The sequence below is a fragment of the Bubalus kerabau genome, chromosome 1 (assembly GCF_029407905.1).
Source record: "Bubalus kerabau isolate K-KA32 ecotype Philippines breed swamp buffalo chromosome 1, PCC_UOA_SB_1v2, whole genome shotgun sequence".
Lineage (NCBI taxonomy): Eukaryota > Metazoa > Chordata > Mammalia > Artiodactyla > Bovidae > Bubalus > Bubalus kerabau.
Genome location: NC_073624.1, coordinates 125,441,403 through 125,546,215, shown reverse-complemented (window position 1 = coordinate 125,546,215; position 104,813 = coordinate 125,441,403). Strand labels below are relative to the sequence as shown.

Sequence of the window (104,813 nt, the reverse complement as noted above, 5' to 3'; positions counted from 1 at the left end):
TAACTCCAGAAAGAATGAAGAGACAGAGCAAAAGCAAAAACAACACTCAGTTGTGGATGTGACTGGTGATGGAAGCAAGGTTCGATGCTGTAAAGAGCAATATGGCATAGGAACCTGGAATGTTAGGTCCGTGAATCAAGACAAATTGGAAGTGGTCAAACAGGAGATGGCAAGAGTGAATGTTGACATTTTAGGAATCAGCAAACTAAAACGGACTGGAGTGGGTGAATTTAACTCAGATGACCATTATATCTACTACTGTGGGCAAGAATCCCTTAGGAGAAATGGAGTAGCCATCATAGTCAACAAAAGGGTCCGAAATGCAGTACTTGGATCCAATCTCAAAAATCACAGAATGATCTCTGTTCATTTCCAAGTCAAATCATTCAATATCACAGTAATCCAAATCTACAAAAAAGTATCACTTCAATAATCCAGACAGAATCTGACCCCCGAATTCCAATTTACACTTTGAGTTGCATCAGTGCCAGCTATAGGTTTGTGAATTTAGCAACACTGAGAAGGTCCACCCTCTTGCAAGGATCATTGTTCCCTCTTTCTCAGCATATCTGAGTTTCTACTACTAAGTGGTCTATTATCTTGTGTTAAACACCAACCTCTCACTACAGTTTCTCCTCTAAAAGCAAATGAATTTTAGGCACAGTCTTCATATCAGATCTCTTTCTTTGGTAGAACAGGTGTGTGTGTTTGGGGGGGTGGGGTGGGGTGTTGGATGTGCTAAGAGGGAAAATGTCACCAAGGGAGAAGGGAAAGGACACTAGACAATAGCACAAAACTGTGGAATGGGCTTCGGACTCAACCCTGACTTCATAAGTGACACTATTTTCTAAGAACATGAAAAGTTAATGAGAGAGTCAATTCCTAGGCAGATTGAAAAGAAGTCCAGGGTCCCCAAGGAGGAAAAAGAGGTCTGGGGCTCTTGAAGTGGAGATAGGGGTCTCGAATTCTCAAGAAGGAGAAAAGAACAATTTTTTTTTTCTCTACATTCGTTGCTGCTAAGTCACTTCAGTTGTGTCCAACTCTGTGTTACCCCATAGACGGCAGCCCACCAGGCTCCCCCGTCCCTGGGATTCTCCAGGCAAGAACACTGGAGTGGGTTGCCATTTCCTTCTCCAATGCATGAAAGTGAAAAGTGAAAGTGAAGTCGCTCAGTCGTGTCTGACTCTTCGCGACCCCATGGACTGCAGCCTACCCCGCTCCTCCGTCCATGGGATTTGCCAGGCAAGAGTACTGGAGTGGGGTGCCATCGCATTCCTTAATCTTAGTCAATTACACAACTCAGTTTAAACTCTGTACTAGGGATTATACAACAACAATGTATCCTGCTTGAGGACAGTTTCCTCTTCCTGAAAACCTTCTGGCTAATCCTATTATCTTAAAATGTAAATTATGGGAGTGGGTCTAGTAAGATCTTCACAACCTCCAGACATTCTTTTGATTCATTGTAATAACTAATTAAAAGGTATATAACTCCAATGCTAACACTAGCAGGGGGGTACTCTTTCTGTTCTCTTCTGATGTCTATGTCAGAAGCTTTCTCGAGATATCCTTTTATACTTTAATAAAACTCGATTACACAAAAGCTCTGAGAGATCAAGCCCTGTCTCTGGCCCCAGATTGAATTCTTCTCCTCCGGAGGCCAAGAATCCTAATGAAAGGTTCAGCAACAACCTTTCATTAACTTCCAGTTTTTGTGTGTGTGTGTTTTTTTTTCCCTTTATTCTAAATGTCTCATGTGTTCATTTGATGAAAAAATTTATTTCAAATAAAAGGGAGGTTGAAATACTAATCAGAGTTGTTTGTGATCCTTTGCAGGGGTTTAGCTACCTTGAATTATTTTGTGGAAATATTAATTATCTAAACCACTTAGAAGAGGAAAAATTTTTTATAATTAAGAAGCCATTTAATTCCTTTTTAATGTCCTTTAATCTTTCTCCAAATTCTCACTCGATAGATTCCAGGTCTATCATTAAAATCATTCCCTTGTGCTGTCACCCTTCACTGCACACACCTTGCAAAATCCCACCTGGGTAAAACCCAATAGTTGTTTGACCCCCTGTCTCTCCTTGGCAGCTGAACACAGTTGGAGAAAAATACAACCATGCTAGGAGGTTTCATGTTAAATTCTCTACCACAAATCCAAGTGTATTTCTCTAGTTGACTGAGTCCCCACTCTTCTAGAGAACTGTTTCACACATCTTTCCTCAAACCCCTCACCCAGGGATCCTTACCTCTGGCCACACCTTTGAATCACCTGGACGCCTATAAAATGCCCCAGTACCCATACCCCACCTCCAGAGATTCTAATTGTGTAGAACAGGGGACCTGGATATGAACGTGCTTTTAAAAATCTCCAGGTGACTCTCATGTACAGTCACAATTGAGGATCAACTGCTTCCTCAGACACAGCTAATCACCCTTCTGATGACTGCACTGAGAAAATCGAATCAGTAAAGAAAAAACAGCCACAGATTCCCACCAAATCTACCTGCATGGGGCCTTTACTCCACTTCATTCTGAACTAAGGCCAACACCTCTGCTTCTTCATTCCAGCCCGTCACCATTCAAGCCAACTAGGGCCTTGTTTGTCATCACTCCCTCTCTCACCAGCATCTCTCTTGTATTCTTTCTGCTGAATCATGCCCACCACTATTCAAACATCTCTTGATTTTTAGAAATCTCTTCTCCAGTCCCCAAAAGCCACCTCTGTCACTTCCCTTTTCTCTGCAGTAAAATTCCTCCTCAAAATTGGTCTTTACTCAGTACACAAATTTCTTTTCCCATTTTCTAAAATCTACTCCAATCACAGTTTCACCCTCCCCCTCCCCACCTCCCCATTGTCAAACCCAGTGGTTAATTCTCAGCCTTCATCTTACTAGATCTCTCAGCAGCATTTGGTCATTATTTCTTCTTTGGAATACATGTTTAGCCTCTAAAACTTTGCTGTGTCTCCATTTTTCTGAATTCTCAGTCTCCTTTGATGGTTTCTTCTCATTTCCCTCATGTCTAAATACGAGTGTGCTCTCAGACTTTCTAATCCTTGGGTGATCTCGTCCATCTACCATCTACCTGCTGCTGATGCCAACATTTACCTCCAATCCAGATCCTTGAACTCGATTCTTCTCTTAAACTGCCTACATTCCAGATCCACTTAGATATGTTAAATCCAACAAGTTCACAACCAAGTTCTTTTTTTTTTTCTTATTTTTTTCTTATTTTTTTTTTCTCTAATCCTGGTGCTCTTGCAGTAGCTCAAGCAAAAAACTATGGAATCATTCTTCACCCATCTTTTTCTTTTTTTAAATATAAATTTATTTATTTTAATTGGAGGTTAATTACTTTACAATATTGTATTGGTTTTGCCATACATCAACATGAATCCACCACAGGTATATACATGTGTTCCCCATCCCAAACCCCCCTCCCTCCTCCCTCCCCGTACCATCCCTCTGGGTCATCCCAGTGCACCAGCCCCAAGCAACCAGTATCATGCATCGAAGTTGGACTGGCGATTCATTTCATATATGATATTATACATGTTTCAATGCCATTCTCCCAAACCATCCCACCCTCTCCCTCTCCCACAGAGTCCAAAAGACTGTTCTATATGTCTGTATCTCTTTTGCTGTCTTGCATACAGGGTTATCTTTTTCACTGTCCACTTTTGACTCTTCTGTAAAAGCTGTGGGTTCTACCTCTAAAATATATTCTCAACTTGATCAGTTCTCATCACCTCCATCGCTACCATTCTGGTCCAAACACCCCTTTCTACTGGTCTTTAGGATTCCATCTTTGCTCTGCTCCTGTTTATTTCCCACTCAGCAGCTAGAGCGATCTATCTAGAACACAAGTCAGATCTTGTTATTTCTTTGCTTTCAGCTCTCCAGTGGCTCCCCACTTCACTCAAAATAAAATCCAGTCTTACAAGATTTAACAGCCAATTTCCTCTCCAATTTCATCTCCTACACTCTGCCTCAGCTGCACCAGCCTCCTTAGTGTTAATTGAGTATAGCTAGTGTGCACCCACCTTGGGGGTGTGCACTTGTATCATCTTCCTGAATGCACTGGGCTTGCTCTTAAGGATCTGTCCAATGTCTTCTTATCAGAGCAATGTCCTCTGACCATACACACACGCACCCCACCACACACACACACACACACACTCATCAATTCCACCACAATCATCACAATCACCATAATGACTGTCCATCTACTACTCTTTATCTTTATCAACAAGTGATATATTACATGTTTATTTGTTTCTCTTCTCCCCTTCTATTTGAATGTACAAACTTTTTGGCCAACCCAATGTGTGTGTGTGGGGGGGGGTGGTGGTTAGTCTCTCAGTCATGTCTGAGTCTTGAGACGCCACAGACTGTAGCCCACTAGGCTTCTCTGTTCACGGAATTTTCCAGGCAAGAATACTGGAATATGTGTGTTAGTTGGTCAGTTGTGTCTGACTCTGTAACCACATGGACTGTAGCCCACCAGGCTCCTCTGTCCGTGGAATTCTCCAGGCCAGAATACTGGATTGAGTAGCCTTTCCCTTCTCCAGGGGATCTTCCCAACCCAGGGATTGAACCAAGGTCTCCCGCATTGCAGGCAGATTCTTTACCAGCTGAGCTACAAGGGAAGTCCCTAGCAAGATGAAGTTTTAGGAAAATGCTAATCCATTATTTTACCATATTTTTATGTGTTCATTAGAGTGATACATGATAAAAAATCTTTATCTGTGTTTAGATTTGATAATCTAAACAGTTGTCAACTATTTTTTTCCAATATGTTTAAATTTAAATTATTAGAGAAAAGGAAACATTGTATCATAGTTTAAATGGTAGTATTTTTTTCTTTTGTAGAGATACATACAACAAAATTGTACTATGCCATGAAAGGAGAAATACAGCTATTAGCCCCAGGTACCTAAAAGTATAAACCCCTGGTTTAACAAATCAAATCCTAAGGAATCTATTACACAAATGAATTGCTTTTGCAATTTGGAGCTCACTGAGAAGACTATAAACCAAAAGCTCAATATTAACCTAAAATTACTTAATTATATTATGAAGCTATATTACTTGGAAGATGTTTTCAAATGACTTCAAATTAAAAGATCTTAGTATAATGTTGGTTTTGTAATTATCCTCACAAATACATTAATTATAAAAGTTAATGACGTGGAATCATCATGGTAGCATCAAGTAGGAAGTTGCCAGGTAGATGGGGAAGCTTTTTTGCCTTTTATTTTCCAGTTGTTTCCCTCCATTTCCTCTCTTCCTTCCACAATGAGAAGCAGCCACCTGTCTTAAAAAGTTGGAATATTTTTATTTTTCTTGGTCTTTACTTAACTGGGTTAAACAATGTAACATGCTTAACAGTGATTCTAAACTGGAGTAGTCCTCTAATTTTTATTTGACAAGCTTTGGGGCAACAGTTTGATTTCTCAGTCTTTTGTGACCATATAATCCTCTTCCATTGTCATGTGCTGTGTGAGCTACAAGCACTTTGAGCCTAGGAAGCACAAAGGCTCCTTGGGATTAGCACCATACAAATGCAGATTAAGGACAGTAAAAGACTGTGTCCATGCTTGTAACTGTCATTGCTCAGTTTTGTGCTTCCTATGGGCAGCAAAGCAATTAATTGTTTTAAAAACACACAAGTTACCTTAGCTGCTGACTTTTTCATTGGCTACCTGAAGAAGAGAAGAAACTCTTTCCTATAGAGTATGCCTGTCTGGATCCCATTCAATTATTTTTAACTGTGCTGTGCTTAGTCGCTCAGTTGTGTCTGACTTTTTGTGACCCCATGGACTGTAGCCCACCAGGTTCCGCTGTCCATAGGGATTCTCCAGGCAAGAGCACTGGAGTGGGTTGTCATGCCCTCCTCAAGGGGATCTTCCCAACCCAGGGATTGAACCCAGGTCTCCCACATTGCAGGCAGATTCTTAACCGTCTGAGCCACCAGAGAAGCCCTGAAGAATAGAAGACACTCTTCCCTATAGAATCCAACTCTCTGGATCTCATTCTATTATTTTTAACAGATAACATGAAATCTTACAGGAGTCTTAGAAAATTTCTAATTTCAGAATTTGCACTTGAGGTATGGAGTCTTATTTTGCTCCCTGCACCTTCAATCTATGTTTCACATGACCCTTTGTGGTAAGCATGAGAACCTGTACATACCCTCTTCAAACGTTTTGGCTGGTTGGCACAGTACGTAGATATGCTGGAAATTATTTCTTTTCTGTGGCATAATTCTTCTAAGGACGTTGAAAGAATCAGTCAATCATGTAGCAAACAATGTGATGTGAATCCCTTCCTTTTTAATATATTGTCTTTTGGTGATTATCATGAATTTCTGCCTATACAGTGGCTCTGGTTTGGGAAGAGGAGTCTTGGGGACTGGGATGAGAGGTCAAGAATGGAATTGACTGCCTGTTGGTGGCAGAATGGTCCCCACATTTTCATTCTTTATGCATGCTTATAAATAGCAACATGCCTTTCCATTTTGTATAATTATTTAGTTAATACCCAGTTGGATTTGTAAGCCCTCACATTGCCATGGGTTTATTTTATTTCAGAGCAATAGTGACTTTATGGCCCAATTACCATCAATGTGACTTATTGCACTATTTGTGGGAGGGAGAGGGGAGCAAGAAGACAAGACAGAATGATCATATGTACAACCATCAACAGGATGACAGCCCAAGGAAAAGGGGCAGTTGGAATCTTTCTGTTCTACTTATCAAAGCACTTAAGTTCAGGTGATTGTGCTATATTTTAACAGATGATTGTGTTTCAAATGTGTGAGTGAAGCAGACACTTAAATAGTGTTGTTAGAATAATCAATATGTTGGTTATTTTTATTTAAAAGATGTCAAATGTGAAGAACGATGACGAATGACTGTCTACCTAACTCCAGATGCTGCCACTCTCAAATTACAGGGGTGTTAAAGGGAGACTGAGTGAGCATCTGACCTCAGAAATGGACCGGTGAGGCTGGCTCCTAATTGGAACAAGGTTCCCTGAAGCCAGACAGCCCTGTATTTATAGGAGCAAGCGGCGCAGCCCACCGTGACCTATGGGTAGCAGCCAGGGAACTGTGACTCTTCGCCTACCTGGAGCGTTTCCGTAGCGCCTGATTCAGAACCAATGGGACGGACAGCTCCCTGGCGCCCGCCTCAAGGCGCGGACTGCGGAAGGGAACAAGAGCGCGGAGGGTCCGCGCACAGTCAGCAGGATTGAGCGGCGGAAGAGCACACTGCGTCTCTCTTTCACCTTTTGGTTCCTCCCTTCCCCTCAGAGGACAGCGAGAGGCCTGTGGTGGCTGTCCCGGGAGGCGAGTCCCTACAAGCGAGGGGACCGGCCGTAGCCGCAGCCGTCCTCTCCCAGCTCACCGCCTCTGCCCGCTAGCAGTGCCAGATCGCAACGCCGCGCCCAGCCCCGGCAGGGAGGACGGGTGGGCGTCCCTGGCGCAAGACCCGCCCAGCCCCTCCCGCCCCGCCCGGGCCTGGCTCTCGATTGGCAGGCAGGCTAGAAGTGCGAGGAGGCGGGGCCCGCCTCTGCCGGCTCGCGCCCGGGAAGGTCGGCAGGGGAGCGCGGGGTGCCGCTGGGAGGGCGCGCGGGTACGCGGCGGGCGCCTAAGAGACGCAGCGGCGGTTGGACCGGCGGCGCTAGGTCCGGGCCGCAACCCCTGCCTCCCGCCGCGGCCCGCAGTCCGCGGCGCCCGAGCTCCGAGGCGTTTTCCCGGGCGCTGGGCCCGTGGCGGCCAAGACGGCGGGCCGGCCGGGCGCGGGGCGGCGGGCACTGTGCTGCGGGCTGCGGTGGTGGGGGACGGCGGGCCGCGGCGCGGGCCCCGGGCCCGGCGCGTGCGGCTGGGAGGCGCTGTGGGGGGCTGGCGCGCGGGCGGCGGCCGGGGCCATGGCCGAGAGCGGCGGGGCCGCGCGGAGGAGGGCGCCGGCGTTGCTCGAGGCGGCCCGCGCGCGCTACGAGAGCCTGCACATCTCGGACGACGTGTTTGGCGAATCGGGCCCTGACAGCGGCGGGAATCCCTTCTACAGCACGTCGGCCGCCTCGCGCTCCTCCTCGGCTGCCTCCTCGGACGACGAACCCGAGCGCCCCGGCCCCGCGCGGGGCCCTGGCTCCCCGGCGCCTGGCGCCCCTGCCGCGCAGGAGTCGGAGGAGGACGAGGCTGGCGCGGGCTGGAGCTCCACACTGCGGGACCGCCCGCCCCCGCGCTTCGAAGACACTGGCGGTAAGGCGCGGCCCGGGGGAGGCCAGGCTGCCCCGGCGCGAGAATTCCAGATGCTCCGCCCGCCGGCTTGCGGGTGGCAGCTGTGCGTTTTAGGAAACACACGAGGCTGCAGGAGCGGGGCTCTAAAGTGCGAGCGAGGCTGCGTGCGGGGGCTCCGCCGACTCTTCGTGGGTGGACAGGAAGAGGCGAGGCCGCGGCAGCACTTTGCGGCTGGCGAGGACGTGGGTTGGGGGTGCTTCCCTCACTTGCTAGAAGGTGTCCCCGCGTCCTGCAACGGAAGCCAATCACACCTGTAGGGTCTCTCCTTAGGGGTGAGTTAGACTTTACTAGTTGAAGGAATACTGGAAACCTGACGTGTCTTGGGACTGGGGGAGTCATTTTGTATTGCTGGCTCCAGAGCAAGCTTACCCAGATGCTAGGTGTGGGGCAGGTAGCCGATGGAGCGAAGCTGAAAGGTTACCAGTGGCGTCTTCACTGGACTTTAGTTTTCTCCAGTTAATCAGAGAAACTTTCCGTGTCTTGCCATTCAGGATCTCTTGTGAAAAACAGGGAAGAGTGAAATGATCAGTTTAGCAGCGTTAAGGCACTTGCTTCAACAGAAGGAGCTTTCACGTGTTTCCTGCTTATTGCTATGGTTATAGACCAGCTGGAGAAGGTCGGAGAAAGGCTGGCAGCTCTGCTGCCTGAGATCCTCTTTGCTGCCTCCTTTTGGGGAGTTGGTTTTAAAATATCTCCACTTTCCCTTCAGAAGCTCATCAGCCTCTGTCCTCTCTCCCACTTGTCCTCTGATGCTTTTGTTCTTGCTCTGCGGCCTTCTTGGTCTTCTGTGGCAGTCCCTTGTTTCTGCACACTATTTTTATGGATGGACTTGGGTGCAGCTTGTAATGTTGATGACCAGGGAGTGGCCGCAGTGGGCTTGATGCTGGGCGTTATGCAACTTTTCCTGCCGCTTTCCCTGATGATTGTTCAACCAGTGGGGAACACAGCACATAGGAGGACAGGCTTGAGGGACTCCTGGCTGGTCCTGGACTGGGATCAGGACATCACGCTGCAGCCTGCTGGTAGGGCTGGCTGGCTTCTCAGCAGGGAGTGGTCTGCAAACCTTAAGCAGGCTGGCTGCAGTGTGAATTTACTAAGCTACAGCTGGGCTTCCAGAGTCCAAGTTAGCTATACAGTGTTTGGGGTGGGTCAGTTTAAAAGCATCTTCTTATCTGGGCTTTGATTAAGAGTTTGGGAGTTTTCAGTCACATTACTCTGTATAATCCTTTTCCACCCCTATGTTTTCCAAAGTGTCATACCTTCTTCCAGCCCCAGACAGCTGATTTCCTGTTGGCTCTTAAGAATTGTACCTGCCCAGAGCCCTGATTTGACAGGCCATATGCTGTAATGTCTGTGATCCGGTTTTTGATCTCAGAACACCTGAGATGTATGTCTGCTTGGGTGGATTACAGCGTTCTGTATTGGGGAAAATAGGGAAGTTGTGTTAAGTTAAGCCTGGTTATGAATAAGATTTGTGAGGGCTGGTTTGAGAAGGTTAACATTTTTAAAGCAATATTATGTTTTTCAGTGATAGTGATAGTGAAGTAGTTCAGTTGTGTCTGACTCTTTGCGACCCCATGGACAGTAGCCAACCAAGCTCCTCCGTCCATGGGATTTTCCAGGCAAGAATACTGGAGTGGGTTCTTAGTAACCTATAAATGGGACAAATTCTGCAGCAGAGCAATTTACCACTGCAGCAGTTAAACGGTCATGAAGAGCAGTTGGCATTAGGTTTAAATTCTGCTTCCTTCAGATGTCTACTGAGTTCACACCTAAATCTGAGAATCGCAGTCAAGCACTTTAACCAGACATTAGTGGTTATTTGCGGAGAAGGTGATGGCACCCCACTCCAGTATTCTTGCCTGGAAAATCCCATGGACGGAGGAGCCTGGTAGGCTGCAGTCCATGGGGTCGCTAGGAGTCAGACACGACTGAGTGACTTCACTTTCACTTTTCACTTTCATGCATCGGAGAAGGAAATGGCAACCCACTCCAGTGTTCTTGCCTGGAGAATCCCGGGGACCGGGGAGCCTGGTCTATGGGGTCACACAGAGTCAGACACGACTGAAGTGACTTAGCAGCAGCAGTGGTTATTTGATGCTATTTATACCTAGTTTTGTTTTCCTATTTTGTGTAGGAGTGCAGCTCTAATTCAGAATTTTCTTTCTTTTTGCAGCACTTCTCCCTGAGGGAAATTTGGGTGATGGTAGAGAGATGAGGTTGATAGTTTATTATGCAAGAATTCAGGTTTCCTAAAACAATGGAAATGATTTATGGGGGCTGAAAATAGATGCAGAAATATGCTGCTGGTCAGAAAAAATCCCTGTGTCTTAGTGGTATGGAGACAGATGTGTGTTAAGAGGCTTGAGAGCTGCACCCAGGTCACCCTGAGAGCAAAGAGGGTCAACCGGTGAAGTTTACCAAGTCCAGTAAATAAGACCCTCCAGCCAGAGTGTGTTCCCCAAGTCCAGGAAGGCAAGCTGCATTTCCCTGCATCTTTGGTTCCCAGTTTATTGATGGGTCTCACTGGGCTGATCTGGTGGGAAGAGGACCAAGCAAGAAGGTGACATTTTGATTTGTAATCAGCGCTCATCAGAGAAAACCCCTAATAGAAATTGCTGTTGTTGCTAGACTCAGATGAGGAAAGCAGAGGATTCTAGACTCATGGAACAGGTTTCCTGCTTGCCTCCTGCTATAAAAACAAACAAACAAAACAATACATGTATGGAAATAGCATATATGCATGTGATTGTCTTAATTGTAAATGTATATCGCTTGTGCTGAGTGTGGTTTCTTCTATCAGAAGGAAATTACGACCCATGTCTGGGGACCCTCTTGATAACCTAGAACCCCTTTAAGAGAGTCCCTGTGTAGGAGAGAGACAATGGGCACCATTGTGCTTTTCATCTGCATTCAGAGCTGCCTTTGACCCCATGGAAGGAGAGCACACAGTAGGGAGACTGAGGTTGCAGAGTGAGGAGGTGGTGGGAGCATTGTGTTGTTAAGGTTGAGACTCCTAACTGCCCTTCAAGCTGTTCTGGTTTCCTCAGCCTCCTCCTTCTGCTTTTTAGCCAGTGTATTTAGCTTCCTGGATCAGGCTCCCTAGAAGTGCAGCTGACACTTATGGGGGGGAGGTCCTCTCCCTCACACCCCCTACTCTTCTTTCCCCTCTTCCTGGATCCCCCTGGGATGATTCAAATACAAGGACTCCCTCCATTTGCTGCACTGGCTGGCTGACAGGCTTTTAACCCCTGTGTGGATGGAAGGTCAGCCTGGGAGCAGAAAGTGGTTACTGGGGGCTCAGGGCCCAGAACTCTATCCTTGCAGGGCACGGCCCACCCACCCCCCCACCCCCCATCCCCGCCCGCCACCCGCTGCCGCAAGACAGTCCCTGTCAAGCTCTCAGCCTCATCTACCTACTGTGGAAACAACCAACATAGCATGCAGACTCACTCTTTGGAAGCAGCGTGAAATTCAGCTGCTTTGGGGCTCCTGCCCTTTCTGAGCAGTCTGGTGATTCATTCTCTCTGATGAGGCAGAGGAACGGGCAGATCCAAAGACACTCAGGACCCTTCTGTTCAGCTTTGTGGGTCCTTTGTTGTGGCAGGCTGGGGTCTGAGCTTGCTTTTTCCATAAGAGGTTGGACTTCACAGGAGTTTTCTTCCCATGTACCATGTCAGCCACCATCAGTCAACATTCAGTGGGGAGGTATGACCTTGAGAAGCTAGGGAGGAACATATTGCCTTGAAAATCAACACTGAAATGTCTTAGCTCTTGAGTGTGTTGTTGGTTTATTTGGTTCAGAATCTTTTTGAGTAACAAGGAAGAGAAGCATCTTTTTCTTAAAACCAGAATTAAACCAATACCTTCTACTGTAATGGAATTTGTGAGCTAAGATCCTGGACCCCTCTCTCCGGTGTCAGGTAAGCAGCTGCTCCCACCTTTAGCTCTGTAGCTCCAGGAGGAGCTCAGATCATGGTAAGCTGTGGGATAAATCACATGCAGTCCTACCTGAAAGTGAAGTGTGTTCCCAGTCACAGAATTCAGAGAAGGGAGCTTTGTGGGAGAGATGTTTTGCTCTTTTTCCAGGAGTCTTTTCCTGTGATGGGGAAACTTGAGCTCACAATGAGAATAACACGCAGTGTGCATCCGTAACTCGCTTTATCATGCATTATTGCACTGAATCTTCACAGGAACTCTGTGTGGGAGAAGTTCTCTTCTGTACTTTACAGAGAAAGAGGTTGGTCTTTTCTGCCAGAGTCTTGGGGGTAATGAGATTACCTTGGCTAAGTGATCAGCACCATTTAAGTACTCAGACTTGATAATTCAGGAAAGGTAGTGAGTTGTTTTGTTTTTAATCTAGTCTTTTTTCCAGTAAAAAATATTTATATTTATTTTCATGTTTATGCATGAATGTACTATTTACTTTTTTGGAAGCATATATAGTTCTAGGAGGCTTAATGCAGGTATGGATTTGTGTAACCAGTCCCACCATTGAGGAATGAAACAGAAGAGCTAGGATTTTATCTCACTTCTAATTTAACCCCTGCGCCCCTGAGCCATTGTCAAGGGAGGTCAGAGCTCCTCTGCAGGGAGCAGGGCTTTGGACACACCAGCCCCTGGGAGTGCAGTGTGGTCTACTAAGTCTTAAAGTCTAAAACTCACCCTTATTTTTAAATACCTGTGATTGTGTATTTTTTTTCTTATTATATGTAATATATGTTCATTTTAGGAAGAAACGAAAAAAAATGATAAAACTTAAAAATCCCATAATCTCCTATTACTCAGAGATAATCACAGTTATCACTTTGAATGTATCCTTCATGTATCTTAAGTTACATGTGATTGGGTGACCTGCTTTTTAATTCTAAGTAATATATTGTAAACATTTTCCATTTAAATTATAAAATGTCTTTTTTAAAGAATCTGTTCCCTTTGGGTGGGTATTGCGCTCATCGCCCCCTCTCCCTTGTGTTTACAAATATTTATTTGTGTTTTTTATGCTGTGATAAATATTCTTGAAGTTTAAGTTTGTGTGCACATTTTTAATATATTCCTTGGCATAAAATGATCAAAACCAAATTGAATGAGGATTTTTGTACATTTTAACTTTTTTTTAATATTTGTGAAATAGACTTCTGGAAATGCACCTATTTAGACTCTGGTCAGCAGTGTACCAGGAAGTCTGTTAGAAAGTCTGGCTTCTAAGGCAGCAAATCAGTGTGTAATTCCTGCTGGCAGTGTGGTCCTGAGTGAGTGTTCCCTATGATAAAGCTCACTGAGGTGTGATACACACAGCACGAGTCATGCACAGCAGGACCGTACAGCCCCCCAGGCCCAGGGAAAGAGAATCCCTCCGTGCCTTTCCAGGCAGTACCTCTCTGCCCCAGGGGTAGCCATGTTCTGATTTCTGTCACCATCAATTAGTTTTGCCTGTTATTTTGGTCTGGGTTCTTAGTTCATCATTATATCTGAGATGTATATAACAATCTATTTTTATTTTGCTGTGTAGCATTCCATTGTATAAATACTACAGTTTGTTATCCATTATCAGTGGACTTTTGGACTGTTTTCAGTTTGGGACTTTTATAAAGACAGCTGCCACCAGGCTTTGTGCTTGTTTGTGATGGACACATACACGGTTTCCCTGGGGTGTACATACCTAGGAGCAGGATTGCTGAGTCATAGAGTGGACGCATGTTTCGGCCTCAGCACTGTGGACACTGGGCTGGGGGTCCCTTTGTCGCAGAGGCTGTCTTGTGCATTGAGGTATGCTCAGCAGTACTCCTGGCCGCTGCGCACCTTCCTTGAGTCACGACAGATAAACATATCGCCATGCACTGTCATGTGTCCATGTGGAACGCAGTCGTCTGCAGTTGAGAACCACTGCGGTAGTAGATACTGCCAGATGGTTTTCTAGTTTACACACCCACCGGCAGTGTATGAAATGTGCCATGTATTAATCCAGTAGGCATATTGAACCCTGCTGGGATAAAACAGCAAGTAAGGCATGTCTCCTGGGGTCCAGTAAGAGAGACAAAGTGAAGAAAATGAGATAAGAGTCTGTGATCAAGGTAAACACGGATTTAGATGGGATTCTAGAGGTGCCTCACCTAATCCAGCTGGGCTGGGGAAGAGGAGGTGCCTCTGGCAGAGGTGACCCCTGAGCTGCATCCTAAAGAATAAAAATGAATCAGGTAAAAAGGAAGGAAAAAGGCATCTTGAACAAGGGAACAACTTGGGCACAGGCTGGGTGGGGTGGGTAGAAGGTGAGCCATCTTTGCCTGAGGGCAGCCCCATTCTCCCTTCAGCTGAGCAGCCTTGGTGACAATGTCTTGAAACTTGATGTTTGTAATTGTTACCGCTGCAAGTAGCTGTAGCTAGAATCTGAATACTAAGATTCAGTATTAGTATGATTAGTATGATTAGTATTAGTAAGATTCAGTATGATGCTGGGTCCTGTAGGGAGTGGAATTTAGCAGGTTTGGCAAGAAATAAGTGCTCAGAGAGGGCGGAATCCGTGGAGAAGCACTGGGGTCTTTTTAAGAAAGGAAGAGGGAATATGACAACCAAAGTTAAGGTGGTAAAACCTTTATTGGTAAGGGAAGTATAGTATTAGCTTCCAGTGAGGGGGAAGATGCCATGCTACAAGAACAGTAGAAAACCTAAAATTTCACGTCATGTAAAGGGACATGCTGCCTAGATTGGCACATGGTATACAGAACTTTCTTCTGCTTGTTTGTGAATTCCAAGAAGAATTATTACAGAACTATGAGTATCTGGCCATACTTTTTTCAATTTATTAAATGCCTAGAAGGCAATGGCACCCCACTCTAGTACTAATGCCCGGAAAATCCCATGGATGGAGGAGCCTGGTAGGCTGCAGTCCATGGGGTTGCTAAGAATCGGACACGACTGAGCGACTTCACTTTCACTTTCCACTTTCATGCATTGGACAAGGAAATGGCAACCCACTCCAGTGTTCTTGCCTGGAGAATCCCATGGACGGAGAAGCCTGGTAGGCTGCAGTACATGGTGTTGCACAGAGTCGGACACGAGTGAAGCGACTTAGTAGTAGTAGTAGTAGTAAATATTAGTGTATATTTAATTAATTTATTAAAACAATTAGAAAAAAAAATCCTTTTACTTCTCAAATCTTTGCCATTGCTTCCAGCTTAGAACTGAGACATCCCTCATCGGTCTGGACGTTGGATCCTCTGTCAGCTGGGGTTCCCAGATTCCAGTCTTGTTGATGCCCTGCCCCCTGCCTCTCTCTATCTCTCTTTCCATTGTCTTTGGAAGAAGAGTGATCTTTACAAACCTGAGCTTATCCACTCTCTTCTCTGCTTAAAACTTTTCAGTGGCTTCAACTTCAAGTCAAAGTTAATTCCCGAGTCCTGCGTAGGGCCTCCTAGCCACCTTCCTTTTCCACATGCCTTTGGACCTTTGTCCTGCAACACTCTCCAGCCACTCAATCTGCTCATCTTAGAGCCTTTGTGCCTGCCTGACTCTCACCTAGAATGTTCTTCCCCTCAATACTTGAATAGCAACCCTTGCTTGCTGGTCTGGTCTTGGTTCAAATGTCACTGCCTCCAAAAATCTAAAATTACCTTCTTCCCTAAGGTGCCTTTTAGTATCCATTTAAGCTAATTTTTCTCCCAGGTCTGAGATGTTGGATGTTTTGGTCACGGTAGTTCCTCAAGTTTTGTTGGATGAACAAAAGAATAGATGGATGCAGAAGTAGATTTTTTTAAATGGCATGGAAATTGGTATCAGTGAATAAATGTTTACAAGGACCTGTGTGTTTTTTAACATCCAAATTGTGGAAGTGTGAATAGGTTGACTCACAGGGAGTGGGTTTCTTCCCAGAAAGGCACCAAAGCAAGTCTGGAGTGTGTTTTACAGGGATTTCCATCCAGGATGGAAGACTGGGGAACTCTCCAACCCTTGGGCTTCTACACCCTGTCCACTTCCTAATTAACCTTTAAGCCAGGACTCTGTTAGGAATTTGTGGGGGAGCCAGCTGCTCGTGCTCCATTAATTTTTTAACAAACGCTTGTGTATCACTTCCTATGTGTCAGATAGTATCCTGAGCGCTTTCTAGCCTATGTAATCCTCAAAACAACAATGTGAGGTTAATACTATTATTTTTCCTATCTTTAACTTATGGAAACTGAGTCACAGAGAGGTTAAGTGACATAGGGTGGACTGGTCCTTTTGATTAGGGTATAAGCAAGCATCATGTGCACCATGATTTATGCCAATCAGATCAACTAATTAAAAATAAGTCTCTTGTAGGAGGCTCTGAGTTGAAGGTCATTGTCATTCTCCAAATCTGTTTCGCCTGTTGACTTTTATCCCAGGCATTGGCTGCACTTAATTTCCCAGCCCCCCTGCAGTGAGAGGGGCGGCTGCCTGGGTTCTGGGCAATGGTAGATGAGGCAAAGTGTGGACCCCACTCTCAGGCCTGGTCAGGAGGGTGGCTCCTCTGGGCCTCCCTCTACCATCACCATCATCATCATCATCTTCATTATCATCATCATTATCATCTTCTTTATCACCACCATCATCACTATACCCACAGAAAACTGTGATGATTTCTTTTGCCCTGCAGGATAGAACAAAGAGCGACTGTTCCCCAGCTTTGTGCAGGGAGCTAGAAATTGAAGACCAGGACTCTGGACTGGGGACTGGGTTGGAAAGGGAAGCTGGAGGGTGACCTGTGATGTGTCAGAGGTACTGGGGCCACCAGGTGAAAGAACCCTGTGTCTGAATCACCATTTGGAGCAAAGCCACCCATGAATCAGTCATATCTGCCATGGACTACATTTATGAAGAAATGACCTTCTCTCTTGTTTGCTCCATCATGCATTTGGCAGGGGCTGGGGGAGTGGGTGGTTACAGCAGCCAGCAGAATCCTATTTGCACAGATGCTAAAGGAAAGAGATAGATGGGGAAAAGCGAATTCAAATCAGTAGGGCTCTTGTTGATTGTACAAGGATTCATAAGGAGAAATTATGAGAAAAAAAACCTAGAGGAAAAAAAATGAGTTCTTTGCATTCTCTCAGTGAAGTTCCCACTGTAACTTTGGAACAGGTGAAATAATGCAGGTAATCTGTCTGCACTGGACATTCTAGACTCATTAATTGCACATTGATGTTTTGAAGCAGTAGGGGGTTGGAAAGAGGCTTGGTGGTCAGCTTCTGGTGGAGAGTGAGCATGCCCAGGGTAAAAGGCCCAGTCTCTGTTGAGTGCTCACCCTGCGATCTTGGGCAGGGGGCCCAGTGAGGCCCAGCACTGAGAATCAGTAAAGACACATGGTTGAGCACGAAGCTGGTGCTTCATTCCAGGTAGCCGATTTTCATTCCTTCAAACTACTCTTTTTCCTATGTGGCTAAAATGGACATGATGGATATTATACTGCTTAGATTTTCAAAACTTTTTAGCAACCAGGAACATCAGGACAAATCCAGGGGGGCTTCCTTTGAAGCTGGAGTGAGAGGCCTCAGAAGTCCAGCTGGTCTCCCCGCCCTCCCTGGAAGCCCTGTGTGTGCAGCACCCTGTGAGTGCCCCAGGACCCCTCTTCCATCAAGGGCCTTCAGCTGGGACCCAGGGTGAATGGAGGGAGACTCCCATAGGCAGGTGACAGACATCAGTGGAGAAGCAGTTACTGCTTTTGTATGTACTGGGCTCCATCCTCTCCGAGATGGTGGCTAGTAAGCCAGTAGGTGGATGCAATATTGATGTTTCAGAAACTCCAAAAGGCTTCTGTGGCAAAGGCAATTAAAAATTTAATGACTTTAGAAGAACTAGAAGAGGAGGAGACCTGTTTTCTCAACTTTAGAAAATGGACTTATGAAGAGAATATAAGGGATCAGGATAAAGGATGATTTCCTGGAAGAAAAAAAATATAAATAAGTGGAATCATTTCAAGAATGGTTAGTGAAGGGCTTGCTTATTTGGGCTCCTTCTACATTTGGGGAACTGGAGAATCCGCATCTTAAATCAGCATCCCTGGGACCCCTGCTGAGTTAGTGAGGTGTGCTGAGTAATGGTTCTTAGGTTCTGTGGTGAGCACACCTTCACTTCAGAATTCACATTAAAAAAAATCTACACCTTCTTCATCTGCCTATAATGATGCCTACTTCCCTGGCCCCCAGCATTTGAGGTAAATAAAAATGGTTCTTGGGTTTGTTCTTAATGCTCGTGTATTTCAACAAAATCGCCAATCTGATTTCCTTGGCTAGCTGGGGAACTGGTCCATAGTTATGGCATCTGAGGGGACATGCATTCTGAATTCCAGGGGACTCTGGAAAAGTATGAAAGTGAAAGTGTTAGCTGCTCAGTCGTGTCTGACTCGGCGACGCCATGTACTGTAGCCAGCCAGGCTCTTCCGTCCATGAAATTCTCCAGGCAAGAATACTGGAGTGGGTTGCCATTTCCCTCTCCAGGGGTTCTTCCCGACCCGGGATCGAACCTGAGTCTCCTGCATTGCAGGCAGGTTCTTTACTCTCTGAGCCACCAGGGAAGCCCTGGAAAAGTATACTTAATTGGAAATTGGAGATAACTACAGTGAGAGGTCTTTTATGATTGAAATAGGTGAATTTTAGGTAAATATCACCAAGTGTAAATCCACACTGTATATCTTACATTTACAGACACTTTCATCTTCAGGAACTTTGGCAGAGAAGAAATAGATTTTGAAAAGATGTAAGTACATTCAGGGAGATGGCAGATTACATGAGGAAAGTTGGAGTGGCTGCCAGGGTACACCCCAGACTCCTGAGGGTGGTGTGTGGGATGCTTTGTTTTGTTGGGAGGGAGTGGGGACCTGTCCCAACTTGGCATTCAAAGCACCACCCCCCACAAGGCAGCTCCAGGCACCCAATTATGAGATCCTATCTGGTCTTTGCAGTCAGCGAAGTACTCTCCCTGTTGTCCTGTTGGGCTCCTGAGAGCAGTTCCCATTGTCCCTGCTGCCAAAGGACCAACCAAAGCGATGTGCCCCTGAGGTGTGCTAACATTCTTTCACTCCAGCAGGTTATTGGCAGCAGGGCTGGAAAATGATTAAGTAAAATTGGCTGGGAATCTAAAGCAGAACAGCCTCCCAAAGAAAAGTTCTTGAGTTCAGATTTCATATCTTCTTTTGAATATACTTAATTCACCTGGCCTGTGATGGGCCAGGCACTGTGTTAGCAGCTGAGGCTTGAGAAGTGGATATAGGAAGCTTGGCGCCCAATGCTGAAGATGGGACGTGCTCAAATACTTAGGGCCTGAGTGGTAGGTGCTGTGTTAAGAAGGGTGTCTAGTGAAGGGTGTCTGGTGCTGAGGGAGCAGCCGGGATCAGCACTTCTGCAGAGCTGTAGTAAACGTGACCAGGGAATGGCACCAAGGGAAGCCAGGGGTGGTTTGTTCAGATCCCTGCTCCACAGTGTCTCCCCCAGAGATAGGATCAGGAGTTGAGCAAGAAAGAGTCACTCTGGATAGAAGAGTCATGGCTGTGCCTAAGTTATGACCTGCAGCCAATACGTATTTCCATTAGAGAGTCCAGTTAAAGGTGATATTGACAAGACAGTATCTAAACTTGTTACTGGGAATAAAAAAGGCCAGTGATACTTGTGGAGTTAAAAACAAAAGGAACACTTCTTTTCTTGATAGTTTTAGTACTGTACAGTCTTTTAAAAATTATACACATGAACTGTCTAATTTTAACTGTAATCCTGTTTTACCCCCTTTTTAAAGAATTTTTTAGAATTCTAAATTTTTTTTAGAATCACTGCCTGCCTCCATGCAGTCCATGTTGACAACTTGTTGCTCGTGTGTGTGTGGGTGCTCAGTCGCTTCAGTCGTGACTCTTTGTGACCCTATGGACTGTAGTCTGCCAGGCTACCCTGTCCACAGGATTTTCCAGGCAAGAATTCTGGAGTGGGTTGCCGTGCAACCCAAGGGGTGGGACCCACATCTCCTGCATTGCAGGGGGATTCTTTACTCACTGAGCCATCTGGGAAGTCCTGTTGCTCATACACAAACACATTTGTGAATGTACATCATGTGTAGGAGCTTTAGGGGTCATTGCTTAACAAATACAAGGTCATTTTATATAGCTTTCTATTAATGCTCTTCTCATTTAAGAATACTTCATCAATAACTTCCTTCTTTTTTGCGCTTACTTAATTTTAAAAGGAATAGCTGCTAAACTTTTATCCAATGCCTTTATTTTTTATCAAAATGCATTTATTGGTATGGTTCTGTTTTTTTTTTTTCACATTTAATTTATTGACGAGGTAGATTTCATTGATTTCCTGGTACTGAGAGTCCCTTACTTCCCTGGAATACATCCAGGTTGGTCTCTCTGATAGATGGCTGAATTCTGTTGTTTGCTGGTATTAGTTCAGAGTTTCTGTAACTAACCCATCATAAGCCAAATTTGTTCATTGTTTACCCCTCTTATCTCTCTCAGGTCTGGGTATTAAAACCATCTGCAGCTTCATAAAATGAATTGGTTTATTGTTTAATTGCTTGCTGCCATTCAGCGGTGTAAATATGTGTCAGATACAACTCAGCTGTAAACCTGTCTGGTTCTCCTACTTCTGAATTTACCACATCTTGAATCATTTTGATGATTTATGTTTTCCCTAGGAAATCATCTATTTTTCCTAGTCTTAAATGCAAAATTCCATGCAATTTTGAAAAATGGTTCTTTTGATTTGCTTTTATAATCTGTACTTGCTTTTATGTGTCTGTTCTCAGTCTGGTCTTCTAGATCTGCACATCCTCTCTCCCCTAGCTCCTCCTCTCCTTCTGCCATTTCCTTCAATTTCTCCACCTTTTCTCTCCCCTGTCACCCATCTTCTCTGTGTTACCCTTAATTGGGCATGTGAGGTGTCTTTCTATATTGTTGGTCTTTTCAAAGAATTAGCTTTGAGGGAATTCCCTGGTGGTCCAGTGGTTAGAGGGCCCAAGTTCTATCCTTGGTTGGGGAACTAAGATCCCAAATGCCGCACAGTGCGGAAAAAAAAAAAAAAATTAGCTTTTGAGTTGTCCCTGTAATTTTTTTAATTTAAAAATTTACCTTTCTTATAACTTCTTTCTTTTCATTTATTGAACTGTCTTTTTATAATTGGTTTAGGTGGTTTCTTCTCATTTAAACCTCATGGTTTCTTCTCATTTAAAAAAATCTCTAGTGTTGAAGGCATTTGACACTGAAATCTCCTTAGAGTGTACCTTCTGGTGTATTCTGTAAGTTTTAATATGAAGTATTGTCTTTCTGTTGCTTTCAAGGTTTTTTTCAAGTTCTCCTTTTAATTTCTCTTTGATCTAAGTGCATATTTCTTAATTTATTAGTAGTCAAGATTTTTTGTTACTTGATCATTTAATTCCTTATTGGATTGTGGTCAAAGAACTGTCCTTTAAATCTTTAATTTGAAAGATTTGTAAAGGTTTTCTTTCTTGCCAAATATCAAATTAATCTTTACAAATATGGCATACAGAGGTAATAAAAAATGTATGTTTTTAATTCGAGGGAAATAAGGGTGTCTGTTTCCCTATCATCTGTGTGTGTGTGTTGTTTTTTTTTTTTCCTGTCAAGTAGATATTCCCATGTGAAGAGCTGAATTTTTACCAGGTGCTTGCATTTTTAAGTCTTTATCTGCCATGGTATTTGGTGCATGTTTACTTAACACCTTTTATATCTCCCCACTAAGCTGTGCCTTTTATAACACCCCTCTTCCTCTTGCCTTAATTTTAAGTCCAGATGGTTTGCTATTAGTTTTGTCTTTCCTGCTTTATCCTCCTTGGCATATTGCCTGCTGTCGTCCTTGCCTGGTGTGTTCTTCCCAACCCCATCTGCCTGTGTTTCATGAACAGCTTATAGGTGGACATATATTTTGACACAACATGATAGACTCTTTAGTTGGAGAAATCAATCTGTACACACTTAAATCATGACAAACAAGCATCACTTTCATTCCTTCAGTATTATTCAGTCCACTTTTTTCTTTCTCTTTTCCTCATGTTTGGTGTTTTGATCAAGTTGTTTATTTTTTTACGCATAGAAATTCATTCCATTTTGGGGTAAGAGCTTTACTGAGGTAAATTCACAGGTCATACAATTTACCTGTTTTTATGTGTACAGTTTGGTGGAGCTTCATATTTTCCCAATTTGTATAAACGGTCAGTTTTAGAACATTTGAATCATCCCCAAAGGAAACCTGGCCTTCGGCAACTATGAATTTACTTTCTGTCTCTGGGATTTGCCTATTCTGGAAATTGCATGTAAATGAAATCCTACAGTATGTGTGACTTGTGACTAGTTTCTTTCAATTAGTGTAATGTTTCCAATGTTTACTCACCGGTTGATGATCATATGGGCTGTTTTCACTCTTTTGCTATTATGTTGTTGTGCTGTTACGTTCAGTTGCTCAGTGTCTGACTCTGCGACTCCGTGGACTGCAACACACCAGGCTTCCCTGCCCTTCGCTGTCTCCTGGAGTATGCTCAAACTCGTGTCCATTGAGTCAGTGATGTCATCCAACCAGCTCACCCTCTGTTGCCGCCTTCTCCTCTTGCCCTCCATCTTTCCAAGCATCAGGATTTTTTCCAGTGAGTTTGCTTTTTACATCAGGTGGCCAAAGTACTGGAGTTTCAGCTTCAGCATCAGTCCTTTCAGTGAATATTCAGGGTTGCTTTCTTTTAGGATTGACTGATTTGATTTCCCTGCTGTCCAAATGAAAGTGAAAGTCGCTCAGTCATGTCTGACTCTTTGCAATCCCATGGACTGTAGTCTGCCATGCTTCTCTGTCCATGGAATTCTTCAGGCAAAAGTACTGAAGGTGGGTAGCCATTCCCTTCTCCAGGATATCGTCTCAACCCAGGGCTCGAACCCAAGTCTCCCACATTGCAGGTGGATTCTTTACCGTCTGAGCCACCAGGGAAGCCCTGCTGTCCAAGGAATTCTCAAGAGTCTTCTCAAGCACCACAATTTGAAAGCATCAGTTCTTCCGTGCTCAGCCTTCTTTATAGTCCAACTCTCACATACATACATAACTACTGGAAAACCCGTAGCTTTGCCTTTATGGACCTTTGTCGGCAAAGTGATGTCTGCTTTTTAATACGCTGTCTAGGTTTGTCATAGCTTTCCTTCCAAGGAGCAAGCGTCTTTTAATTTCATGGCTGCAGTCACTATCCACAGTGATTTTGGAGCCCAAGAAAATAAAGTCTGTCCCTGTTTCCATTGCTTCCCCATCTATTTGCCATGAAGTGATGGGACCAGATGCCATGATCTTTGCTTTTGAATGTTGAATTTTAAGCCAACTTTTTCACTCTCTTTCGCATTTATCAAGAGGCTCTTTAGTTCCTCTTAGCTTTCTGCAGTTAGGGTGGTGTCATCTGCATATCACGGCAATCTTAATTTCAGCTTGTGCTTCATCTAGCCCGGCATTTCACATAATGTATTCTGATATAAGTTAAATAAGCAGAGTGACAATATATAGGCTTGACGCACTCCTTTCCCAATTTTGAACCAGTTCATTGTTCCATGTCCAGTTCTGTTGCTTCTTGACTTGTATACAGGTTTCTCAGAAGACAGATAAGCTGGTCCAGTATTCCCATCTCTTGAAGAATTTTCCACGGATTGTTTGATCCACACAGTCAAAGGCTTTAGTGTAGTCAGTGAAGCAGATGTTTTTTTGGAACTCTCTTGCTTTTTCTGTGATCCAACGGATGTTGGCAATTTTATCTCTGGTTCCTCTGCCTTTTCTAAATCCAGCTTGTACATCTGGAAGTTCTCAGTTCATGTACTGTTGAAGCCTCGCTTGAAGGATTTTGAGCACTACCTTGCTAGCATGTGAAGCAAGATCAATTGTGGTAGTTTGCTATTATGAATAAAGCCAAAACCTTCATGTACAAGTTTTAGTGTGGACATAGTTTTCATTTTTCTTGGGTATGTCTCTATGAGTGGAATTGCTGGGTCACATGATAACTCTCTGTTTAGCTTTCTGAGGAACTGACAAAATGTTTTACAAGGTGGGTACCTGTTAACAATGTATATGAGTTTCAATTTCTCCACATTCTCATCAGCATTTGTTTTTTTGGTTTTTGGTAGTGGCCATGCTAATGAATGGGAGGTGGTATTTCATTGTGGTTTTGATTTGCTTTTCCCTGATGATTGGTGATGTTGAGCATCTTTTCAGGTGCTTACTGCTGTTTATGCATTTGTGTGTTGGAGAAACGTTTGTTCACATTTTTTGCCCATTTTGTCCAAATGGCTAAACAGTTGCCTAAGGCAGGGTTGAAGCCAATTGTAGAATGAACTTCTAGGATAAAGATTCAGTCTGAAGTTTTGTTTTTTAAAACAATGCATTTGTTAAATTTGTAAATTTAACAAATTAAATTTGTTAAAAATTTTAGGTGTCAGGATACTGGGGGTTGACAGTGTAGTACAGGAATAGTAATTTTATATTCTGGGCAACTCTCCTGTACCTGAAGCTGTGCCCCTAATCACTTGTGAAATGAAGAGATATTTGCTTCCTGTTGAGCTGGGGAAGTGCCAGAGTGGCTGTGTCTCCAGCGCAGGGACTTAGGTCATGACCGTGCACCTTCCTTCCTTGTATAAGTAGTAGCTCTTGAAGGTAAAGACATGCTACCTTCTGTTCCATCTCCTGGACTTAAGAACTTGGTCAGTCCGTGAGATGATGCGATGTCATTGACAAAACCTCGTGAACTAAACCCTTGGTTTGCTGCTTACAGGTATTCTCTTGAGTATTTTTTAGGAGTAAACGTCAGCTTTTGCCTCACTTGTAATTTTTACTTCTATTATTTCTGACTGTAGTTGCTACTACTTCCAGCACCTGAGGAAAAACTAGGAATGTGGCAGTGGACCAGTGTGGTTTTTTTTCATGATAAGAAAATCATTTCTTAATTTCTGCTGCACTTCAGATTTTGGTATGTGAGGCTGTGAGCATGGATTTTGGCATCTTCCTGAAGAAATGATTTGTATCATGAAAGGAACGCTTGCCACACATAAATACAAGGGAAAAATCTCGAGTCTCATATTCTTCAGGAGGAACTTCACAACTAGGATTCATAGTTTGGGATTCAACAGTTCTTTATCTTCTGTTAATAACTACTCAAAATGATAATTCCCCTATGGTAATCATTTCACAGCCACTTTGAGCGTAGCATTAGTTTCCATAGACTTAAAACTGCAAGAAATCGCACTCTTAAATGGCATTGTTGTAAGGTAATTTTAAAACTTGGCTGATAGAAACAAAATTTTTCTGTACCACCTTCTTTTCTTAGTACTGTATTAATTTTAATAGATTGAAAGTGATTTATTGTGGATGTTGTCATGAAAGATTGTGGAATTTTTAATTAAGGATTGTTCCTGAATTTTTAAGCTGGCAGAGTTCACTTTGTGATTTTAATACATCTTCCTTAGGTAAGAAATTCCCAAATAAGAGTTTTTCTTGGAATATTCATAGCCTGAATGAAATTGAATGATTATAAATTTACGTTAAATTCTTAAGGGCTGTTTGCTTTAGTTTTATGAAAGCTAATGCATGAAATAATTCTACAAAGGTTATGATATAATCCAAACTTTTTCTGCCTTCCATCATTACTTCAACTTTATGAGTATTAGTTCTAAAGGATAAAAATTTTTTTCTAAGTTATCAAGACTGCTGCTAAGTCACTTCAGTTGTGTCCGACTCTGTGCGACCCCATAGACGGCAGCCCACCAGGCTCCCCGTCCCTGGGATTCTCCAGGCAAGAACACTGGAGTGGGTTGCCATTGCTTTCTCCAATGCATGAGAGTGAAAAGTGAAAGTGAAGTCACTCAGTCATGTCCGACTTTTAGCGACCCCATGGACTGCTGCCCACCAGGCTCCTCTGTCCATGGGATTTTCCAGGCAAGAGTACTGGAGTGGGGTGCCATTGCCTTCTCCGAAGTTATCAAGACTATATACTTGTGATATTTGTGTTAACTGTCATTCTGTTCCTTGATTTAAGTATTTGAAAGCTCTTAACCTTACTACATTTTGATTATAAAATTGTCAGCCATTCCGATCTTTAATTATTACAGCACTTTACTCTTGTACTAATAATTTACATTTACACTTTAACTTATAGAATTTCACTATAGAAAGCACATAAGTTTATATTTTCAATCTGAGTTACATCTAGAATGCTTAATTGTAGTAAAAGTGACTCAGACATTAATAACCAATCTGAATTGCATGTCCTGTGCATGTGACTGAGATGATTGCATGGCTTAGGCATGGTGAGAACCTACACAACTAAATGACGTTGACCACTCATTACTTCAGAGGTGTCAGAAATGGCATTGAAGCAGGCATCAGCCTTCAGCCTTGCCAAGGCCAAGACCATTTAGCTCCGTAGTCATCCGTTTTCTCTCTTTTTCACTTCATGGAATCTTGGTTCTGGTCCAGTTGTTGTTAGAACTTTTCCTTCCTTGTGTTTCTCTGCTGTGGTATGTGGCACCTGGTAGTATATACTCTGAATTCTTATTTTCAAAGACCTTTTATTTTATCTCAGTAGCTGAGGAGCCTCTATCGTGATGCCTGGGGGACTGTTTTCAAGTCCTTTGGGGCCCAGACGTTATCCCACCATCCAGGCAGCTCTGACGTCCACGGCCAGTCTGTGTCCATCTCCATATTCTGTTTCCTTTTTAGGTATGAGTTTGTTCTGCCCAGAGAATAGTCTTTTTTCTTTTTCTTTATCCTTAGATTCAGAAACTTTGGTAGCATATGGCTCTTGTCTTATGACTTATGTCCAGAGCTGGGTGCCCTATACTGCCTGTCCTTCATCTGTCCTTTTCTCTCTCTCTCTCGGTCTTAGCATGTATTTTGGAAGTCTTACAGCTTGTCCCCTATGCTCTTCATTTCTTTCTACTTATGGTCTCTGCTTTATTTCTTGGACCTGATCTTCTGAATCAGTGACTTGAGAATGATTCAAGAATTATCTGTGATCACCTTCTTCTCTTTGATGAGTTATTTAGTTGGGAAATCTTGTTTTATAGGAAATCTTTTTTCTCCTCTGTGTGTGTTGCTGTTGTATCTCATTGAGGGCTATTATTACCATTTTAATTAAAATTCAAGTTGGCATCTGCATCTTCCAGCAGCTCTGTCTCTCCAGGTGAGTGTTCTGTTTATTCTAAACCACTGTACTCCCTGTGCTGAGACCCTTGGAAGGGGGTTGTCTCTCTCTGTGGGCTTATGGGCCTCGGTGTGTGGATTCCCTGAGGAGCTGGCAGGCCTGGGTGGTGGAGAGAAGGCAGCCCCACCATGTCCACAGCTGATACCCGCAGTACCTCCAACTTGTTCTCTCAGGCTCAGGGGCAGGTAGTGTCACCTGCTTTCCAGCTGTTTCTCTGCCTCTGGAAGCTGAGAATCTAGATGAGCACACAGGCAAGGCTGACCTTCCTCCTGGGTCCACAGATGTTCTCAGGCCTCCTGTACCTGGGACTCTGGGGTGGTCTTTCCAGCTTAAGAAAGAAAAAGGAGGCAAGCCCGCCTCCACCAGGAGCCTGTGGTTCTCCATGAGGGAGAGGCAGAGTGGGGACAGGTAGGGCAGAGTTGGAGTTACACCATCTCCTTTCAAAGAGAAACATGGAAGACTATCTCAAGGAAAAGAATGAAAGTTCCCTGGGTAGCATTTAAATTATTTTCTTACACACTTGGATAAGTATTGTTATCCTCACTATACAGATGAAACTGGCTTTGGGAGTTTAAGTTACTTACCCCATAAGCAGCAGTGCTGGAAGCAGGTTTCACTCGGCCACTGGGTCTCTTTGCTCGAGAGCAGGCCTGGCCCGCAGTGAGCCCGCACTGGAATATTGGCTCTTCCTGTCCTGCACTGCTCTGTGTCCTCACAATTATTAACCGGTGGGTGCTTTGGGGGAAACAGTGGAGAGGTGGGTGGCTTTCCCATGAGATAGATGTTCAGAGCTTCCATTCCTCAAACTTTCTAACAGGTGCCTGGTCTGGTAGTTGCTTGGATGAAGATAAGAAACCATTACGGGGAGGAGTCTCCCTGAAGAACATCATAAATGTTCTTGCTGGCATAAAAGGCTTTTAGGATAGCTTAAGACTATTTTGACCTATTTTCTACTCTTTCTACGTGGAGATGAAAAGGTCAGCTCCTCAGAGTCACGAGGAGGTAGCCGCGGTTTTCTGGTCCTGGCTTGGTTGGGTCGTGACCTTCAGCCGACCTGTGAGCCACCTTCTGTCGTGTGGCGTGTCAGATGCCTAAGCACTTTCTGGTTTAATGTTGGTTGAAGTTTGAAAGTGTAAAGAATTTTTGAGTCAAAATTCCCAAGTTTGCTTTGAATCCAGCCAAATTTTGAGTTCTCAGACTTCCCACCTCCAGTAATTCACTTGGCAACCTAAAGTAATCTGAGCCTCAGTTTTCTAATCTGTGACATGGAGACACAGGAGATCCTTAGATCCTCCTGGGAAGGGATAACATGTTTGTAAAGTGTCTGCGTCTCACCCTTAGCAAGTCCCTCCTACCCTCAACCTCTGTCCCCTGAACCCTTCCCGGGCCTTTCTTAAGGACAAGGAGGAAAAACGCTGGGCCACGTGGGCAGCTTCTGTGGGCCCCCCAGGCTCACTTCCTCTGGGGCGACTACTCATGTGTGCACGTGGATGTCAGTTTCACTTAGAATCAGTTCACCTGGACTGTATTGCTCACGAGAACTGTGATTGTAGAATATATTTAGGAAAACTTGGCACAACCATTTCTTTTTTCAGCAAAGACTGGGAATGTCTGAGGATTCAGAGGTTTTGGCTGAGCCCAGAGGCAGACACCCCCACCTCCATTGCTCCTAACAAGCGCTGTGGTGGCAGGGGTCCTGCTCTCTTCTTACAGTTCCAGTTCTTGGTCCCTTCCTCCCCAGCCCCCTCTGTATCATGCTCCTGTCCAGGTTGCCTCTCCTGCCTCAAGGTGTTAGCACCATTTGCTGCCTGGACACTGCTGCGTGAGCAGCGGGAGTGACACAGGCACAGCTCTGTGGGTGCCACCCAGGAGCCCATGCAGCTGGGGGGACAGGCAGTGGCTGGAGGGAGTGAGTGCAGCCAGGCACCTCTAGTTCGGGAGACTCCAGGCCAGCAGAAACCCTGGATCAGAAGATGAGGAAACATGGAACCTTGTTACTTATGCTGGCCCGTTTCAGAGTTTCTTTAACCCTCAGGAAGTCAGGGGAGAGTGAAACTTTATAAACTTTTCCTTCTGGATCTGGCTGTTGTCTCCATGTTCAGAAGGAAAATACCCAGTGCTGAATCCGGGCAGCTCCCTGGCATGACTGTGGCAGCCCCCGGCTCCGAGGAGCCTCTCCCACCCCCACGGCCCCACTCTGCCTTTGATCTTGGCCTGTGGAGGGTCTGCTGCTCTTCCTTCTCTACCCAGGTCGGGGGCATTGAGGTCCTGCACGTGACCAGTCGGGAGTCCCCTGTGACAAGAGCCACCTCAGTGCCGGCAAGCCATCACTCAGCTCCTACTGCATTCTGAGGACTGTGTGTTCTCATTCCCCGCAGGCTGTGAGCAGGGCCATGTCTCGTGGGCTTGCCTGCACCCCACAGTGGGTGAGGGCTAGAGCCGAGGGTGGCCTGTGACCCGGGGCCTAGGCCAGCATCCTTTCCTCACACCACACAACCTCCCTGAAGGTGGATGTGGCACATTCCTGCCCAGCAGTCTGAATGGGGCCGTCCGTGCTGGTAACTGTTAGGTATCAGGTGGGAGGGCCAGAGTGACTACTGAAGGGGACAGTGTGCTTCCCAGGTGACTGCAGCCAACACATGCCTCTCAGGTCATGACGGAATCGCCTGGCTTCCATGTCTGCAGAACCCCAACCTTATCACTTGGTAGTCAAGCGACCCCTCCATGTATGCAGTGGAGGCCCCTCAGCCTGCCTGGTGTGTACAGCGTTTGGAAGGACCCTTCCACGGTGCCTTGTGTGTACAGGGTACCAGCAAGTGTTGGCCCTTTTCCCACTCCTGGTCTCCTGTGGCCATGCGGTGGACGATGAAGTAAGCAAGTGTTTATTGAGCACATTTCTGCCTCAGTCACTGTTGTAGGCTCTTAGGAATTCATCAGATTCCTGTCTGTGTGAGATACACATTCTTGAAGGGGATACAGATAATTAGCAATAACCGGGACAAATATATAGCATGCTAGAATGAAAGCATTGGGAAAGATAGAGTGGACAGGATTAGGTGATTTGGGGGTGATGGAGAGGGGCAGGGGTCTGCTGCACAGGGTGGAAAAGAAAGGCCCCATTGAGAAGTTGAGTTCTGAGCAGAAGTGAGGGACAGGGATACCCTTCCCATGGAGGAGGGGAGTGGCCAGTGTAAGGCCCAAGGTTGACGTGTGCCTGCAGGGGAGGAAGCGCAGGGGCTGAGAGCAAGTTGGGGGACGGTTCCAGAGGAAGGGAGTGGAGGTGGATCACAGGGGGACTCACTGGCCTTCATAGGGACATGGCTCTAACTGTGAGTGAGACCAGGAGCCTTTGGGGTGTTTTTAGCAGAGTAGCCTGGCCTGGCATTACTTTCAAAGAGATGCTTTGGGGTAGGTGTAGTATCTGGCCACGTGGGAACATGACAAGAGGTGGTAGAAGGTGGAGGCCATGTGCTATTCAGATTCTGGATGTGTCTGGAAGTTAGAACTGGCTTTGTGCCTTGGTGGATTGAATGATCTGACCTTGGGGGCTGAGTGTTGGAGGAATCGCCAGCAGTGTTGACAGAAGAAAGATCATTCCCCCAAACTTGCCTTGGTGTTGGTGCAGCTGCCATAAGCAGGGTCTCCTGGCGTCCTTCAGTCGTGTCCCCTCCGCCTCCTGTGGGTCATCATTAACATTGTTGTTACTGGTGATGGCGTTCATAACAGCCATCTGAGGATCAGAGTACAAGGCCTGGTGTACGCTGGCTGTTATGGGTGAGTCTCTAGGTGTGAAGGAGGTGGGCTTGACCGTTTCCTCTATTAGATGAGCCATATGTCAGCATCGCTGGGCCCATGGGAGGGGCCGTGGGAGAGGGGCCAGAGTGAGGGATTCTCCCTGCTGGGGCCCCTCCTGAGAAGACCAGGCCCCCAGGCATCCCCTGCAGGACCTCCTGCTCTCTGAGTAGTTGGCACCTGAGAACATGCTGAGAGGGCATCAGCAAAGCTGGGAGGGCTGTCCTCTTGGAGGAGGATTGCCAGACAACACAGGAGGCCAATTCAACTTGAATTTCAGATAAATCGTTGTTCATTTTTTAGTAGCAATTTCCCCCAACTATTGCATGGGCCATACTTGTATGAAAAAATTACTGTGTTTTATCTGAAATTCAAAGTGAACTAGGCATCCTATATTTAAATTTGCTAAATCTGTCTACCCTCTCTTGGTGTGTCCTTGCTAATTAGTGAAGTGCACCTTTGTAACCTGTCAGGGTTGCCAAGTAACAGAATTGACTTTGGAAGAGTCATTTAATTTTGTGGGGAGAAGGTTCTGTGTGTTCTTGGGTCTGTCTTTCCCCATCATCTAGCAGAGAATCAGGCCTCATCTCAAGCTTTCATCAGAGCCCTGTGCAGCCTGCCCTTCCTCTTCTGTTTCTGCAACAGATTGGTGCCGGGGGACTCCCTGGTGGCCCACTGCTGGGGGTAAATCCTCCTGGATGAGGCTGTGCTCAGGACTGAGGCACAAGGTCTTCGGCCCCAGGAAATCCAGGACTGGGAGTCCTGGGAGTGGAGTTGGGTGCTGGGGCACAAAGGCCATAGGCTGGCTCTGCCCTCTGAGGGCTTATGGTCTGTTCTCCTGGGAGACATATGATTCCAGTCCTGTCCTGAGCTCCTGCTCTGCTAGGTCCCACCTCCTTCTGTTATAGGCTGATTATGTTCCCTCCCAAAACTTCTAGTTGGGAGTCCTAGTGCCTCAGAATGTGACTGTATTCAGAGATAGAGTCTTTTAAAAAGTGATTTCATTAAAGTGAGATCATTAGGCTGGGCCCTCATCCATTGTGACTGGCGCTTCTGGGAAGAGATCAGGACACAGAGGGAGGCTCCGTGGGGACACAGGGGCAAGGCTGCCGGGGGCCAAGGAGAGAGGCCTCAGGAGAAACCACCCCTGTGGACACCTTGACCTTGGACTTTTAGCTCCTACAACTAAGAGACAGTAAATTCCTGTTGTGGAAGGCTCCTAGGCTGTGGTACTTTGTTTTGTTTGTTTGACCAGATCATCAGCAAGGAGGGGTGAAAGGCAGATGAGAAAGCAAGGCAGGCAGGCTGCGCTCCTGGGGCTGAGATGTGTCTCACTGTGTCCACCCAGCTCTCTGCCAGCTGGGACTGTGCTCGGGGCCTGTGGGAGCCCCTGGGACCAGATGAGCCCTTTCTGGCGTGAAGGTGACTGTGGAAAACAGGGACTCCCTCTTCAGAGCAGCCCTGGCCTCGGGAGGGCTTCTGGGCAGGCACTGGTTTCTGAAGAGGAGCCCAGTCTCCGGGCTGCCCCCAGGACCAGCTCTGTGTTTTCACGTGCTCACAGCCTTAGAGCTGGACCCTTCCTGAGAGTGTCTTGTGGTTTAGCTCTGCAGAAGACAGGTCACGTAAGGAAAGTATCACCCAGCTCTGAAGCTAGGAGACTGGCTCTTCCTTGAGGACCCCGAGCTTCTCTGCATGTCTTAGTTGTCACTTGCTCCGTAGCACATGGAAGGGCCATGGCTCCACTTAGTTCTGTGTGTGCAGATACCCATGTGTTCTGGAGGAGGTTTTGAAAGAATATTCTCTTAGAGCTATTTTTATGGCGTGACATCTCTGGGTAATTAAAATTATTTTTAAATCATTATTCTTGGAATGAATCTGGTAAATATTCTTTAATCCCCTGCTGCTTAGTTTGCCATTTGAGGATTCATCTTCTTTTGTAAAAATGTCACCTCCAGCGTAAAAAACTAAGAGTTTGAAGCCTGGATTAATTTGAAGGAGTAAGAGGAGAACTTCATTGTAAATGATTGGTTGTGTTTTGCTTTAGAACTTCATGTTGCAAATTTTTAACTTTTTCTATGTAAATGCAGTTGGCAAGTTTTTGCTTAGATTCCACAGTTAGGAAAACAGTGTCCTGACCTTAAATTGGACAAGTTAGCCTGTGAGGTTAGCAACTTGAAAGCTGAGCTTCCCCTCCTTCCCTGCAGTTTCCAGAGCTGGGATGGCGGCGGGGCTGAAGGTTTTGGGTGAGTGCACTGGTGTGTATGGGTAGCTGTAGATCTCAGGAGAGTATCTATTCCCAGCTCCTGGAGTTGGGCCACAGAGAGCTGATGATTTGGCCTAAACCAAATGGAGCTCCCTGTTTGTGGCAACAGTGTGCCTCTCAGGTGTCATCTTAGGAAGGACCCTGAGGCGTGACTCCAAACCTCTGTGGCCCACAGGTGCGTGACGTTTCATGGCAGCCTTCTGATTTTAAAACTTGAATGATGGTTTTATACGTAGTACCTTATTAATGCTTACACTAACCCTCTGGTCCTCACATAACCCCACAGGTGGGCTCTCTCCCAATTTAAAAGGTGGAAGGCCGGGTACACCCAGGGCCTTCCTATGATGCCCCTCAGCTGTGCTGACCTCAGCATCCATGGGGCTTCCTAGAGTCCGTGTGGAAATTACCAGTCCAAGAGGAATGGGGCAAGTGTGGGGTCTGTTTGTGCTCCTGGGGGTGTCCCAAACCTGCCCCTGCTGTGAAGTCACAGCAGCACCCCAAGGCAGACACAGGCCTGCAAGTTGCTAGGATAGAGAGCCCGCCGTGAGGAGAGAGGGCCCGCTGGGGCTGGGAGCTCAGGGAGCTGGGAGAACTGAGGTGAGAGGAGGAGAAGGTGAGGGGAGCAGAGGTGCTTGGGGAGGGGCAGTGAATGGGAGGGAGGCCTGAGAGGCAGAGGCCCATGGGCAGAAGACAGGGGAGGGCAGAAGGAATGGCAAAAAGGAGCGTCTCCCTTCTTCCCCCTTGCTAAGAAACACCGCTGCTGAATGCATGGGAGGGCAGGGTTGGGCTTGGGCCTGTGGAAGTTTTAAGGACAACCACAGTGGAGCTGGTGAGGGCAATTGACTTGCCCTGGTTTACAGACAGGAAGGGTACCTTACCTTTATGCTTTAGGAATAGTCCTGATCAAGGGGTGAGTGGTCTCCAGGGAGATAAAACATAATAGCATGTTTTGTTGAAAACCTGGGTGAAGGATGTGGTCTGGTTCTTTTGGGAGCCATATGTAGGATCTGAATAAGAGAAGTCAGGGATTATGGAGGATCCACAGCCCAGCTGGGGAGACTGAATGAGTGAGAGAGAAAGGAGGCTAGAAGCCTGGGGCTCTGGGTGCCGGTCAGGGTGGGAGCCCACGGCTGGGGGAAGCACACCTGGGTCTCTAAGCAGAGCGGGCTGGGTGGGCCCCTAGAGGGTAGCTCCTCTTTTCTGAGCTCTGTTCCCAGTCTGTGGCGGATGCTGGGAGCAGACAGTCTGTGCCTATGACCAGACCCTCCCGTGTCCCCTAAGAAGCCCGCGAGCCTCCTCCTTCTCTGTGACGTTGCCCTTCAGGGCTCCTGTGAGTGCGAGTGACAGAACTCTGTGTGCTTTCTAACTGACTTTGGAGGGGGAAGAGCTGCCTGGAATTAAACAACACTTGAAGCTTTAAGTTGAAATAGGTTCAGATGGCACTGTGTTATCAGAGCCTCCTGCCTCATTGGCTGGGCTGCTCCCACCCTGAGGTCAGGGTGTGGATAGAGGTGGGAGCCTGCAGGGCTTGCTCTTTGGGGCTGATCCCCGTGGACATCTGCCCTGCCCCCCAACCTGTTTCATGGCAGAGCCTGCGGAATGGGGGTTTGATCAGGTGCCTATGGCCAAGTCCAGGGTTTATGTTCCTTCCTGAGTCCTCTCCTCTCTACACCTTGCAGCAGTCAGCAGACACCACAGAAATAGTTTTTTCTACTGCTGTAGTTATTTCCAGTGATGCCTTGAGCCCTTTGGTGGGAGACCCCGGCAGTTGTAAGTGGCACTTGCCTTCTCCCTGCTTTCAGGACCCAGGGCGTGTGAGGGGAGGCAGGATGCCATTGCAGAAACGGCTTTGATGCTGCTGCAGATAGGATTCTCTTTGCTCAAAATAGCCAGCTGCCCCCCTCCAACCCCACCCCACACATTCCCGGGTTCCTGTGAAATGCAGCTGACTTGGATACAACCAAGGGCAGAGGAGCTGTTGCCTGTGCAACCAACCCAGAGTCAGGTGTTGAGCATTTGTTGTATTAGAAATAACTGGAAATCCCTCGTTTTACAGATCAGAGCACAGAGGCTCAGGGAGGTTAAGCTTTAAGAGCTGGGTTTGGCCACGCAACTCCCTGCAGGGCAGTGTGTGGGTGTGCCCTAACCGCCTGAAAGGCCACTCATGGTGGCAGGAAGCAGGGTCTGTTGCTAAGACTGGGGACTCCCAAGTGCCAGCTTGCAAACCACTGCTGGTCGATGGGGAAGTTACCATTGGTCCACAGTGTATAGAGGAAGAATCTATAGGGTCATAATTTCTTGAAGCTAATGTGTCCTTGATTGAGAGTTTATTCTTTGCCCTTTTTCTTTAATGTTAAAATGGTTGATTTTTTTTTTTTTTCTTTTTTGAGGGGAGAGGGAGCTTATGGCAAAATAAACTTTCAGACTCTATAAGTATCCTCCTGTTTTTCAAATTGTTGCTGATGTGTATGAAATTGAAAAGCCTGTGGGCAGCTGTCCTAGAATCTGGACCAGATTGCCCACCTGCTCCCAGCGGCCAGCGCTTGCCTCCTGCCCCCACTTCTGCACTGAGGCCTGGGGAGGGCCAGCTGCTCCTATGTACTCAGCACCATGGGAGCTCACCCAGGCACTTTAAAAGAGAAAATTCAAAGCAGGTCAGATTTTCATTTGGGCTTGAGATCTGGGAATGAAGCTTCACAGTCCTAGGAAGCATCAATCCTGCATTTTCCTGTGAAAAGTTCATTTCATCTTCTGCTTCTTTCTAACCACATCATTAAACGAGCAAATGCCCAGCAGGACACCTGGGTCTAGCTCCCTGCGACCTCTTCCCTGAGGCTGCTGCGGAGCCAGGAAGGAAAAGGCCTGTCATTTGTGACTTCGTTCTGTCTAGTAGTGTAATGAGATCACCGCCAGGCATTTGGGGCTGCTTAGTAATTGTAAAGCCTGTTCTATTTATTGTCTATTAGAAATGGTGAGGATGAGGTTTGTTTCTCTGGGACATAGCACAGTCTCTTAATTGCCCCCGCAGATACTGCAGGAGCTGTGTTTTATGGATGACCAAATACTATCCTTTGTCCTCTGAGCATCACACATTTTGGTCCTGGTACAAGGCGAAAAGCGTGTTGTGATTTAGCCCGTCAGGTGTTGACGATGGGGAGGAGTTGGTGTTACATTTGTGCAGCACGTTACACTTTTTGCTGATACCAGCATCATATGTCAGTTACTCCATAGTATGTACCATTTTATAATGCTGCCATCTGAGAAGATCTCTATCTGTAAGTGTCTGTCACATGGCGAAGGAGAGAGCAAACATATTTTTTTCCTGGGGAAGAAATGAAGGGGCAAAATTGGAAAATTACTAAACTGTAGTACCACGTGCAGTTTCTGAATCCTTCTTAAACGTTTTGATGACTAAATATGTGAGTCTGGACCCTGTCTTGGACCCTCACTTTGAGCTGTGGTAACGACCCGCCTTCTGCTTTGTTCCAGATGTCTCCTGTCAGTGACTTTGGCAGGCTGGCAGCAGCTCCACCCTCGCCCCCAGTTACACGCTCGGGCAGACTCCATCCTCAGCGATGACGTGCCCCGGGCTTTCCTGATGGATGAGCCCAGTCACCGACCCATCATTATGAAATGGGAGTGGAGAGACGGGTCCTGAGCCCTGCTACCAGGCACCGACGAGCAGGCCCCTGGTGACTGAGCCGTGAGCAAGCCCAACTTCCTGAGTGCAGGGAGGGTGGACAGCGTAGGAACATGCCCACAGTTCTGACGCTAAGCCTCTCTGGGTGGGACACCCAGCCTCAGGCTAGATTGGGCCTCCCCTGTCAGAGACCACTGGCGGAGACAGCCAGGAGTGCCACTCGCTAACAAATGTAGGTTGACGTCATTTGCTGCAGAGAGAGAGCGAAAGAGAGTGAGAGAAGGATGAGGCACTAGGAGGGCTCAGCACGGGGTCTGGGCTTCCGCTGGGTGACTCTAAGGTGGATGTAGGACACCAGCTCATGGCCAGTTCTGAACTAGGGGATGTCCAAACGCATCAGTGATAGAGCATCTTGGTCACCTTTTTGTAAAAGGTGGAAGATGATCGTAGGCTGGGTTGGCAGCATAAAGCAACAGTGGCCACCATGATGGACGGAGCCAGGGACATCAGTTCTTTACGGTGCACACAGCCCCTCTGCATGTCCCACTTGTCTGTTTGGGGCCTTGTTTATGTTCAGTTGAAAATAGCCCAGGCTGGCAGTCATTGTAAACTCCAGGGCTGTGCTTGATTTTTTGCAGCAACCCCTCCCCTGGAACCACTATCCTTGTTTATAAAAGAGGTTGGTGATACCTTCCTGCCCACGTAAGCTCACTTTGGGACACAGTAGTATTCTCCACCGGAGAAGGCAATGGCACCCCACTCCAGTACTCTTGTTTGGAAAATCCCATGGACGGGGGAGCCTGGTGGGCTGCAGACCATGGGGTCCCGAAGAGTCGGACATGACTGAGTGACTTCACTTTCACTTTTCACTTTCATGCATTGGAGAAGGAAATGGCAACCCACTCCAGTGTTCTTGCCTGGAGAATCCCAGGGACGGGGGAGCTTGGTGGGCTGCCGTCTATGCAGAGTCAGACACGACTGAAGTGACTTAGCAGTTAGCAGTAGCAGTATTCTCTACATCACATCACCTGGGAATTCTAAGTAATATAAGTCGAGTTGATGTTAACCAATTGACAGAAGACCACACTTTCTGGGTTTTAACTAACCATTTATGAGTTGGGTTTTTCAGTCCTCCTTCTGTGTTACAGAGTCAGTAAAACCTTTTTCAGGGCTTGAGCATTTCCACAGCCCTTCTGAAGGTGCTGTGTCTGCAGTGCCCAAGAAAGGAAGCAGCCCACTTGTCTGCCTGCAGAGATGAGGGACACCTGAGCCCACAGGTCCATAGATGGGGTGTGGGGAGTCCTTGAACCCTGCACATTTTATGGAACATTTTAGGTATAAGTGTGCATGTGTATATTTATGAGGAGAATTTTCATCGTTCTTGTAGAATCTCCAAGGGATTCGCACTGCAGCAGAAATCCTGACTGAAGCCCTGGAGCTGTGGAGCTTTCAGTACCGATGTGTGGGGAGGATCCCAGCTGGAGGACCGGCCCAAACGGCCGCGCTCCCTGCATCTGTGCCCACACCTCGGGCCCGCGTCCTCCTGGTCTCCCTAGGTGGTGGGGTGGACAGGAGGCCTGGCCCGAGGTGCCCCTGCTCCATCTGTTCCTATCTCCAGCCGGGACTACTCTTGTTCCCACTTGGGAACCTGACTCACTGACTCCTGGGGGAGCTGCAGCTCCTCCCTGCCATTCCCTGGGTGGGAAGGCTGCCACCCTGCACATAGGTAGCCCCAGAACTGTTTCTGAAGAAAAGTCAGCAGATCTCGGTGTTGTTATAAATGACTTTGATGTTCTCTTTTCAAGGACCTGTTCTCCACTGTGTGTCTCATTCCTGAGGCACCTGCTGAGGGCTTGGTCTTGTGGCATGTGGGGACATATTGTCTGTCTTTTCCTTTCTGCCTGTGGTCTGTCAGCTCCCACCTCACAGCTTCCTTAGGGAACACCTGTCAGCCCCAGAAAATGCAGTGCACGTCGTGCTCATTGTGTTCCCCGAACCTGGTCACTGCAACTTAAGTCACCTACAGTCCCAAACCTGAGTCAGTCCTCTTTTGAATAGAATTGGGGAAATGTTTGGTCATTTGCCATCATTTTAGGCTTCAGGTAGAGGTGATTCATGGGGCAGAAGAGCCTGGTTTCCTGTCTACTCCGTAACCCATGGCCTGGCGCCTCCCAGGCTGGGCACCACCCGGGAGCTGGTTGAAATGCGGGTCCGGTCCCCAGACCCCTGACCCGCAGAGTGGCATGTGCCTGTATCATGTTCAGGCTTAGTGGCTGTTCTGCACACATTTCTGTACTCAGTGAAGTAAACCCATCTGAGGAGCAGAGGGACTTCGGGAAATAGGCACTGCTGTCCGGAATGTCTCCTGGCCCTGCTTCAAGATCAGAGAGCAGATATAAAGTAAATGAAGAACGGCTCTCGTCTGCTCCACTTCAGGCTGCTGGTGAGGGAAACTGTAACGCTCTGAGATGCCCAGGATACATTTAGGGGCCGGGTCCCCTGTGACCTCAGCCTCTTCTAAGCATTGCTTTCCCCTCCTCCTTTCTGCCTGGTAAAAGACATTTAAGAAAGATCTGGTAGGATCTTTATGTCTAATGTTAATGCTAATGACTTCTTTCCCTTCTTGAGCATTTTGAAGTATTAAACATTTTACTTTTTATCAAGACACAAAGGTGTGTCTTCACCCAAAGCAGTGAAGTCTGAGTGATGGAATCTCAAGATTTTCCACAAGTGAGAGATTTTTCATTGTAATAAAGTAAAGAGAAGAGCTGTGAGTGCCAGGCCCACAGATTACCCGCTGTGAGTGCTTATTCTGCACTGAACAGGCTGTGCTGGTGATGGCCGGTGGAGCTGTGGCTTCTGGGATCTAGCATCCCAACCTCACCAAGTTGGTTCATTCATTTACTGTCTTGAGGATCACAGGGTGACAAGCCATCCAAGTTTGCATGAGACTGAGGGATTTCCTGGGACCCAGGACTTTTTAGCACTAAAACTAGGACAATTCTGGGGAAACTGGACAGTGGGTCATCAGAGGAGATGAGTCTGTTTTGAAAGCACATGCAGGGCGGTAAGCGCTCTGTAAATGCCAGGTGCTGACACTGCTTTGCTGCAAGGATGCTGGCCCTGTGTTTAAAATTCCTCTGCCTGGAATCTGGGGTGGGGAGCTTTTGGGCCAGTTGTCCTGTGCCATCTCACCATCTCTTGAGAGACCCACATGTGTGAGTTTGAGGGCAACACAGAGCCAGTATCCAGGACTGGTCTGCCTTTGAAGGGGCTGAACTCTGTGGATGTTTGCAAGCTCACTGCTCAGAGCCTGGCAGCATGCACGCTCCTGGCCATTAGCTGGCTTTACCTGGCGTTTTCCTCCGTTTTTGGCTTCCCAGATGAAACGCGTTCCTGTGGGAGGCACCGGGCGTGCTTATGCCTTGGGGATCCAAGGCCACATGGGCTGCCTGGATGAGCAGTAGTGGGAGCGGAAACCCAGGCATGAGGACAGCAAGGTTATGATGGCAGGTGAGGCTCAGTCCCTGTAATTTTTAGGAACAAGCCACAGTGGTGACGGGACCTGGGAAATGGTGGCATCCTTGTCTGTCCAGGCAAAAATACTTTCATGTCCAGTCAAGCTGTTGAAAAAATTATTGACTTAGAAGAAACCAGTTTGCTGTGTGGACAGGAATGCTCCTGATTTTGGGGGGTAATATTTTTTGGAAAGAGGATCTGGGAAATGCAAATGACAGTTGGAGAAACATTGAATCATGCAACCATTTATATTCAGTTTGAGATTATTATTGAATATCATATTAATGAAATAAGAAAACAAAGCAATCAAAGAGGGAACATGTGTTAGTACTTTTGATATTTTGACTGAATGATTTGGTGAGATGTAGGTTTCACAAGAGGTGTGGGAGACTGGGAGGGAGAGGAAGGTTGAGGGATGTATATTTTGGAAATTAGGCTCAGTGCAGTGAGACTGTGTGTAGGGATTCTGAGTAGAGAAGGACTGGGTTCATATCTGCCCTCTGGCATGTAGGGCTGGAGTCCTGGGCCAAGTGTAAATCCTCCTGCTAGCGCTTTCCATCTGCTGAGCACCCACCGTGTGCTGGGCACTCTGCTAGAAAATTGCCATATGTGCCCTCAATTCAGCTTCACAAAAATGGGAGGCAGTTTTATTATCCACATTTTACAAATAAAGAAATGGAAAGGGAGAGGCTATAAGTGACTCATGCAAGGTTACCTACGACTTTAGCTCAGGATCTCATGTCCTCTGGACTCTCACATTGTGCCATGGAGCTGGTTCACCTCTGTTTTCTCATCACAAAAAATGGGCCTTCTTGTGGTTATAGGAAGTAGTGTTTCATGTCCTAACATGTCTCTGTACCCCAAAGTGCTTCCCTATCTTCCTTCCTCCTTTTAGTGCTTAGTCGTTGCTCCGAAGAGCTATTTGCAGAAATAACAGTGCTAGTCCAGAGCCTGGCTGACTCTTTAGGCTTCGGGGCTTACTCACTTTTCCCTATTCTGGTTAAAGGACTGTTGTTGAGTAAACACGATTTTAGTCACTGAACTCAGCTTTGCTCTTTGCAAAGTTGGCAGTTAAAATTGTGCCTTTTATTTTGCCCATCAGCCTAGTGTGCCAAGTGAAAGAGATTGCTTTCTTTCATTCTTTCTCACCTGTTATGCCCAGCCTCAGGTTTGAATTTTTAGTCTTCAGCACGTGGTATTTCTGGATTCAGATGTAGATGCTCCCACAGCTCCCTTCCTCCTGTTTGCTGAATCATAGTAGGCTATGGAGCCTTGACTTTGATTTGAGAGACAGATGCTGGGTAATTACAAGGTTTTCTTCCTACAGCAGGGGATTGTCAAGTAATCACCTTGTTTTTTAAGGAGAATATTAAGCAGTATTTTAAAGAACCAGACCCTCGGCTTTTACATGGCAGAAAAATGAAATGAATCCTTAAAATACTTCTACCTCCCTTCCTGATGCAAAATGGATTTTGGAAAAGGAAGCTTGACTTCCACTGAAGTGATGGCAGGATGAGAAAGGTTGGAGATTGTCCAGGGCATCTCCGATGGGCACCGTGTGCCAAGTCAGAGCCAATTTCTGACCCTCCCCTTTTAGAATACACAAGTGGGGCTCAGTTGTTGTAGGGAAAGTTAAAAATTACAAATAAGCGAAAGGACAAATACCGAGCCTTCCCACATTTTGGTAAGTATCTTTCCAAACACCTGGATGTGTGTGTGCATTTTTAATTTAAAGATGAGCTTATACTCTCTCTTTTTTTTTTTAATAGCCTGATTTCCCACCATTTAACATGGATATAGACACATAATTACTGAAGCGTTTTTCAGTAATTATGTGTCTATATCCTCCCTCCTAAAACTGTGGTCCCTGGAGCAGCCTGGGAGCTTGTTGGAAATGCAGATTCTTACCAGAAGCAGCATTTTCACAAGATCCTCAGTGATTTTTTTAAAATGCACTTTAGAGTTAAAGATATACTGAACCAGCTAATGTTAAATGGTGCCTAATATTCCATTTCATGAATGTGCTATAATTTACATATCTAGACTCTTATTATCTGAACATATAGGGTTTGTACAGATTTCCATTTTTATAATCAGCACCTGTATACGAAATGTCTTTGTCTCCCTGTCTGATACCTGGGACACACCAGTGGAGAAGAAGGCCCGCCTTAAAGTCTTTGATGAAAGTTGCCAAATTTCACTCCTGTCAGAAGTATGCATGCCCATTTTTCCATGCAGAATTGGACAGTTATCCTTTTTAAAAAAATCTTTGCTAGATTGATAAAAATATAAAATAAATGATAAAAATAAAAAATAGAAATAAAAAAAATTTTTTTGAGAAAAATAAATGATACCTCATCACTAGTGGTCAATTTGTCTGATTACTTGTGTATTTAAACATGAATTCATTTACTTATTTTTGTAATAAGTAAATGATTATTTTATTTTGATTATGTAAAGTGTTTGGTTCTTTGTGGGTCTTCCTTTGAGATGGTTGTCATTATTCTTCCTGGTTTCATAAGAACTCTTTATATGTTTAGATATTATCTCTCTGAAATATGTTACAAATATAGTTCTGATTTCTGATACAGTATTTTGTCTCATTATTGGATTTTGTTGCAAATGCAGGAAGGAATCTTCAGAGAGGAATCCTGAGTTGGGAGAATGTTTAGCATAACTCTAGAGCCTTTTGTCCTTAAACCCACATAAAAATCATTGCTTTAGAAGAAGTTCAAAGTTATGACTGACCAACTCTAGGCCAAGACTATGTGTCCCTGCTACTTTTGGGGCCCAGAAGAACCTCACCAAACTTTGGAAACATGCATTTACTGTTTTCTTCTATTTTTTGATGCTGGGTTTTTTTAGAACATGGAACTGGAAGAACTTTTAATTTTTAAGTAAAACTTAAAGTAGCCTAGCAGACAGGTAGTATATATATTTGTGTGTATATAGAGTGTTCTTTATATAATATTTAAAAATTTTGAAATGGAAAGTTGAGGCATGGACAAAAAAAGAGACAGTCATATTTTGAAATGACCTTACTTGTAACCTCATTTCCAGGATTCATTATTTCTGAGCCAATAATAAACTCATCTTACTGAGAGTACCTTCCTCTCTTGACCCTGATTCAGTTACTTAGTAAGGAACTGGTATGGTTTAGATTCAGAGTTCCCCAGGGGGGCCATGAACAGGGGACTTCTGGCACCTTCTTGACCAGCAGAGGTGACTCTGCACTGAAACACTCAGGGCTGAAGAGCGTTCCTGGTGACCGGCCTGGGGCTCACGGGACACACCAGGCAGGGCTGAGGCTGACACCGTCTCATCCTCAGTGGGAGGCCGCAGCGCAGAGCTGTGTATGAGTCAGATACAAAGTGCCTGCGAATTCAGAGGAGACAGTGATGTTTTTAGAGGTGAAGACAATAGGAGAAGTTCCGTAGGGGGGTTGTGACCTGTCCTCTGTAGGCAGTTCATGTCGGGCTGTGGTGTGGGGTGACTGCAGAGAAGAGGAGCTGGCAGACTGATGAGTGGCCGTGGCCTCAGCCTGGGGGCTGCACAGGGGCCAGGGGAGCAGGCATTCATGGTGTGGAGCTGGGGAAAGCTAAGGGCCTGCCTGGGAAGAGGCAGGGCTGGATGGAGGGCTCGGGTGGCCGGAATGACCCTGGGGTTGGGGTGCTGCACACAGGTGGAGGCCATTGGCAGGAGCCGGGGTCAAGCAAACTGGGCCTGAGGCACCGTGGAGGTGTCAGCCCCGAGCAGGGGCGGGGAACTGGACTGAGTGTTGGAGGCTGTGGGGCCTGGGCTGCCCACTGAGTTCCTGCCCCCAGCTGGTCCTCGGGCAACCTGGCAGGCAGGGCCTTCCTATCTTTGGGGAGCTGTCACAGAGGAACTTGGGCATCTCCTTGGGTTGACTCTCAGCCATAAAAGAGGATAAAATTGGCTCTAGCTCAGGATGACCAAGGAGAGGTGTGTGGGCCTCATGCCACATGGACACCATGGCCTTGAACCCTTTCGGGACAGTGGCCATGCTGAGATTTGGTGGCTGCAGGAAAGCCTTGTGCTCAGGGCAGGCCACAGCTCCGGTGAAGCTTTATGGGGACATTTGTCCCCCGGGGTTTGTATAGAGCAGGCGAGGAGCAGGGAGTGTTCAAAGAGAGGTTAAGAGAGAAGCACCTTTCTACAGAGAACCACACACCATCAGGACATACCCCAGCTTTCCTGACTCCAGGTGGGGCCCCTGAGCCATTTATTCTCAGATTCCCATGAAGCATGTTTCAGAGACGTAGGTGAGCAGATATGAACTAGCCACGTGGCTCCCGGTGGCTGGGAGGGTCTTGAATGCCAAGAGGAAGGGGATGATAGGTACGACCATGGAGAATGGGGGTGGCAGTGTTTTACTCTTCTTTGCACTCAGCATCAACCTGACAGTAAATCTCGTCAGTGGTCAAAGAACCACCTGATGACCATTTTCTTACAATCCTGGCACAGGAGGTGATATGATTCCTTAGTGCTATATTAGACCCTGTCCCTACAGAGAGGCAGTGGGAGGTGGGAAGCAGTCAGATACCATTTCCCATGTGGTGCTTTAAAATCATAATCAGAAATCGATGTGCCCGAACAATGTGTCCCCAGAACAGCTTCTGTTGCTCTTGATCCCCAAAGTGAAAGTGTGTGTAATCCTGTGATGTGCTCTCCTGATGGCGTTCCTGGCCTTGGACTTGGGATGAACAGCCAGAATGAGGCCCTGATAAGGAGTCTACATTTTTTATTTTTAGTCTCTGGATGTAGCTTCCCTCCTCCTCAGACTCTGGTCAAGTGGTGATGCAGCCTCATCTGGCCTCACTGGTCTTTAGGAAAGAGCCTAGAGTCTCATCACCACATCTGTGTCAGGGGGCACGTGCCCTATGGCAGCGTTTGGCAGGCAGCATTGACAGCAGTAGCTGACACTGTTTCCAAATTTAGTGTGTACCGGCTGCTGTGCTATGCTTTCAGCACAGTGTTTAATTTTATCCTCGTGGCTACTCTTGGAGGCAGATATTCTAATCATCCCCATTTTACAGATGGGGAGACTAAGGCTGTGAAGGGTTATGTACCCTGCCCAAGGCTCTGTCTGATGGTCAGATCTGCCTGACTGCAGCCCCCGTGTTCTGTTCCTACAGTGCATTTTCGGACACTTTGCAGGGCCAGAAGCAGAATCGGTCAACTCAGTGCTTGGCCAGGGTCTATGGTAGAGATCCACTCCCAGGCAGAGCTGCTCCCGTGAGGGCTTTACATCTCTCGGAACCAGGTTATCCTCCTGTTGGCATCCTCCTCATTGGCATCATCAGCATCACAGCTGCTTCTCATCATGTGCCTGGCTTCACCAGTGGTAGCATTTCACACAAATTGCTGTTGCTTCTTCCTGTCTCTACTTCTGCAAACCCCAGCAGCACATAGCTTTAGAATCAAGACTGAGTCCTCTGCAGGACTTTTGTCCCTCTCTGCTGTTGGAGGCAGACTTCACCCCGTTTATCTCAAGAAATTTGCTTCATGGGGATGCAAGCCAGCACTTTGCATCTGTGCACTTAGACTCTCCTCCCACTGCAGGCGCCTGTGTGCACCTGCGGTTAGGAAAGGGCTGCCGGGCTGGGGGGCCTGCCCTCATACTGGAGGCAGGGCAGCTCCTGCTCACCTCTAAGATTTCCCTGGGAGAAGGGCCTTCCTTGCTGGCTGCTGTTCGTTGAGCATGTGGGTTGCACCAGGCGTTGTGCTCAGAACTGTTCAGCTCATGTCTGACAGTCCTGTGAGTGAGAGAGGATGTTCCCTTGTTAAAGTGGGAGCAGTAACAATGAAGTCAGGGCCTGCTTCTTTTTTTTTCCTGGAGGATAACAGCTTTATTGAGATGTAATTTACTTACCATATGATTCAACCATTTCAAGGGTACAATTCAATGGTTTTTAGGATATTCATAGATAGGTACAACCATCATCACAATCAATTTTAGAATTTTTCATCATCTCGAGAAGAAACACCTTATCTGTTAGCTGTCTCCCCTACGCCTGCGTACTCCTCCCCCCACAGCCCAAGGAGCCAATGATCAACATGCTGTAGATCTCACAGGGCTTGCTTCTTGACTGCGGACAACAGCTGTTCTTTAAAGAGACGGAAAGAACCTTAGATGGTCTTAGTCCAACCCCTTTATTCTGCAAATATTTGCCCAGCATCCAGCTGCTCTTAGGTAGTGAAGCCAGCCAAAGGCCGTTCATCTCCATGTGCAGCCCCCTCCCCCCTCCTTCTGCTCTGCCCCCCGGTGTCAGAGTTCCCCCCACCCCGGTGCCCACCCCAGCGAGCAGGCCCTGCCCTGCAGTGTGTGCTGAAAGTGATCCTGGGGGTTAAAATAAGAACTCTGAGTAACAGGAACGTGAACAGACCATCGAATGATGACAGTGGCAGCCCTGGGGCAACTCTGCAGAACCCAGGGGATGCCGGAGGGGCCAGGCCCACGCCCTCAGTTTGCCCACTTGTAAATGGAGCTGCTGGTTTGGGTGATGGTTATATTTTCTGAGTCACCCAGAACCTCAAAATGTAAAAATCCTGGTGGGTGGATGGAGCCGAGTGCAGGAAGGTGCGGCCTCTCATAGACGTCCAGGGCTTGGTGGGGGCAGGGAGCTGTCGGGCCTCCCTGGGGGCGTGGGAAGCTCCCTGTACCGAATTGTCCTCATGAAACTACATAAAGCTCCTCCTCTGCAAAGTGTTCCTGGGAACTGTACCTCCTTAGAAAGGAAGGAGTCTGCACATTCCACCTTGGACATTTCATGGCACTCTGCCCTCTGCTCTCATTCCACATCACATGAAGAGGCCATGGCTTGACAATGAAAATAATAACAACAGCAAGAGTAGGAATGACCCTTGGTTCCTGAGTGCATCCTGGTAAGTCGTGACTCCTTTAATCCTCAATGAGGTAGGTAGCCTTAGGCACACAGAGGAGGCATCTTATTCATGGTCACACAGCTAACAAGTGGCAGATGCACACCCACGCTGCTGGCGCCAGAAGGGCACTGTCAACCCTGGTGGTCATGGGAGGATGAGAAACATCTCGTGTAGAAGCGCCCACAACAGCTTCTGACGCTGGTGCATGTTTGGGAAAGGGAAGAGAGATGCTTTTAGGTCTCCCCACATCCTCCTGGATATGTTGCCATTTCATTGTGGGCTTCTTTGTCTATATTTTTTCAAAACAGACAAACAGGATGGGAAAGCTCAGATGAAAACTCAAAGCCTGACCATCGGTCTTTCTCACATGTAAGGATGGAGAGTTTTCTCCTTCGTGTATCTATAGCACCCAGGGTAGAGATGTCAGCCTTGCTTAAATATCAAACCTGAGTTTGGGAGCAGCTCACAGCTGATTGGACGATGAGAGTATGGGGTAGGAGAGCTTCCGCACCTCTTCCTTCATTGGTATAACCCCCTTCTGCTGGGGCTCTTGTTTGCGTTTTGCCAACATCTGCTCAGGCTGCCTTTTCTTCCCCAAGTCTTGACAAACAACACCCTTGGTTACCAAGAGGAATATTTATAACCAAAGGAAAACATAAGCAAATATTCGACTACCATGTTAGCAGTTGGGGAGGTTTCTTATATTTTTTCCAGCCTCATTAAAAATTTACCCGCCCCCCCCTCCCCCCGCAACCCCCAAGGTCTGGACTGCATTCAGTTTCCGTAAGCTGGGTGTTTTGGCTTATCTGTTCTCTTATTCTTTCTTGGAAACTTGGATCAGGGGAAGTGAAATCCCAAAGAGAAAGGGGCTGGAAGCCTTTGGAAACCTGAAGGGCTCTTACCCCAGTGCCCTCTGCCCTTGCTGCCCTGTGGGGGTGTTGTAAGGCAGCTAGCCATGGCATGGGAGCTGCAGGCTCTAGAAAGGGGGCCTGGGCCTCAACCTCACTCCTACTCATGTGGCCTCCTGTCAAAGAAGTAGATGTTGGTGCTTCAGGCAGTTAGGCTGTGATGCACAGAATATCATTGTAGAAAGGATTCTAGGAAACTCCCTAATCACACTCTAGTTCTGCAAATGAAACCAACCCTTTGCCTTGAAAGAAAGGTTGGAAGGACATCAGGACCTCAAATGCCCATTCTTTAAAATATCATTTGCTGTTCTTTTTCTAATTTTAAAGGCCATATATTTAATTACACCCACCAGTTCTAGAAATCACATTCAGAAAAGTATTAAAAATGGAAATCACTTATAATGGTGGCCCTGCATCTGGCCACCTGGACCCACAGCAAGCATTGCTCATGGGTTGGCAGCACCCTTTACCAGGAAAGAAATCTAAAGAACTCCGTGGCTCCAAAACTGCTGTGTGAACATGGTCAGGGCATCGTCTCACCGGGGGTGGTGAGGGAAGGTGTGACATGACAGAGGTGTGCTGAGCTGAGAGCTCTTCTGGGCTCCTCATTGGATGTACAGCTGCTGTGCACCCTGAGCCCTTCTGCCTGGAAGCCCTGCTCACTTGTTAGGAGATGTTGAGGTGATAGAGGTCACCACCTTGGCTGGGGTGGCCGCCCTGCAGTGGGACCTTTTACTGCCTCCCACCCCACCATCAGCATCCTCATCCTCAGCCCCAGGAGCTGGTGCCCAGCCTTGATTGGCACGTGGGGCCTGGCAGCAGCATGCCTTTGTGACAGAGCAGCACCATGGGGTCACGAGTCCACTTGGGCTCATTCTTGGGCTATGACTGAACAATTGGTCCTGGATCTAAACTTCTCTGGTAGCTCAGATGGTAAGGCATCTGCCTACAATGCGGGAGACCCGGGTTCGATCCCTGGGTCAGGAAGATCCCCTGGAGAAGGAAATGGCAACCCACTCCAGTACTCTTGCCTGGAAAATCCCATGGACCGAGGAGCCTGGTAGGCTACAGTCCATGGGGTCGCAAAGAGTTGGACATGACTAAGCAACTTCACTTCACTATACTACTCCTTCCTTACCCATAAAACTTCCTTAGAAATGTGGTGGTGATACACATGAGTCCCTGGTGCCACTCCAGGCACATCACAGCTCTAAATTAAGGTTAGTGTCCCCTCCCTATACCGGACACCTCAAACTTAGGCACATTGTGGAATTAACAAATCGCTCTGGGTTTGTTTTCTCAAGTTCTGTGACGCATAGGCTTGGTGGTGGCACCTTTGACCTCAGGGAGTAAGTATTTTCTTAACTATCCCTGAATCCTTTAGAATTCAGGCCCTAGATAGCTGTCTTTCCAGTGGCCAGAGACTGAGTAGGTGACAGCCGTTGGGCAAAGGGGCCAATGATGCCCGGCAGTTGGGTTTCTAGAGTGGATCTCATCTGGGTACTTCATGCTACCAATGACTGCATTTTCTTTAGAACTGATCCTGAAACTGCATGATTTAAAACTGAGGAAAAAATAACATTGCCACAAGATGGCCGACAAGAATAGCATTTGTGTTAGAAAGCAAACTGCAGTTTAAAAAAGCAGATATCTGTCTGAGCTTGTGCTGCGGGGTCAGCGGGGCAGTGGTGCTGGAAAGTGGGTTTGCTTAGGGGATGGTGGAACTCCTGTGAGGTGGGTGGGCTCAGGCCCAGGTCAGGGTCTGCAGATGCCCAGCCCCATCTGGACCCGAAGGGAAGGGAGGTCCTGGAGACCCAGAGGCCAGCCTTCACGAAGGTCACCCCTGCACCACAACTGGGGTTCCGCCAACATGGCTGCCATGGGGGCAGCTTCGGGCACATGCGCATGCTCTCTTAGCTTTGCTGCGTATGGAGGCCACCTCCTTCTCACACACAGAAACATCAGGCTCATGTGTCTTTGTTAAGTGGAATAAACATGACTTATTTCTATTTACTGATAAATGTTCCCCTGGGCAGCTTTTGTGTAGCTGAGCTCTAGACTGTGGCCTGAGAGGCTGCTAGGAAGCTCAAGGCCAGAGTCATCCCTGGTCACTCATTGTGACAGGGACCTTCTCTGGTCCTTGTTCCCTCACAGGAAAGTGAGATGGGTGTGCTCTCTGTCCTGGAGACGGGGTAAACAGCGGGAAGGGGTGACCAGTGAGTTGGGGTCAGCCTCTGCCCAAGATGCCCTGGTGCCCTCATCTGCCCTCCTGTGTCTGCACCGTAGGACCTGGCCCATGCCCATCCAGCCTCTACACCAAGAAGCAGGAACCCTGGCTCCTCACTTCCTCCCCAGGCTTTCTCTTTCTTCCCACCACCTTGGTGTCTGATTGCCCACCCCAGCTCCCCTTTCCTTATCTCTTCCTCCCATCAGTGTGGACAGGTGTGCAGGAAACTGGATGGGCCTCATCAGCATTCAGGACTAGGCGACTCCTTGGGCCTTTTTGTGTCCTAAGCCAGCTGTGCTGAGACCAGCCCCTGCCATCTGTCTGTCTGGTGCACTGTGGGGTCCCAGGGTAGTAGAAACTATACCCCTGTGCTCTTGCTGCTCCCTACACTGCAGCACCCCGCCCTGTCCCCAGAGCACACAGACACTCAACAGTAAATCCAGAGTGGCTGCTGGTGGGAAAGGAAGAAGACTGTGTGGGGTCACAGACCTGGGCTGTGTGGCCTTAGGTGACCAGCAAGTCTCTAAAGGAGGTAATGGACTGCACCAGTGATTCTAAGCCAGGAGAGTGGGGTGTGGGGGGAAGCAGGGTTTGTGCCTGAGAGAATCAGGGTGGGGGCTATCACCCATGTCCTGACATGGGGAAGGAGTCCAGCACCACCCACCTCCCCATCATTACATGCAAGGACCAGGTGGAGCCTGCTGCCTGCTGGGGAGGGAGCAGTCAGAAGAGTGCAGACCAGTAGTCCCCACCCGCCCCTGCCCACAGGCCCAGTGTCATTTCCATCGCTGAGGTAATGACTGTCATGTCCACACACACCCTTGATATTGCTGCTCAGGTCGGGCTGGGCCTTGGAGCAGAAGTCCAGATCTGACCTTCCGAACCACCATCTGAGGGCAGGCTGCCGTGTGACGTTTACAAAATATGTGTATCCTGTAACCGTGTTTGATCTCATCTGAAGGTAAGCACAAAGGCCCACGTCTAGGATCCTGAGAAAGTGCAGTCTGGGCAGTGCGGGTCACCCACCTCTTCAGACATATATGCACACACGTGCTCACACACACACACACACACGTGCTTGAAAGGGGTCCTGGCTCCAAGACCTGCCCCTTTGTCTTCTGTCTCCCTCGTCAGGTGGTTGTTCAGTTGATCAGTCACGTCTGACTCTTTGTGACCCCATGGACTGCAGCACGCCAGGCTTCCTTGTCTTTCGCCACCTCCCAGTTTGTTCAAACTCATGTCCATTGAGTCAGTGATGCCATCCAACCATCTCATCCTCTGTCGTCCCCTTCTCCTCCTGTCTTCAATCTTTCCCAGCATCGGGGTCTTTACCAGTGAGTCAGCTCTTCACATCAGGTGGCCAAGTATTGGAGTGTCAGCTTCAGCATCAGTCCTTCCAATGAATATTCAGGGTTGATTTCCTTTAGGATGGACTGGTTTGATCTCCTTGCTGGGTACCCTAACCCTAACCCAGGATGCTTTTGACCTTCTCTGTTTACTGCCCTCAAATCCTAAAGATGCATTTCCATTTTCATTCTCTCATTCATGGTGTGTGCCGAGCACCTCCTGTGAGCAGTGTTCTAGATGGTAAAGGTGCAGCAGGGAACAGACAGAGATCCCTGCCTGCAGACTCCACACACACTCCTGTTAACTTCTCCCCTGAGGGTCACTGTAAGTGGCAAAATCATCCTAACTTCCCTGACAATGTCCTAACAGCATCGATGATTTCCTCTGTGTACATCAGCAGCCAGTCCTCTGGCTACGTTCCTTCAGGCCCCCACCACCTGCACAGCTTTCATGGAAGGGCCATTTCACCTGAGCAGCACACTCAGTTCTAAGAATTTCTTTCAGCCACAAGAAGACCTGACAAACCCACGTTATCTGTCAGTGGTCAGCTTTCAGTTTTCTCTCCTTCCTCCTGCCTCAGCCCTGCTTCAAAGCCATCCTCATAGTCAGAACTTCATCGTGTACATGGAGGCTCATGAGCAACCTCACAACTAGAGGAACCCGCCATCTAGGGAGTCTTAGTTCCATGGGTGGGGGCGGAGGGGCAGGGCGCTGCCTCTTCCCCAGACTAGGTGACCTTGAGCGGGTTCTTCCTCTAAGCCCAAGCTCCTGCAGCTGTGAAACGGGCATTCCAGCATCTCCTTCGTTGGCTGTTACATGGTCAGTGTGGCCAGTTGCACATTAGTCGTGGTGCCTGATGCCAAGGAGACCCTCCAGCAGCACGTCAGGGTTTTCTGTATTGTCAAGGGCACACTTGAAGCCTGGGATGGTGACATTCTTTTCACTGCTTCTCCCCCAGCACTTGATGGCACGGTCCCTTCCTGTCTCCTTTGATGGAGGAGGGACTGGAATGCTCCGGGGGCGGGGGTACCATGCTAGCTGGAACTGGCCAGGGCTGGTGGCAAGTTAGGGACCTCAGTGGGCTCAGCTGAGGCCTCATGAACAGGAGGAGGTAAGTCTGGGGAAGGAGCCTGAGGAGGAAACAGTGCCCCAGGTGGGTGGAGATCGGGCCCAAACCTGGTGTGACTGGAGATGAAGAGCTGCGGTGGGTGTGGTGGTGGCAGGGGAAGCTGGGGAGTGATGGAAGAAGTTGACACAGCCTCTGGGGGCCCATCCTCGCCGGCCGTCCTACATGAACTGGGACTGGAGGTGATGGGCCCTGGATGGCTCCTCTCCACCAGGTCCTCCCCAAGTGGGGAAAAACACTTCTGTCCTTTCTGTACCCAAGCAGAGCCTTAAAAATATAGCCTCCTATGAAAAATGTGGTCACCAAAGCTGCTGTTTTGTGACAGCTGTCCAGTAAATGAACTCCGGGGAGAGGGACAGGAGCCAGGATGCAGGGTTCTGGGATGCTGTCTGCAGGTAATAATGCACGATTTCTGGGTATCAGGTGTGTGAGAGGCACCTGAGGCTCTTGACATATGTTGCCCCACTTCATCTTCACCCCAAATGTGAATTTCATACTACTGTTATCTTCCCTTTGCCAACACAGAGACTGCAGCTCAAAGAGTGCTGTAGACTGAACGCTTGTGCCCCCAAATTCATGTGCTGAAACCTAATCTCTGCCCTGTGATGCTGTGAGGAAGTGGGACTTAGGCCCAGGAATGTGCTTAGGCCCAGGAATGTGCTTAGGCCCAGGGGTCTCAGCTGGGAGACACACCCTCTGTGAACCAGGAGGTGGCCCTCGCCAGACACTGAATCTGCCTGCACATGATCTGACCCACTCTTCTGGATTCCAGAACTGTGAGAAGTAACATTTTGTTGTCTGAGCCACCCAGCCAGTGGTATTCTGTTCTAGAAGCCCAAACAGACCAAGACAAAGAGGTTAAGGAATGGGCCCAAGGTCACTCGCCTGGCGAGTCATGGAGCTGGGACCAGTCCAGGGCCTCAACTTTGATAGACGGCAGCTATTTCAGAATCACGATATGAAACTCACTAATACGATTATTTATATTCCTCAAAATTACTTACACCATTGTCTTATTGTTGCATTAGTCTTGGAAGGGAGATGAGGCAAGTTACCAATGAAAAACTGCATGCCAGAGAAACAGCAGTTTCCCGGAGGTTCAGGTAGACACAGAATCCAGAGCAGGACAGCTCCCCACCCCAGCCCCAGCTGTACACAAGCCCATCCTTAAGACACACCACCCTCCTCAGCTTGAAGGAGAAGGGAAAGCTGTGGGTTTGGTGGAAGAAGATCTCAGTGGGATGAGCCTGGTCCAGGCCTGGGGGTTGAGAGTGAGCCTGGTATGGAGGGGAAGAGTGGGCCTGGTTGAGGGTGGGGAAGGGAGCCGGGGCCACGCTTTCTCAGTAGTGTCTATAGCAGGACTCACAGACACAGGAACTGTCACAGAATAGCCTTGTCATCTCCTGGCCTTTGGGTTACTGCCAGTAAGGGACTGCAGTTTCAGTGACATCTGTGATTCATCTGACTGACATCTGAGTCTGCTGTGTGGCAACGCTGTGCCAGGCACACAGTTTACAACCTTTCCTGACTTGTTATTACCTTACTACTTATGTCAAGAACCAGATATGGTCAGAGGAGTCAGAGTTTCTTGTTCTGCCTGTACAAATACGTCTGACCTGATCTCTTTTCACTGAGTCTGAAGAATGGTCTGTGCACATGAGCTTGACTGTAGAAAACCGCTGCTCCAGACATAGAGGACACGGTGGGTCCTTGGACTAGGGAAGCCACAGGAGGGCACCCGGGGGGAGGGGGGCTGCCATCCTTCCTCCCCCAGTGGCTGCCTCAGCTCAGTACACGTGGAGGTGATCACAACACCTCTGCCCAGCAGTGAACACCCGGGAGATGCTTCAGAGCAGGTTGATTGCTCTGAAGTCAAGACACTGGTGTTGGCTATCACACGTAAATCTTGTTTTCTGTGGGATAGGCGATTTCTTCCATGTGTGTATGTGCCTCATACAGTGAATGTTTCTGAAGGTAGCATGTCATCCCTTCTCTTTGTACCAGTGCTTTGTCATATGATTTCTGGTCAAGGTTATGGATTCAGTGTCTCTATTAGTCCACAAGTTAGCCTCTTTCTATAGGGACTGCACACTGCTATTCTATGACCTATTTCCTATGAGCATCACTGACTCAGGTGCCTGATTCCAAAACTGTTTTCTTTGTTGTCAACTTCTTGGCCAGCCACTGTGCCACATTAGCTCGAGGAAGCCTGCACACATGCATACACATGCGCTCACACAGGCATGCACAGAGTCTACTGTTATGTGTCCCTGAAGGAACTCCTGCAGCTGATACATTACGTGACTGATGCTATACTTGGGGTTTTCCGGCGAGGTTTCTGAGGTTTTCTGATGGCTGTGGAGGATGGTTAGCATCGACAGTCCTCTTTTGGGAGGCACCATTTAGGGGGCACCAGCATTGATCTGAGCTCATTTCATGTGTTGGTAAGCTTTGCAGATCAGACCTAAACAGAAGGGGGAGGCTTGCTGCCCACTAGCATGGGGTAGGTCATCCTCCCATCCCCAGCCACACATCCAGGGATGTTGGGAGCACGACCAGGACTCCCACCCAAGACCCCTACCCCTGCATGGAGACCCCTGAATCCAGCTGTGAATTGCGTTTGTTACCCGTCACTTAGCGGTGAACAAAAGTTCCCCAAGGCAGGAGGCTTTAGCACTCTCGAGTGGCCGTCTGACTGCGTTCTGCAGATGAAACTTGGACTTTAGGTGTTTGTCAAATAGCTGGCTTGCCCTGCATGTCAGCCACCAGGAGAAGGAAAGAAGAATGCCAGAGACAGGATGATTACTTCCGCTGAACATGCAGACCAGTTGTAGCTGTAGCTGTCAGTGAGAACGCTAGGTCCGCCTGTTTTCTGTGTCACCCATTTATGGACTATTCGGAGAAGGCAATGGCACCCCATTCCAGTACTCTTGCCTGGAAAATCCCATGGATGGAGGAGCCTGGTAGGCTGCACTCCATGAGGTCGCTAAGAGTCGGACATGACTGAGCGACTTCACTTTAACTTTTCACTTTCGTGCATTGGAGAAGGAAATGGCAACCCACTCCAGTGTTCTTACCTGGAGAATCCCAGGGACGGGGGAGCCTGGTAGGCTGCCATCTATGGGGTTGCACAGAGTCGGACACGACTGAAGTGACTTAGCAGCAGCAGCAGCAGGCCTCTAGGTTGTTTTTTTAATTCTTTTTACTTACTCAGTTCACTTTAGTTGCTCAGTCATGTCCAACTCTTTACGACCCCATGGACTGCAGCACGCTGGGCTTCCCTGTCCCATCATCAGTTCCCGGAGCTTGCTCAAACTCATGTCCATCAAGTTGGTGATGCCATCCAACCATCTCATCCTCTGTTGTCCCCTTATCCTCCTGCCTTCAATCTTTCCCAGCATCAGGGTCTTTTCCAATGAGTCAGCCCTTTGCATCTGATGGCCAAAGTATTGGAGTTTCAGCTTCAGCATCAGTTCTTCCAATGAATATTCAGGACTGATTTCCTTTAGGATGGACTGGTTTGATTTCCTTGCAGTCCAAGGGACTCTTAAGAGTCTCCTCCAACACCACAATTCAAAAGCATCAGTTCTTCGGCTCTCAGCTTTCTTTATGGTCCAACTCTCACATCCATACATGACTACTGAAAAAACCGTAGCTTTGACTATGTACACCTTTGTCGGCAAAGTAATGGCTCTGCTTTTTAATATGCTGTCTAGGTTTGTCATAGCTTTCCTTCCAAAGAGCAAGCATCTTTTAATTTCATGGCTGCAGTCACCATCTGCAGTGATTTTGGAGCCCAAGAGAATAAAGTCTGGCACTGTTTCCATTATTTCCCCATCTATTTGCCATGAAGTGATGGGACCAGATGCCATGATCTTTTTTTGAACGTTGAGTTTTAAGGCCTTTTTCACTCTCCTCTTTCATTTTCATCAAGAGGCTCTTTAGTTCCTCTTCACTTTCTGCCATAAGCCTGGTGTCATCTGCATATCTAAGGTTATTGATATTTCTCCTGGCAATCTTGATTCCATCTTGTGCTTCCTCCAGCCCAGTATTTCAGATGATGTACTCTGCAATTAAGTTAAATAAGCAGGGTAACAATATACAGCCTTGACGAACTCCTTTCCCAATTTGGAACCAGTCCATTGTTCCATGTCCAGTTCTAAATGTTGCTTCTTGACCTGCATACAGATTTCTCCAGAGGCAGGTCAGGTGGTCTGGTATTCCTATCTCCTTAAGAATTTTCCACAGTTTATTGTGATCCATACAGTCAAAGGCTTTGGCATAGTCAATGAAGTGGAAATAGATGTTTTTCTGGAACTCTCTTGCTTTTTTGATGATCCAGCAGATGTTGGCAATTTGATCTCTGGTTCATCTGCCTTTTCTAAATCCAGCTTGAACATCTGGACATTCTTGGTTCACATACTGTTGAAGCCTGGCTTGGAGAATTTTGATCATTACTTTAGTAGTGTGTGAGATGAGTGCAAATGTGCAGTAGTTTGAACATTCTTTGGCATTGCCTGTCTTTTTAGATTGGAATGAAGAGTGCCCTTTTCGAATCCTGTGGCCACTGCAGAGTTTTCCAACTTTGCTGGAATATTGAGTGCAGCTCTTTTACAGCATCATCTTTTAGGATTTGAAATAGCTCAACTGGAATTCCATTACCTCCACTAGCTTTTGTAGTGACGATTCCTAAGGCCCACTTGACTTTGCACTCCAGGATGTCTGACTCTAGATTAGTGATCACACCATCATGGTTATCTGGTCATGAAGATCTTTGTTGCATAGTTCTGTGTTTTCTTGCCACCTCTTCTCAATATCTTCTGCTTCTGTTAGGTCCATACCATTTCTGTCCTTTATTGTGCTCCTCTGTGCATGAAATGTTCCCTTGGTATCTCTAATTTTCTTGAAGAGATCTCTAGTCTTTCCCATTCTATTGTTTTCCTGTATTTCTTTGCATTGATCACTGAGGAAGGCTTTCTTATCTCTCCTTGCTATTCTTTGGAACTGCATTCAGATAGGTATGCTGCTGCTAAGTCGCTTCAGTCGTGTCCAACTCTTTGCGACCCCATAGACGGTAGCCCACCAGGCGCCCCCGTCCCTGGGATTCTCCAGGCAAGAACACTGGAGTGGGTTGCCATTTCCTTCTCCAACGCATGAAAGTGAGAAGTGAAAGTGAAGTCACTCAGTCATGTCCGACTTTTAGCGACCCCATGGACTGCAGCCCATCAGGCTCCTCCATCCATGGGATTTTCCAGGCAAGAGTACTGGAGTGGGGTGCCATTGCCTTCTCCGTCAGATAGGTATATCTTTTCTTTTCTCCTCTGCCTTTTGTTTCTCTTATCTCAGCTATCTGTAAGGCCTCCTCAGACAACCGTTTTACCTTTTTGCATTTCTCTTTTCTTGGAACACGAAAAAGAATCACACAGGTGATCATGGCCTCCTGTACAATGTTACAAACCCGCGTCTATAGTTTTTTAGGTACTCTGTCCATCAGATCTGATCCCTTGAATCTATTTGTCACTTCAACTGTATAATCATAAGTGATTTGATTTAGGTCTTACCTGAATGGTCTAGTGGTTTTCTCTACTTTCTTCAACTGAAGTCTGAATTTGGCAACAAGGAGTTCATGATCTCAGCCACAGTCCGCTCCTGGTCTTGTTTTTGCTGACTGTATAGAGCTTCTTCATCTTCAGCTCAAAGAATATAATCAGTCTGATTTCAGTATTGACCATCTGGTGATGTCCATGTGTAGAGTCTTCTCTTGTGTTGTTGGAAGAGGGTGTTTGCTATGACCAATGCGTTTTCTTGGCAAAACTCTGTCAGCCTTTGCCCTGCTTCATTTTGTACTCCAGGCAAAACATGCCTGTTTGGCAGTACCAGGCCTTGCTTGTGGCTTATGGGATCTTAGTTCCCTGACCAGGGATGGAACCCAGGTCCCCTGCATTGGGCGCATGGAGTCTTAGCCACGGACCACCAGAAAAGTCCCATGCCTTAAGTTTTTTTTCATGTCTCAGATAAGAGGAATACTTTTGCGACAATGCAGGACATTCCAGTTATATTTTTATGTCTGTTTGATTTGGCCTGGAGAGAAGTTATTTTATTATTTTTAAATCATTAATTTAAAATACTGTGTTTCTCATATATGTTGCCACACTGCTGACTAGTTGTACCAAAAAGTGCCAGTGTGTGCAAAATGCGAATCTCATCTCAAAATGAAAGCATCAGTCTCTAAAAGGTTGTGCTTTCAAAAGCACACAAAGCCAGGCTTTTCTTCCAGATGGAGCAGAGGTGGGGGTCAGTGCCACATGCGGGGTGCCCACTGGCCTTGGGTCTGCTTGGTGCAGTGGGTGGAGGGAGGAAGCAGCAGGGGCAGCTTCCTTGGCACTGGGACCTGCGTCTCAGTGGGCCTCAGGGCAGACTGGGCAAGACAGGCTATTGTCTGACTTCTCCTCACTCTAGGGTGGTTCTTCAGTTTAAGACACAGAGGTTGTCTGGCATGCCTAAGGTCACACAGCCAGCAGCTGTGACAGGGAGGGGGAAAAAAGACATCAGAAGATGCAGAAGGGCCAGGAGGAGTTCTCCAGCAGTTTCTTTCAGTTCAGGGAGAGAGTGAGGAAGTCAAACCCAACAAGACCCCAAGCCAACTCATCCGAGCTGGGCACCTGGTGGGTGTCTGTCATGCACCCCCTCCCACATCATGCCCGTGACCAAGCGTCTCCCACCCAGGGCTCACCTGGCCACCCCGCAGTGGTGTCCTCGAGGAGGTGTGACCAATGGTGTGCCAGCCCCACCCTGCCCTGCCCACCCATTCAGGTCTTCTCTTACACAGAGGAGCTCCTGGCTGACCTGACCTGTCCACCAGGCACATCAGCATGGGGGTCCTGACACCAGACCCTGCCCAGGGGGCTCAGCACTGAAGCTTCTCCTCTCTGGTGAGCGTGGCTCCTTCCTCCACCACTTACTTTTCCATCCACCCTCAACAGGGATGTGTTGAACATACCATGTAGCGGGCTCCGAGGATGCAAGGTGACATAACAGCCTTGACCTCTGAGGGCAGGGCAGCAGAGCAGACAAAGCAAGGGTGAGTTTCTGACAAAACACCCATAGGCTGATACACCCAAGGAGGGAGACCCAGCGAGGGCTGAGACTGAGAAGCCCCATTGGGTGGGCAGGAAAGCCAACAGGAAGGGATGCATAATGAATCTGGAGGCCAAGGGGATGCAGGCCCTGCAGTGGAAGGAGATGCCAGGACCCAGGCCTGGCACCAGCTCTGCTTGTGAGCTCTGTGCCTGCTCAGCAGGGAGAGTGGTCCAGGATGAGTCTGCGGGTAGGGCACACAAGGCCCCAGACCCTAAAGTCTTTGCAAGGAATGTGGACTTGCTTTTAGTGCAGTGAGAAAGCATGAGGGTATTTTCATTAAGCAGGGGAGTATTGTGATTCAGTTTGTGTTTTTAAAATAATTTCCCTGTTGCCATCAATTATTTGAGGAGGGGGCATACCCTTGGGGGAGGCTGTTTTCATTGTTCAGGCCAGAGGCAGCAGCCACGTGCATAGGGGAGCTGCAGGGGCTGGTTGGTTGCACAGTGTGGAGGTGGGGCAGGACGTGCTGTGGGGGAGATAAGGGGTGCAGGAGACCAGGGGTTCATGGTGGTTCAGGTTTCTGACTGAGATAACCGCGGGACTGGCAGGGAGGAGGAAAGGGGAGGGATAGTGGGAACCTGGGATTTCAGTCCAGGCACAATTTAAGGGATGAACCTTCATTGCCTATCCTGTACAAATGAAAGTGAGAAGTGAATGTGGCTGCTGTTGGAAGGAGGCCTCCAACCCCGGGCTCAGGCCCCCCCACAGCCTCACTCACCTGTAGTCCTTGGCTGTGCCCAGCACACCTGGAGGACACTGGGTGAGGAGCCAACAGAGGGGCGTGCCTTGGCCACCCACCTGCTCTGCCAGGTCCCTGCTGAATTGGTGACTTCAGGAGTAGCCCCAGACCTCACCCACTCTATGTGCAGCAAGGGACCCCCTCACGTGTGGTCCACGTGCTAACAGTGCTTCACTGGCCCAGCCCTGAGGCCAGCCCAGGCCCTGTGCCCCTTGACACCTCCAGCTGCTCACCCTCCTGCACAGTCCAAGTGTGAGCCGTTGGCTCTGGGCACAGGGCCTCAGCATGAGATGGTCTCTCTGCCTGAAAGACTCTGACATCCCCACCCCCAGCCCTCTACGCTGATGCCTCTCCACCCATACAGCCTATCCCACATGGCCCCTTCAGGGAGCCTCCCAGACCTGTCCCCAGGATCTGGATTCAGGGTCATCTTGTGGGCGCAGCCAGACATCACCTGGTCACTCTTCACTGCTTGCTTCCCTCACCACATCGAGAACTTCTGGGGACCGAACACTGCTCTTACTCCATTCTATTACCACGACACCCTAGTGTGATATTTCCTGCCACCCTCGAGTGTCATTCTCCTTTACAAATGGGGCATCTGCTTTTCTAGTTGCTGCTGAGGTTGTTTTCCTCGCTGGGGGCGGACTGGGGTGTCTCTCTGGGGTGGACCTTTGCTAAGTGACTGTCAGTGCCCCTGGTCTGTGGGCCTGTGGGGTCCTGGGTTTGATCCCCTGGAGGATGAGGAAACCAGGTTCGTGGTGGTGATGGGCCTTAAGGAATGGCATGGTGACACCATGGAGGGGGAGAGGACTGTATGAGTATACTAGCTGGACACCAGGATTAACCTGGGCAGGCAGTGCTCTTCGCCCCAACCCACAGCCTCCCTGCTCCCTCCCCCATCTCCATGCTACTTTTACCTTTTTGCAAGGTGGAGTCTCCTTTCCCTCAAGAGTTGCTCCTGGCTGTGCTCTGGGACCCTTCTTGGCCCACTGCAGAGGTGGAGGGAGGTCCTGTGGTGTGAAGACTAAGCACCTGGCTTGAGTTGTGTGCTTGCTGTGTGCAGACAGCCACGTCCCCTTTGGATGAGAGGATGATGGGGTTTGTAACTACAGGCAGCAGCAGGCTACTGGGCTGGCCCTGGGCTCTGTGGGTCAAAGGTCACCACTGTAAGGACTTAGTGGTGGGTGACCTTGGGCTTGTCCTCACACTCCTGAGCTCCTGTTTCATCACCTGCAGAATGGGCTGATGGGAGGACTGCACAGTTAATCCCTGGAAAAACTCTTGGTCAGTGAATGAAAAGTGAGGGAGTCTCACCTTGACTGGGGATCTGCCCACCTTCAGGGCTCTGTTAGTTGATGGCAGGGACCCACTTTCCCTGCCCTCCTTCCCTCCCAGTGACTGCCCATAACAACACTTCACATGTGAAGAATCACAACTACTGAAGGAAGCCATAGAGGCTGCTTGTAAATCAAATTAAATAGTTAAGAGTGTATCTGCTACTTCCTAGTTTCTTCATTAAGCAGTTGGCCAGGCTTGGGTCTGTTGTGTGAATTCATTTTGAAATGGCCTGGGAGGCAAAATGACTTTAAACATAACTTTTGGAAGAGAAAATTTCATTCTGCTTACTCAGCATGATGTAGCAATTAAAATGCTGGTTTTCCTCCTTTTTGAGAGCTACCCCTGAATAATTTATGACTTCACCCACCAGCGGCTATAAGGTTCACTGAAATAAAATTATTTCAAGCAGGGTGGCTGTGGAGCAGAGGCCGTCTTCCCAGCCTCATTGTCCAGTCAGCCTGGGCTGATGCCTGTTGCACCAGGACTGTCTGGAGCCCTTCTAAGAAATGACTGGTGAAAGAAGATATGGTGGCCACTTTGCTCTCTGGGCCTCAGTTTCTTCTTCTATAAAATGAGGACAACTAAAGCACTCTCTAGCCCTCAGCCCGCCATCTCTGGCTTCCTGTGGATACTGTCTCAGTAGTGGTTACCTAGTCGTAGGTACCTCCGTAGGGCCAGGCACTGTGTTGGGTGCTTTCCCTGCATCCTCCAGTCATCCTGCCCCACAGACAGCCCAGTGAGGCTGCTCTCACTGTGCCCATTTTACGAACAAGAGAGATGAAATCTGCCCAAGACTGTGCAGTCAGTGAGAAGTAAATTTAGAATTTCACCTCCCAAATCTGCCCGTCTGAACTTATTAGTAAGACCTAGGATGTCTCCTGTACATTTTCAGTCTTAATTTTGCTGTAGAAAAGTTGTTTTTCAGAGGCCGTCTAAATCAGTAGTAGAGAAAGGTTGGGGTGGGGCTGGGGTTAAAGTTCTGAATAATTTGCACAGCTTTTATTATAAATCATTAGGGCTTCCCTGGTGGCTCAGATGGTAAAGAATCTGTCTGCAACGTGGGAGACCTAGGTTTGATCCCTGGGTTGGGAAAATCCCCTGGAGAATCCCCATGGACAGGGAAGCCTGGAGGACTACAATCCATGGGGTCGCAAAGAGTCAGACACAACTGAGTGACCAAGCACAGCACAACACATACAGATGCAACGGAAGCGACGCTTGTCTCCTTTAAGTCTCTACATACTGTTAGCCTGGTTTACCTGGAGTTGAAAGTGATGTTTCTTAAAGATGTATGTATGTGTGTGTGTATTTCTAAAGACTGTCCCTGCATTTGTAAAAACTATTTTTATTGAGTTGGTGAAATTAAATAAGCCCCTTCAGATTTATTTACTAATAAATTTAGAGTTACCAGGTAGAGAGTGCCTGATAAATTGCTCTCACCTGAATGGAATCTTTCAGGCCCCAAGTGGTAAAAAGCATTCCAAAGTCACCTTAATTTACAAGGAAATGAGAGCCAGAAAGACATGCCTGAGCTCTTTGTTCAGAATTCAGTGTGTCTTTGGGTCTCCACTGCACTCCCCTGTGCGTCTTTCTCTTCTGGTCATGTTTCTGGGTTTGCCGGGTCTGTGGGGGTGGGATGGGGAGGCGTGTGCACGATTCGGTGGGGACACGGGGCCCAGAGAGCTGCAGTGGGGTATCCTGTCTGGAGGGTGGGCAGGACGGCTTTCGGATGGGTATCTGGGTCCTCCCGGGAGGGCGTGGGGTGGGGGCGGTGGCGCTCGGGTGGAGGCTCAGTTTGGGAACGCTGTGGCCGTAGCAGTAGCGCTTGGCCTGCCTGTCCAGGTCCCACCCGGAAGATGCCCCCCAGCGCCAGCGCCATGGACTTCTTCCAGCTCTTCGTCCCTGACAACGTCCTCAAGAACATGGTGGTGCAGACCAACCTGTACGCCAAGAAGTTCCAGGAGCGGTTCGGGAGCGACGGGGCCTGGGTGGACGTGACGCTGCCGGAGATGAAGGCGTTCCTGGGCTACGTCATCTCCACCAGCACCTCCCACTGCGAGTCGGTCCTCAGCATCTGGAGCGGCGGCTTCTACAGCAACCGCAGCCTCGCGCTGGTCATGAGCCAGGCCCGCTTCGAGAAGATCCTCAAGTACTTCCACGTCGTGGCCTTCCGCTCCAGCCAGACTACACACGGCCTCTACAAGGTCCAGCCCTTCCTGGACTCCCTGCAGAGTGGCTTCGATTCTGCCTTCAGGCCTTCCCAAACCCAGGTGAGGCTGTGGGCCCCAGGCCGGGCCTCCCGGGGTGGCAGCGGGCAGGGAGGCAGAGGTATCAGTGGCTTCCTCCATCCCGCCTGTACCCCGAGATCACTTCCGGGGAATCCCTGCGTGGCTACAGCCCATCCCGTCCCCATCTGATTAGAGGAAGGTGATAGAAGAACGGCCCTAAACCACATTTAGCATTCTGCTCCGAGAGGGTTTCCTCTTTTCTCCTCGTCCTCCGTCTCCATTAATTATCCTTTCTTTCTCAGCTATGGTTTGCACAGGGTAATGTTCATTTTCTTGTATTCTCTGAGTACCATGCTCACCCGCTGGTGGTGAAGGAAAGCGAGCAGCCTTCTAGGGGTGCAGGGAAGGAGGCTGGGGTTCAGCATTCTCAGGCCAGGGTAGTGGCCCAAGTGCGGGGTACCTGGAGTGCATGGAGAGTGAATGCCTTTGAGGGAGTTGCAGCCAGCTGTCAGCCGTGACCCTGACCGTTAAAGCCCCTCACCTTCCTCACTACCTAAACAGGGCTGTGTTTGCTCTCGGTTCCTGGCTCCTAGCCCTGGCCTCCGGTGGACTATGGCAGTCACATTTGGCTGTGGTGACAAAGTTCCAGAAGTCAGCCTCAAAGTTGCTCTGCTCTCTGGTAAACTGACAAGGTGACTCTTCCCAGAGATTGCTCTAACCGGATAATCAGGAGGTTCCTAGCCTAAGTGAGCCAAATTCCCTCTGACTTGTTCCATATGGAGAAAAAAATCTTACTTCTCTTTCATTTGTACATCTAAAGATCTACCTACCCACCCAGTTTTCCTTATGCTTTTCCTTAAGGGCCTTTGTAATGAGCCTCAAGCTCTTTTTGCGGTTCTCTTAGAGATACCCTCCAAATTTCCTATCCTATCTTCACTGCACAGCTTTAAAGCATGGGGTTTCTGTGGGGAAGATAATGCCCTCTCTGCCTTTGCAGGCTTCCCAGCTCCAGGGCCCTCTGTGATTCCCAGTTTTCCAAATCCTGCCACTATTTACAGGGCAGCAAATGCTGTTTGATCTTTGCCCTCACTTTTCTTCTTTACCAAGACATGGGGTCTTAGGGGACACAACCTCTGCCTTATATAACAGGCCCTACAGGACCAAGTACAGGGCTGGGCGTGGTTTTTTTGTTTGTTTCACTGAATATTTGCTTGGTTGAAAATGAGCCAAACCAGAGACACATTGGCTGGGACGCAAGGGGAAAAAACAATATTCTGACCATACTGGAGTCAAACATTAGAAGAGCTGCTGGAGAGGTCTGAATGCTTGCTAAGCCAAAGTGTCTTTCGAGAGTTAACCAACCAGCTCCTTAGGTGATTGGTATTTAACAGCCTGAAGATGAGGCTGCCGAAGGCCCTTCCGGCCCCTAGACGAGCTGAACCGGTGATTATACACATGTTTGTTGTGTGCCTGCCAGGTACCGACCCCACCCCGTGCTGTCTGATCCTTCCGGAGCAGCAGCATCAGACACTGAGACCTACATCCCAGGCGATCCCCACGGCCACCTGCGTGTGTGTCCCTGGGGTCTGCTTGGCCAGTGGGCACCTGCAGCACCCACTAGCAAATTCTGAGCTGTGTGGACTCACCCCCTCCCACCCCAGACTGGGGTGCTTTGATGGGGCAGTGCTGCCCCCTGGGTCTTGCCCTCCTGTGCCCGCAGACGGCTGTGAGGAGAGACCCTGAAGAGGTGGTCACTTTATTCTTGCTGCCCTCATCTTTTCTTTGGATCCAGTTGATGAAACTGAAAAAAGAGGGACTGACATGAGCTTTAGATTGGGGAGTGGCTCTCTGGTCATGTCAGGTTCTTTTTTTTTTTTCCCCTCCCTTTGCTTTTTTCTTTTTTTAATTTTATTTAGTTTTTTGCCTTTGTACTTGCAAATGTATTTGTTCTTGTTGCTACCATTTTCCATCCCATGCTCTATGTGGTGGTCAGGATCCCAGCAGGAAACAAATGCTGTGTTCTAGAAGGGCAGTTACAGAGAACTGGAAGCAGGGACTGTGGACATTCAGGGTTTAGGCGGATCATCAAGGTGGCGATCCCCTGGGCTGGCAACAGCAGGAAGCCGCAGTGCTGAGGAGGGGGAGCGATGGCTTCAGCCTGAGGGGCCAGATGGCATGGGCAGGCAGCGCCCCAATCTCTCGTTCATCCCTCTCTTGTAGCCACAAAAGGCAGGCACTGGGGGCAGGGCCCCGGGATGTGGTTTATAAGAGGTTGGCCTCCAGGCCCCAGTGCAGGGTGGGAAGGTGGAAAGGGAGTCTGGGGGGCAAACAGTACCTAGTACAAACCACCCAACAGATAGAACTTGAGGCAGAGGGGAAGTCAGAATCCCTGGGGTCAGCTTTCCAATGTGCTGATAACCACCCTCCCAACTCTGGGCCCCTGTTGAGCCAGCTCTGTCAGGAGGCTGGAGCAGGATCCGATAAAGGGGATGAGACCAGAAAGCGTGCATGCAGTGTGTAGAGCACCCTCGGGCCTTCCTATGTGCTGGGGTCCTGCCAACATGGGCTGTTGAGGTGGTAGCTCTGGGCACACGCTCAGCCTCTCTGCCGTGAAGGCGGCCTCATCCTTACACACAGAAACATCAGCATCACATATGTCTTTGTTAAGTGAAACAAAGGAAACTTTCAAGCTTTCCTGGCTTTCCAGTTGGCTCTGAAACATTCCATTCAAGGAGAAGGTGTGTTTGCGAGTCGCCGCCTACCTCCCCTGAGGCCTCAGGGCTCTGTTGACGGGACTTCACTCTGCCTGTGAGACCAGTGGGAACAGCCCCTGTTCCATCCCCACCAGACATGTGGCTGCTGTGTTTCCGACTCCCAGGAGTGGCTCTGCATCCCCACCGTACACACACCCGACCTCAGCACACAGCACCCTCACACACACCCTCTGCCCTGCAGTCTCCTTTTTATTCCAGCAAATCTGACCCTTTGGGTGAGTTTACAAAGTCTTCAGAGGGTCCCCAGAATCGACCTGTAACCCAAGCTGTGGTATGTTCCCATGCATGAGTATTCATACACGGATACTGAATGGGGAGACTGAACCCATCTTCTCAAGCCTGGGGGCAGGTTAGTTAGAGGAGGATCTGGGGAGGGCTTGTGAAAGTACACGACTGCCTTGTCTCCGCTGCCCAATGCCTGCCCCTCACCCGAGCATGTCACACGAGGAGGGCCTGAGGACACAGCACTGGGTGAGGTGGTGCTGGCCCCCTGCGGCCTGGCGGGGAGGAGGCAGTTTTTGGAGCTCTGTAGAGTGCCCTGCCCTGCACTGTGACTGCTCCACATTCCCGCAAGGAGGGTGGGAAAGAGAAGAAGCCATGGAGACCAGGAGCTACTGCTGACTCTCTTACTTTGGTGAAACGTCTTATGAAATATAAATTTGAACAGATTGTGTGCTGTGGTAAGTGCAGATGGAATAGAGGACATCAGCTTTCTGAAGAGCTGGGAGAGGGCCTCATCTTCCCCACTCTTCTCATCCACCACTCCCCCAGCCCATGTGTGGGACTTTTGGCCATCCTTCTAGAGTGGATCCAAATGGGCTTTGAATATTTGATGAGCCGCGTGGAGCTGGGCATGGGTCAGCTTCTCCAGCCTCCCCTTCATGAGTTCAAGGCAAGGTAGGCCTTGTTCAACAGCTCCTGCTTCCAACAACAGAAAACTGCAGGGGCTGGTGTGCACGCCTGAGACCCAACACTGCAGGGCAGTTATTTCTCAAGTGGAATTCAAGTTAACGTTAATAGGAGAATGGAAGGCTACTGCCCATGTCACAATTGGTGAGTGTTAATCTCTGTTCTGCCGTCATCAGGCCACGTTCTGACGTCACCTGGGAGCTTGTTGGAAATGCAGAAACTCAGGCTCTGCCCCAAACTTACTGGAACAGAAGCCACATTTCAGTAAGATTCCCAGGTGACTAGTTTGTTCATTCAAGTTGAAAAGCCCTGATGGAGAGTGGTACTGGCTCACAGTGGCCAGGCATTTTAGACTTGGAGGGCCGTGTGGTCTGTGTTCGGAGCTTGTAGCCTGAAAGCAGCTACCGACAATACCTCGGTGAAGGGCACGGTGGGCTCCTGTAAAACTTGATTTACAGCGGGGAGTGGGCTGGGCTGCAGTTTGCCAGCCCCTGATCCAGAGAGTTGTAAAGAGTTCTTGGAATCATAGTGTTTCTAGCATTCTGTCAATACATTTTGTTGAACCACGCACATACGTACCAGTTTGTAAGTACGCTTGAAATTGGATTGGAAGGGAAGTGTAGCAGGTTCCTAAAATTTACCCAAAAGTCTCCCCCAAAGCTTTAGCTTGCAAAAACAGAACTTTAACCCCCCTTGGAACCTGTTTTTATTGTGCCGTTTCTTTTTGCTTCATTGTCTTATAATTGAAAAAAAAAAAGTCCTATTATCATGCCATCAAAAAGCAGGAAGAGATGAAGTGAGTTTAAAAATTGCCTGGGGAGTCCCATGTCAGAAAAGACATGATGACCTGGGGGAGAGCCAGAGGCTGGGCCATGGCAACGAGGAAACTGGGTCATTTCAGGAATGGTTTTTAAAAAGAGAATGTTTGACTTGGGAAAAAGAAGGTCAGGGGCTAGTGTGAGAGCTGTTCAGAAAACCTAAAGAAATCTTGTGTTTGTCTCCATTTCTCACAGGAGAGAAGTCAGGTCAGTAGGTTTAGGTTAGATGTAGATCAGCTTTCAGTTAGTGAGCGATTGGAACATCCGTCAGTGGAAAGGTCCTCCTTGAAAGGAAGCAGCTGCCCTCCATGGGCATGTTTAGCTGGGAGGTCCCTCTCCCAAGTGAGAGTTTGGACTGAGGACCTTATGCCAATAACGAAGTATCATGACGATTTCCATTTACTAAGTACTTGCTAAGTGCTTTACATAGTTTCTTACTTAATCCTCCCCCAAACACTGGTGTAGACAACTGAGGAGACCCAGGGACACTCAGGATCAGAGAAATCAAGTAACTTAGCCAAGGTCACACAGCTGATCAAAGGCAAAGACTAGATTTGAGCCCAGATCTGATGAGCCTCTGAGTCTCTGCTTTGCCATTCCTGGCAGGTGCTACATGAACCCCTGATTGACGAGGACCCTGTGTTCATTGCCACGTGCACGGAGAGGGAGCTGCGGAAGAGGAAAAAGCGGAAATTTAGCCTCTGGGTCCGGCAGTGCTCTTCCACCGGCTTCATCATCCAGGTGAGCCCTGGGCCAGCCCTGGAGGGCAGGGAGGATTTGGTAACCAGTGAACTTGCTTGCTTACCCTGGTCACTGCGCTTCACTGGGTGCTGCAGCTGAGGCTGGGTTGGGCTGCTCTTTTCCTTGCAGGGGAACGGGGGTAGCTGGCACTGTCCCCTGCATGTTCCTTCATGCCCACCCCAGCCCCTCTGATTAAATAACAGCTGTAAACACAGATCAGGGCTCAGTACGTGCAGTGTAAGCCAGTGGCTTCACCAGAACAGTGGGCGCAGAGGTGGCTGCCGTGACTCTTGAGAGCACCCCAAGTAATGTCCCAGAAAGGCCCCCACCCCGCACCGAGTCCCTGGCCTCCCTTCCAGTCCTGAGGACACCTCCTCAGGGCTGCAGTGACCTCAGGAGCACGGTTCTCTGAGCCAGCCATGCCACCTGTTCCCTGCTCTGCTCTTCTGTTTTGGAAGAGGTGGCCAAGCTCTGCTGCAGGAACAGCGTCAGACGTTGAGCTCCTGGAGCAGGCAGGGGGCAGAGCACATAGGAGGGAGTGGGGCTGGCAAAGCAGACCCCGCCTCACTGCCCTGCCAGGCTGCAGCGCCAGGCCCAAGGCATGAGGGTTGGCATACCTCCTGCCCCCACAGGGAAGGAGTCATAGGAAGGTTAAGCTGAGCATCTCCTCTGGATGTGCCCCCGTGCATGTGCCCCACAGCAGCCCACCTTCCCCTTGGGCTTCAGGGCCTCAGGTGAGGCTGGGTCTGGGGTCTCCAGCTGGCCTCACCTACAGGCCACTCTGGACGTGCTGCCTGGGCTCTCCGTTCCCACACAGCACCTGCCGACTCTGTAGTGTCCTGTGTGGTGACCCTGCTCTGGGGACTGGGGAGTCCGTTTCACTGTCTGTATGACATTCATCATTCTTGGAATCAATGCTTACTGAGTGCTGTTGCCTGCAGCATCGGGCCAGACAGTGAAATCATGGCTCTGCCTTCTTAGGAGTCTGCCTGTGTGGCTTTTGATAGAATGTTCACATGTGGCTTCTGTGTGCCTCTGGTGCCATTTCCTTTTTACTGTAAATTTAATGAGTAGCGAGGAGTCAGGACCATTCCCTGCAAGGCCTCAGGTCTCCTTCTCTCTGTGTGTGCAGTTTCCTTCTAGTTTCTATGAAATCTATAAAATCCCCATCTATAAAGTAAAGGGTTTGGATTGGTACCTTGAAGTTTCCTTTTATTTCGAAAACTCTCTGGTTCTAGGAGGCTTTGTGCAGCTTGAGGGTTTGAATTTAGAAGCCAGAATTGAAGCTGGCAGCTCCTATTCTTGATCTTGCCTCCACTATGGCCGAGGCAACAGGAAGCCGCATCTGCACAGGTACTCTTGGTTTCATCTGTCTCATGGCAGGTGGAGTGAGGACTTTCTTGGCCTCCCCACTTCTCTGGTCCAGATGAAGGTGCCTGTGGTGGCAGCAAAGTAGGGAGGGACACCTCTGCCTGCAGAGGACCCACGTGGTCTGGGGACAGTGGTCTTTTCAGCATCCTGACCCTTATCTTGGATCCCCAGGCCCTAACTCTGGTTAGGCAGTAGCCTGGGAAGATCCAGCTGTGGTGCGAGGGGCAAGGGGTGCCTCCCACCCCTTGAGCCTTTCATACTTGCATCTCCTCTGTTCTTACACCCCCTACGTTTCCCAGATGAGGTGGCTCAGTGCTGCTCTGTCCAGGGGCCCCTCCTAGGTCCTGAGGCCCAGCTCTGCTGTTTTCTGTGTGAACTAAGCTGACTCCCAGTTGCCCTGGATATCAGTGTCCTTATCTGTAGAGTGAAGGGATGGGGTAACATAATCCGTGAGGCCCCTTCCACTGCAGAGTTCTGTGATTCTTATCTTTTTTAGTATTATGTATGGGGTAATGTATGCAAGCATGTTTTCTTCATTTTAATTTGTTAAATAAATTATTCTAAATGATTTTATCCACTGGAGAATCCAAGCAGCTAAACCTATAGAGCCTGTGGCCAGCCTACTGCCCAAATGGCCCTCTGCCCCCTGCTATCCTCTCACTGGTAGCAGATCCGAGGCTGGCTGATGGGATGCAGCAGACATGGTACACGAAGGGGCTAGAAAGAGGGTGTGCATGGTTCTCCTCTGGTCTCTCCACCCTGACCATGAGCAAATGTCCAGGCTGGATCACGGAGTTGGGAAACCACGTGGAACCATGTATCACATGCCCCTGAGCAATGTGGTTGTTTGTTACACAATAACAGAACTACCCTGGGGCCTGCCAGTTAGGGTCTACAAAGTTGACCATATAACTTTCTTATTTTCACCTGTCATGGACTCAGCTGATACCTGGAAGGGACGGGGATTTACAGGTGTATTTCTGGGGAGGCCAAGGCCTGGCTTCGGCTTTATGGTGTCATTCAGCCAAGACTGAAAGGTGTGCTGTCTGGACGGCATGCTTTTGAGGTAAGTCCAGGTGATTAGCTCCACTTGAAAGATTCTAGACCAAGGGTTAAGTGAGAAGAGTTTCCGGATTGGTCAGTGATTTCAGAAGTGGTCCCAGTAAAGGTCAGCTCCAACCCTCAGATGAGTGAGTACATCCCAACAGGGCACCTGCGTAAGGAGGGAAGTGAACAGCTAGCCAGACAGTGCTGTGGAAAGGGAGAGTGCCGAGAAGAACCCCAGTGTTTTTAATACCTTATATGTCTACTGCTCTTGAGTTCATTTGAAGGGGAATCATATGAAAGTGGTTAAAAGTCCTATGTGATATAACTCATGAAGAGACTGTAGGGAGGTATGTGGAAGAAGAGATGGAATTAACTATATTATCCTGAAAATTAACAAGTTAATATCTTTCACTTCTGGGAGTGCAAGAGGCAGGGAGTAAAAAGTTCCCAGGAGAAAGAAGGCATCAGAGAAGGTGTGGTCACTTCAGAGACAGACTTAGACCCTCATGGAGATGCTATCCCACTTGGTGAGGTGGTGCTGCCTCATCTATCCCCTCTAGCCCTCCTTCCAGAAGCCTTGTATGTGGTCTGACTCGTGGTGGGCCTGCTCCGCCATCTGACATTTGTAGACTTGCACTGAAGGCCTGCTCACTGCAAAGTGCTTGGCTCCAAGATGTCTACCTTGGTGTCTCACCGTGCACCAAACACTGGAAAATAGATCAGCATGTGACGGTGCCAGCCTGCAGCACTCAGGGCTGAGGAGCAGCCACGTGAGGCCATCCACTTTGCCCTGTGATGGAGACCGCTGGCTGTAGGAGTGGGCCTTTGGGTTTCTGATAATCTGGCAAGTTGTCATGTGAGTGGGGAGGGTGAAATTTGTAAGGTGTACGTGGGCCTATTCTGAAGGAGCGTATCTTTTTTTACTGTGATAACATAACATAACATAAAGTTGGCCATTAAGTGGCGTTAAGCGCACTCACCGCGTTGTGCAGCCATCACCACCAGCCATTTCCAGCACTTCGTCATCGTCCAGAACAGCTGGGAGCGCCTGTCTTGGTAAGGGAACGATACACTGTCACACAGACAGAGTGGACTCCCTGCACGCAAAGCACCTTTCAGATGCTCCGTGGATGCTGCTGCGGCTCGGGGGAGGGGTCACCGAACGTTCAGCACTGGTCACACTCCCCCCGTCAGGCTGCTCTGTCTGCTGTGCCTGTGGGACTCCTAGTAACGGGAGGTGAGTGGCCGGGACAGTGTATGTACTTGGCCCCTGGTCCCAGCACCATCACCCTCATTCCATGCATGAGGAGTGCTTTTGGTCACCTGTAGTGTTCCCAGGAACTCTGCATCAGACTCAGACAGTGCTGGTGTTGCAGGATGCCCATGAGTGCCTGTTCCTCTTCTCTTTCCCAACCTGGCCCGTCTGGTTTTACCTTCTGGCATGAGCAGGGCTCAGAGGGTGTGATGGGTAATTTTGTGCCAATTTGGCTGGGTCACAGTACCCAGATAGTTGGTCAGACAACTATTTTGGATGTCCCAGTGGAGGTATTTACGGATGAGATTAACATTTGGATCAGTAGACTTTGAGTAAAGCAGATTGCTCTCCATCGTGTGGGTGGGCCTCATCGAATCAGTTGAAGGCCTAAATAGAAAGGAGAGGAAATTTTGCCAGCAAGACGGCCTTGGATGTGAACTGCAACTCTAACCTGGGTCTCCAGCCTGCCAGGCTGTCCTGAGATTTTGGACTTAACAAACCTCCATAATCAAACAATCAGTTTCTTGAAATAAATACCTATATCTCTTGTTAGATGGATAGGACTCTCTCAATATATCTTTGTCTCCATCCTATCATTTGCACTGCAGAGGGATTTCTGCTAGCCACTGACTCACATGGCTTGTGTGTGTCTCAGGTCTCCTGGATTCTGAACTTGCGGAGAGCAGGGACCATGACTGCTTCTTGAACCTTGCCTCTCTAGAGCCTAAGGGGTTTGCCAGCTCTTTTTTTCTTCTAAAGTCAAAGACATCCCTGTTATCAAAAAGCTTACAAGATAGACAGGAAAACAAGACCTCTATGAAGGAAAACGTAAGTGCAGATTGTTGTCTAACCACACTTTATGGGATTAGTGTTGTGCTGGGCACTGAAGGCCTGGAGGTGAATGGAACCCTCATGGCCTCTCTCGTAGGAGGGGGCAGAAGATGAAAAATATTCATGAGGAATAAAGGCAATGGAATACTACACAGCTAGAAAAAGGAATGAAATAATGCCATTTGCAGCAACATAGATGGACCTAGAGATGATCATACTAAGTGAAGTAAGCCAGACGGAGAAAGACAAATATATGATATTGCTTACATGTGGAATCTAAAACATGATACAGATAAACTTACCTATGAAACAGAAATGAACTCACAGCACAGAGACAGACTTGTGGCTGCCAAGGGGGAGAAGGGTAGGGAAGGGCAAGATTGGGAGTTTGCGATTATCTGGTGTAAACTGCTATAGGATGGATAAACAGCAAGGTCCTGCTGCGTAGCAGAGGAAACTATATTCAGTATCCTGCGATAAACTGTAATGGAAGGAATGCGTGTGTATGTATAACCGAGTGACTTTGCTCTACAGTAGAAATTAACACAACATTGTAATTCAGCTATGCTTAAAATATCAGTTAAAAAAATATTCCTAAGTACAGTGTGAATGATGCAACCCTGGAGGGGTGTGAGGCTGTTGGGGGCACCTGTGGGGCTAAGAACGGCTCCTGGGGCGCAGAGACCAGGGCATGTGGTGCCCTAATGGGAGGGCAGACCACGAGGGCAGACACTGAAGGGACAGGCAGGAGCCAGGGTTACTCACTGCAGGCCAGCCCTGAGCACGGCCTCCAAGCAGGATGCAGCCTTGACCAGTATCTTTCTGTCCTTATTTACACCTGAGAACACTTAAGGGACTGAGTCTTTTATCCCAAATTGCAAGGTTGATGGGTGGGGGCAGGAATGTGAGCTCAGGTGCTGGCTGGCTCCCTATGCTGTGGGCACTGTTCCCAGGAGCCCCTCAGAGGAGGAGGAGGAGGCACCCCGCAACCCCGCTGGGGGCCAGGGTGTGTGAATGCAGCATCTGAAACACGGCTGACGTCTCTGACACCCACTAAGAGGATTTCCATGCCTTCGAAGTGTCCATTTCAGGAAAACGAGGTGACCCACAGTGTATTTCTGTCCACAGCGAACAATCCTCAAGGCTGGTGGAAGCCCTTCATCCTCTGGGGCACCCACACCCTGGGGTACTCGTCACAGATCCCACGGAGGAGCTTTAGACTTTGTGACTCCATGTTTTGACAGCAGTGGAACAAGCATGCGGGAAATCATTTGTGACATGAGGCTTGGACAATACTGAGATGGTCTTGCTCCCTAGGCACAAGTGCTCTGTGCTCTGAGACCGCAGCTGATGCCTTCTTTTTGCAAAACTGCTGCCATTTTCAGATCAGAGGCGTGTGGGGCACTGCAGAGAGTGTCTTTGTGTCACAGGCCTGCTGGGAGCTGCCTGGCCCAGCAGGCCCCTGCCTGTGCCTTTGTCTGCACTCCCAGTGAGCTGAGTGAGGGTGAAAGGAGAGGTTTATACAGAAGGGTGCATATCCAGTTCAGGGGAGTCATGTCAACAGGTGGCTGGGGTCCTCAGTCTGGGACACTGAGGTCACTTGTCTTGGAAGCCTTGTGTCCCTTCTGTGGGTGCAAAAGGAGACCATCTCCGTAGAGACTATTGTTCTATCTGTAGTGTCAGAAAGATTGAGAACACGGTGGGAAAAACCAACCCACCGTGTAGTTAATGCTGTGCTCACCTATGGGGATTTGTTTAGCCCTGAGACTCTTTGGGGAGAAAAGAAAAGAGTCTCCTAATTAAAAAAAACAAAACCAAAAACTGATATGATCAAAAAGGCCAAGTTCTCCCATTTGAATGTGTTGAGCTAGGCCTCCTGGGTCGACAGTTGAGACTCAGGGTCCCTTTCGAGGGAGGCAGTGAGGGGAAGGGCAGCTGGCAGAGGTGGGTGTGGCTGAGCATGGGGGCCCCACGTGGAGCTTTATCAGGGGCCAGTCTCTGGAGGGTCGGGTGCGGGGTGCCCAGTTGGTAGAACCATTCTGGACAAACACGGTCTCTCACTCATTGAGTGCACCTGCCCTGGAGGAGTAAACTTCAGAAGCCAGAAATCAAAACTGAGACCTCAGGCTGGTGGACCCTGCTGCCTGCCCCTAGTACACAGCACTAGGTGTGTCCAGGGGCCCCTGGAAGTATCCACGAGGGGCCCCACACCTTGTGTGGCTGGACCAGCAGCTCTGGAAGCCCCTCCTCCCTTCAGTCTAAGCCGTGGCTTATGAGCTGCTTCAGTTCAGAAAAGGACAGTTTGCATACGTGGAGTGTTCGCCTCCAGCCAGGCCCAACACTCAGGCACACTACATACATTCCTCATTTTCATAACCACCTGCCCCTATTTCATGGTGAGAAACCAGGGCCCAGAGAGGTTTTCTGCCTCGTCCGAAGTCTCAGCCTCAAGGGGCAAACCTGGAATTTAAACCCCACCTTCCCAACCCTGGAGCCCACCCTCCAACCACTGAGCCATGATCTGTCCCCAGGGAGAGAAGTCTTCTTTTAGCCCAGGGGTCCCCAACCTTTTTGGTACCAGGGACTGATTTCATGGAAGATAATTTTTCCAGGGACCAGGGGTGGGGGTGATGGTTTCATGTTGATTCAAGTGTATTATGTTTATTTTGCATGTATTTCTGATCTCATGGCACCACTGATCTGACAGGAGGTACTGGTCTGTGACCCAGAGATTGGGGCCCCAAATTTACACACAGGCTGTCTGGTTCTTACCCAGCTTCCTTGTTGTGTTATTGATGTTCTAACACCAGTTATGACTGATCGCCCTTGTTTTGAGACAGACTCTTCATGTTGAAAGAATTTGAGGAATTTGTACTGAAGGTTTGTTTTTTTTTAATTATTATTTAACTTCTAATTATGTTATGTACTAGTGAGTTACTCCTGACCTAAAACTAACTTGGAAAATGAGGCTCAGAATGAAACTGATTAACTCAAGTGAAGTTTGCTTGTGGAGTCAGAAACTGGGCGGGACATTTACCCATCTGTTTAACTGTGCAGTGGCTGGGATGCCAGTTTCAATCTGGTGCAGGTCAGATGTGGTTATGTCCCAGGATGGGATTGGCTGTGGCACAGTACGTCTGTCACAGACCCCAGTGTCCATGAGCACATGGCTTAGCACTAATATTTCCTCAGTCTGTTGAATGGGTTAGTTTGCCCAGTCTTCCTTACCATATAGGGAAGCAGAGACAAGAAAGAAATTATTAAGTGCCATGTAAGTGAATCAGACCCTAACTGGATCAGATTACACCCTGGCCCTCTCCCCAAGGAACTATATTCAGAAGGGTACAAAGAGCCCACCTGTCCCTCCTCCAGTCCATTGTTGTTTTACTGATATGGAGTTGATTTGCAAAGTTGTGTTAGTTCAGGTAAACAACAAAGTGATTCATTTAAATATATGCATATATTCTTTTTCATATTCTTTTCAGTTATGGTTTATTATATTGAGTGTAGTTCCATGTGCTGTACAGTAGGTCCTTGTTGTTTATCTATTTTATATATAGTAGTGTTTGTTCAGAGAAGGCGATGGCACCCCACTCCCGTACTCTTGCCTGGAAAATCCCATGGACGGAGGAGCCTAGAAGGCTACAGTCTATGGGGTCACTAAGAGTCAGACATGACTTAGCGACTTCACTTTCACTCTTCACTTTCACGCATTGGAGAAGGAAATGGCAACCCACTCGTGTTCTTGCCTGGAGAATCCCAGGGACGGGGGAGCCTGGTGGGCTGCTGCCTAGGGGGTCGCACAGAGTCGGACACGACTGAAGCGACTTAGCAGCAGCAGCAGTGTTTGCTAATCCCAAATTCCTAATTTATCCTTCTCCCCACCTTTGGTGACCATAAGTTTATGTCTGTAAATCTGTTTCTGTTTTGTAAATAAGTTCATTTGCATCACATTTTTTGATTCCACATAGAAGTGATATGTATGATAATTTCTAGGTCCATCCATGTTGCTGCAAATGGCCTTATTTCATTCTTTTTTATGACTGAGCAATATCCCATTGTATATGTATACCACATTATCCATTCATCTGTGAGTGGGTAGTTAGGTTGCTTCCATGTGTTAGCTGTTGTAAATAGTGCTGCTGTGAACAATGGGATGTGTGTATGTTTTCGTATTAGAGTTTCTCGTCAGTCCATCATTCTGAAAGTCAGAACCACCTATGAGCTGAGCTTTGGGCTGAAACAAAAGCAAAGGCCTTGTCAGGGTGTGCAGTGCTGCAGGTGCAGCCGGAGAAGGCGGGGCAGAGAGCAGTCTCAGCACGTGAGCCCTTCTTGGCCGTGGCCATGGCGAAAGGTAGCACGAGCAAACACGGGTGGTGAACACTGTCAGTGAAGTGATGTCATAGAGATTTTGCTGGAAAACCAGGCTGATGAGCCAAAGAGGGTGTGAGTCCGCATGTCCGGCAGAACTTCCCATGATGATGAAACGCCCTGTGTCTGTTGCTCCACCCTGGCAGCCCCTGTTTTCATGTAGACTGAGTGCTTGACTACTGCGGCTGAGGAATTGGATTCTTCATCTTTCTTAATTTTTAGTTAATTTAAATTAAAATGGCCATGTGTGTCTAGAGGTTACAGCACAGATATGAAGCTTTGCCATAAAAAAGATCATTTCTGTGTTTGTAACTTGCACATAACGATAATAGCCTTGCAAGGTACACAGAGTATTATTATCTTTATAAATGAGGAAACCAAGGCTCAGAGCAGTTAACTCTCCCCAAATCACACAGTAAATGGCAGTAAATGGCAGAGCCTTTGCTCCTTGAATCCAGGGCTGTGCCCTCACCAGTCTCCTGGACAGACTCCATTCCTCTTGTGGTGAATGAGCACCCTTTAACTTGATGGTTCTCCTGCGTGGCCATCCCTCCACAGGTGACAGCCCTTCCCATCTCCATGTGCCTGCCCATTCTGCGTGGTTTCCAGGTGTGTTAATGCTGCATTCTTGTACTCTTTCCTCATTTCTGGGATTACACCCTCCGCCTGCTCTGCATCATTAATTAATAAAAAGTTTAAGCAAAGGGTTACAGTCCCTAACACTTGACTTCCCCATCCCCAGATATGCCCCCCCACCAGCAGTGGAGAAGCCCGATGCTCTTCTGTTCTGCAGGAGAAGTAGGACCAGTGGTCAAGACCAGCAAAGCCCAGTGACAGCTTAGTGGAATTTTCAGCTAGTACATCTTCATGACCCTTGAGACCATCAGTGATCACAGCTCTAACCAGTGATTTTTTGGGAAAAGTGGTGATGAACTAGGTCCTGTCTCACGAGGTCTTGGGGTGTTTCAGAAGTAAGGCTAAGATAGCCAGATATGTGGTGCAGGCATCTCCCAAGGTATTACCACTGTAACCTAGGTTTCCTGAGATTCTTTCTGTTATGATGTCAATAAAAAATACATATCAGTGATAATATCATGGGACAAAATGTAATACTGTGTATTAATAATTTTCTTCCCTCTTTCTAAATGTGTATATGAAAAAGTTAGCAATCATAGGAGCCAGAAAAACTTTTTTTTTAAGGAAAAGTGAAAAGCTTGGCAACTGAAAAATACATTTTGCTATTCTAAAGACACTTGCCAAACAAGCTGTAGCTCAGATAGTAAAAGTCTCTACTGCAGATTCCATTTTGCACAATGATGGAAGCTGTCCTGTGCCTCTCCCTGCAGGGGGAACTGTTCTAGTGTTATGATGCTCTCCACATAGGTGGATGGAGAGCGAGAACTTTATGAAAAGCTGGAGAGGCAGCAGTTAGACATCTAAATGAGTGCTGTGTCCTGGGCACTGTCTTTTGGGAGCCCCCAGCGCAGTGTATGGAGGTGTGTGGTGCCCAGTGCTGCCTTCCTTGGGGTCTGACACGATTATTTAAGGGAGACCCTCAAGTTTGCACACAATCAGTTGCCTATCTTCCCCAGTCAGAGCAATGGTGTATGGTAGGTATAAGAATCCATATAAGGTTATGATTTTTTTTCATTCATCCCACTCAGGGATACAGGTTCACATCTTAGACCAGCTAAGAGCAAACTCAGGCCAGCGGGAGCTGGACCAAGCTGACCCAGTAGCACTTGTCAGGCAGGTTGAGTCCTTTTGTGGCTTTTTGACTGCCCAGTTGACATTTCATTGAAAACCCTGCCCCTCAGCTGAGACTTTTGACATTACTATTTTTGTTACTTATTTAAATATAGATCCTGTTTTATATTCACTTTAAACTCATTATCTTCTAGTACTGAGTGCCACAGTTCAAGACCCTCCTTGGGCTCACATTGATGCCAGTTTTCAGTCTCAGTCTTCTTCCACATTTCCTAATAGGAAAAGGGAGATATCTGACCCCACACCTCCCCGCTTCTCCTGATGGAGCAGCTTAGTACTCCTTGGAAAGAGGCTGGCTGGAATCTGGGAAATTGCCAGTGTTCAGACTTGCCTGTGTGGACAAAAAAAGCTAAGTCATCTGAGACGGTCCTGTGATACCACCATGCGTCATGGCTTCTGGAGAAGTGTGTTATTTCCAGGGGAGGTGGGGGCTGTCGCCACCTCCAGGCGTGATCTTAATGCACAGCATGTTAATAAGCACTGACTAAGGTGGGGATTCTCTCAGGAACAGACGAGTTCCACGTGGGCCTATGCTTGGGTAGTTCTGATGGGGGTGCTTCTTCTATGATTATGTTTAGTTTCTCTTTTTTGATTAAATTGGATTGTGTGTTTAACATCAAAAACATAAAAATCTCAAAATATCTATAATTCCAATATATAAAAAGAAGCATTTAAGAATATAGTCAGCATATGTACAAACACACACACACACACACACACACAGAAAGACTATGCCGTAGCAGAGTTCCCAGCAGTAATAAACACTCCCAAGCCCTCACAGTGTGGGGTGTTTCGGTAGGGAGAGTCTCTGCTGGTTTATGTGCATCCTTGTACATTGAAATCAATCTGTTTGCCAGGGAATAAAAGTTGATGTTACCACCACTCTGCTGCTTTTATTAATAATAGTGAGGTGGGGGAGCGTCCCCTTCATAAGCCATGGTGTTTGGTCCCGTGGTCATAGGCACGCAGCTGTTGAGCAGTGAGCCCCATGGGTGGAGGCGGACCTTGAAGGTGCCCACAGATCCTGCCCCCATGTGGAGTGCCTCACCCGGTGCTTCACTCAGATGCTGACCTGGGTGTTGCTGTGGAGGGAATATGATTCTGTGGATATAACTGTGGCCTTAAATCTGTTGATTTTAGAAAGGAAATGATCCCAGGTGGACCTGACCTAAAGAGGCGAGCCTTTAAAGGAGCAACCTCTTCCTGGCAAAGAGGTTGGAAGCACAGGAGGGATTCAACTCAAGGCAGGGTCTCCGCTGCCAGCTTTGAGGCTGGAAGGGGCCCAGGAGGGGAGGGCAGTGACCTCTAGGGACTGAGAGACCCCTCTGCCAGTTCATACCAGCAGGGAACCATGCACACGTAGCCAGCAACGCTGACTGTGGTATCCTGAACAGAATCTCACCATGCCCTGCAGAAGCAGGTTTAAGTGGGTGCTGTGTGAACCACTAGGCTTGTGATGACTCGTTACACAGTGAGAAGCAGCAAGAGTATGCTGCTGCTGCTGCTGCTGCTGCTAACTCACTTCAGTCGTGTCCGACTCTTATCGACCCCATGGACTGCAGCCCACCAGGCTCCTCCATCCATGGGATTTTCCAGGCAAGAGTTACTGGAGTGGGGTGCCATTGCCTTCTCTGAGTAAGAGTATAATGTATCTAAATTTGAGTGTGTATATCTGTCCAGAAACATCAAATAAGTTGTGTGAGGAGAGGACAGCTGTGTGTGTGTGAAAGTAGAAATCATCTATTAGGCTGGATTTATATAAATAATTATATATTTATATATATAAACAATAATTTATATAATCTACATATATATTTTTATATAACCATATATAATATTTATACATATATATATAAGTAATATGTAGTTAGAAACTGATTTCTGTTCTAGTTCTGCCTTGAGCACCATGACTTCGGGGGAGTCAGCAGTGTCCACCGGCTGTACCCACCCCACGACCGCCGCTGCTTTCCAGCCAGGCTGTTAGACTTTCCTGATCCCTCCCATCCCAGTCGGTTTCCTTGCCCTCCTTCCCCTGCAGGTCTCTGTGCGCGCCTCCTGCATGGGAGGCCCCCAAGTGCTGGTGACCTCAGGAGCCTGGCTCAGCTCCGCTCACCCACACATGCTAACCCTCCCTGACCTTCTCCAGTTTACACCTTCCTCTTCCTGTGGCTTCTGTTTGGAGGGCCCTCCGCACCTCAGACTCAGCACCGTCACAGCTGGGCTCAGGCGTCCCTCATCTGTTCCTTGCCTCCACCCCACCGCCCGGGCCGATGGCTCCGCCCGCAGCACTGCAGGACCAGTGCTGAGGGCCATAACATTTTATGGGCTGACAATGCTTTTGTTTCTCTCAAAATCAGAAGGGGAGAAAAATAAAAACTTATAAGTTGAAGAAAGTGCTTTAATATATAATATTAATAAAATTATGCCACTGCAATTGTAAAATATAATTTTAAATACTTTTTCACTGAGGATGAGGCCCATGGGAGCAAAAAGGCCCATGAAAGTCACAACACAGCCCTGCCCCCGCCTTGTTTGCAGGCTGGTGGCGTTTGCCCTGGCGCTGCCGCGTATCGCTGTGCCTATGGCACAGGAAGCGGAGCGGTACTTTGTGACCCAACCTCAGTGACATCACGCAGCTCTGAGTACTGGCAAGGGCCCCTTCTGCCCTGAGAAGCGAGTCTGAGTGAGGACATCCTCCTTACCTTCAGTTCCTTGCTGACATGCCTTGGTGCGTGTGATGAGCAGAAGTGGCCAGCCCCTCGGGCTGGCGGGATCCGCTGTTCCCTGGCCAGACACTCAGTTCACTTCCCAGCATTGTCTCCACAGGGCCTGGGGCCTCTGTGTGCCAACAGCCTCTGCATGCCAACCCTTCCCACCCCCAACCCCGAGGACATCCACACTTCCAAAGAGGGCAGAGATAGTGTTGGGGTGGAAGGGAGGACACTAGTCTGTGCGGCTAAGTCGGGTCTGGAAATCAGAGGGTGACATTGGCAGGTAGGTATCTCACATCTGAGAACCTGGATAACCTGCCTTCCAAAACACTGACTTTATTTCTGGAGACAAGTTTGTAAGGCTCTGGCTCACCCAGTACCTCAGCTGGGAAAGCTGCTGGTGAGAAAGATGTGATTCTTTCCAGGTTATCATTAGCTTCAGGAGAGAAGCAATGTTCCCTTTGCTGTTAAGACTTAAGCAGGGTAAGTTTATTCTGCTGGTGTTGGTCGCCCTGATGGCCACGTTTAGCCCTGCCCACTCCAGGCATCCTCTCATAAATCAAGGGTTGTGGGCTCATCAGGAGGTGTGATGTCTTATGTCTACTTTACTGGGGCTTCTGAACCTGGCATCTGTGTGGTTCTGAACCATCCTTTGGCACTGACATACACCTCCTGCATGAGAAGTTCAGACCTTCCAAGCAGCTGCTGACTTGTCCTGGAGCATATCTGAGGCCACCCATTCAGTGCTTGAATAACTCTGAGTGTTAGTAAGGGCTCTGATTCAAGCAGATCTGTTTTCCACCTGTTTGTTTATATTCATCTTGGTTCTGCCCTAGAAAGATTGTAATCATCATTCCACAACACAGCTCTGCAGCCAAAGAGGAACTCTTGGAGTCCTCTGTGCTCCTCCCTGTGGCTCTTTGTTATGGCAGCCCTAGAAAACTAATCGCCAACCACCACCCTTCTCTTTACACCTTGGAAAGTGTGGCATCCCAGAGGACCGACTGTGATGTGACCAGGGAAGAATGAGATGGTCACCACCTTGGTTTTTAATGGGAGTCAAGATACGTTCGCTTAGGCCCATCATGGTATTTGAGGCCTGCAGTCATCCATCTCCAAGTGTTTAGTATTTTGCTTGTTTTAATATTCTTGCTGAGTCATATTTCTTGCATCCCGTACTAGATGCAGTTAATTTTTTTAGCTTAGTTACAGGATTTTGCATTTAATCCTGTTAAATGTTGCCTGCCTCAGGCAGAGTGTGCCAGGGACTGCCCCATCTCTCCAGGGAACTTTGGAAACCAGTTGGGGTGTCATCAGGATTGGGCCTGAGGGATTCCAGCACTGCACCTTCCATACCCTGCTGAGAATCCTGGGTGTGTGTGTGTGGAAGGTTTCCTTTCAAGGGACATGTGGGACAAAACTACTGTCCTGAGGTAGAATGCTCAAACTACTGCACAGTTGCATTCATCTCACACACTATTAAAGTGATGCTCAAAATTCTCCAAGCCAGGCTTCAACAGTATGTGAACTGTGAACTTCCAGATGCTCAAGCTGGATTTAGAAAAGGCAGAGGAACCAGAGATCAAATTGCCAATATCTGCTGGATCATGTAAAAAGCAAGAGAGTTTCAGAAAAACATCTATTTCTGCTTTATTGACTATGCCAAAGCCTTTGACTGTGTGGATCACAACAAACTGTGGCAAATTCATAAAGAGATGGGAATACCAGACCACCTGACCTGCCTCTTGAGAAACCTATATGCATGTCAGGAAGCAACAGTTAGAACTGGACATGGAACAACAGACTGGTTCCAAATCGGGAAACGAGTACATCAAGGCTATATATTGTCACCCTGTTTTTTTAACCTGTATGCAGAGTACATCATGAGAAATGCTAAGTTGGATGAATCACAAGCTGGAATCAAGATTGCTGGGAGAAATATCAAAAACCTCAGATACGCGCATAATACCACCCTTATGGAAGAAAGAGAACTAAAGAGCCTCTTGATGAAAGTGAAAGAGGATAGTGAAAAAGTTGGCTTAAAGCTCAACATTCAGAAAACTAAGATCATGGCATCTGGTCTCATCACTTCATGGCAAGTAGATGAGGAAACAATAGAAATAGTGACAGACTATTTTTGAGGGGCTCCAGAATCACTGTAGACAGTGACTGCAGCCATGAAATTAAAAGATGCTTGCTCTTTGGAAGAAAAGTTATGACCAACATAGACAGCATATTAAAAAGCAGAGACATTACTTTGCCAACAAAGTCAGGGCTCTGGTTTTTCCAGTAGTCATGTATGGATGTGAGAGTTGGTCTATAAAGAAAGGTGAGTGCTGAAGAATTGATGCTTTTGAACTGTGGTGTTGGAGAAGACTCTTGAGAGTCCCTTGGACAGCAAGGAGATCCACCCAGTCCATCCTAAAAGAAAGCAGTCCTGAATATTCATTGGAAGGAGTGATGCTGAAGCTGAAACTCCAGTGCTTTGGCCAACTGATGCAAAGAGATGACTCCTTTGAAAAGACCCTGATGCTGGGAAAGATTGAAGGTGGAAGGAGAAGGGGATGACGTAGGATGAGATGGTTTGATGGCATCACCGACTCAATGGACATGGGTTTGGGTAGGCTCCGGAAGTTGGTGATGGACAGGGAGGCCTGGCGTGCTGCAGTCCATGGGGTCGCAAAGAGTCGGACATGACTGAGTGACTGAACCGAGGTGGGTTTGGGGACAGAGTGCCCAGCATGGTTATGTCAGGATATCCTGTGAGTCAGAACTGGTGCAGAAACCTATGGCGGTGGCTGCAGGATTGGGCTTTGCTGAAGGAAAGAAGACAGGTTCTGAGGAAATGTCCTTGCTTAGCCACAGCCACACATGATGCTTGGCAGAGATGACTAGCTTCTTCACCTCAGCATCTTACTGTCTGTCAGAGGTTCCTTCAGGGAATCTAGGTGGGAAAGGCATAAAGACCCCAAAATGAAGTGTTAAGTCCTGCCACATGAACCCCCAAGGCTGAGAGGAAGCCAAGTCCTCCCTGATGACTCCTCAAGGATGAGCTGCTCTTAAAGTCAGACCCACACCACCTGCTCTTCCTTTACGTCAGGAACTTCAGATGCTGTATTTTGCAAGAGATTGTCTGTGGTCACTTGGCCAAGGGCAGCACCAGGGACCTAGCAGTCCTCCCTGTGCCCCATCTCGGCTGTTCTCAGTCTGCATGGCCAGGCCTGCGTTCAGCAGTTCTGTGCCCCAGAGGGTAGTCAGAGTGAGGCTCCCTGCTCGTCGGCTGCTGGCTGTGGTCCCTGGGCTGTGTGACAGGCACGGTGAGCACCATGAGCACTCAGAAAGGGGGACAGTAGTTCATACCCATGTGGTGATGCTTCACAGTTCAGTCAACTGCAGGGAGGACCACTCACTTCTTAACTCCCTTCCCACTTCCCTGCATCTATGTCTCAGATGATGTCTTCAGAAGATGGTCATGGGACATGGTTTAAAATTATTGTGTAGTAATTCCAGCAGTAATTATTGTGTAGTAATTTGCAGCCAAAGATGGAAAAGCTCTATACAGTCAGCAAAAACAAGACTGGGAGTGGACTGTGGCTCAGATCATGAACTCCTTATTGCCAAGTTCAGACTTAAATTGAAGAAAGTGGGGAAAACCACTAGACCATTCAGGTATGACCTAAATCAAATCCCTTATGACTATACAGTGGAAGTGAGAAATAGACTTAAGGGACTAGATCTGATAGACAGAGTGCCTGATGAACTATGGACAGAGGTTTGTGACATTGTGCAGGAGACAAGCAGCAAGACCATCCCCAAGAAAAAGAAATGCAAAAAAGTAAAACGGCTGTCTGGGGAGGCCCTACAAATACCTGTGAAAAGAGGAGAAGCGAAAAGCAAGGGAGAAAAGGAAAGATATACCCATTTGAATGCAGAGTTCCAAAGAATAGCAAGGAGAGATAAGAAAGCCTTCCTCAGCAATCAATGCAAAGAAATAGAGGAAGCAATAGAAAGGGAAAGACTAGAGATCTCTTCAAGAAAATTAGAGCTACCAAGGGAACATTTCATGCAAAGATGGGCTCAATAAAGAACAGAAATGGTATGGACCTAACAGAAGCAGAAGATATTAATAGAGGTGGCAAGAATACACAAAAGAACTGTACAAAAAAGATCTTCAGGACCCAGATAATCATGAAGATGTGATCACTCACACTCACCCAGAGCTGGACATCCTGGAATGTGAAGTCAAGTGGGCCTTAGGAAGCATCACTACGAACAAAGCTAGTGGAGGTGATGGAATTCCAGTTGAGCTATTCCAAATCCTGAAAGATGATGCTGTGAAAGTGCTGCACTCAATATGTCATCAAATTTGGAAAACTCAGCAGTGGCCACCAGACTGGAAAAGGTCAGTTTTCATTCCAGTTCCAAAGAAAGGCAATGCCAAAGAATGCTCAAACTACCGTACAATTGCACTAATTTCGCACATTAGTAAAGTAATGCTCAAAATTCTCCAAGGCAGGCTTCAGCAATACATGAACCGTGAACTTCCAGATGTTCAGGCTGGTTTTAGAAAAGGCAGAGGAACCAGAGATCAAATTGCCAACATCCACTGGATCATGGGAAAAGCAAGAGAGTTCCAGAAAAAATCTATTTCTGCTTTATTGACTATGCCAAAGCCTTTGACTGTGTGGATCACAATAAACTGTGGAAAATTCTGAAAGAGACGGGAATACCAGACCACCTGACCTGCCTCTTGAGAAACCTGTTTGCAGGTCAGGAAGCAACAGTTAGAACTGGACATGGGACAACAGTCTGGCTCCAAATCGGAAAAGGAGTATGTCAAAGCTGTATATCGTCACCCTGCTTATTTAACTTATATGCAGAGTACATCATGAGAAATGCTGGACTGGAGGAAGCACAAGCTGGAATCAAGATGCTGGGCTAAATATCAATAACCTCAGATATGCAGATGACACCACCCTTATGGCAGAAAATGAAGAAGAACTGAAGAACCTCTTGATAAAAGTGAAAGAGGAGAGTGAAAAAGTTGGCTTAAAGCTCAACATTCAAAAACTAAGATCATGGCATCTGGTCCTATCACTTCATGGCAGATAGATGGGGAAACAGTGGCTGACTTTATTTTGGGGGGCTCCAAAATCACTGCAGATGGTGATTGCTGCCATGAAATTAAAAGACGCTTACTCCTTGGATGGAAAGTTGTGACCAACCTAGACAGCATATTAAAATGCAGAGACATTAGTTTGCCAGCAAAGGTCTGTCTAGTCAAGGCTATGGTTTTTCTAGTAGTCACGTACGGACATGAAAGTTGGACTATAAAGAAAGCTGAGCTCCAAAGAATTGATGCTTTTGAACTGTGGTGTTGAAGAAGACTCTTGAGAGTCCCTCGGACTGCAAGGAGATCCAACCAGTCCATCCTAAAGGAGATCAGTCCTGGGTGTTCACTGGAGGGACTCATTTTGAAGCTGAAACTCCAATACTTTGCCACCTGATGTGAAGGGCTGACTCATTTGAAAAGACCCTGATGCTGGGAAAGATTGAGGCAGGAGGAGAAGGGGATGACAGAGGATGAAATGGTTGGATGGCATCACCGACACAATGGACATGGGTTTGGGTAGACTCCGGGAGTTGGTGTTGGACAGGGAGGCCTGGCATGCTGCAGTTCATGAGGTTGCAGAGTTGGACATGACTGAGCGACTGAACTGAACTGAACTGAATTCCAGTACATCCTCTTTGCTGGTCCTGGGGTGTCACATGGGTTTTAAATCCCGTCTCTCCCTCTGCAGTATGAAGTGAATGCTGCCCCTTCTGCCCACCTAGTGGTTATGGTAACTGTGGACATGCTTTGTAAATGAAAAAGCTGTATGCAAACAGAAAGTACACAGATCCGTTCTTACAGGGGAAGTAGCCTTTATTTCTGTTTACTGTGAACATGACTTCTGTGCTTCAGAACAGGCGAATGTGTTTGCATTTGATCTCAGCGGCCAGATGCATTACTTGTAACTATTTGACCTTTTCCATTCTCTACTCTGGCAGGTCCGAACTGCAGTCTTGGGCTGAGGCACTGGGCTGCAGGGCAGCCAGGAAGTGACCAGTCTCTGTGGATCACCGAGATGATGGGGCCAGTGGGGGCTGTGGAACAGATGGCCTGAAAGGGGGTTACTTTCCCACATTCCTGGCCTGGTGGCAAAAGCCTGTGCTTCCTGAATGATTGGACCCCAGCCTGGTCCTGCTGTGAGCTCACTGACCCCTGTGTGTTTCTGATGCAGATTTATGTCCACTTGAAGGAAGGCGGTGGCCCTGATGGGCTGGATGCACTGAAGAACAAGCCCCAGCTGCACAGCATGGTGGCCAGGAGCCTGTGCCGGAACGCAGCCGGGAAGAACTACATCATCTTCACTGGGCCCAGCATCACCAGCCTGACCCTGTTTGAAGAGTTTGAAAAGCAAGGTTTGTCAAGTGGGGACCGGGTTGAATGAGGACCCTCCCCCTGGAGAAGTGCGGAGATGGGCCTGGGGGTACGGGTGTGTTGTGGGCAGCATGGCCCCCAGAACGCCTGACGAGGAGGTCTGAGCCTGAGGGCCTGCTGCCTGCCCGCCCTGCTGGGCCCCGGAGATGTGGACAGAAACCTGTCTCAAGCTTGTGGTCTAGGGGACAGGTCGGTACAGGTTTTCTGGGTGCACCTATTCCTGTCCTTTGTGATGAGGCCAGGCCATCCAAGGCGTTTTGCTAGCGTTTTATGGGCTGCTAGAACAAAGTGCTACAGTGGGTGGCTCATAGACAACATGGGCTTATTGCTCACAATCGCAGAGGCTGGACGCCCAGGACGGGGTGCCGGCATGGCTAGATGAGACTGCAGACTTCTCCCTGTGTCCTCACGTGGGGAAAGGGGTGAGGGAACTCTGTGGGGCCTCTTTAATAAGGGCACCAATCCTATCCATGAGGGCTCCACCCTCCTGACCTAATCACCTCCTGAAGGCCCACTTCCAGATACCATCAGCTCACCTCAGGCATTAGGTTTTCAACGTAGGAATTGGGAGTGGGGCACAAATATTAAATCCTCAGCATCAAGGCACAGCTTCTCCTAAGGCTCTTAGGGAGTCTGAATTCCGCATTCTGCGAACTGTAATGTCACCCCTTCCAGTTGGACAGAGAATTGTGTGGATTAATACAGGCAGCTGCACAGTGGGCCTCAGAAAGATGTTAGCTCCCCTCAGTGCTAAAATGCCTGGTTCATTTGTTGAAAAATTGAGCAAGCCTTCCATGGCTCTGGAAGAATTGGGGCTATAGAAGCAGATCCCGGCTGAGTCGGGGAGCCCCATGGCAGGCTGCATCTGTCTTCACTTGGTCCTGCATTTGGGATTTATATTCCGTCCACTCAGGAAAAACCTAGAACGCCCCCACTCAGCTCCTCCAGAGACTGAAATTGCAGACCTGTTGCTTAGCAACAGATCTGAAGTCTGGCCTTAAAACCAAACCCTCTCAAGTAATGGGGAGCCCACAGCTGCCGACCTGCGGCCTCAGCAACTGTGATGAGGCAGCCCCTGGGCGCTTTGCTTCTGCTGACCTGGGCTGTACCACACTACTCTGGTTCCAGCAGGGCTCAGGGTTTAATTGTTGAGAGAATTCAGTGTGGACAGATCAGACTTTGTGAAGCAGGGCCGTGGAAGTCAAGTTGGAGAAAATTGGCCCTAATGCTCATGAACCCAGTGCCATGTGTCCCTATGTAAGAGCATGTGGTGAGCACTGGGGCTGCCATGTCCACTGGCCTGCTCAGCTCCCAGTGTGAGTGTCACGGGCATGGCATGGAACCCCCAGGGTTCCCAGAACTGCTCTAACAGTATGAGGCTGCCTCATACCACCTTGTCACCTGGACTGAGGGTCACATGGTATTGTTAGGACACTCGCATAGCATGGGCCTGGTGGGACTGGTAGGTACAGAGTTGGGGCACCAAAGGCTTCCCTGAGACCTGGGCCATTGGCCTGTGTTCTGGGAAGATGAGGGCCCTCCCCGCTCAGGGAACTAGAGGATGGAGGAGAATCTTTTAGTGGAAAAAAATAATTAGACATGGAATTTGAGTTTTTCCAAGAGCAAAGATTTTGTTACCTGTTAGAAGCATCTGAGGCTGTGAACCCTCTCATATGACCTCCTGGGCTTCCCCTGCAATGCCTGATGTGCGACGAGGTGGTCTCCATGTTGCCCATGGATGGCTGCCTCCACCCTCAGGAACTCTGTGTTCTCTGGTCTGGTGACCCCAGGAAATTCTGACAGGCAGCCAGGGTTGAAGTCATAGCCGGGAGCCTGGCTGAGCCTCCTGGGCACATGGAGACTGCTTTGTAACAATATTCACATGAGAATTGCTATTTTCATAAATAAACTTGTGCACTGCTAGATTCTCTTCTTCTGTTAGAAAAATGCAGCTACTCTTTGGGTGGTTGTGTTCATCAAGCCTGGTGGGCAATTTTAAACATTATCCTCATTCATCTAAATTCTCTTCTTGTTTTGAAGACAGATTCTTGTTTGTAAATCTCACAGTCTGGGTATTTGGATCCCATAGATGGGAGCTGTGGGGAGCCCTCTTCTCTTAGGCAGCAAGACTGGGTGTACCCCCCAAGGGTCTGACTGAGGAGGCGGAAGGACAGGAGATCATCAGAGTCCTTCCACCACAGAAGGTGACCAGGAATTCATGCCCATGACATCGGGGAGACCATTCCCCAGTCTCTAGTCAGAATGCCTCTTCACGTCTCCTCTGGGCATGGGGAGAAGTGGGCTTCCCCATGGCTCCCCAGGGGGGCCCATGAGCAGTGAGGACCGGGAAAGACCTCGAGTCCTGGAAGAATTTGGAAAAGCCTCCTTATTTCAGTTGGTCTCTGCTTGTAGGGCTCCTGCTGCAGGCAACATTCTAGGGTTCAGAGGCCCTGCTCAAGCTCTTCCCCCAGAAAACTCCGCCACTCACCACCCCCACAAAGCACGTGTCATGTGATGACTCCCCCATCTGCCTTTCACTTGGCTGCACACAGGCAGAGCTTCCCGAAGTGCCCTGCAGATGGCAAGTCTTGGTGAGAGGGGTAGGGTACATAGCTGGTTTGGGCTTAATGATGCCTGTCTCTGCCCGCCCAACCAAGAGCCTGAAGTTCATGTGCATCACGTGAGCTCAGAAGTTTTAGAAGCTGATGGGAGAATGGGTCCACAGGTTCAGCCCTGTACTGGCAGGTCGCAAGCCCTGTGGCCGTGAGAACTGCTGTCTTACTGCCGATGCTCTGCTTGCGTTAGGTCTTCCGTGTGATCTTAGATACATACAGAAGTGTGGGGGAGGCAGCACATCTGGGATGAAAGCTCCCAAATTTCCCATCTCTCCTGGGGAAGCGGGGGAGCTGCCCTGAGGCTGTGCGGTCCCTGTACCTGCAGGGATCTACTGCTGTGGCCTGCTCAGCTCCAGGAAGAGTGACTGCACCGGCCTGCCGCCCTCCATGCTAAGCAGCCCAGCCACACCACCTGCCCGGGGCCAGCACAGCATCCGGATGAAGGGGAGCATGTCCCTGATCTGCTGGTACAACAAGGGGCACTTCCGTTTCCTGACCAATGCCTACTCGCCCGTGCAGCAAGGTGGGCATACTGGGGGCCCCGGGTGGGGCTCTGGAGGCTGGGCTTGACCCCTGCCCTCTTTAGCTCTAGGCCGTGGAGTGGGTGATACCTGCTGCCTCTTACATGGAGGCTGTCCCTCCTGTGCCCACAGGCTGTCAGCGCCCTGGGACTTGTTACATCAGGAGAAGCCGTGAGGCTGGCCTTTGCAGATGACCTGAGCAGTTCCCCCCATAGGTCCCTAGGTCATACATAGTGTGATAATTGGCTCTGTTGAACAGCATTTACATAATTGCTTCATCATTTAGGATTCTGTGAAAAATCTAATCTCATGGGAGGAGGAAAAAAGTCAACTATTCTTATCTTTTCAATGTTTGTATTTAAGGGAACCCACAGCTCAAACATTATGAAATAGCAGAAAAGGAAATTGCAATGACAAAGGGACCCTTTACGAAAGTACTTACAGCTTCCCTGGTGGCTCAGAGAATCCACCTGCATTGCGGGAGACCTGGGTTCAGAAAATCCCCTGGAGAAAGGAGCAGCTACGCACTCCAGTATTCTGGCCTGGAGAATTCCGTAAACAAAGGAGCAGGCCATGGGGTTGCAAAGAGTCAGACATAGCTGAGTGCCTTTCACTTTGAGTGTACTTGAAAAGTCCCTTGGGTTCCTTTACATTAAGACATCTTTGTCTTTACTATTGGGCTTCCCAGGTGGTGCTAGTGGTAAAGAACCCACCTGCCAATGCAGGTTAAGAGACGCCTTAACCTGAGGCGTTAAGAGATGCCAGTTGGATCGGTGGGTCAGAAAAATCCCCTGGAGAAGGGAATGGCAACCCACTCCAGTATTATTACCTGGAGAATCCCATGGACAGAGGAGCCTGGTGGGCTACAGTCCGTACAGATTCGGACACAACTGAAGCAACTTAGCATAGCAGTCTTTAGTATTAAAGGAACACTGCCAAGGAAATCAGGGGTGTGTGTGTAGTGTGTGTATTGCTATGCATGTATGCATATGTGTGGTACGTGTGTATATATGTCGTGTGTGTGGTATTTAGAATCTCTCGTTCACTTATCCCCATCCCTCACCTCCACACACACCTCATGTAACATTTCAGTGCAGGTTACAATCAAGGCACATGGGTGTTGTTACCCCACTCAGGGGTGTGGGGGTGGGGGTGGCAAAAGCCGACCCATCAGGTTCTGTATCAAGGGCACATAAAGGTGAGTTTTGGAATTGCCCTTGTCAGCTGAAGGCTGAATTGCCCCAGACTTCTGCTGTCTTTCAGCTTGGGCCTTGGGGCGGGACCAGAGGATCTCTTGGAAGGTATCTCCTGGAAGTATCTTGGAAGGTGTGGGTCTAAGGTGTTGGAGTTGCTTCCCACCAAATTATTTTAAGTGATGGCCTCTGAAACGATGTCCCAAAGTAGGAGATTGCCCATGTCTGAACTGGTGCAGTGAGGAGGCAGAGAAAAGACTGCATCTGGGAATGCTTGGGAAAAGCCTGCAATAGGGTCGAAAACCCTCAGTCTCAAAGACTAGAGCCCTTTAATTAGACCAAGGGAAGATGGCAGGAGGCTGTTAAGGGGCAAAGACAATAAAATTGGGAGGGTTGGTTTTTAAATAAGCTGAAACGAGTATTCGTGTTCAGTTCAGTGATACTTTCCTTTTTAAAGTGTGCGCTCTGTTATTAATCATGAAGTTCCAAATCCTAGACACCCTTAAAAATCTCGAGGTGTGTGTCCACAACCTGGCCACAGACCGACCCCCACCTCCAAGCCCCTGAGCCCTCCCTACCCCGTTAGGGCCTGTGGACACTGTGAGCCCATCTGGGAGAGAGGAGACCCTGGGTATGGCCGAGGGGCTCACAGAGTAGAAGCTCTGATGTCGGCATGCTCCCCACTTGGAGTCCTTTTCCTGGTTCCATCCAAGGGCCTTGCTGCTTAATGGAGATAGTTCTGGTGTGATTGTCGTTCTGCTGTGGTTCAAAAACATGATTTTTAAAAACTACCTAGTATTTCATCCTTAGATTGTGTCATAATTCTTTATCTTGCTCCCTATTAATGATTTTTTTTTCACAATAGGAAGAGTGATATAGTGAAGATTTTCATAGATAAATCTTCAGGTACATCTTTGATCGCTTCCTCAGGATAAATCTAAAAGTTAAACGGTTGTGCCGAAGGGTGTGAATGGTTTTAAGACTCTGATGCTGTGCTGCCAAAAGGCTGTACTTGTTACCACTGCTTTCTTACAAGAGACTGAGATTTCTCCTGCTATACCAACACTGTGTTTGTTTTCTTTTCTAAATATGTCAATAAGATGGCTGAAAATGCTATAAAATTTTAACTGTAAATTGTCATGACTGTGGGTGAGGTTGAACATCTCTTCATGTGTTTATTAGCTGATTTGCAATGATTTTGTCATGTTCTTTTAAATTTTTCATTTTAAGTACTTGTCTTAGGAACTCGACATTTTATGAAAGATTTTATGCCCATAGCAGGTATTTTTATGCATTTTTTTTCCTTTTGCTTTTATTTATGGTCAGTATTTTTAACATTCAAAGGGTTTTCATTTCCACATAGGCACAGCTGTTGAGGGGCTTCCTAGGTGGCGCCAGTGGTGAAGAGCCTGCTCACCAGTATGGGAGACATAAGAGGCTGGGGTTCGATCCCTGAGTTGGGAAGACCCATGGAGGAGGGTATGGCAAGCCACTCCAGTTTTTGCCAGGAGAATCCCATGGACAGAGGAGCCTGGTGGGCTGCAGTCCATAGGGTCGCACAGAATCAGACTTAGCAGGCATACACTGCTGTTAACCATGTTATTTGCTCTTATGCTTAAAAAACCCCTGCTCTGGCCCAAGGCCAGGTAAGTAAATAGTTCACCTGGTTGTTTTATAATGTGATTTTGTGCTCTTCGCACTTGGAATTTATTTTGGTGTGTGGCATCAGTCAGGGTGCTACTATTTTTTGTGATAAATGGCAAGATTGGTTGACCAAGCAGCCCCACCTCTGTTCCCGAACCATTGATCAAATAATTAGTTTTTCCCTACTTATTTTAAATATCACCCAGATGACAGAGTCTCCTATGTTCTAAAGATTGCTTGCCAGCTTTATACTGTCTTCTATTATGAACATATATGCTCTTCTGAAAGGTGAGCAGAATTTCCCATTTCAGAAAACCTGTAACTACTTATGAACAGTTTGTTGATTAGTCACTCAGTCGAGTTTTAATCTTTGTGACCCCATGGACTGCAGCATGCCAGGCTTCTCTGTCCTTCATCATCTCCCTGAGCCTGCTCAAACTCAAGTTCATTGAGTCAGCGTTACCACCCAACCATCTCATCCTCTGTCATCACCTTCTCCTCCTGCCTTCAGTCTTTCCCAACATCAAGGTCTTTTCCAGTGAGTCAGCTCTTTGTATCAAGTGGCCAAAGTATTAGAGTTTCAGCTTCAGCATCAGTCCTTCCAATGAATATTCAGGGTTGATTTCCTTTAGGATGGACTGATTGGATCTCCATGCAGTCAAGGGACTCTCAAAAGTCTTCTCCAACACCCCAGTTCAAAAGCACCAATTCTTCAGAGCTCAGCCTTGTTTGTAGTCCGGCTCCTACATCCATACATGACTACTGGAAAAACCATAGCTTTGACCTTTGTTTGCAAAGTGATGTCTCTGCTTTTTAATACACTGTCTGGGTTAGTCATAGCTTTTCTTCCAAGGAGCAAGCGTCTTTTAATTTCATGGCTGCAGTCACTATATGCAATGATTTTGGAGCCCTAAAAGATAAACTCTGTCACTGTTTCCATTGTTTCCCCATCTATTTGTAATGAAGTGATGGGACCAGATGCCATGATCTTTTTTTTTTTTTTTTTGAATGTTAAGTCAGCTTTTTCATTCTCCTCTTTCACCTTCATCAAGAGGCTCTTTTGTTCCTTTTCGCTTTCTGCCATAAGGGTGGTGTCATCTGCATATCTGAAGTGAAAGAAGAGAGTGAAGTCAGTAAGTCATGTCCATCTCTTTGCCACCCCATGTACTGTAGCCTACCAGGCTCCTCCATCCGTGGAATTTTCCAAGGAAGAGTACTGGAATGGGTGGCCGTTTCCTTCTCCAGAGGATCTTCCCGACACAGCAATTGAACCCAAGTCTCCCATATTGCAGGGAGATGCTTTACCACCTGAGCCACCAGGGAATCTGAGGTTATTGACATTTCTCCTGGCAATCTTGACTCCAGCTTGTGCTTCATCCAGCCCGGCATTTTGCATGTTGTACTCTGTATATAAGTTAGATAAGCAGGGTGATAATATATGCCTTGACTTACTCCTTTCTTGATTTGGAACCAGTCTGTTGTACATGTCCCATTCTAACTGTTGCTTCTTGACCTGCATACAGGTTTCACAGAAGGCAGGTATGGTGGTCTGGTATTCCCATCTCATGAAAAATTTTCCAGTTTGTTGTGATCCACACAATCAAAGCCTTTAGCATAGTCAGTGAAGCAGAAGTAGATTTTTTTTTTAATTCTCTTGCTTTTTCTATGATCCAGCAGGTGTTGGCAGTTTGATCTCTTGTTCCTCTACTTTTTCTAAATCCAGCTTAAACATCTGGAAGTTCTCGGTTCATGTACTGTTGAAGCCTAGGTTGGAGAACTTTGAGCAGTACTTTGCTGCCATATGAAATGAGTGCAATTGTGCAGTAGTTTGAGCATTCTTTGGGATTATTTTTCTTTGGGATTGGAATGAAAACTGATCTTTTCCAGTCCTGTGACCACTGCTGAGTTTTCCAAATTTGCTGACATATTGAGTGCAGCACTTTCACAGCATCATCTTTTATGATTTGAAATAGCTCCACCGGAATTCCATCACCTCCACTAGCTTTGTTTCTAGTGATGCTTCCTAAGGCCCACTTGACTTCGCACTGCAGAATGTCTGGCTCCAGGTTAGTGATCACACCATCATGTTTATCTGGGTCATTATGATCTTTTTTGTGTAGGTCTTCTGTGTTTTCTTGCCACCTCTTCTTAATATCTTCTGCATCTGTTAGAGCCATACCATTTCTGTCCTGTATTGTGCCCATCTTTGCATGAAATGTTCCCTAGGTATCTCTGATTTTCTTGAAGAGATCTCTAGTCTTTCCCATTCTATTGTTTACCTTTATTTTGCACTGATCACTGAGGAAGGCTTTCTTCTCTCTCCTTGCTATTCTTTAGAACTCTGCATTCAAATGGGTATATCTTTCCTTTTCTCCTTTGCTTTTTATTTCTCTTCTTTTCACAGCTATTTGCAAGGTCACCTTAGACAGCCATTTTTCCTTTTTTCATTTCTTTTTCTTTGGGATAATCTTGATTCCTGCCCCCTGTATGATGTCACCAACTTCCATCCATAGTTCTTCAGCCACTCTGTCTATCAGATCTAATCCCTTGAATCTATTTGTCACTTCTACTATATAATCGTAAGGGATTTGATTTAGGTCATACCTGAATGGTCTATTGGTTTTCCCTACTTTCTTCAATTTAAGTCTGAATTTGGCAATAAGGAGTTCATGATCTGAACTACAGTCAGCTCCCAGTCTTATTTTTGCTGACTATATAGAGCTTCTCCACCTTTGGCTACATAGAATATAATCAATTTGATTTTGGTGTTGACCATCTGATGATGTCCATGTGTAGAGTCTTCTCTTGTGTTGTTGGAAGAGGGTGTTTGCTATTACCAGTGTGTTCTCTTGGCAAAACTCTGTTAGCCTTTGCCCTGCTTCATTTTGTACTCCAAGGCCAAACTTGCCTGTTACTCAAGGTGTCTCTTGACCTCCTGCTTTTGCATTCCAGTCCCGTATGATGAAAAGGACATCTTTTTTTGGTGTTAGTTCTAGAAATTCTTGTATGTCTTCATAGAACTGTTCAGCTTCTTCAGTGTTAATGGTTGGAACATAGACCTGGATTACTGTGATGCTGAATGATTTGCCTTGGAAACGAACAGAAGTCATTCTGTCACTTTTGAGATTGTACCCAAGTACTGCATTTCAGACTCTTGTTGCCTATGATGGCTACTCCATTTCTTCTAAGGGATTCTTGCCCACAGTAGTAGATATAATGGTCCTCTGAATTAAATTCACCCATTTGGGTCCATTTTAGTTCTCTGATTCCTAAAATATGGATGTTCACTCTTGCCATCTCCAGTTTGACCACTTCCAATTTACCTTTTTTCATGGACCTAACATTCCAGGTTCCTATGCAATATTGTTCTTTACAGCATCAGACTTTACTGTCATCGTCAGACACATCCACAACTGGGCATTATTTCCACTGTGGCTCAGCCTCTTCTTGCCTTCTGGAACTATTTTTCTGCTCTTCTCCAGTAGCATACTGGCCACCTACCAACCTGGGGAGTTCATCTTTCAGTGTCACATCTTTTTGCCTTTTCATACTGAACATTTTAGGGATTGATTTATTATTCTTTACTCCAGATTCTAAGAGAGAATGAGCCCTCTTTCAGAAAGTGTGAGCCCTGTCATTGTTCAGTTACTCAATTGTGTCCAATTCATTGCAACCCCATGGACTGCAGCATGCCAGACTTCCCTGTCCTTCACCATAGCCCTGAGCTTGCTCAAACTCAAGTCCATTGAGTCAGTCATGCCGTCCAACCCTCTCATCCTCTGTCATCCCCTTCTCCTCCTGCCTTCAGCCTTTCCCAGCATCGGGGTCTTTTCTAATGATTTGGCTCTTCGTATCAGGTGGCCAAAGTATTGGGGCTTCAGCATCAGTCCTTCCAGTGAATATTCAGGATTGAGTCTTCTCCAACACTACAGTTCAAAAGCATCAGTTCTTCAGCACTCAGTCTTCAGTGTGAGGGTATGCAGGCTCTCTAAGTTACATGCTGTCATTTACCCAGGGTCATCCCCACGAAGAACCAAATCCTTTTTGAGTCTTCCATCTCCCTCTTTGCCCACAGAGTTCAGAGTCCATGAGGCTCGTGTGGGTGTGGAATGTCTGCATATCAGACATCGGGTCTGTGTGTTAGGTCTTGACTCATTCGCTCAGACTTAGAGAAGGGCAGAAAGGACGTCAGCCCAGCCAGAAAAAACCTGGAGGAGGCAGAGAGACAGACCCCTGCAACAGGAAGACAGGTGGTTCTGTCATAGGCCCACATGAACCTACAGTGTCACAGAGGTTGACTCTTAGAATACAGATGTGCAGAGGGTCACACCCAGCCACAGACATACAAGGGTGTACCCAGAGAAAACACATCATCCCTGGTTATGACGTCAGCAGAGACAATAAATATCACATAACCTCTTGTCAATATTTCCAATGTCTAAAGTTTTTCAGGTCTTAGAAAAGAATATTAATAGGGCAGCAGTCTCATCCTTTTCATCTTCAGTAGTATCTGAAATCTAAGGTATCACCAGGGAGGAGGCTGGACTGGTAATAACCTTGGAGAAATGCTCAAAGAGACTGACAGAAACCTGGATTTTGAAGCCAGTCTCCTACTTCCAGCTGTAATCCTCATTTAAGTTCAAAAGTGTGAAGGAACAGGGAGGAACCTTCTTCCCCCTAGAGGAGGGGAGCAGGCCTCTCACACCTGGGTGAGCAGTCCTGGAACTACTGCCCTGCCGGTGCTGAGGGCAGCCAGTGGGGACCGCAGGGCCCTGGCCAGCACCACGCCCTCATCCCTGGAGAGTGGTCCCAACCTGCTGGGACCCTGCTGCCTCAGAGTGAGGCTTCCCCTGCCTCTGGGAAGAGAAGGGAGGGGATTTTATCAGACGGCCTGCCCTGCTCATACCCACATGGATCTGGGAAGCCCTAAGGGGGCCTCTTTAGCCCCAGAGGAGGCTGTAGTTGAAAGTCAGGCAAATTAAAATAGAGCCAGCGATGGGAAGCCTCCCCAAGCCATGCACCCAGGCCAGGTGTGAGGTGGGGGTGTTTGCTCACTTGTATTTGGGGTTGGATGGTGAGCAGAGGCCCAGGGCAGGTCCCTGAAGGAAGGGTGCTGTAGAGAAACTGCCCTCTGTGGAGGTGGAGAGCCCAGCCTTGGAGGACCTGCGTGTGGCCGCGGCATCCGACAGTAGAGTGTCTCTGTGGAGAGAGGCTCTCTCAGGATCTGGGCCCCAGGAGCCTCTGACTGGGAGGAGGCCCTGGACTGGCACTGTGGTCCTTTGAGCTCTTGAGGCTTTAGAAAGCATGTTGCCTGGGTGCTGCCCCAGCGTCCCCACACCTCCAGAGCTAGCTTCTCAGCCTCTCATAAGATCTCCAGGCACTCCTTCCATGCAGAAAGTCAGTATTTGGGGAGCAGGGATGGGAGACAAAAAAAGACTATTCTGGTTTAGGGCTGAGTCTCAGCAGATGGACCTGTGTGACTCTTGTCTCCCGCCCGTCCCTCAGTGGGAAGGGGGTGACAAGTCATTTTTTACTTCAACTACTGGAGAAGGGAAGACTACCCACTCCATTATTCTGGCCTGGAGAATTCAATGGACTGTATAGTCCATGGGGTCGCAAAGAGTCAGACACGACTGAGCGACTTTCACTACTCACACGTATTTAAGCAGTGCTAAAATTTCACAGCCCTGTGAACTAATCCCTGAAAACAGGGGCATTCTTCTCCACCACATGGTGCTGCTCCAGGGGAGGCTGCTCAGAGGAAATGCTGTGTAACCCCCACCACACTTGACCATCCTTCCAGCCCGCACATCACCTCTGAGGGTGCAGTGGATGGCCCCCCAGTCAGGGCAGGTCTCGGAAGACAGGTTGTTAGGCAGCAGGCTGGAGAGGGCTGACTGATCTCTCTCTGCTTCTCACTCCTGGTCGGTGGGATGTTTCACTCTTGCCGTGACTTTGGTCATGGCCGTGGGACTCAGTTCCGTTTGTATTAAGGAGGATATGGTGTTTGAAGGCATGTGAGAGAGTGCGTTTGAGGATCAGTGAAAGGTAAAGGGTTCTGTCCACAGGGGAGGCGTGGAGGAGCCTGGGGTCAGGCGGCTCCTGGTTCTTCTGAACCCTGCCTTGAGCAGAGCAGGTGGACCGGCCCCCTGGGCCCCTGACAGTGGTGGCCACCTCCTCGCACTGCTCTCAGACCTGGCGGAAGGAGTGGGAGCCTGGGGAAGGGAAGAAGGGGCCGGTGAGTCCTGGCCTCCTCTCTGCTCTCAGGGCCCCATCGGGTGCTGAGCCCTACTCCACTCACACTCGCCTTTGTGCCATTATCTGCCACGGGCCCTGCCCTGGTCTGTGCTGTGGCTCCATGTTCTTTGCTCACCTGACCTTGTTTTCCTCAGCTCCCCTGAAGCTTCAGTGATGTTGTTGATAATGGTTTTTTTCCATCTCCTCCCCTGCTGTCTATTTTGACAAGCAGGCAGGATGGAGAAGAACGTGATCTGAATGGGGGTTTGCAGGGGAGGCTCAGAGGGGATGTCCCGCCTGTCTCTGCAGGAGTGATCATCAAGAGGAGGAGCGGGGAGATCCCCTGCCCCTTGGCCGTGGAGGCCTTCGCGGCCCACCTCAGCTACATCTGCAAGTACGACGACAAGTACAGCAAGTAAGTGAGCAGGGGCCTCACCACCGAGAGCAGGGGCTGCCGGGCGATCAGCTGCCCTTATCAGGGTTGACTGATGAAGACCCTGAGAGAGGAAATCCTGAGCCCTCAGCCTGGCGTCCCCCCAGGGCCAGCCACGCGGCCACCCCCGCCTCCCACCGCCTGGCCGCCTGCACTGCAGCCCTGTCTGTTCCCCTTCTTCCACGTCCGCCATTGGGCCGACCTCGCCCGCTATTGTCCCTGAGGCCCTGCCCGGCGTCCCCTCCGCAGACGGGCGCAGGCCCTCATGTCACTGGGCTGAGCCATGGTTACTTAGTTGTTTCACGTGTGCGTGTGGGCTCAGGCATGGTATCATCATGAGTGCACACATGGTGTGCACACACGCATGTGCATGTACGTGTTTATGCCCCATTGCTGTCTCCAGGCAGCTCCCATGCCCACGTCAGGAACTGTTGAACCTTGGCCTGTTAACTACTGGGCCTGAACCTTACAATCTAAAACAGGGTGAGACTAACCCAGAGGGCGGTGGGCATTTTCTCAGCCCTCTTTGGGGTCATTGACATCTCCCAGGCTGCTTGGTGGGGATGGCAGTGCAGGAACCTGGGCCTCCTGGAAAAACCCAGGTGTAGAGGGCTACCCATCCCTCAGAGTCACTGCATTGTCTTCCTGGAGCCCTGGCCTGCCTGGCAGCTCACTGGCCTGGGCAGTGCTCACAGGGTAGTCTGTGTGATGGAGCAGACATCGCAGGCCGCCCTGGCTGGGCACTTCAGTGGTGCTGAGGTTGCCAACCCTCCAACACCTGGCATTTGGGGTGCAGAGACACACGTGCATGCAGAGGACAATGGCACAGGGGTGCGTCCTGAGGCGGGGCTCTCCAGCAGAGAAGGCTCTCCTGAGGTGAGAGCTGTCCTCCGTCTGGGGGAAGGAGGGCTGGTGAAGAGAAGAGCAAGGAGCTGTGGGTGGTCGCGGCAGGAGGGGCTTGGGACACACGGCACTTGTGCAGGGAAGCCCCGCAGCCCTGTGTCCTCGCGAGCTCCAGCTGCACCACACAGGCCTGGCTCCTGGTTTCAGTGGCCCCTGCGGTGCCTGCCTCCTCCCACCTGATCCTCTCCTAGGGACTGTTTTCATCTTAAGTAAAGTTCACGTGCCTGAGCCTCAGTGAGAGCTCCCTCCCCACTCCCTGTTCCCCCTTCCCCAGCCTGATTCCCACCCCCACGCTCCCGACAGCACCCCGTTGAGCCCGACAAGGCCTTTGGGAATCTCTCTGCATGGGGCGCCTGGGCACCACCTGAGTCAGCCCTTTTTACCCGTCTGTCCTCTTAGGTATTTCATTTCTCATAAACCGAACAAGACCTGGCAGCAGGTGTTCTGGTTCGCCGTCAGCATAGCGGTCAATAATGCCTACATTCTGTACAAGATGTCAGACGCCTATCACGTGAAGAGGTACAGCCGGGCCCAGTTTGGTGAGAGACTCGTGCAAGAGCTGCTGGGCCTGGAGGATACCTCTCCAAGCCTCTGATGTCCTGGGTGTGGCCCAGGCTAGGTAAGGACCAGGTCCAGGGAGGGACGGGGGAGCCTGACGTCTGACCTGCTGGCCAGAGACCCGGAGACGCCCTGTGTGTGGCCGCAGTCCAGGCAGGGTGCTCAGGGCCTCTGGAGGGGCCAGCACGGACCTGGTCAGAGGGTGGCCCATCCGGTTTCCACACAGAGAAGAGCACGGCTTCCCTCCGGAGAGTGGCCACCAGCTTGGAGTGAGCACCTTGCAGGTGTGGCCCTGAGCCAGACCTTCCGTGCCACCAGCGCAGGGCAGGGCACCCTCACAATCCCCGTGGAGGCCATGGGGAGCCCGTTCAGCACAGGGGACCTGGGAGGGCTGCTGCCATCATGGGCACCAGGGATGGAATGAGCTGGTGAAGATGAAAGATGTCCACAACGTGGTTCAGGTCACTCAGTGTCTGAAGGCGATGGGAAGGGAGCCAGCTGGGATTGTTTGGGGGTGTGTAGGAACCCAGAGGGTTTGCCAGTGTTTGCCTCGAGTGGACAGCTCAGAACAGGGCTCATAGCAGAAGAAACACAGCTTGGCATCGCTGAAAGGCAGTGTTGGCATGGGGAGTGGGCCACTCTGGTGTGTGCACGAGGCCCTCCTGCCTGTCCCGGAGTGGCTGGTGTATGGAGAGAAAGACGGTGACAGAATGGCAGTGAAGTGTGACGCTGTTTTTTATTTTTAGATATATCTTCAGGTTATTTTCTTACTGTTGCTCAAGATCTTCTGTAAAAGGAAATGTCCCTCTTCTGTCCTCACCCTCTCACCCCACCCTGTCGTGGCTCCTTGCATGATCACGGGCCTGGCCTGAACCTGGGCCAGAAAGGGTACTTTGCGTCCATCAAACCATGGGGCCTGTGGGCCTGAGCTTTGCACAGACACCTTCACTGGCAGAATTACTTGTCTTGGA

The 104,813-nt window shown here is 48.3% G+C and overlaps 1 protein-coding gene across 1 annotated transcript; it reads left to right on the top strand.

Moving 5' to 3' along the window:
• The first annotated feature begins 7,937 nt into the window (after positions 1-7,937).
• On the top strand, positions 7,938-104,553 carry PGBD5 (piggyBac transposable element derived 5). Its single transcript, XM_055587911.1, has 7 exons — positions 7,938-8,271; positions 64,274-64,701; positions 69,767-69,901; positions 89,539-89,719; positions 92,679-92,876; positions 102,258-102,363; positions 103,684-104,553. Exons 1-7 carry the CDS (start codon positions 7,938-7,940, stop codon positions 103,877-103,879), a joined length of 1,578 nt encoding a protein of 525 aa, XP_055443886.1. The 3' UTR covers positions 103,880-104,553.
• Positions 104,554-104,813: the final 260 nt, after the last annotated feature.

Coding starts and splice junctions, on each gene's coding strand:
- PGBD5 (XM_055587911.1), top strand. CDS start 7,938: ATGGCCGAGAGCGGCGGGGCCGCGCGGAGGAGGGCGCCGGCGTTGCTC. Junction 64,702..69,766: donor TCAGGCCTTCCCAAACCCAG/GTGAGGCTGTGG, acceptor CATTCCTGGCAG/GTGCTACATGAACCCCTGAT. Junction 69,902..89,538: donor CCACCGGCTTCATCATCCAG/GTGAGCCCTGGG, acceptor TTTCTGATGCAG/ATTTATGTCCACTTGAAGGA.